This window comes from Ammospiza caudacuta, chromosome 20 (assembly GCF_027887145.1).
Source record: "Ammospiza caudacuta isolate bAmmCau1 chromosome 20, bAmmCau1.pri, whole genome shotgun sequence".
Classification (NCBI taxonomy): domain Eukaryota; kingdom Metazoa; phylum Chordata; class Aves; order Passeriformes; family Passerellidae; genus Ammospiza; species Ammospiza caudacuta.
In genome coordinates, this window is record NC_080612.1 from 763,619 (window position 1) to 901,820 (window position 138,202).

Here is a 138,202-nt window from a genome sequence, read left to right on the forward strand (position 1 = left end):
TTGAACAGCTGCAGTGTGCCTGGAGCCCAGGGCTTCCTAGTTTTAAAAATCCTAGCCCTAGGCCTAAGCCTAACAGTAACCCTGGGAAGGTAAATCAGCCTGGTGTTAGGCTTCTTGCCAAGGAAAAAGCCGTGAAAGCAGCCATGTTGTGGCACTTTTGCACTCCCTTTTGGATGCCTTTCACAGCTGCAGTGTGCCTGGAACTCAGGGCTTCCTGATTTTAAAAATCCTAGCCCTAGGCCGAACCGCAACCCTAAGAGGAGAAAGGCAAATCAGCCAGGAATTAGGCGTGTCCCCAAGGAAAAAGCTGTGGAGGCAGGCATGTTGTGGTACTTTTGTGCTCTTCTTGGCTAGTCCTTCACAGCTGCTGTGTTCTTGGAACTCAGGGCTTTCTGGTTAATAGACCCTTACCCTAGGCGTAACTCAAACCTTAACCCTAGGAAGGAAAATCAACCTATGGTTCGGGATGGTCTCATGGAAATATCAGTGGTGGCAGCCAAGTTGCGTCACTTTTGCGCTCCCCTTGGGATGCCTTTCGCAGCTGCAGTGTGCCTGGAGCCCAGGGCTTCCTGGTTTTAAAAGTCCTAGGCCTAAGCCTAACAGTAACCCTAGGAAGGTAAATCAGCCGGGTATTAGGGTTCTTCCTAAGGGAAAAGCCGTGAAAGCAGCCATGTTGTGGCACTTCTGCACTCCCTTTGGGATGCCTTTGGCAGATGAAGTAAGCCTGGAACTCAGGGCTTCCTGGTTAAAGAAATCCAAGCCCTAGGCTGAAGCCTAACCCTAACCCTAGGCAGATAAATCAGCCTAGGTATAGGGATGGTGCCAAGGAAGAAGCTGTGAAAGCTGCCATGTTGTAGCACTTTTGTACTCCCCTTGGGATGCATTGAACAGCTGCAGTGTGCCTGGAGCCCAGGGCTTCCTAGTTTTAAAAATCCTAGCCCTAGGCCTAAGCCTAACAGTAACCCTGGGAAGGTAAATCAGCCTGGTGTTAGGCTTCTTGCCAAGGAAAAAGCCGTGAAAGCAGCCATGTTGTGGCACTTTTGCACTCCCTTTTGGATGCCTTTCACAGCTCCAGTGTGCCTGCAACTCAGGGCTTCCTGATTTTAAAAATCCTAGCCCTAGGCCGAACCCCAACCCTAAGACGAGAAAGGCAAATCAGCCAGGAATTAGGCATGTCCCCAAGGAAAAAGCTGTGGAGGCAGGCATGTTGTGGTACTTTTGCGCTCTTCTTGGCTAGTCCTTCGCAGCTGCTGTGTTCTTGGAACTCAGGGCTTTCTGGTTAATAGAGCCCTTACCCTAGGCGTAACTCAAACCTTAAGCCTAGGAAGGAAAATCAACCTATGGTTCGGGATGGTCTCATGGAAATATCAGTGGTGGCAGCCAAGTTGCGTCACTTTTGCGCTCCCCTTGGGATGCCTTTCGCAGCTGCAGTGTGCCTGGAGCCCAGGGCTTCCTGGTTTTAAAAGTCCTAGGCCTAAGCCTAACAGTAACCCTAGGAAGGTAAATCAGCCGGGTATTAGGGTTCTTCCTAAGGGAAAAGCCGTGAAAGCAGCCATGTTGTGGCACTTCTGCACTCCCTTTGGGATGCCTTTGGCAGATGAAGTAAGCCTGGAACTCAGGGCTTCCTGGTTAAAGAAATCCAAGCCCTAGGCTGAAGCCTAACCCTAACCCTAGGCAGATAAATCAGCCTAGGTATAGGGATGGTGCCAAGGAAAAAGCTGTGAAAGCTGCCATGTTGTTGCACTTTTGTACTCCCCTTGGGATGCCTTGAACAGCTGCAGTGTGCCTGGAGCCCAGGGCTTCCTAGTTTTAAAAATCCTAGCCCTAGGCCTAAGCCTAACAGTAACCCTGGGAAGGTAAATCAGCCTGGTGTTAGGCTTCTTGCCAAGGAAAAAGCCGTGAAAGCAGCCATGTTGTGGCACTTTTGCACTCCCTTTTGGATGCCTTTCACAGCTGCAGTGTGCCTGGAACTCAGGGCTTCCTGATTTTAAAAATCCTAGCCCTAGGCCGAACCCCAACCCTAAGACGAGAAAGGCAAATCAGCCAGGAATTAGGCATGTCCCCAAGGAAAAAGCTGTGGAGGCAGGCATGTTGTGCTACTTTTGCGCTCTTCTTGGCTAGTCCTTCGCAGCTGCTGTGTTCTTGGAACTCAGGGCTTTCTGGTTAATAGAGCCTTACCCTAGGCGTAACTCAAACCTTAACCCTAGGAAGGAAAATCAGCCTATGGTTCGGGATGGTCTCATGGAAATATCAGTGGTGGCAGCCAAGTTGCGTCACTTTTGCGCTCCCCTTGGGATGCCTTTCGCAGCTGCAGTGTGCCTGGAGCCCAGGGCTTCCTGGTTAAAAAACTCCAAGCCCTAGGCTGAACCCTAACCCTAACACTAGGCAGATAAATCAGACTAGGTATAGGGATGGTGCCAAGGAAAAAGCTGTGAAAGCAGCCATGTTTTTGCACTTTTGCACTCCCTTTTGGATGCCTTTCGCAGCTCCAGTGTGCCTGGAACTCAGGGCTTCCTGATTTTAAAAATCCTAGCCCTAGGCCGAACCCCAACCCTAAGACGAGAAAGGCAAATCAGCCAGGAATTAGGCATGTCCCCAAGGAAAAAGCTGTGGAGGCAGGCATGTTGTGGTACTTTTGCGCTCTTCTTGGCTAGTCCTTCGCAGCTGCTGTCTTCTTGGAACTCAGGGCTTTCTGGTTAATAGAGCCCTTACCCTAGGCGTAACTCAAACCTTAAGCCTAGGAAGGAAAATCAGCCTATGGTTCGGGATGGTCTCATGGAAATATCAGTGGTGGCAGCCAAGTTGCGTCACTTTTGCGCTCCCCTTGGGATGCCTTTCGCAGCTGCAGTGTGCCTGGAGCCCAGGGCTTCCTGGTTTTAAAAGTCCTAGGCCTAAGCCTAACAGTAACCCTAGGAAGGTAAATCAGCCGGGTATTAGGGTTCTTCCTAAGGGAAAAGCCGTGAAAGTAGCCATGTTGTGGCACTTCTGCACTCCCTTTGGGATGCCTTTGGCAGATGAAGTAAGCCTGGAACTCAGGGCTTCCTGGTTAAAGAAATCCAAGCCCTAGGCTGAAGCCTAACCCTAACCCTAGGCAGATAAATCAGCCTAGGTATAGGGATGGTGCCAAGGAAAAAGCTGTGAAAGCTGCCATGTTGTAGCACTTTTGTACTCCCCTTGGGATGCATTGAACAGCTGCAGTGTGCCTGGAGCCCAGGGCTTCCTAGTTTTAAAAATCCTAGCCCTAGGCCTAAGCCTAACAGTAACCCTGGGAAGGTAAATCAGCCTGGTGTTAGGCTTCTTGCCAAGGAAAAAGCCGTGAAAGCAGCCATGTTGTGGCACTTTTGCACTCCCTTTTGGATGCCTTTCACAGCTCCAGTGTGCCTGCAACTCAGGGCTTCCTGATTTTAAAAATCCTAGCCCTAGGCCGAACCCCAACCCTAAGACGAGAAAGGCAAATCAGCCAGGAATTAGGCATGTCCCCAAGGAAAAAGCTGTGGAGGCAGGCATGTTGTGGTACTTTTGCGCTCTTCTTGGCTAGTCCTTCGCAGCTGCTGTGTTCTTGGAACTCAGGGCTTTCTGGTTAATAGAGCCCTTACCCTAGGCGTAACTCAAACCTTAAGCCTAGGAAGGAAAATCAACCTATGGTTCGGGATGGTCTCATGGAAATATCAGTGGTGGCAGCCAAGTTGCGTCACTTTTGCGCTCCCCTTGGGATGCCTTTCGCAGCTGCAGTGTGCCTGGAGCCCAGGGCTTCCTGGTTTTAAAAGTCCTAGGCCTAAGCCTAACAGTAACCCTAGGAAGGTAAATCAGCCGGGTATTAGGGTTCTTCCTAAGGGAAAAGCCGTGAAAGCAGCCATGTTGTGGCACTTCTGCACTCCCTTTGGGATGCCTTTGGCAGATGAAGTAAGCCTGGAACTCAGGGCTTCCTGGTTAAAGAAATCCAAGCCCTAGGCTGAAGCCTAACCCTAACCCTAGGCAGATAAATCAGCCTAGGTATAGGGATGGTGCCAAGGAAAAAGCTGTGAAAGCTGCCATGTTGTTGCACTTTTGTACTCCCCTTGGGATGCCTTGAACAGCTGCAGTGTGCCTGGAGCCCAGGGCTTCCTAGTTTTAAAAATCCTAGCCCTAGGCCTAAGCCTAACAGTAACCCTGGGAAGGTAAATCAGCCTGGTGTTAGGCTTCTTGCCAAGGAAAAAGCCGTGAAAGCAGCCATGTTGTGGCACTTTTGCACTCCCTTTTGGATGCCTTTCACAGCTGCAGTGTGCCTGGAACTCAGGGCTTCCTGATTTTAAAAATCCTAGCCCTAGGCCGAACCCCAACCCTAAGACGAGAAAGGCAAATCAGCCAGGAATTAGGCATGTCCCCAAGGAAAAAGCTGTGGAGGCAGGCATGTTGTGCTACTTTTGCGCTCTTCTTGGCTAGTCCTTCGCAGCTGCTGTGTTCTTGGAACTCAGGGCTTTCTGGTTAATAGAGCCTTACCCTAGGCGTAACTCAAACCTTAACCCTAGGAAGGAAAATCAGCCTATGGTTCGGGATGGTCTCATGGAAATATCAGTGGTGGCAGCCAAGTTGCGTCACTTTTGCGCTCCCCTTGGGATGCCTTTCGCAGCTGCAGTGTGCCTGGAGCCCAGGGCTTCCTGGTTAAAAAACTCCAAGCCCTAGGCTGAACCCTAACCCTAACACTAGGCAGATAAATCAGACTAGGTATAGGGATGGTGCCAAGGAAAAAGCTGTGAAAGCAGCCATGTTTTTGCACTTTTGCACTCCCTTTTGGATGCCTTTCGCAGCTCCAGTGTGCCTGGAACTCAGGGCTTCCTGATTTTAAAAATCCTAGCCCTAGGCCGAACCCCAACCCTAAGACGAGAAAGGCAAATCAGCCAGGAATTAGGCATGTCCCCAAGGAAAAAGCTGTGGAGGCAGGCATGTTGTGGTACTTTTGCGCTCTTCTTGGCTAGTCCTTCGCAGCTGCTGTGTTCTTGGAACTCAGGGCTTTCTGGTTAATAGAGCCCTTACCCTAGGCGTAACTCAAACCTTAAGCCTAGGAAGGAAAATCAGCCTATGGTTCGGGATGGTCTCATGGAAATATCAGTGGTGGCAGCCAAGTTGCGTCACTTTTGCGCTCCCCTTGGGATGCCTTTCGCAGCTGCAGTGTGCCTGGAGCCCAGGGCTTCCTGGTTTTAAAAGTCCTAGGCCTAAGCCTAACAGTAACCCTAGGAAGGTAAATCAGCCGGGTATTAGGGTTCTTCCTAAGGGAAAAGCCGTGAAAGTAGCCATGTTGTGGCACTTCTGCACTCCCTTTGGGATGCCTTTGGCAGATGAAGTAAGCCTGGAACTCAGGGCTTCCTGGTTAAAGAAATCCAAGCCCTAGGCTGAAGCCTAACCCTAACCCTAGGCAGATAAATCAGCCTAGGTATAGGGATGGTGCCAAGGAAAAAGCTGTGAAAGCTGCCATGTTGTAGCACTTTTGTACTCCCCTTGGGATGCATTGAACAGCTGCAGTGTGCCTGGAGCCCAGGGCTTCCTAGTTTTAAAAATCCTAGCCCTAGGCCTAAGCCTAACAGTAACCCTGGGAAGGTAAATCAGCCTGGTGTTAGGCTTCTTGCCAAGGAAAAAGCCGTGAAAGCAGCCATGTTGTGGCACTTTTGCACTCCCTTTTGGATGCCTTTAACAGCTGCAGTGTGCCTGGAACTCAGGGCTTCCTGATTTTAAAAATCCTAGCCCTAGGCCGAACCCCAACCCTAAGACGAGAAAGGCAAATCAGCCAGGAATTAGGCATGTCCCCAAGGAAAAAGCTGTGGAGGCAGGCATGTTGTGCTACTTTTGCGCTCTTCTTGGCTAGTCCTTCGCAGCTGCTGTGTTCTTGGAACTCAGGGCTTTCTGGTTAATAGAGCCCTTACCCTAGGCGTAACTCAAACCTTAACCCTAGGAAGGAAAATCAACCTATGGTTCGGGATGGTCTCATGGAAATATCAGTGGTGGCAGCCAAGTTGCGTCACTTTTGTGCTCCCCTTGGGATGCCTTTCGCAGCTGCAGTGTGCCTGGAGCCCAGGGCTTCCTGGTTTTAAAAGTCCTAGGCCTAAGCCTAACAGTAACCCTAGGAAGGTAAATCAGCCGGGTATTAGGGTTCTTCCTAAGGGAAAAGCCGTGAAAGCAGCCATGTTGTGGCACTTCTGCACTCCCTTTGGGATGCCTTTGGCAGATGAAGTAAGCCTGGAACTCAGGGCTTCCTGGTTAAAGAAATCCAAGCCCTAGGCTGAAGCCTAACCCTAACCCTAGGCAGATAAATCAGCCTAGGTATAGGGATGGTGCCAAGGAAAAAGCTGTGAAAGCTGCCATGTTGTAGCACTTTTGTACTCCCCTTGGGATGCCTTGAACAGCTGCAGTGTGCCTGGAGCTAAGGGCTTCCTAGTTTTAAAAATCCTAGCCCTAGGCCTAAGCCTAACAGTAACCCTGGGAAGGTAAATCAGCCTGGTGTTAGGCTTCTTGCCAAGGAAAAAGCCGTGAAAGCAGCCATGTTGTGGCACTTTTGCACTCCCTTTTGGATGCCTTTCACAGCTGCAGTGTGCCTGGAACTCAGGGCTTCCTGATTTTAAAAATCCTAGCCCTAGGCCGAACCCCAACCCTAAGACGAGAAAGGCAAATCAGCCAGGAATTAGGCATGTCCCCAAGGAAAAAGCTGTGGAGGCAGGCATGTTGTGGTACTTTTGTGCTCTTCTTGGCTAGTCCTTCGCAGCTGCTGTGTTCTTGGAACTCAGGGCTTTCTGGTTAATAGAACCCTTACCCTAGGCGTAACTCAAACCTTAACCCTAGGAAGGAAAATCAGCCTATGGTTCGGGATGGTCTCATGGAAATATCAGTGGTGGCAGCCAAGTTGCGTCACTTTTGCGCTCCCCTTGGGATGCCTTTCGCAGCTGCAGTGTGCCTGGAGCCCAGGGCTTCCTGGTTTTAAAAGTCCTAGACCTAAGCCTAACAGTAACCCTAGGAAGGTAAATCAGCCGGGTATTAGGGTTCTTCCTAAGGGAAAAGCCGTGAAAGCAGCCATGTTGTGGCACTTCTGCACTCCCTTTGGGATGCCTTTGGCAGATGAAGTAAGCCTGGAACTCAGGGCTTCCTGGTTAAAGAAATCCAAGCCCTAGGCTGAAGCCTAACCCTAACCCTAGGCAGATAAATCAGCCTAGGTATAGGGATGGTGCCAAGGAAAAAGCTGAGAAAGCTGCCATGTTGTTGCACTTTTGTACTCCCCTTGGGATGCCTTGAACAGCTGCAGTGTGCCTGGAGCCCAGGGCTTCCTAGTTTTAAAAATCCTAGCCCTAGGCCTAAGCCTAACAGTAACCCTGGGAAGGTAAATCAGCCTGGTGTTAGGCTTCTTGCCAAGGAAAAAGCCGTGAAAGCAGCCATGTTGTGGCACTTTTGCACTCCCTTTTGGATGCCTTTCACAGCTGCAGTGTGCCTGGAACTCAGGGCTTCCTGATTTTAAAAATCCTAGCCCTAGGCCGAACCGCAACCCTAAGAGGAGAAAGGCAAATCAGCCAGGAATTAGGCGTGTCCCCAAGGAAAAAGCTGTGGAGGCAGGCATGTTGTGGTACTTTTGTGCTCTTCTTGGCTAGTCCTTCACAGCTGCTGTGTTCTTGGAACTCAGGGCTTTCTGGTTAATAGACCCTTACCCTAGGCGTAACTCAAACCTTAACCCTAGGAAGGAAAATCAACCTATGGTTCGGGATGGTCTCATGGAAATATCAGTGGTGGCAGCCAAGTTGCGTCACTTTTGCGCTCCCCTTGGGATGCCTTTCGCAGCTGCAGTGTGCCTGGAGCCCAGGGCTTCCTGGTTTTAAAAGTCCTAGGCCTAAGCCTAACAGTAACCCTAGGAAGGTAAATCAGCCGGGTATTAGGGTTCTTCCTAAGGGAAAAGCCGTGAAAGCAGCCATGTTGTGGCACTTCTGCACTCCCTTTGGGATGCCTTTGGCAGATGAAGTAAGCCTGGAACTCAGGGCTTCCTGGTTAAAGAAATCCAAGCCCTAGGCTGAAGCCTAACCCTAACCCTAGGCAGATAAATCAGCCTAGGTATAGGGATGGTGCCAAGGAAAAAGCTGTGAAAGCTGCCATGTTGTAGCACTTTTGTACTCCCCTTGGGATGCATTGAACAGCTGCAGTGTGCCTGGAGCCCAGGGCTTCCTAGTTTTAAAAATCCTAGCCCTAGGCCTAAGCCTAACAGTAACCCTGGGAAGGTAAATCAGCCTGGTGTTAGGCTTCTTGCCAAGGAAAAAGCCGTGAAAGCAGCCATGTTGTGGCACTTTTGCACTCCCTTTTGGATGCCTTTCACAGCTCCAGTGTGCCTGCAACTCAGGGCTTCCTGATTTTAAAAATCCTAGCCCTAGGCCGAACCCCAACCCTAAGACGAGAAAGGCAAATCAGCCAGGAATTAGGCATGTCCCCAAGGAAAAAGCTGTGGAGGCAGGCATGTTGTGGTACTTTTGCGCTCTTCTTGGCTAGTCCTTCGCAGCTGCTGTGTTCTTGGAACTCAGGGCTTTCTGGTTAATAGAGCCCTTACCCTAGGCGTAACTCAAACCTTAAGCCTAGGAAGGAAAATCAACCTATGGTTCGGGATGGTCTCATGGAAATATCAGTGGTGGCAGCCAAGTTGCGTCACTTTTGCGCTCCCCTTGGGATGCCTTTCGCAGCTGCAGTGTGCCTGGAGCCCAGGGCTTCCTGGTTTTAAAAGTCCTAGGCCTAAGCCTAACAGTAACCCTAGGAAGGTAAATCAGCCGGGTATTAGGGTTCTTCCTAAGGGAAAAGCCGTGAAAGCAGCCATGTTGTGGCACTTCTGCACTCCCTTTGGGATGCCTTTGGCAGATGAAGTAAGCCTGGAACTCAGGGCTTCCTGGTTAAAGAAATCCAAGCCCTAGGCTGAAGCCTAACCCTAACCCTAGGCAGATAAATCAGCCTAGGTATAGGGATGGTGCCAAGGAAAAAGCTGTGAAAGCTGCCATGTTGTTGCACTTTTGTACTCCCCTTGGGATGCCTTGAACAGCTGCAGTGTGCCTGGAGCCCAGGGCTTCCTAGTTTTAAAAATCCTAGCCCTAGGCCTAAGCCTAACAGTAACCCTGGGAAGGTAAATCAGCCTGGTGTTAGGCTTCTTGCCAAGGAAAAAGCCGTGAAAGCAGCCATGTTGTGGCACTTTTGCACTCCCTTTTGGATGCCTTTCACAGCTGCAGTGTGCCTGGAACTCAGGGCTTCCTGATTTTAAAAATCCTAGCCCTAGGCCGAACCCCAACCCTAAGACGAGAAAGGCAAATCAGCCAGGAATTAGGCATGTCCCCAAGGAAAAAGCTGTGGAGGCAGGCATGTTGTGCTACTTTTGCGCTCTTCTTGGCTAGTCCTTCGCAGCTGCTGTGTTCTTGGAACTCAGGGCTTTCTGGTTAATAGAGCCTTACCCTAGGCGTAACTCAAACCTTAACCCTAGGAAGGAAAATCAGCCTATGGTTCGGGATGGTCTCATGGAAATATCAGTGGTGGCAGCCAAGTTGCGTCACTTTTGCGCTCCCCTTGGGATGCCTTTCGCAGCTGCAGTGTGCCTGGAGCCCAGGGCTTCCTGGTTAAAAAACTCCAAGCCCTAGGCTGAACCCTAACCCTAACACTAGGCAGATAAATCAGCCTAGGTATAGGGATGGTGCCAAGGAAAAAGCTGTGAAAGCAGCCATGTTTTTGCACTTTTGCACTCCCTTTTGGATGCCTTTCGCAGCTCCAGTGTGCCTGGAACTCAGGGCTTCCTGATTTTAAAAATCCTAGCCCTAGGCCGAACCCCAACCCTAAGACGAGAAAGGCAAATCAGCCAGGAATTAGGCATGTCCCCAAGGAAAAAGCTGTGGAGGCAGGCATGTTGTGGTACTTTTGCGCTCTTCTTGGCTAGTCCTTCGCAGCTGCTGTGTTCTTGGAACTCAGGGCTTTCTGGTTAATAGAGCCCTTACCCTAGGCGTAACTCAAACCTTAACCCTAGGAAGGAAAATCAGCCTATGGTTCGGGATGGTCTCATGGAAATATCAGTGGTGGGAGCCAAGTTGCGTCACTTTTGCGCTCCCCTTGGGATGCCTTTCGCAGCTGCAGTGTGCCTGGAGCCCAGGGCTTCCTGGTTTTAAAAGTCCTAGGCCTAAGCCTAACAGTAACCCTAGGAAGGTAAATCAGCCGGGTATTAGGGTTCTTCCTAAGGGAAAAGCCGTGAAAGCAGCCATGTTGTGGCACTTCTGCACTCCCTTTGGGATGCCTTTGGCAGATGAAGTAAGCCTGGAACTCAGGGTTTCCTGGTTAAAGAAATCCAAGCCCTAGGCTGAACCCTAACCCTAACCCTAGGCAGATAAATCAGCCTAGGTATAGGGATGGTGCCAAGGAAAAAGCTGTGAAAGCTGCCATGTTGTAGCACTTTTGTACTCCCCTTGGGATGCCTTGAACAGCTGCAGTGTGTCTGGAGCCCAGGGCTTCCTAGTTTTAAAAATCCTAGCCCTAGGCCTAAGCCTAACAGTAACCCTGGGAAGGCAAATCAGCCTGGTGTTAGGCTTCTTGCCAAGGAAAAAGCCGTGAAAGCAGCCATGTTGTGGCACTTTTGCACTCCCTTTTGGATGCCTTTCACAGCTCCACTGTGCCTGCAACTCAGGGCTTCCTGATTTTAAAAATCCTAGCCCTAGGCCGAACCCCAGCCCTAAGACGAGAAAGGCAAATCAGCCAGGAATTAGGCATGTCCCCAAGGAATAAGTTGTGGAGGCAGGCATGTTGTGGTACTTTTGCGCTCTTCTTGGCTAGTCCTTCGCAGCTGCTGTGTTCTTGGAACTCAGGGCTTTCTGGTTAATAGAGCCCTTACTCTAGGCGTAATTCAAACCTTAACCCTAGGAAGGAAAATCAACCTATGGTTCGGGATGGTCTCATGGAAATATCAGTGGTGGCAGCCAAGTTGCGTCACTTTTGCGCTCCCCTTGGGATGCCTTTCGCAGCTGCAGTGTGCCTGGAGCCCAGGGCTTCCTGGTTTTAAAAGTCCTAGGCCTAAGCCTAACAGTAACCCTAGGAAGGTAAATCAGCCGGGTATTAGGGTTCTTCCTAAGGGAAAAGCCGTGAAAGCAGCCATGTTGTGGCACTTCTGCACTCCCTTTGGGATGCCTTTGGCAGATGAAGTAAGCCTGGAACTCAGGGCTTCCTGGTTAAAGGAATCCAAGCCCTAGGCTGAACCCTAACCCTAACCCTAGGCAGATAAATCAGCCTAGGTATAGGGATGGTGCCAAGGAAAAAGCTGTGAAAGCTGCCATGTTGTTGCACTTTTGTACTCCCCTTGGGATGCCTTGAACAGCTGCAGTGTGCCCGGAGCTAAGGGCTTCCTAGTTTTAAAAATCCTAGCCCTAGGCCTAAGCCTAACAGTAACCCTGGGAAGGTAAATCAGCCTGGTGTTAGGCTTCTTGCCAAGGAAAAAGCCGTGAAAGCAGCCATGTTGTGGCACTTTTGCACTCCCTTTTGGATGCCTTTCACAGCTGCAGTGTGCCTGGAACTCAGGGCTTCCTGATTTTAAAAATCCTAGCCCTAGGCCGAACCCCAACACTAAGACGAGAAAGGCAAATCAGCCAGGAATTAGGCATGTCCCCAAGGAAAAAGCTGTGGAGGCAGGCATGTTGTGGTACTTTTGCGCTCTTCTTGGCTAGTCCTTCGCAGCTGCTGTGTTCTTGGAACTCAGGGCTTTCTGGTTAATAGACCCTTACCCTAGGCGTAACTCAAACCTTAACCCTAGGAAGGAAAATCAGCCTATGGTTCGGGATGCTCTCATGGAAATATCAGTGGTGGCAGCCAAGTTGCGTCACTTTTGCGCTCCCCTTGGGATGCCTTTCGCAGCTGCAGTGTGCCTGGAGCCCAGGGCTTCCTGGTTAAAAAACTCCAAGCCCTAGGCTGAACCCTAAACCTAACCCTAGGCAGATAATTCAGCCTAGGTATAGGGATGGTGCCAAGGAAAAAGCTGTGAAAGCAGCCATGTTGTGGCACTTTTGCACTCCCTTTTGGATGCCTTTCACAGCTCCAGTGTGCCTGGAACTCAGGGCTTCCTGATTTTAAAAATCCTAGCCCTAGGCCGAACCCCAACACTAAGACGAGAAAGGCAAATCAGCCAGGAATTAGGCATGTCCCCAAGGAAAAAGCTGTGGAGGCAGGCATGTTGTGGTACTTTTGCGCTCTTCTTGGCTAGTCCTTCGCAGCTGCTGTCTTCTTGGAACTCAGGGCTTTCTGGTTAATAGAGCCTTACCCTAGGCGTAACTCAAACCTTAACCCTAGGAAGGAAAATCAGCCTATGGTTCGGGATGGTCTCATGGAAATATCAGTGGTGGCAGCCAAGTTGCGTCACTTTTGCGCTCCCCTTGGGATGCCTTTCGCAGCTGCAGTGTGCCTGGAGCCCAGGGCTTCCTGGTTTTAAAAGTCCTAGGCCTAAGCCTAACAGTAACCCTAGGAAGGTAAATCAGCCGGGTATTAGGGTTCTTCCTAAGGGAAAAGCCGTGAAAGCAGCCATGTTGTGGCACTTCTGCACTCCCTTTGGGATGCCTTTGGCAGATGAAGTAAGCCTGGAACTCAGGGCTTCCTGGTTAAAGAAATCCAAGCCCTCGGCTGAAGCCTAACCCTAACCCTAGGCAGATAAATCAGCCTAGGTATAGGGATGGTGCCAAGGAAAAAGCTGTGAAAGCTGCCATGTTGTAGCACTTTTGTACTCCCCTTGGGATGCCTTGAACAGCTGCAGTGTGCCTGGAGCCCAGGGCTTCCTAGTTTTAAAAATCCTAGCCCTAGGCCTAAGCCTAACAGTAACCCTGGGAAGGTAAATCAGCCTGGTATTAGGCTTCTTGCCAAGGAAAAAGCCGTGAAAGCAGCCATGTTGTGGCACTTTTGCACTCCCTTTTGGATGCCTTTCACAGCTGCAGTGTGCCTGGAACTCAGGGCTTCCTGATTTTAAAAATCGTAGCCCTAGGCCGAACCCCAACCCTAAGACGAGAAAGGCAAATCAGCCAGGAATTAGGCATGTCCCCAAGGAAAAAGCTGTGGAGGCAGGCATGTTGTGGTACTTTTGCGCTCTTCTTGGCTAGTCCTTCGCAGCTGCTGTGTTCTTGGAACTCAGGGCTTTCTGGTTAATAGAGCCCTTACCCTAGGCGTAACTCAAACCTTAACCCTAGGAAGGAAAATCAGCCTATGGTTCGGGATGGTCTCATGGAAATATCAGTGGTGGCAGCCAAGTTGCGTCACTTTTGCGCTCCCCTTGGGATGCCTTTCGCAGCTGCAGTGTGCCTGGAGCCCAGGGCTTCCTGGTTTTAAAAGTCCTAGGCCTAAGCCTAACAGTAACCCTAGGAAGGTAAATCAGCCGGGTATTAGGGTTCTTCCTAAGGGAAAAGCCGTGAAAGCAGCCATGTTGTGGCACTTCTGCACTCCCTTTGGGATGCCTTTGGCAGATGAAGTAAGCCTGGAACTCAGGGCTTCCTGGTTAAAGAAATCCAAGCCCTAGGCTGAAGCCTAACCCTAACCCTAGGCAGATAAATCAGCCTAGGTATAGGGATGGTGCCAAGGAAAAAGCTGTGAAAGCTGCCATGTTGTTGCACTTTTGTACTCCCCTTGGGATGCCTTGAACAGCTGCAGTGTGCCTGGAGCTAAGGGCTTCCTAGTTTTAAAAATCCTAGCCCTAGGCCTAAGCCTAACAGTAACCCTGGGAAGGGAAATCAGCCTGGTGTTAGGCTTCTTGCCAAGGAAAAAGCCGTGAAAGCAGCCATGTTGTGGCACTTTTGCACTCCCTTTTGGATGCCTTTCACAGCTGCAGTGTGCCTGGAACTCAGGGCTTCCTGATTTTAAAAATCCTAGCCCTAGGCCGAACCCCAACCCTAAGACGAGAAAGGCAAATCAGCCAGGAATTAGGCATGTCCCCAAGGAAAAAGCTGTGGAGGCAGGCATGTTGTGGTACTTTTGCGCTCTTCTTGGCTAGTCCTTCGCAGCTGCTGTCTTCTTGGAACTCAGGGCTTTCTGGTTAATAGAGCCCTTACCCTAGGCGTAACTCAAACCTTAACCCTAGGAAGGAAAATCAGCCTATGGTTCGGGATGGTCTCATGGAAATATCAGTGGTGGCAGCCAAGTTGCGTCACTTTTGCGCTCCCCTTGGGATGCCTTTCGCAGCTGCAGTGTGCCTGGAGCCCAGGGCTTCCTGGTTTTAAAAGTCCTAGGCCTAAGCCTAACAGTAACCCTAGGAAGGTAAATCAGCCGGGTATTAGGGTTCTTCCTAAGGGAAAAGCCGTGAAAGCAGCCATGTTGTGGCACTTCTGCACTCCCTTTGGGATGCCTTTGGCAGATGAAGTAAGCCTGGAACTCAGGGCTTCCTGGTTAAAGAAATCCAAGCCCTAGGCTGAACCCTAACCCTAACCCTAGGCAGATAAATCAGCCTAGGTATAGGGATGGTGCCAAGGAAAAAGCTGTGAAAGCTGCCATGTTGTAGCACTTTTGTACTCCCCTTGGGATGCCTTGAACAGCTGCAGTGTGTCTGGAGCCCAGGGCTTCCTAGTTTTAAAAATCCTAGCCCTAGGCCTAAGCCTAACAGTAACCCTGGGAAGGCAAATCAGCCTGGTGTTAGGCTTCTTGCCAAGGAAAAAGCCGTGAAAGCAGCCATGTTGTGGCACTTTTGCACTCCCTTTTGGATGCCTTTCACAGCTCCACTGTGCCTGCAACTCAGGGCTTCCTGATTTTAAAAATCCTAGCCCTAGGCCGAACCCCAGCCCTAAGACGAGAAAGGCAAATCAGCCAGGAATTAGGCATGTCCCCAAGGAATAAGTTGTGGAGGCAGGCATGTTGTGGTACTTTTGCGCTCTTCTTGGCTAGTCCTTCGCAGCTGCTGTGTTCTTGGAACTCGGGGCTTTCTGGTTAATAGAGCCCTTACCCTAGGCGTAATTCAAACCTTAACCCTAGGAAGGAAAATCAACCTATGGTTCGGGATGGTCTCATGGAAATATCAGTGGTGGCAGCCAAGTTGCGTCACTTTTGCGCTCCCCTTGGGATGCCTTTCGCAGCTGCAGTGTGCCTGGAGCCCAGGGCTTCCTGGTTTTAAAAGTCCTAGGCCTAAGCCTAACAGTAACCCTAGGAAGGTAAATCAGCCGGGTATTAGGGTTCTTCCTAAGGGAAAAGCCGTGAAAGCAGCCATGTTGTGGCACTTCTGCACTCCCTTTGGGATGCCTTTGGCAGATGAAGTAAGCCTGGAACTCAGGGCTTCCTGGTTAAAGAAATCCAAGCCCTAGGCTGAAGCCTAACCCTAACCCTAGGCAGATAAATCAGCCTAGGTATAGGGATGGTGCCAAGGAAAAAGCTGTGAAAGCTGCCATGTTGTAGCACTTTTGTACTCCCCTTGGGATGCCTTGAACAGCTGCAGTGTGCCTGGAGCCCAGGGCTTCCTAGTTTTAAAAATCCTAGCCCTAGGCCTAAGCCTAACAGTAACCCTGGGAAGGTAAATCAGCCTGGTGTTAGGCTTCTTGCCAAGGAAAAAGCCGTGAAAGCAGCCATGTTGTGGCACTTTTGCACTCCCTTTTGGATGCCTTTCACAGCTGCAGTGTGCCTGGAACTCAGGGCTTCCTGATTTTAAAAATCCTAGCCCTAGGCCGAACCCCAACCCTAAGACGAGAAAGGCAAATCAGCCAGGAATTAGGCATGTCCCCAAGGAAAAAGCTGTGGAGGCAGGCATGTTGTGCTACTTTTGCGCTCTTCTTGGCTAGTCCTTCGCAGCTGCTGTGTTCTTGGAACTCAGGGCTTTCTGGTTAATAGAGCCCTTACCCTAGGCGTAACTCAAACCTTAACCCTAGGAAGGAAAATCAACCTATGGTTCGGGATGGTCTCATGGAAATATCAGTGGTGGCAGCCAAGTTGCGTCACTTTTGCGCTCCCCTTGAGATGCCTTTCGCAGCTGCAGTGTGCCTGGAGCCCAGGGCTTCCTGGTTTTAAAAGTCCTAGGCCTAAGCCTAACAGTAACCCTAGGAAGGTAAATCAGCCGGGTATTAGGGTTCTTCCTAAGGGAAAAGCCGTGAAAGCAGCCATGTTGTGGCACTTCTGCACTCCCTTTGGGATGCCTTTGGCAGATGAAGTAAGCCTGGAACTCAGGGCTTCCTGGTTCAAGAAATCCAAGCCCTAGGCTGAACCCTAACCCTAACCCTAGGCAGATAAATCAGCCTAGGTATAGGGATGGTGCCAAGGAAAAAGCTGTGAAAGCTGCCATGTTGTAGCACTTTTGTACTCCCCTTGGGATGCCTTGAACAGCTGCAGTGTGCCCGGAGCTAAGGGCTTCCTAGTTTTAAAAATCCTAGCCCTAGGCCTAAGCCTAACAGTAACCCTGGGAAGGTAAATCAGCCTGGTGTTAGGCTTCTTGCCAAGGAAAAAGCCGTGAAAGCAGCCATGTTGTGGCACTTTTGCACTCCCTTTTGGATGCCTTTCACAGCTCCAGTGTGCCTGGAACTCAGGGCTTCCTGATTTTAAAAATCCTAGCCCTAGGCCGAACCCCAACCCTAAGACGAGAAAGGCAAATCAGCCAGGAATTAGGCATGTCCCCAAGGAAAAAGCTGTGGAGGCAGGCATGTTGTGCTACTTTTGCGCTCTTCTTGGCTAGTCCTTCGCAGCTGCTGTGTTCTTGGAACTCAGGGCTTTCTGGTTAATAGAGCCCTTACCCTAGGCGTAACTCAAACCTTAACCCTAGGAAGGAAAATCAGCCTATGGTTCGGGATGGTCTCATGGAAATATCAGTGGTGGCAGCCAAGTTGCGTCACTTTTGCGCTCCCCTTGGGATGCCTTTCGCAGCTGCAGTGTGCCTGGAGCCCAGGGCTTCCTGGTTGAAAAACTCCAAGCCCTAGGCTGAACCCTAACCCTAACCCTAGGCAGATAAATCAGCCTAGGTATAGGGATGGTGCCAAGGAAAAAGCTGTGAAAGCAGCCATGTTGTGGCACTTTTGCACTCCCTTTTGGATGCCTTTCACAGCTCCAGTGTGCCTGGAACTCAGGGCTTCCTGATTTTAAAAATCCTAGCCCTAGGCCGAACCCCAACCCTAAGACGAGAAAGGCAAATCAGCCAGGAATTAGGCATGTCCCCAAGGAAAAAGCTGTGGAGGCAGGCATGTTGTGGTACTTTTGCGCTCTTCTTGGCTAGTCCTTCGCAGCTGCTGTGTTCTTGGAACTCAGGGCTTTCTGGTTAATAGAGCCCTTACCCTAGGCGTAACTCAAACCTTAAGCCTAGGAAGGAAAATCAGCCTATGGTTCGGGATGGTCTCATGGAAATATCAGTGGTGGCAGCCAAGTTGCGTCACTTTTGCGCTCCCCTTGGGATGCCTTTCGCAGCTGCAGTGTGCCTGGAGCCCAGGGCTTCCTGGTTTTAAAAGTCCTAGGCCTAAGCCTAACAGTAACCCTAGGAAGGTAAATCAGCCGGGTATTAGGGTTCTTCCTAAGGGAAAAGCCGTGAAAGCAGCCATGTTGTGGCACTTCTGCACTCCCTTTGGGATGCCTTTGGCAGATGCAGTAAGCCTGGAACTCAGGGCTTCCTGGTTAAAGAAATCCAAGCCCTAGGCTGAACCCTAACCCTAACCCTAGGCAGATAAATCAGCCTAGGTATAGGGATGGTGCCAAGGAAAAAGCTGTGAAAGCTGCCATGTTGTAGCACTTTTGTACTCCCCTTGGGATGCCTTGAACAGCTGCAGTGTGCCTGGAGCCCAGGGCTTCCTAGTTTTAAAAATCCTAGCCCTAGGCCTAAGCCTAACAGTAACCCTGGGAAGGTAAATCAGCCTGGTGTTAGGCTTCTTGCCAAGGAAAAAGCCGTGAAAGCAGCCATGTTGTGGCACTTTTGCACTCCCTTTTGGATGCCTTTCACAGCTCCAGTGTGCCTGGAACTCAGGGCTTCCTGATTTTAAAAATCCTAGCCCTAGGCCGAACCCCAACCCTAAGACGAGAAAGGCAAATCAGCCAGGAATTAGGCATGTCCCCAAGGAAAAAGCTGTGGAGGCAGGCATGTTGTGCTACTTTTGCGCTCTTCTTGGCTAGTCCTTCGCAGCTGCTGTGTTCTTGGAACTCAGGGCTTTCTGGTTAATAGAGCCCTTACCCTAGGCGTAACTCAAACCTTAAGCCTAGGAAGGAAAATCAACCTATGGTTCGGGATGGTCTCATGGAAATATCAGTGGTGGCAGCCAAGTTGCGTCACTTTTGCGCTCCCCTTGGGATGCCTTTCGCAGCTGCAGTGTGCCTGGAGCCCAGGGCTTCCTGGTTTTAAAAGTCCTAGGCCTAAGCCTAACAGTAACCCTAGGAAGGTAAATCAGCCGGGTATTAGGGTTCTTCCTAAGGGAAAAGCCGTGAAAGCAGCCATGTTGTGGCACTTCTGCACTCCCTTTGGGATGCCTTTGGCAGATGAAGTAAGCCTGGAACTCAGGGCTTCCTGGTTAAAGAAATCCAAGCCCTAGGCTGAAGCCTAACCCTAACCCTAGGCAGATAAATCAGCCTAGGTATAGGGATGGTGCCAAGGAAAAAGCTGTGAAAGCTGCCATGTTGTTGCACTTTTGTACTCCCCTTGGGATGCCTTGAACAGCTGCAGTGTGCCCGGAGCTAAGGGCTTCCAAGTTTTAAAAATCCTAGCCCTAGGCCTAAGCCTAACAGTAACCCTGGGAAGGTAAATCAGCCTGGTGTTAGGCTTCTTGCCAAGGAAAAAGCCGTGAAAGCAGCCATGTTGTGGCACTTTTGCACTCCCTTTTGGATGCCTTTCACAGCTGCAGTGTGCCTGGAACTCAGGGCTTCCTGATTTTAAAAATCCTAGCCCTAGGCCGAACCCCAACCCTAAGACGAGAAAGGCAAATCAGCCAGGAATTAGGCATGTCCCCAAGGAAAAAGCTGTGGAGGCAGGCATGTTGTGGTACTTTTGCGCTCTTCTTGGCTAGTCCTTCGCAGCTGCTGTGTTCTTGGAACTCAGGGCTTTCTGGTTAATAGACCCTTACCCTAGGCGTAACTCAAACCTTAACCCTAGGAAGGAAAATCAGCCTATGGTTCGGGATGGTCTCATGGAAATATCAGTGGTGGCAGCCAAGTTGCGTCACTTTTGCGCTCCCCTTGGGATGCCTTTCGCAGCTGCAGTGTGCCTGGAGCCCAGGGCTTCCTGGTTAAAAAACTCCAAGCCCTAGGCTGAACCCTAACCCTAACCCTAGGCAGATAAATCAGCCTAGGTATAGGGATGGTGCCAAGGAAAAAGCTGTGAAAGCTGCCATGTTGTGGCACTTTTGCACTCCCTTTTGGATGCCTTTCACAGCTCCAGTGTGCCTGGAACTCAGGGCTTCCTGATTTTAAAAATCCTAGCCCGAGGCCGAACCCCAACCCTATGACGAGAAAGGCAAATCAGCCAGGAATTAGGCATGTCCCCAAGGAAAAAGCTGTGGAGGCAGGCATGTTGTGGTACTTTTGTGCTCTTCTTGGCTAGTCCTTCGCAGCTGCTGTGTTCTTGGAACTCAGGGCTTTCTGGTTAATAGAGCCTTACCCTAGGCGTAACTCAAACCTTAAGCCTAGGAAGGAAAATCAGCCTATGGTTCGGGATGGTCTCATGGAAATATCAGTGGTGGCAGCCAAGTTGCGTCACTTTTGCGCTCCCCTTGGGATGCCTTTCGCAGCTGCAGTGTGCCTGGAGCCCAGGGCTTCCTGGTTTTAAAAGTCCTAGGCCTAAGCCTAACAGTAACCCTAGGAAGGTAAATCAGCCGGGTATTAGGGTTCTTCCTAAGGGAAAAGCCGTGAAAGCAGCCATGTTGTGGCACTTCTGCACTCCCTTTGGGATGCCTTTGGCAGATGAAGTAAGCCTGGAACTCAGGGCTTCCTGGTTAAAGAAATCCAAGCCCTAGGCTGAAGCCTAACCCTAACCCTAGGCAGATAAATCAGCCTAGGTATAGGGATGGTGCCAAGGAAAAAGCTGTGAAAGCTGCCATGTTGTAGCACTTTTGTACTCCCCTTGGGATGCCTTGAACAGCTGCAGTGTGCCTGGAGCCCAGGGCTTCCTAGTTTTAAAAATCCTAGCCCTAGGCCTAAGCCTAACAGTAACCCTGGGAAGGTAAATCAGCCTGGTGTTAGGCTTCTTGCCAAGGAAAAAGCCGTGAAAGCAGCCATGTTGTGGCACTTTTGCACTCCCTTTTGGATGCCTTTCACAGCTGCAGTGTGCCTGGAACTCAGGGCTTCCTGATTTTAAAAATCCTAGCCCTAGGCCGAACCCCAACCCTAAGACGAGAAAGGCAAATCAGCCAGGAATTAGGCATGTCCCCAAGGAAAAAGCTGTGGAGGCAGGCATGTTGTGCTACTTTTGCGCTCTTCTTGGCTAGTCCTTCGCAGCTGCTGTGTTCTTGGAACTCAGGGCTTTCTGGTTAATAGAACCCTTACCCTAGGCGTAACTCAAACCTTAACCCTAGGAAGGAAAATCAACCTATGGTTCGGGATGGTCTCATGGAAATATCAGTGGTGGCAGCCAAGTTGCGTCACTTTTGCGCTCCCCTTGGGATGCCTTTCGCAGCTGCAGTGTGCCTGGAGCCCAGGGCTTCCTGGTTTTAAAAGTCCTAGGCCTAAGCCTAACAGTAACCCTAGGAAGGTAAATCAGCCGGGTATTAGGGTTCTTCCTAAGGGAAAAGCCGTGAAAGCAGCCATGTTGTGGCACTTCTGCACTCCCTTTGGGATGCCTTTGGCAGATGAAGTAAGCCTGGAACTCAGGGCTTCCTGGTTAAAGAAATCCAAGCCCTAGGCTGAACCCTAACCCTAACCCTAGGCAGATAAATCAGCCTAGGTATAGGGATGGTGCCAAGGAAAAAGCTGTGAAAGCTGCCATGTTGTTGCACTTTTGTACTCCCCTTGGGATGCCTTGAACAGCTGCAGTGTGCCTGGAGCTAAGGGCTTCCTAGTTTTAAAAATCCTAGCCCTAGGCCTAAGCCTAACAGTAACCCTGGGAAGGGAAATCAGCCTGGTGTTAGGCTTCTTGCCAAGGAAAAAGCCGTGAAAGCAGCCATGTTGTGGCACTTTTGCACTCCCTTTTGGATGCCTTTCACAGCTCCAGTGTGCCTGGAACTCAGGGCTTCCTGATTTTAAAAATCCTAGCCCTAGGCCGAACCCCAACCCTATGACGAGAAAGGCAAATCAGCCAGGAATTAGGCATGTCCCCAAGGAAAAACCTGTGGAGGCAGGCATGTTGTGCTACTTTTGCGCTCTTCTTGGCTAGTCCTTCGCAGCTGCTGTGTTCTTGGAACTCAGGGCTTTCTGGTTAATAGACCCTTACCCTAGGCGTAACTCAAACCTTAACCCTAGGAAGGAAAATCAACCTATGGTTCGGGATGGTCTCATGGAAATATCAGTGGTGGCAGCCAAGTTGCGTCACTTTTGCGCTCCCCTTGGGATGCCTTTCGCAGCTGCAGTGTGCCTGGAGCCCAGGGCTTCCTGGTTTTAAAAGTCCTAGGCCTAAGCCTAACAGTAACCCTAGGAAGGTAAATCAGCCGGGTATTAGGGTTCTTCCTAAGGGAAAAGCCGTGAAAGCAGCCATGTTGTGGCACTTCTGCACTCCCTTTGGGATGCCTTTGGCAGATGCAGTAAGCCTGGAACTCAGGGCTTCCTGGTTATAGAAATCCAAGCCCTAGGCTGAAGCCTAACCCTAACCCTAGGCAGATAAATCAGCCTAGGTATAGGGATGGTGCCAAGGAAAAAGCTGTGAAAGCTGCCATGTTGTTGCACTTTTGTACTCCCCTTGGGATGCCTTGAACAGCTGCAGTGTGCCTGGAGCCCAGGGCTTCCTAGTTTTAAAAATCCTAGCCCTAGGCCTAAGCCTAACAGTAACCCTGGGAAGGGAAATCAGCCTGGTGTTAGGCTTCTTGCCAAGGAAAAAGCCGTGAAAGCAGCCATGTTGTGGCACTTTTGCACTCCCTTTTGGATGCCTTTCACAGCTGCAGTGTGCCTGGAACTCAGGGCTTCCTGATTTTAAAAATCCTAGCCCTAGGCCGAACCCCAACCCTAAGACGAGAAAGGCAAATCAGCCAGGAATTAGGCATGTCCCCAAGGAAAAAGCTGTGGAGGCAGGCATGTTGTGGTACTTTTGCGCTCTTCTTGGCTAGTCCTTCGCAGCTGCTGTGTTCTTGGAACTCAGGGCTTTCTGGTTAATAGAACCCTTACCCTAGGCGTAACTCAAACCTTAACCCTAGGAAGGAAAATCAGCCTATGGTTCGGGATGGTCTCATGGAAATATCAGTGGTGGCAGCCAAGTTGCGTCACTTTTGCGCTCCCCTTGGGATGCCTTTCGCAGCTGCAGTGTGCCTGGAGCCCAGGGCTTCCTGGTTTTAAAAGTCCTAGGCCTAAGCCTAACAGTAACCCTAGGAAGGTAAATCAGCCGGGTATTAGGGTTCTTCCTAAGGGAAAAGCCGTGAAAGCAGCCATGTTGTGGCACTTCTGCACTCCCTTTGGGATGCCTTTGGCAGATGCAGTAAGCCTGGAACTCAGGGCTTCCTGGTTAAAGAAATCCAAGCCCTAGGCTGAAGCCTAACCCTAACCCTAGGCAGATAAATCAGCCTAGGTATAGGGATGGTGCCAAGGAAAAAGCTGTGAAAGCTGCCATGTTGTTGCACTTTTGTACTCCCCTTGGGATGCCTTGAACAGCTGCAGTGTGCCTGGAGCCCAGGGCTTCCTAGTTTTAAAAATCCTAGCCCTAGGCCTAAGCCTAAGAGTAACCCTGGGAAGGTAAATCAGCCTGGTGTTAGGCTTCTTGCCAAGGAAAAAGCCGTGAAAGCAGCCATGTTGTGGCACTTTTGCACTCCCTTTTGGATGCCTTTCACAGCTGCAGTGTGCCTGGAACTCAGGGCTTCCTGATTTTAAAAATCCTAGCCCTAGGCCGAACCCCAACCCTATGACGAGAAAGGCAAATCAGCCAGGAATTAGGCATGTCCCCAAGGAAAAAGCTGTGGAGGCAGGCATGTTGTGGTACTTTTGCGCTCTTCTTAGCTAGTCCTTCGCAGCTGCTGTGTTCTTGGAACTCAGGGCTTTCTGGTTAATAGAGCCCTTACCCTAGGCGTAAGTCAAACCTTAACCCTAGGAAGGAAAATCAGCCTATGGTTCGGGATGGTCTCATGGAAATATCAGTGGTGGCAGCCAAGTTGCGTCACTTTTGCGCTCCCCTTGGGATGCCTTTCGCAGCTGCAGTGTGCCTGGAGCCCAGGGCTTCCTGGTTTTAAAAGTCCTAGGCCTAAGCCTAACAGTAAGCCTAGGAAGGTAAATCAGCCGGGTATTAGGGTTCTTCCTAAGGGAAAAGCTGTGAAAGCAGCCATGTTGTGGCACTTCTGCACTCCCTTTGGGATGCCTTTGGCAGATGCAGTAAGCCTGGAACTCAGGGCTTCCTGGTTAAAGAAATCCAAGCCCTAGGCTGAAGCCTAACCCTAACCCTAGGCAGATAAATCAGCCTAGGTATAGGGATGGTGCCAAGGAAAAAGCTGTGAAAGCTGCCATGTTGTTGCACTTTTGTACTCCCCTTGGGATGCCTTGAACAGCTGCAGTGTGCCTGGAGCCCAGGGCTTCCTAGATTCAAAAATCCTAGCCCTAGGCCTAAGCCTAAGAGTAACCCTGGGAAGGTAAATCAGCCTGGTGTTAGGCTTCTTGCCAAGGAAAAAGCCGTGAAAGCAGCCATGTTGTGGCACTTTTGCACTCCCTTTTGGATGCCTTTCACAGCTCCAGTGTGCCTGGAACTCAGGGCTTCCTGATTTTAAAAATCCTAGCCCTAGGCCGAACCCCAACCCTATGACGAGAAAGGCAAATCAGCCAGGAATTAGGCATGTCCCCAAGGAAAAAGCTGTGGAGGCAGGCATGTTGTGGTACTTTTGCGCTCTTCTTGGCTAGTCCTTCGCAGCTGCTGTGTTCTTGGAACTCAGGGCTTTCTGGTTAATAGAACCCTTACCATAGGCGTAACTCAAACCTTAACCCTAGGAAGGAAAATCAGCCTATGGTTCGGGATGGTCTCATGGAAATATCAGTGGTGGGAGCCAAGTTGCGTCACTTTTGCGCTCCCCTTGGGATGCCTTTCGCAGCTGCAGTGTGCCTGGAGCCCAGGGCTTCCTGGTTTTAAAAGTCCTAGGCCTAAGCCTAACAGTAACCCTAGGAAGGTAAATCAGCCGGGTATTAGGGTTCTTCCTAAGGGAAAAGCCGTGAAAGCAGCCATGTTGTGGCACTTCTGCACTCCCTTTGGGATGCCTTTGGCAGATGCAGTAAGCCTGGAACTCAGGGCTTCCTGGTTAAAGAAATCTAAGCCCTAGGCTGAACCCTAACCCTAACCCTAGGCAGATAAATCAGCCTAGGTATAGGGATGGTGCCAAGGAAAAAGCTGTGAAAGCTTCCATATTGTTGCACTTTTGTACTCCCCTTGGGATGCCTTGAACAGCTGCAGTGTGCCTGGAGCCCAGGGCTTCCTAGTTTTAAAAATCCTAGCCCTAGTCCTAAGCCTAACAGTAACCCTGGGAAGGTAAATCAGCCTGGTGTTAGGCTTCTTGCCAAGGAAAAAGCCGTGAAAGCAGCCATGTTGTGGCACTTTTGCACTCCCTTTTGGATGCCTTTCACAGCTGCAGTGTGCCTGGAACTCAGGGCTTCCTGATTTTAAAAATCCTAGCCCTAGGCCGAACCCCAACCCTATGACGAGAAAGGCAAATCAGCCAGGAATTAGGCATGTCCCCAAGGAAAAAGCTGTGGAGGCAGGCATGTTGTGGTACTTTTGCGCTCTTCTTGGCTAGTCCTTCGCAGCTGCTGTGTTCTTGGAACTCAGGGCTTTCTGGTTAATAGAACCCTTACCATAGGCGTAACTCAAACCTTAACCCTAGGAAGGAAAATCAGCCTATGGTTCGGGATGGTCTCATGGAAATATCAGTGGTGGCAGCCAAGTTGCGTCACTTTTGCGCTCCCCTTGGGATGCCTTTCGCAGCTGCAGTGTGCCTGGAGCCCAGGGCTTCCTGGTTTTAAAAGTCCTAGGCCTAAGCCTAACAGTAACCCTAGGAAGGTAAATCAGCCGGGTATTAGGGTTCTTCCTAAGGGAAAAGCCGTGAAAGCAGCCATGTTGTGGCACTTCTGCACTCCCTTTGGGATGCCTTTGGCAGATGCAGTAAGCCTGGAACTCAGGGCTTCCTGGTTAAAGAAATCCAAGCCCTAGGCTGAAGCCTAACCCTAACCCTAGGCAGATAAATCAGCCTAGGTATAGGGATGGTGCCAAGGAAAAAGCTGTGAAAGCTGCCATGTTGTTGCACTTTTGTACTCCCCTTGGGATGCCTTGAACAGCTGCAGTGTGCCTGGAGCTAAGGGCTTCCTAGTTTTAAAAATCCTAGCCCTAGGCCTAAGCCTAACAGTAACCCTGGGAAGGTAAATCAGCCTGGTGTTAGGCTTCTTGCCAAGGAAAAAGCCGTGAAAGCAGCCATGTTGTGGCACTTTTGCACTCCCTTTTGGATGCCTTTCACAGCTCCAGTGTGCCTGGAACTCAGGGCTTCCTGATTTTAAAAATCCTAGCCCTAGGCCGAACCCCAACCCTATGACGAGAAAGGCAAATCAGCCAGGAATTAGGCATGTCCCCAAGGAAAAAGCTGTGGAGGCAGGCATGTTGTGGTACTTTTGCGCTCTTCTTGGCTAGTCCTTCGCAGCTGCTGTGTTCTTGGAACTCAGGGCTTTCTGGTTAATAGAACCCTTACCATAGGCGTAACTCAAACCTTAACCCTAGGAAGGAAAATCAGCCTATGGTTCGGGATGGTCTCATGGAAATATCAGTGGTGGCAGCCAAGTTGCGTCACTTTTGCGCTCCCCTTGGGATGCCTTTCGCAGCTGCAGTGTGCCTGGAGCCCAGGGCTTCCTGGTTTTAAAAGTCCTAGGCCTAAGCCTAACAGTAACCCTAGGAAGGTAAATCAGCCCGGTATTAGGGTTCTTCCTAAGGGAAAAGCCGTGAAAGCAGCCATGTTGTGGCACTTCTGCACTCCCTTTGGGATGCCTTTGGCAGATGCAGTAAGCCTGGAACTCAGGGCTTCCTGGTTAAAGAAATCCAAGCCCTAGGCTGAACCCTAACCCTAACCCTAGGCAGATAAATCAGCCTAGGTATAGGGATGGTGCCAAGGAAAAAGCTGTGAAAGCTGCCATGTTGTTGCACTTTTGTACTCCCCTTGGGATGCCTTGAACAGCTGCAGTGTGCCTGGAGCCCTGGGCTTCCTAGTTTCAAAAATCCTAGCCCTAGGCCTAAGCCTAAGAGTAACCCTGGGAAGGTAAATCAGCCTGGTGTTAGGCTTCTTGCCAAGGAAAAAGCCGTGAAAGCAGCCATGTTGTGGCACTTTTGCACTCCCTTTTGGATGCCTTTCACAGCTCCAGTGTGCCTGGAACTCAGGGCTTCCTGATTTTAAAAATCCTAGCCCTAGGCCGAACCCCAACCCTATGACGAGAAAGGCAAATCAGCCAGGAATTAGGCATGTCCCCAAGGAAAAAGCTGTGGAGGCAGGCATGTTGTGGTACTTTTGCGCTCTTCTTGGCTAGTCCTTCGCAGCTGCTGTGTTCTTGGAACTCAGGGCTTTCTGGTTAATAGAACCCTTACCATAGGCGTAACTCAAACCTTAACCCTAGGAAGGAAAATCAGCCTATGGTTCGGGATGGTCTCATGGAAATATCAGTGGTGGCAGCCAAGTTGCGTCACTTTTGCGCTCCCCTTGGGATGCCTTTCGCAGCTGCAGTGTGCCTGGAGCCCAGGGCTTCCTGGTTTTAAAAGTCCTAGGCCTAAGCCTAACAGTAACCCTAGGAAGGTAAATCAGCCGGGTATTAGGGTTCTTCCTAAGGGAAAAGCCGTGAAAGCAGCCATGTTGTGGCACTTCTGCACTCCCTTTGGGATGCCTTTGGCAGATGCAGTAAGCCTGGAACTCAGGGCTTCCTGGTTATAGAAATCCAAGCCCTAGGCTGAAGCGTAACCCTAACCCTAGGCAGATAAATCAGCCTAGGTATAGGGATGGTGCCAAGGAAAAAGCTGTGAAAGCTGCCATGTTGTTGCACTTTTGTACTCCCCTTGGGATGCCTTGAACAGCTGCAGTGTGCCTGGAGCCCAGGGCTTCCTAGTTTTAAAAATCCTAGCCCTAGGCCTAAGCCTAACAGTAACCCTGGGAAGGGAAATCAGCCTGGTGTTAGGCTTCTTGCCAAGGAAAAAGCCGTGAAAGCAGCCATGTTGTGGCACTTTTGCACTCCCTTTTGGATGCCTTTCACAGCTGCAGTGTGCCTGGAACTCAGGGCTTCCTGATTTTAAAAATCCTAGCCCTAGGCCGAACCCCAACCCTAAGACGAGAAAGGCAAATCAGCCAGGAATTAGGCATGTCCCCAAGGAAAAAGCTGTGGAGGCAGGCATGTTGTGGTACTTTTGCGCTCTTCTTGGCTAGTCCTTCGCAGCTGCTGTGTTCTTGGAACTCAGGGCTTTCTGGTTAATAGAACCCTTACCCTAGGCGTAACTCAAACCTTAACCCTAGGAAGGAAAATCAACCTATGGTTCGGGATGGTCTCATGGAAATATCAGTGGTGGCAGCCAAGTTGCGTCACTTTTGCGCTCCCCTTGGGATGCCTTTCGCAGCTGCAGTGTGCCTGGAGCCCAGGGCTTCCTGGTTTTAAAAGTCCTAGGCCTAAGCCTAACAGTAAGCCTAGGAAGGTAAATCAGCCGGGTATTAGGGTTCTTCCTAAGGGAAAAGCCGTGAAAGCAGCCATGTTGTGGCACTTCTGCACTCCCTTTGGGATGCCTTTGGCAGATGAAGTAAGCCTGGAACTCAGGGCTTCCTGGTTAAAGAAATCCAAGCCCTAGGCTGAAGCCTAACCCTAACCCTAGGCAGATAAATCAGCCTAGGTATAGGGATGGTGCCAAGGAAAAAGCTGTGAAAGCTGCCATGTTGTTGCACTTTTGTACTCCCCTTGGGATGCCTTGAACAGCTGCAGTGTGCCTGGAGCTAAGGGCTTCCTAGTTTTAAAAATCCTAGCCCTAGGCCTAAGCCTAACAGTAACCCTGGGAAGGGAAATCAGCCTGGTGTTAGGCTTCTTGCCAAGGAAAAAGCCGTGAAAGCAGCCATGTTGTGGCACTTTTGCACTCCCTTTTGGATGCCTTTCACAGCTCCAGTGTGCCTGGAACTCAGGGCTTCCTGATTTTAAAAATCCTAGCCCTAGGCCGAACCCCAACCCTATGACGAGAAAGGCAAATCAGCCAGGAATTAGGCATGTCCCCAAGGAAAAACCTGTGGAGGCAGGCATGTTGTGCTACTTTTGCGCTCTTCTTGGCTAGTCCTTCGCAGCTGCTGTGTTCTTGGAACTCAGGGCTTTCTGGTTAATAGACCCTTACCCTAGGCGTAACTCAAACCTTAACCCTAGGAAGGAAAATCAACCTATGGTTCGGGATGGTCTCATGGAAATATCAGTGGTGGCAGCCAAGTTGCGTCACTTTTGCGCTCCCCTTGGGATGCCTTTCGCAGCTGCAGTGTGCCTGGAGCCCAGGGCTTCCTGGTTTTAAAAGTCCTAGGCCTAAGCCTAACAGTAACCCTAGGAAGGTAAATCAGCCGGGTATTAGGGTTCTTCCTAAGGGAAAAGCCGTGAAAGCAGCCATGTTGTGGCACTTCTGCACTCCCTTTGGGATGCCTTTGGCAGATGCAGTAAGCCTGGAACTCAGGGCTTCCTGGTTATAGAAATCCAAGCCCTAGGCTGAAGCCTAACCCTAACCCTAGGCAGATAAATCAGCCTAGGTATAGGGATGGTGCCAAGGAAAAAGCTGTGAAAGCTGCCATGTTGTTGCACTTTTGTACTCCCCTTGGGATGCCTTGAACAGCTGCAGTGTGCCTGGAGCCCAGGGCTTCCTAGTTTTAAAAATCCTAGCCCTAGGCCTAAGCCTAACAGTAACCCTGGGAAGGGAAATCAGCCTGGTGTTAGGCTTCTTGCCAAGGAAAAAGCCGTGAAAGCAGCCATGTTGTGGCACTTTTGCACTCCCTTTTGGATGCCTTTCACAGCTCCAGTGTGCCTGGAACTCAGGGCTTCCTGATTTTAAAAATCCTAGCCCTAGGCCGAACCCCAACCCTAAGACGAGAAAGGCAAATCAGCCAGGAATTAGGCATGTCCCCAAGGAAAAAGCTGTGGAGGCAGGCATGTTGTGGTACTTTTGCGCTCTTCTTGGCTAGTCCTTCGCAGCTGCTGTGTTCTTGGAACTCAGGGCTTTCTGGTTAATAGAACCCTTACCCTAGGCGTAACTCAAACCTTAACCCTAGGAAGGAAAATCAGCCTATGGTTCGGGATGGTCTCATGGAAATATCAGTGGTGGCAGCCAAGTTGCGTCACTTTTGCGCTCCCCTTGGGATGCCTTTCGCAGCTGCAGTGTGCCTGGAGCCCAGGGCTTCCTGGTTTTAAAAGTCCTAGGCCTAAGCCTAACAGTAACCCTAGGAAGGTAAATCAGCCGGGTATTAGGGTTCTTCCTAAGGGAAAAGCCGTGAAAGCAGCCATGTTGTGGCACTTCTGCACTCCCTTTGGGATGCCTTTGGCAGATGCAGTAAGCCTGGAACTCAGGGCTTCCTGGTTAAAGAAATCCAAGCCCTAGGCTGAAGCCTAACCCTAACCCTAGGCAGATAAATCAGCCTAGGTATAGGGATGGTGCCAAGGAAAAAGCTGTGAAAGCTGCCATGTTGTTGCACTTTTGTACTCCCCTTGGGATGCCTTGAACAGCTGCAGTGTGCCTGGAGCCCAGGGCTTCCTAGTTTTAAAAATCCTAGCCCTAGGCCTAAGCCTAAGAGTAACCCTGGGAAGGTAAATCAGCCTGGTGTTAGGCTTCTTGCCAAGGAAAAAGCCGTGAAAGCAGCCATGTTGTGGCACTTTTGCACTCCCTTTTGGATGCCTTTCACAGCTCCAGTGTGCCTGGAACTCAGGGCTTCCTGATTTTAAAAATCCTAGCCCTAGGCCGAACCCCAACCCTATGACGAGAAAGGCAAATCAGCCAGGAATTAGGCATGTCCCCAAGGAAAAAGCTGTGGAGGCAGGCATGTTGTGGTACTTTTGCGCTCTTCTTAGCTAGTCCTTCGCAGCTGCTGTGTTCTTGGAACTCAGGGCTTTCTGGTTAATAGAGCCCTTACCCTAGGCGTAACTCAAACCTTAACCCTAGGAAGGAAAATCAGCCTATGGTTCGGGATGGTCTCATGGAAATATCAGTGGTGGCAGCCAAGTTGCGTCACTTTTGCGCTCCCCTTGGGATGCCTTTCGCAGCTGCAGTGTGCCTGGAGCCCAGGGCTTCCTGGTTTTAAAAGTCCTAGGCCTAAGCCTAACAGTAAGCCTAGGAAGGTAAATCAGCCGGGTATTAGGGTTCTTCCTAAGGGAAAAGCCGTGAAAGCAGCCATGTTGTGGCACTTCTGCACTCCCTTTGGGATGCCTTTGGCAGATGCAGTAAGCCTGGAACTCAGGGCTTCCTGGTTAAAGAAATCCAAGCCCTAGGCTGAAGCCTAACCCTAACCCTAGGCAGATAAATCAGCCTAGGTATAGGGATGGTGCCAAGGAAAAAGCTGTGAAAGCTGCCATGTTGTTGCACTTTTGTACTCCCCTTGGGATGCCTTGAACAGCTGCAGTGTGCCTGGAGCTAAGGGCTTCCTAGTTTTAAAAATCCTAGCCCTAGGCCTAAGCCTAAGAGTAACCCTGGGAAGGTAAATCAGCCTGGTGTTAGGCTTCTTGCCAAGGAAAAAGCCGTGAAAGCAGCCATGTTGTGGCACTTTTGCACTCCCTTTTGGATGTCTTTCACAGCTCCAGTGTGCCTGGAACTCAGGGCTTCCTGATTTTAAAAATCCTAGCCCTAGGCCGAACCCCAACCCTATGACGAGAAAGGCAAATCAGCCAGGAATTAGGCATGTCCCCAAGGAAAAAGCTGTGGAGGCAGGCATGTTGTGGTACTTTTGCGCTCTTCTTAGCTAGTCCTTCGCAGCTGCTGTGTTCTTGGAACTCAGGGCTTTCTGGTTAATAGAGCCCTTACCCTAGGCGTAACTCAAACCTTAACCCTAGGAAGGAAAATCAGCCTATGGTTCGGGATGGTCTCATGGAAATATCAGTGGTGGCAGCCAAGTTGCGTCACTTTTGCGCTCCCCTTGGGATGCCTTTCGCAGCTGCAGTGTGCCTGGAGCCCAGGGCTTCCTGGTTTTAAAAGTCCTAGGCCTAAGCCTAACAGTAACCCTAGGAAGGTAAATCAGCCGGGTATTAGGGTTCTTCCTAAGGGAAAAGCCGTGAAAGCAGCCATGTTGTGGCACTTCTGCACTCCCTTTGGGATGCCTTTGGCAGATGCAGTAAGCCTGGAACTCAGGGCTTCCTGGTTAAAGAAATCCAAGCCCTAGGCTGAAGCCTAACCCTAACCCTAGGCAGATAAATCAGCCTAGGTATAGGGATGGTGCCAAGGAAAAAGCTGTGAAAGCTGCCATGTTGTTGCACTTTTGTACTCCCCTTGGGATGCCTTGAACAGCTGCAGTGTGCCTGGAGCCCAGGGCTTCCTAGTTTTAAAAATCCTAGCCCTAGGCCTAAGCCTAAGAGTAACCCTGGGAAGGTAAATCAGCCTGGTGTTAGGCTTCTTGCCAAGGAAAAAGCCGTGAAAGCAGCCATGTTGTGGCACTTTTGCACTCCCTTTTGGATGCCTTTCACAGCTCCAGTGTGCCTGGAACTCAGGGCTTCCTGATTTTAAAAATCCTAGCCCTAGGCCGAACCCCAACCCTATGACGAGAAAGGCAAATCAGCCAGGAATTAGGCATGTCCCCAAGGAAAAAGCTGTGGAGGCAGGCATGTTGTGGTACTTTTGCGCTCTTCTTAGCTAGTCCTTCGCAGCTGCTGTGTTCTTGGAACTCAGGGCTTTCTGGTTAATAGAGCCCTTACCCTAGGCGTAACTCAAACCTTAACCCTAGGAAGGAAAATCAGCCTATGGTTCGGGATGGTCTCATGGAAATATCAGTGGTGGCAGCCAAGTTGCGTCACTTTTGCGCTCCCCTTGGGATGCCTTTCGCAGCTGCAGTGTGCCTGGAGCCCAGGGCTTCCTGGTTTTAAAAGTCCTAGGCCTAAGCCTAACAGTAAGCCTAGGAAGGTAAATCAGCCGGGTATTAGGGTTCTTCCTAAGGGAAAAGCTGTGAAAGCAGCCATGTTGTGGCACTTCTGCACTCCCTTTGGGATGCCTTTGGCAGATGCAGTAAGCCTGGAACTCAGGGCTTCCTGGTTAAAGAAATCCAAGCCCTAGGCTGAAGCCTAACCCTAACCCTAGGCAGATAAATCAGCCTAGGTATAGGGATGGTGCCAAGGAAAAAGCTGTGAAAGCTGCCATGTTGTTGCACTTTTGTACTCCCCTTGGGATGCCTTGAACAGCTGCAGTGTGCCTGGAGCCCAGGGCTTCCTAGATTCAAAAATCCTAGCCCTAGGCCTAAGCCTAAGAGTAACCCTGGGAAGGTAAATCAGCCTGGTGTTAGGCTTCTTGCCAAGGAAAAAGCCGTGAAAGCAGCCATGTTGTGGCACTTTTGCACTCCCTTTTGGATGCCTTTCACAGCTCCAGTGTGCCTGGAACTCAGGGCTTCCTGATTTTAAAAATCCTAGCCCTAGGCCGAACCCCAACCCTATGACGAGAAAGGCAAATCAGCCAGGAATTAGGCATGTCCCCAAGGAAAAAGCTGTGGAGGCAGGCATGTTGTGGTACTTTTGCGCTCTTCTTGGCTAGTCCTTCGCAGCTGCTGTGTTCTTGGAACTCAGGGCTTTCTGGTTAATAGAACCCTTACCATAGGCGTAACTCAAACCTTAACCCTAGGAAGGAAAATCAGCCTATGGTTCGGGATGGTCTCATGGAAATATCAGTGGTGGCAGCCAAGTTGCGTCACTTTTGCGCTCCCCTTGGGATGCCTTTCGCAGCTGCAGTGTGCCTGGAGCCCAGGGCTTCCTGGTTTTAAAAGTCCTAGGCCTAAGCCTAACAGTAACCCTAGGAAGGTAAATCAGCCGGGTATTAGGGTTCTTCCTAAGGGAAAAGCCGTGAAAGCAGCCATGTTGTGGCACTTCTGCACTCCCTTTGGGATGCCTTTGGCAGATGCAGTAAGCCTGGAACTCAGGGCTTCCTGGTTAAAGAAATCTAAGCCCTAGGCTGAACCCTAACCCTAACCCTAGGCAGATAAATCAGCCTAGGTATAGGGATGGTGCCAAGGAAAAAGCTGTGAAAGCTTCCATGTTGTTGCACTTTTGTACTCCCCTTGGGATGCCTTGAACAGCTGCAGTGTGCCTGGAGCCCAGGGCTTCCTAGTTTTAAAAATCCTAGCCCTAGTCCTAAGCCTAACAGTAACCCTGGGAAGGTAAATCAGCCTGGTGTTAGGCTTCTTGCCAAGGAAAAAGCCGTGAAAGCAGCCATGTTGTGGCACTTTTGCACTCCCTTTTGGATGCCTTTCACAGCTGCAGTGTGCCTGGAACTCAGGGCTTCCTGATTTTAAAAATCCTAGCCCTAGGCCGAACCCCAACCCTATGACGAGAAAGGCAAATCAGCCAGGAATTAGGCATGTCCCCAAGGAAAAAGCTGTGGAGGCAGGCATGTTGTGGTACTTTTGCGCTCTTCTTGGCTAGTCCTTCGCAGCTGCTGTGTTCTTGGAACTCAGGGCTTTCTGGTTAATAGAACCCTTACCATAGGCGTAACTCAAACCTTAACCCTAGGAAGGAAAATCAGCCTATGGTTCGGGATGGTCTCATGGAAATATCAGTGGTGGCAGCCAAGTTGCGTCACTTTTGCGCTCCCCTTGGGATGCCTTTCGCAGCTGCAGTGTGCCTGGAGCCCAGGGCTTCCTGGTTTTAAAAGTCCTAGGCCTAAGCCTAACAGTAACCCTAGGAAGGTAAATCAGCCGGGTATTAGGGTTCTTCCTAAGGGAAAAGCCGTGAAAGCAGCCATGTTGTGGCACTTCTGCACTCCCTTTGGGATGCCTTTGGCAGATGCAGTAAGCCTGGAACTCAGGGCTTCCTGGTTAAAGAAATCCAAGCCCTAGGCTGAAGCCTAACCCTAACCCTAGGCAGATAAATCAGCCTAGGTATAGGGATGGTGCCAAGGAAAAAGCTGTGAAAGCTGCCATGTTGTTGCACTTTTGTACTCCCCTTGGGATGCCTTGAACAGCTGCAGTGTGCCTGGAGCTAAGGGCTTCCTAGTTTTAAAAATCCTAGCCCTAGGCCTAAGCCTAACAGTAACCCTGGGAAGGTAAATCAGCCTGGTGTTAGGCTTCTTGCCAAGGAAAAAGCCGTGAAAGCAGCCATGTTGTGGCACTTTTGCACTCCCTTTTCGATGCCTTTCACAGCTCCAGTGTGCCTGGAACTCAGGGCTTCCTGATTTTAAAAATCCTAGCCCTAGGCCGAACCCCAACCCTATGACGAGAAAGGCAAATCAGCCAGGAATTAGGCATGTCCCCAAGGAAAAAGCTGTGGAGGCAGGCATGTTGTGGTACTTTTGCGCTCTTCTTGGCTAGTCCTTCGCAGCTGCTGTGTTCTTGGAACTCAGGGCTTTCTGGTTAATAGAACCCTTACCATAGGCGTAACTCAAACCTTAACCCTAGGAAGGAAAATCAGCCTATGGTTCGGGATGGTCTCATGGAAATATCAGTGGTGGCAGCCAAGTTGCGTCACTTTTGCGCTCCCCTTGGGATGCCTTTCGCAGCTGCAGTGTGCCTGGAGCCCAGGGCTTCCTGGTTTTAAAAGTCCTAGGCCTAAGCCTAACAGTAACCCTAGGAAGGTAAATCAGCCGGGTATTAGGGTTCTTCCTAAGGGAAAAGCCGTGAAAGCAGCCATGTTGTGGCACTTCTGCACTCCCTTTGGGATGCCTTTGGCAGATGCAGTAAGCCTGGAACTCAGGGCTTCCTGGTTAAAGAAATCCAAGCCCTAGGCTGAACCCTAACCCTAACCCTAGGCAGATAAATCAGCCTAGGTATAGGGATGGTGCCAAGGAAAAAGCTGTGAAAGCTGCCATGTTGTTGCACTTTTGTACTCCCCTTGGGATGCCTTGAACAGCTGCAGTGTGCCTGGAGCCCAGGGCTTCCTAGTTTTAAAAATCCTAGCCCTAGGCCTAAGCCTAACAGTAACCCTGGGAAGGTAAATCAGCCTGGTGTTAGGCTTCTTGCCAAGGAAAAAGCCGTGAAAGCAGCCATGTTGTGGCACTTTTGCACTCCCTTTTGGATGCCTTTCACAGCTCCAGTGTGCCTGGAACTCAGGGCTTCCTGATTTTAAAAATCCTAGCCCTAGGCCGAACCCCAACCCTAAGACGAGAAAGGCAAATCAGCCAGGAATTAGGCATGTCCCCAAGGAAAAAGCTGTGGAGGCAGGCATGTTGTGGTACTTTTGCGCTCTTCTTGGCTAGTCCTTCGCAGCTGCTGTGTTCTTGGAACTCAGGGCTTTCTGGTTAATAGAACCCTTACCATAGGCGTAACTCAAACCTTAACCCTAGGAAGGAAAATCAGCCTATGGTTCGGGATGCTCTCATGGAAATATCAGTGGTGGCAGCCAAGTTGCGTCACTTTTGCGCTCCCCTTGGGATGCCTTTCGCAGCTGCAGTGTGCCTGGAGCCCAGGGCTTCCTGGTTTTAAAAGTCCTAGGCCTAAGCCTAACAGTAACCCTAGGAAGGTAAATCAGCCGGGTATTAGGGTTCTTCCTAAGGGAAAAGCCGTGAAAGCAGCCATGTTGTGGCACTTCTGCACTCCCTTTGGGATGCCTTTGGCAGATGCAGTAAGCCTGGAACTCAGGGCTTCCTGGTTAAAGAAATCCAAGCCCTAGGCTGAACCCTAACCCTAACCCTAGGCAGATAAATCAGCCTAGGTATAGGGATGGTGCCAAGGAAAAAGCTGTGAAAGCTGCCATGTTGTTGCACTTTTGTACTCCCCTTGGGATGCCTTGAACAGCTGCAGTGTGCCTGGAGCCCAGGGCTTCCTAGTTTTAAAAATCCTAGCCCTAGGCCTAAGCCTAACAGTAACCCTGGGAAGGTAAATCAGCCTGGTGTTAGGCTTCTTGCCAAGGAAAAAGCCGTGAAAGCAGCCATGTTGTGGCACTTTTGCACTCCCTTTTGGATGCCTTTCACAGCTGCAGTGTGCCTGGAACTCAGGGCTTCCTGATTTTAAAAATCCTAGCCCTAGGCCGAACCCCAACCCTATGACGAGAAAGGCAAATCAGCCAGGAATTAGGCATGTCCCCAAGGAAAAAGCTGTGGAGGCAGGCATGTTGTGGTACTTTTGCGCTCTTCTTGGCTAGTCCTTCGCAGCTGCTGTGTTCTTGGAACTCAGGGCTTTCTGGTTAATAGAACCCTTACCATAGGCGTAACTCAAGCCTTAACCCTAGGAAGGAAAATCAGCCTATGGTTCGGGATGGTCTCATGGAAATATCAGTGGTGGCAGCCAAGTTGCGTCACTTTTGCGCTCCCCTTGGGATGCCTTTCGCAGCTGCAGTGTGCCTGGAGCCCAGGGCTTCCTGGTTTTAAAAGTCCTAGGCCTAAGCCTAACAGTAACCCTAGGAAGGTAAATCAGCCCGGTATTTGGGTTCTTCCTAAGGGAAAAGCCGTGAAAGCAGCCATGTTGTGGCACTTCTGCACTCCCTTTGGGATGCCTTTGGCAGATGAAGTAAGCCTGGAACTCAGGGCTTCCTGATTAAAAAAATCCAAGCCCTAGGCTGAACCCTAACCCTAACCCTAGGCAGATAAATCAGCCTAGGTATAGGGATGGTGCCAAGGAAAAAGCTGTGAAAGCTGCCATGTTGTTGCACTTTTGTACTCCCCTTGGGATGCCTTGAACAGCTGCAGTGTGCCTGGAGCCCAGGGCTTCCTAGTTTTAAAAATCCTAGCCCTAGGCCTAAGCCTAAGAGTAACCCTGGGAAGGGAAATCAGCCTGGTGTTAGGCTTCTTGCCAAGGAAAAAGCCGTGAAAGCAGCCATGTTGTGGCACTTTTGCACTCCCTTTTGGATGCCTTTCACAGCTGCAGTGTGCCTGGAACTCAGGGCTTCCTGATTTTAAAAATCCTAGCCCTAGGCCGAACCCCAACCCTATGACGAGAAAGGCAAATCAGCCAGGAATTATGCATGTCCCCAAGGAAAAAGCTGTGGAGGCAGGCATGTTGTGGTACTTTTGCGCTCTTCTTGGCTAGTCCTTCGCAGCTGCTGTGTTCTTGGAACTCAGGGCTTTCTGGTTAATAGAACCCTTACCATAGGCGTAACTCAAACCTTAACCCTAGGAAGGAAAATCAGCCTATGGTTCGGGATGGTCTCATGGAAATATCAGTGGTGGCAGCCAAGTTGCGTCACTTTTGCGCTCCCCTTGGGATGCCTTTCGCAGCTGCAGTGTGCCTGGAGCCCAGGGCTTCCTGGTTTTAAAAGTCCTAGGCCTAAGCCTAACAGTAACCCTAGGAAGGTAAATCAGCCGGGTATTAGGGTTCTTCCTAAGGGAAAAGCCGTGAAAGCAGCCATGTTGTGGCACTTCTGCACTCCCTTTGGGATGCCTTTGGCAGATGCAGTAAGCCTGGAACTCAGGGCTTCCTGGTTAAAGAAATCCAAGCCCTAGGCTGAACCCTAACCCTAACCCTAGGCAGATAAATCAGCCTAGGTATAGGGATGGTGCCAAGGAAAAAGCTGTGAAAGCTTCCATGTTGTTGCACTTTTGTACTCCCCTTGGGATGCCTTGAACAGCTGCAGTGTGCCTGGAGCCCAGGGCTTCCTAGTTTTAAAAATCCTAGCCCTAGGCCTAAGCCTAACAGTAACCATGGGAAGGGAAATCAGCCTGGTGTTAGGCTTCTTGCCAAGGAAAAAGCCGTGAAAGCAGCCATGTTGTGGCACTTTTGCACTCCCTTTTGGCTGCCTTTCACAGCTCCAGTGTGCCTGGAACTCAGGGCTTCCTGATTTTAAAAATCCTAGCCCTAGGCCGAACCCCAACCCTAAGACGAGAAAGGCAAATCAGCCAGGAATTAGGCATGTCCCCAAGGAAAAAGCTGTGGAGGCAGGCATGTTGTGGTACTTTTGCGCTCTTCTTGGCTAGTCCTTCGCAACTGCTGTGTTCTTGGAACTCAGGGCTTTCTGGTTAATTGAACCCTTACCATAGGCGTAACTCAAACCTTAACCCTAGGAAGGAAAATCAGCCTATGGTTCGGGATGCTCTCATGGAAATATCAGTGGTGGCAGCCAAGTTGCGTCACTTTTGCGCTCCCCTTGGGATGCCTTTCGCAGCTGCAGTGTGCCTGGAGCCCAGGGCTTCCTGGTTTTAAAAGTCCTAGGCCTAAGCCTAACAGTAACCCTAGGAAGGTAAATCAGCCGGGTATTAGGGTTCTTCCTAAGGGAAAAGCCGTGAAAGCAGCCATGTTGTGGCACTTCTGCACTCCCTTTGGGATGCCTTTGGCAGATGCAGTAAGCCTGGAACTCAGGGCTTCCTGGTTAAAGAAATCCAAGCCCTAGGCTGAACCCTAACCCTAACCCTAGGCAGATAAATCAGCCTAGGTATAGGGATGGTGCCAAGGAAAAGCTGTGAAAGCTGCCATGTTGTTGCACTTTTGTACTCCCCTTGGGATGCCTTGAACAGCTGCAGTGTGCCTGGAGCCCAGGTCTTCCTAGTTTTAAAAATCCTAGCCCTAGGCCTAAGCCTAACAGTAACCCTGGGAAGGTAAATCAGCCTGGTGTTAGGCTTCTTGCCAAGGAAAAAGCCGTGAAAGCAGCCATGTTGTGGCACTTTTGCACTCCCTTTTGGATGCCTTTCACAGCTGCAGTGTGCCTGGAACTCAGGGCTTCCTGATTTTAAAAATCCTAGCCCTAGGCCGAACCCCAACCCTATGACGAGAAAGGCAAATCAGCCAGGAATTAGGCATGTCCCCAAGGAAAAAGCTGTGGAGGCAGGCATGTTGTGGTACTTTTGCGCTCTTCTTGGCTAGTCCTTCGCAGCTGCTGTGTTCTTGGAACTCAGGGCTTTCTGGTTAATAGAACCCTTACCATAGGCGTAACTCAAGCCTTAACCCTAGGAAGGAAAATCAGCCTATGGTTCGGGATGGTCTCATGGAAATATCAGTGGTGGCAGCCAAGTTGCGTCACTTTTGCGCTCCCCTTGGGATGCCTTTCGCAGCTGCAGTGTGCCTGGAGCCCAGGGCTTCCTGGTTTTAAAAGTCCTAGGCCTAAGCCTAACAGTAACCCTAGGAAGGTAAATCAGCCCGGTATTTGGGTTCTTCCTAAGGGAAAAGCCGTGAAAGCAGCCATGTTGTGGCACTTCTGCACTCCCTTTGGGATGCCTTTGGCAGATGAAGTAAGCCTGGAACTCAGGGCTTCCTGATTAAAAAAATCCAAGCCCTAGGCTGAACCCTAACCCTAACCCTAGGCAGATAAATCAGCCTAGGTATAGGGATGGTGCCAAGGAAAAAGCTGTGAAAGCTGCCATGTTGTAGCACTTTTGTACTCCCCTTGGGATGCCTTGAACAGCTGCAGTGTGCCTGGAGCCCAGGGCTTCCTAGTTTTAAAAATCCTAGCCCTATGCCTAAGCCTAACAGTAACCCTGGGAAGGGAAATCAGCCTGGTGTTAGGCTTCTTGCCAAGGAAAAAGCCGTGAAAGCAGCCATGTTGTGGCACTTTTGCACTCCCTTTTGGATGCCTTTCACAGCTGCAGTGTGCCTGGAACTCAGGGCTTCCTGATTTTAAAAATCCTAGCCCTAGGCCGAACCCCAACCCTATGACGAGAAAGGCAAATCAGCCAGGAATTAGGCATGTCCCCAAGGAAAAAGCTGTGGAGGCAGGCATGTTGTGGTACTTTTGCGCTCTTCTTGGCTAGTCCTTCGCAGCTGCTGTGTTCTCGGAACTCAGGGCTTTCTGGTTAATAGAACCCTTACCCTAGGCGTAACTCAAACCTTAACCCTAGGAAGGAAAATCAGCCTATGGTTCGGGATGGTCTCATGGAAATATCAGTGGTGGCAGCCAAGTTGCGTCACTTTTGCGCTCCCCTTGGGATGCCTTTCGCAGCTGCAGTGTGCCTGGAGCCCAGGGCTTCCTGGTTTTAAAAGTCCTAGGCCTAAGCCTAACAGTAACCCTAGGAAGGTAAATCAGCCGGGTATTAGGGTTCTTCCTAAGGGAAAAGCCGTGAAAGCAGCCATGTTGTGGCACTTCTGCACTCCCTTTGGGATGCCTTTGGCAGATGAAGTAAGCCTGGAACTCAGGGCTTCCTGGTTAAAGAAATCCAAGCCCTAGGCTGAACCCTAACCCTAACCCTAGGCAGATAAATCAGCCTAGGTATAGGGATGGTGCCAAGGAAAAAGCTGTGAAAGCTGCCATGTTGTTGCACTTTTGTACTCCCCTTGGGATGCCTTGAACAGCTGCAGTGTGCCTGGAGCCCAGGGCTTCCTAGTTTTAAAAATCCTAGCCCTAGGCCTAAGCCTAACAGTAACCCTGGGAAGGTAAATCAGCCTGGTGTTAGGCTTCTTGCCAAGTAAAAAGCCGTGAAAGCAGCCATGTTGTGGCACTTTTGCACTCCCTTTTGGATGCCTTTCACAGCTGCAGTGTGCCTGGAACTCAGGGCTTCCTGATTTTAAAAATCCTAGCCCTAGGCCGAACCCCAACCCTAAGACGAGAAAGGCAAATCAGCCAGGAATTAGGCATGTCCCCAAGGAAAAAGCTGTGGAGGCAGGCATGTTGTGGTACTTTTGCGCTCTTCTTGGCTAGTCCTTCGCAGCTGCTGTGTTCTTGGAACTCAGGGCTTTCTGGTTAATAGACCCTTACCATAGGCGTAACTCAAACCTTAACCCTAGGAAGGAAAATCAGCCTATGGTTCGGGATGGTCTCATGGAAATATCAGTGGTGGCAGCCAAGTTGCGTCACTTTTGCGCTCCCCTTGGGATGCCTTTCGCAGCTGCAGTGTGCCTGGAGCCCAGGGCTTCCTGGTTTTAAAAGTCCTAGGCCTAAGCCTAACAGTAACCCTAGGAAGGTAAATCAGCCCGGTATTAGGGTCCTTCCTAAGGGAAAAGCCGTGAAAGCAGCCATGCTGTGGCACTTCTGCACTCCCTTTGGGATGCCTTTGGCAGATGCAGTAAGCCTGGAACTCAGGGCTTCCTGGGTAAAGAAATCCAAGCCCTAGGCTGAACCCTAACACTAACCCTAGGCAGATAAATCAGCCTAGGTATAGGGATGGTGCCAAGGAAAAAGCTGTGAAAGCTGCCATGTTGTAGCACTTTTGTACTCCCCTTGGGATGCCTTGAACAGCTGCAGTGTGCCTGGAGCCCAGGGCTTCCTAGTTTTAAAAATCCTAGCCCTAGGCCTAAGCCTAACAGTAACCCTGGGAAGGTAAATCAGCCGGGTATTAGGGTTCTTGCCAAGGAAAAAGCCGTGAAAGCAGCCATGTTGTGGCACTTCTGCACTCCCTTTGGGATGCCTTTGGCAGATGAAGTAAGCCTGGAACTCAGGGCTTCCTGGTTAAAGAAATCCAAGCCCTAGGCTGAAGCCTAACCCTAACCCTAGGCAGATAAATCAGCCTAGGTATAGGGATGGTGCCAAGGAAAAAGCTGTGAAAGCTGCCATGTTGTTGCACTTTTGTACTCCCCTTGGGATGCCTTGAACAGCTGCAGTGTGCCTGGAGCTATGGGATTCCTAGTTTTAAAAATCCTAGCCCTAGGCCTAAGCCTAACAGTAACCCTGGGAAGGTAAATCAGCCTGTTGTTAGGCTTCTTGCCAAGCAAAAACCTGTGAAAGCAGCCATGTTGTGGCACTTTTGCACTCCCTTTTGGATGCCTTTCACAGTTGCAGTGTGCCTGGAACTCAGGGCTTCCTGATTTTAAAAATCCTAGCCCTAGGCCGAACCCCAGCCCTAAGACGAGAAAGGCAAATCAGCCAGGAATTAGGCATGTCCCCAAGGAAAAAGCTGTGGAGGCAGGCATTTTGTGGTACTTTTGCGCTCTTCTTGGGTAGTCCTTCGCAGCTGCTGTGTTCTTGGAACTCAGGGCTTTCTGGTTAATAGACCCTTACCCTAGGCGTAACTCAAACCTTAACCCTAGGAAGGAAAATCAGCCTATGGTTCGGGATGGTCTCATGGAAATATCAGTGGTGGCAGCCAAGTTGCGTCACTTTTGCGCTCCCCTTGGGATGCCTTTCGCAGCTGCAGTGTGCCTGGAGCCCAGGGCTTCCTGGTTTTAAAAGTCCTAGGCCTAAGCCTAACAGTAACCCTAGGAAGGTAAATCAGCCGGGTATTAGGGTTCTTCCTAAGGGAAAAGCCGTGAAAGCAGCCATGTTGTGGCACTTCTGCACTCCCTTTGGGATGCCTTTGGCAGATGAAGTAAGCCTGGAACTCAGGGCTTCCTGATTAAAAAAATCCAAGCCCTAGGCTGAACCCTAACCCTAACCCTAGGCAGATAAATCAGCCTAGGTATAGGGATGGTGCCAAGGAAAAAGCTGTGAAAGCTGCCATGTTGTTGCACTTTTGTACTCCCCTTGGGATGCCTTGAACAGCTGCAGTGTGCCTGGAGCTAAGGGCTTCCTAGTTTTAAAAATCCTAGCCCTAGGCCTAAGCCTAAGAGTAACCCTGGGAAGGGAAATCAGCCTGGTGTTAGGCTTCTTGCCAAGGAAAAAGCCGTGAAAGCAGCCATGTTGTGGCACTTTTGCACTCCCTTTTGGATGCCTTTCACAGCTCCAGTGTGCCTGAAACTCAGGGCTTCCTGATTTTAAAAATCCTAGCCCTAGGCCGAACCCCAACACTAAGACGAGAAAGGCAAATCAGCCAGGAATTAGGCATGTCCCCAAGGAAAAAGCTGTGGAGGCAGGCATGTTGTGGTACTTTTGCGCTCTTCTTGGCTAGTCCTTCGCAGCTGCTGTGTTCTTGGAACTCAGGGCTTTCTGGTTAATAGACCCTTACCCTAGGCGTAACTCAAACCTTAAGCCTAGGAAGGAAAATCAGCCTATGGTTCGGGATGGTCTCATGGAAATATCAGTGGTGGCAGCCAAGTTGCGTCACTTTTGCGCTCCCCTTGGGATGCCTTTCGCAGCTGCAGTGTGCCTGGAGCCCAGGGCTTCCTGGTTTTAAAAGTCCTAGGCCTAAGCCTAACAGTAACCCTAGGAAGGTAAATCAGCCGGGTATTAGGGTCCTTCCTAAGGGAAAAGCCGTGAAAGCAGCCATGCTGTGGCACTTCTGCACTCCCTTTGGGATGCCTTTGGCAGATGCAGTAAGCCTGGAACTCAGGGCTTCCTGGTTAAAGAAATCCAAGCCCTAGGCTGAACCCTAACCCTAACCCTAGGCAGATAAATCAGCCTAGGTATAGGGATGGTGCCAAGGAAAAAGCTGTGAAAGCTGCCATGTTGTAGCACTTTTGTACTCCCCTTGGGATGCCTTGAACAGCTGCAGTGTGCCTGGAGCTAAGGGCTTCCTAGTTTTAAAAATCCTAGCCCTAGGCCTAAGCCTAACAGTAACCCTGGGAAGGTAAATCAGCCTGGTGTTAGGCTTCTTGCCAAGGAAAAAGCTGTGAAAGCAGCCATGTTGTGGCACTTCTGCACTCCCTTTGGGATGCCTTTGGCAGATGAAGTAAGCCTGGAACTCAGGGCTTCCTGGTTAAAGAAATCCAAGCCCTAGGCTGAAGCCTAACCCTAACCCTAGGCAGATAAATCAGCCTAGGTATAGGGATGGTGCCAAGGAAAAAGCTGTGAAAGCTGCCATGTTGTTGCACTTTTGTACTCCCCTTGAGATGCCTTGAACAGCTGCAGTGTGCCTGGAGCTAAGGTCTTCCTAGTTTTAAAAATCCTAGCCCTAGGCCTAAGCCTAACAGTAAGCCTGGGAAGGTAAATCAGCCTGGTGTTAGGCTTCTTGCCAAGGAAAATACCGTGAAAACAGCCATGTTTTGGCACTTTTGCACTCCCTTTTGGATGCCTTTCACAGCTCCAGTGTGCCTGGAACTCAGGGCTTCCTGATTTTAAAAATCCTAGCCCTAGGCCGAACCCCAGCCCTAAGAGGAGAAAGGCAAATCAGCCAGGAATTAGGCATGTCCCCAAGGAAAAAGCTGTGGAGGCAGGCATGTTGTGGTACTTTTGCGCTCTTCTTGGCTAGTCCTTCGCAGCTGCTGTGTTCTTGGAACTCAGGGCTTTCTGGTTAATAGACCCTTACCCTAGGCGTAACTCAAACCTTAACCCTAGGAAGGAAAATCAGCCTATGGTTCGGGATGCTCTCATGGAAATATCAGTGGTGGCAGCCAAGTTGCGTCACTTTTGCGCTCCCCTTGGGATGCCTTTCGCAGCTGCAGTGTGCCTGGAGCCCAGGGCTTCCTGGTTTTAAAAGTCCTAGGCCTAAGCCTAACAGTAACCCTAGGAAGGTAAATCAGCCCGGTATTTGGGTTCTTCCTAAGGGAAAAGCCGTGAAAGCAGCCATGTTGTGGCACTTCTGCACTCCCTTTGGGATGCCTTTGGCAGATGAAGTAAGCCTGGAACTCAGGGCTTCCTGATTAAAAAAATCCAAGCCCTAGGCTGAACCCTAACCCTAACCCTAGGCAGATAAATCAGCCTAGGTATAGGGATGGTGCCAAGGAAAAAGCTGTGAAAGCTGCCATGTTGTTGCACTTTTGTACTCCCCTTGGGATGCCTTGAACAGCTGCAGTGTGCCTGGAGCCAAGGGCTTCCTAGTTTTAAAAATCCTAGCCCTAGGCCTAAGCCTAAGAGTAACCCTGGGAAGGGAAATCAGCCTGGTGTTAGGCTTCTTGCCAAGGAAAAAGCCGTGAAAGCAGCCATGTTGTGGCACTTTTGCACTCCCTTTTGGATGCCTTTCACAGCTCCAGTGTGCCTGAAACTCAGGGCTTCCTGATTTTAAAAATCCTAGCCCTAGGCCGAACCCCAACCCTAAGACGAGAAAGGCAAATCAGCCAGGAATTAGGCATGTCCCCAAGGAAAAAGCTGTGGAGGCAGGCATGTTGTGGTACTTTTGCGCTCTTCTTGGCTAGTCCTTCGCAGCTGCTGTGTTCTTGGAACTCAGGGCTTTCTGGTTAATAGACCCTTACCCTAGGCGTAACTCAAACCTTAAGCCTAGGAAGGAAAATCAGCCTATGGTTCGGGATGGTCTCATGGAAATATCAGTGGTGGCAGCCAAGTTGCGTCACTTTTGCGCTCCCCTTGGGATGCCTTTCGCAGCTGCAGTGTGCCTGGAGCCCAGGGCTTCCTGGTTTTAAAAGTCCTAGGCCTAAGCCTAACAGTAACCCTAGGAAGGTAAATCAGCCCGGTATTTGGGTTCTTCCTAAGGGAAAAGCCGTGAAAGCAGCCATGTTGTGGCACTTCTGCACTCCCTTTGGGATGCCTTTGGCAGATGAAGTAAGCCTGGAACTCAGGGCTTCCTGGTTAAAGAAATCCAAGCCCTAGGCTGAACCCTAAACCTAACCCTAGGCAGATAAATCAGCCTAGGTATAGGGATGGTGCCAAGGAAAAAGCTGTGAAAGCTGCCATGTTGTTGCACTTTTGTACTCCCCTTGGGATGCCTTGAACAGCTGCAGTGTGCCTGGAGCCCAGGGCTTCCTAGTTTTAAAAATCCTAGCCCTAGGCCTAAGCCTAACAGTAACCCTGGGAAGGGAAATCAGCCTGGTGTTAGGCTTCTTGCCAAGGAAAAAGCCGTGAAAGCAGCCATGTTGTGGCACTTTTGCACTCCCTTTTGGATGCCTTTCACAGCTGCAGTGTGCCTGGAACTCAGGGCTTCCTGATTTTAAAAATCCTAGCCCTAGGCCGAACCCCAACCCTAAGACAAGAAAGGCAAATCAGCCAGGAATTAGGCATGTCCCCAAGGAAAAAGCTGTGGAGGCAGACATGTTGTGGTACTTTTGCGCTCTTCTTGGCTAGTCCTTCGCAGCTGCTGTGTTCTTGGAACTCAGGGCTTTCTGGTTAATAGAACCCTTACCATAGGCGTAACTCAAACCTTAAGCCTAGGAAGGAAAATCAGCCTATGGTTCGGGATGGTCTCATGGAAATATCAGTGGTGGCAGCCAAGTTGCGTCACTTTTGCGCTCCCCTTGGGATGCCTTTCGCAGCTGCAGTGTGCCTGGAGCCCAGGGCTTCCTGGTTTTAGAAGTCCTAGGCCTAAGCCTAACAGTAACCCTAGGAAGGTAAATCAGCCCGGTATTTGGGTTCTTCCTAAGGGAAAAGCCGTGAAAGCAGCCATGTTGTGGCACTTCTGCACTCCCTTTGGGATGCCTTTGGCAGATGAAGTAAGCCTGGAACTCAGGGCTTCCTGGTTAAAGAAATCCAAGCCCTAGGCTGAACCCTAACCCTAACCCTAGGCAGATAAATCAGCCTAGGTATAGGGATGGTGCCAAGGAAAAAGCTGTGAAAGCTGCCATGTTGTTGCACTTTTGTACTCCCCTTGGGATGCCTTGAACAGCTGCAGTGTGCCTGGAGCCCAGGGCTTCCTAGTTTTAAAAATCCTAGCCCTAGGCCTAAGCCTAACAGTAACCCTGGGAAGGGAAATCAGCCTGGTGTTAGGCTTCTTGCCAAGGAAAAAGCCGTGAAAGCAGCCATGTTGTGGCACTTTTGCACTCCCTTTTGGATGCCTTGCACAGCTGCAGTGTGCCTGGAACTCAGGGCTTCCTGATTTTAAAAATCCTAGCCCTAGGCCGAACCCCAACCCTAAGACAAGAAAGGCAAATCAGCCAGGAATTAGGCATGTCCCCAAGGAAAAAGCTGTGGAGGCAGACATGTTGTGGTACTTTTGCGCTCTTCTTGGCTAGTCCTTCGCAGCTGCTGTGTTCTTGGAACTCAGGGCTTTCTGGTTAATAGAACCCTTACCATAGGCGTAACTCAAACCTTAAGCCTAGGAAGGAAAATCAGCCTATGGTTCGGGATGGTCTCATGGAAATATCAGTGGTGGCAGCCAAGTTGCGTCACTTTTGCGCTCCCCTTGGGATGCCTTTCGCAGCTGCAGTGTGCCTGGAGCCCAGGGCTTCCTGGTTTTAGAAGTCCTAGGCCTAAGCCTAACAGTAACCCTAGGAAGGTAAATCAGCCGGGTATTAGGGTTCTTCCTAAGGGAAAAGCCGTGAAAGCAGCCATGTTGTGGCACTTCTGCACTCCCTTTGGGATGCCTTTGGCAGATGAAGTAAGCCTGGAACTCAGGGCTTCCTGATTAAAAAAATCCAAGCCCTAGGCTGAACCCTAACCCTAACCCTAGGCAGATAAATCAGCCTAGGTATAGGGATGGTGCCAAGGAAAAAGCTGTGAAAGCTTCCATGTTGTTGCACTTTTGTACTCCCCTTGGGATGCCTTGAACAGCTGCAGTGTGCCTGGAGCCCAGGGCTTCCTAGTTTTAAAAATCCTAGCCCTAGGCCTAAGCCTAACAGTAACCCTGGGAAGGTAAATCAGCCTGGTGTTAGGCTTCTTGCCAAGGAAAAAGCCGTGAAAGCAGCCATGTTGTGGCACTTTTGCACTCCCTTTTGGATGCCTTTCACAGCTCCAGTGTGCCTGGAACTCAGGGCTTCCTGATTTTAAAAATCCTAGCCCTAGGCCGAACCCCAACCCTATGACGAGAAAGGCAAATCAGCCAGGAATTAGGCATGTCCCCAAGGAAAAAGCTGTGGAGGCAGGCATGTTGTGGTACTTTTGCGCTCTTCTTGGCTAGTCCTTCGCAGCTGCTGTGTTCTTGGAACTCAGGGCTTTCTGGTTAATAGAACCCTTACCATAGGCGTAACTCAAACCTTAACCCTAGGAAGGAAAATCAGCCTATGGTTCGGGATGGTCTCATGGAAATATCAGTGGTGGCAGCCAAGTTGCGTCACTTTTGCGCTCCCCTTGGGATGCCTTTCGCAGCTGCAGTGTGCCTGGAGCCCAGGGCTTCCTGGTTTTAAAAGTCCTAGGCCTAAGCCTAACAGTAACCCTAGGAAGGTAAATCAGCCGGGTATTAGGGTTCTTCCTAAGGGAAAAGCCGTGAAAGCAGCCATGTTGTGGCACTTCTGCACTCCCTTTGGGATGCCTTTGGCAGATGCAGTAAGCCTGGAACTCAGGGCTTCCTGGTTAAAGAAATCTAAGCCCTAGGCTGAACCCTAACCCTAACCCTAGGCAGATAAATAAGCCTAGGTATAGGGATGGTGCCAAGGAAAAAGCTGTGAAAGCTTCCATGTTGTTGCACTTTTGTACTCCCCTTGGGATGCCTTGAACAGCTGCAGTGTGCCTGGAGCCCAGGGCTTCCTAGTTTTAAAAATCCTAGCCCTAGGCCTAAGCCTAACAGTAACCCTGGGAAGGTAAATCAGCCTGGTGTTAGGCTTCTTGCCAAGGAAAAAGCCGTGAAAGCAGCCATGTTGTGGCACTTTTGCACTCCCTTTTGGATGCCTTTCACAGCTCCAGTGTGCCTGGAACTCAGGGCTTCCTGATTTTAAAAATCCTAGCCCTAGGCCGAACCCCAACCCTATGACGAGAAAGGCAAATCAGCCAGGAATTAGGCATGTCCCCAAGGAAAAAGCTGTGGAGGCAGGCATGTTGTGGTACTTTTGCGCTCTTCTTGGCTAGTCCTTCGCAGCTGCTGTGTTCTTGGAACTCAGGGCTTTCTGGTTAATAGAACCCTTACCATAGGCGTAACTCAAACCTTAACCCTAGGAAGGAAAATCAGCCTATGGTTCGGGATGGTCTCATGGAAATATCAGTGGTGGCAGCCAAGTTGCGTCACTTTTGCGCTCCCCTTGGGATGCCTTTCGCAGCTGCAGTGTGCCTGGAGCCCAGGGCTTCCTGGTTTTAAAAGTCCTAGGCCTAAGCCTAACAGTAACCCTAGGAAGGTAAATCAGCCGGGTATTAGGGTTCTTCCTAAGGGAAAAGCCGTGAAAGCAGCCATGTTGTGGCACTTCTGCACTCCCTTTGGGATGCCTTTGGCAGATGCAGTAAGCCTGGAACTCAGGGCTTCCTGGTTAAAGAAATCCAAGCCCTAGGCTGAACCCTAACCCTAACCCTAGGCAGATAAATCAGCCTAGGTATAGGGATGGTGCCAAGGAAAAAGCTGTGAAAGCTGCCATGTTGTTGCACTTTTGTACTCCCCTTGGGATGCCTTGAACAGCTGCAGTGTGCCTGGAGCCCAGGGCTTCCTAGTTTTAAAAATCCTAGCCCTAGGCCTAAGCCTAACAGTAACCCTGGGAAGGTAAATCAGCCTGGTGTTAGGCTTCTTGCCAAGGAAAAAGCCGTGAAAGCAGCCATGTTGTGGCACTTTTGCACTCCCTTTTCGATGCCTTTCACAGCTCCAGTGTGCCTGGAACTCAGGGCTTCCTGATTTTAAAAATCCTAGCCCTAGGCCGAACCCCAACCCTATGACGAGAAAGGCAAATCAGCCAGGAATTAGGCATGTCCCCAAGGAAAAAGCTGTGGAGGCAGGCATGTTGTGGTACTTTTGCGCTCTTCTTGGCTAGTCCTTCGCAGCTGCTGTGTTCTTGGAACTCAGGGCTTTCTGGTTAATAGAACCCTTACCATAGGCGTAACTCAAACCTTAACCCTAGGAAGGAAAATCAGCCTATGGTTCGGGATGGTCTCATGGAAATATCAGTGGTGGCAGCCAAGTTGCGTCACTTTTGCGCTCCCCTTGGGATGCCTTTCGCAGCTGCAGTGTGCCTGGAGCCCAGGGCTTCCTGGTTTTAAAAGTCCTAGGCCTAAGCCTAACAGTAACCCTAGGAAGGTAAATCAGCCGGGTATTAGGGTTCTTCCTAAGGGAAAAGCCGTGAAAGCAGCCATGTTGTGGCACTTCTGCACTCCCTTTGGGATGCCTTTGGCAGATGCGGTAAGCCTGGAACTCAGGGCTTCCTGGTTAAAGAAATCCAAGCCCTAGGCTGAACCCTAACCCTAACCCTAGGCAGATAAATCAGCCTAGGTATAGGGATGGTGCCAAGGAAAAAGCTGTGAAAGCTGCCATGTTGTTGCACTTTTGTACTCCCCTTGGGATGCCTTGAACAGCTGCAGTGTGCCTGGAGCCCAGGGCTTCCTAGTTTCAAAAATCCTAGCCCTAGGCCTAAGCCTAAGAGTAACCCTGGGAAGGTAAATCAGCCTGGTGTTAGGCTTCTTGCCAAGGAAAAAGCCGTGAAAGCAGCCATGTTGTGGCACTTTTGCACTCCCTTTTGGATGCCTTTCACAGCTCCACTGTGCCTGGAACTCAGGGCTTCCTGATTTTAAAAATCCTAGCCCTAGGCCGAACCCCAACCCTATGACGAGAAAGGCAAATCAGCCAGGAATTAGGCATGTCCCCAAGGAAAAAGCTGTGGAGGCAGGCATGTTGTGGTACTTTTGCGCTCTTCTTGGGTAGTCCTTCGCAGCTGCTGTGTTCTTGGAACTCAGGGCTTTCTGGTTAATAGAACCCTTACCATAGGCGTAACTCAAACCTTAAGCCTAGGAAGGAAAATCAGCCTATGGTTCGGGATGGTCTCATGGAAATATCAGTGGTGGCAGCCAAGTTGCGTCACTTTTGCGCTCCCCTTGGGATGCCTTTCGCAGCTGCAGTGTGCCTGGAGCCCAGGGCTTCCTGGTTTTAAAAGTCCTAGGCCTAAGCCTAACAGTAACCCTAGGAAGGTAAATCAGCCGGGTATTAGGGTTCTTCCTAAGGGAAAAGCCGTGAAAGCAGCCATGTTGTGGCACTTCTGCACTCCCTTTGGGATGCCTTTGGCAGATGCAGTAAGTCTGGAACTCAGGGCTTCCTGGTTAAAGAAATCCAAGCCCTAGGCTGAACCCTAACCCTAACCCTAGGCAGATAAATCAGCCTAGGTATAGGGATGGTGCCAAGGAAAAAGCTGTGAAAGCTTCCATGTTGTTGCACTTTTGTACTCCCCTTGGGATGCCTTGAACAGCTGCAGTGTGCCTGGAGCCCAGGGCTTCCTAGTTTTAAAAATCCTAGCCCTAGGCCTAAGCCGAACAGTAACCCTGGGAAGGTAAATCAGCCTGGTGTTAGGCTTCTTGCCAAGGAAAAAGCCGTGAAAGCAGCCATGTTGTGGCACTTTTGCACTCCCTTTTGGATGCCTTTCACAGCTCCAGTGTGCCTGGAACTCAGGGCTTCCTGATTTTAAAAATCCTAGCCCTAGGCCGAACCCCAACCCTAAGACGAGAAAGGCAAATCAGCCAGGAATTAGGCATGTCCCCAAGGAAAAAGCTGTGGAGGCAGGCATGTTGTGGTACTTTTGCGCTCTTCTTGTCTAGTCCTTCGCAGCTGCTGTCTTCTTGGAACTCAGGGCTTTCTGGTTAATAGAACCCTTACCATAGGCGTAACTCAAACCTTAACCCTAGGAAGGAAAATCAGCCTATGGTTCGGGATGGTCTCATGGAAATATCAGTGGTGGCAGCCAAGTTACGTCACTTTTGCGCTCCCCTTGGGATGCCTTTCGCAGCTGCAGTGTGCCTGGAGCCCAGGGCTTCCTGGTTTTAAAAGTCCTAGGCCTAAGCCTAACAGTAACCCTAGGAAGGTAAATCAGCCGGGTATTAGGGTTCTTCCTAAGGGAAAAGCCGTGAAAGCAGCCATGTTGTGGCACTTCTGCACTCCCTTTGGGATGCCTTTGGCAGATGCAGTAAGCCTGGAACTCAGGGCTTCCTGGTTAAAGAAATCCAAGCCCTAGGCTGAAGCCTAACCCTAACCCTAGGCAGATAAATCAGCCTAGGTATAGGGATGGTGCCAAGGAAAAAGCTGTGAAAGCTGCCATGTTGTTGCACTTTTGTACTCCCCTTGGGATGCCTTGAACAGCTGCAGTGTGCCTGGAGCCCAGGGCTTCCTAGTTTTAAAAATCCTAGCCCTAGGCCTAAGCCTAACAGTAACCCTGGGAAGGTAAATCAGCCTGGTGTTAGGCTTCTTGCCAAGGAAAAAGCCGTGAAAGCAGCCATGTTGTGGCACTTTTGCACTCCCTTTTGGATGCCTTTCACAGCTCCAGTGTGCCTGGAACTCAGGGCTTCCTGATTTTAAAAATCCTAGCCCTAGGCCGAACCCCAACCCTATGACGAGAATGGCAAATCAGCCAGGAATTAGGCATGTCCCCAAGGAAAAAGCTGTGGAGGCAGGCATGTTGTGGTACTTTTGCGCTCTTCTTGGGTAGTCCTTCGCAGCTGCTGTGTTCTTGGAACTCAGGGCTTTCTGGTTAATAGAACCCTTACCATAGGCGTAACTCAAACCTTAACCCTAGGAAGGAAAATCAGCCTATGGTTCGGGATGGTCTCATGGAAATATCAGTGGTGGCAGCCAAGTTGCGTCACTTTTGCGCTCCCCTTGGGATGCCTTTCGCAGCTGCAGTGTGCCTGGAGCCCAGGGCTTCCTGGTTTTAAAAGTCCTAGGCCGAAGCCTAACAGTAACCCTAGGAAGGTAAATCAGCCCGGTATTTGGGTTCTTCCTAAGGGAAAAGCCGTGAAAGCAGCCATGTTGTGGCACTTCTGCACTCCCTTTGGGATGCCTTTGGCAGATGAAGTAAGCCTGGAACTCAGGGCTTCCTGATTAAAAAAATCCAAGCCCTAGGCTGAACCCTAACCCTAACCCTAGGCAGATAAATCAGCCTAGGTATAGGGATGGTGCCAAGGAAAAAGCTGTGAAAGCTGCCATGTTGTTGCACTTTTGTACTCCCCTTGGGATGCCTTGAACAGCTGCAGTGTGCCTGGAGCCCAGGGCTTCCTAGTTTTAAAAATCCTAGCCCTAGGCCTAAGCCTAACAGTAACCCTGGGAAGGGAAATCAGCCTGGTGTTAGGCTTCTTGCCAAGGAAAAAGCCGTGAAAGCAGCCATGTTGTGGCACTTTTGCACTCCCTTTTCGATGCCTTTCACAGCTCCAGTGTGCAAGGAACTCAGGGCTTCCTGATTTTAAAAATCCTAGCCCTAGGCCGAACCCCAACACTAAGACGAGAAAGGCAAATCAGCCAGGAATTAGGCATGTCCCCAAGGAAAAAGCTGTGGAGGCAGGCATGTTGTGGTACTTTTGCGCTCTTCTTGGCTAGTCCTTCGCAGCTGCTGTGTTCTCGGAACTCAGGGCTTTCTGGTTAATAGAACCCTTACCCTAGGCGTAACTCAAACCTTAACCCTAGGAAGGAAAATCAGCCTATGGTTCGGGATGGTCTCATGGAAATATCAGTGGTGGCAGCCAAGTTGCGTCACTTTTGCGCTCCCCTTGGGATGCCTTTCGCAGCTGCAGTGTGCCTGGAGCCCAGGGCTTCCTGGTTTTAAAAGTCCTAGGCCTAAGCCTAACAGTAACCCTAGGAAGGTAAATCAGCCGGGTATTAGGGTTCTTCCTAAGGGAAAAGCCGTGAAAGCAGCCATGTTGTGGCACTTCTGCACTCCCTTTGGGATGCCTTTGGCAGATGAAGTAAGCCTGGAACTCAGGGCTTCCTGGTTAAAGAAATCCAAGCCCTAGGCTGAAGCCTAACCCTAACCCTAGGCAGATAAATCAGCCTAGGTATAGGGATGGTGCCAAGGAAAAAGCTGTGAAAGCTGCCATGTTGTTGCACTTTTGTACTCCCCTTGGGATGCCTTGAACAGCTGCAGTGTGCCTGGAGCCCAGGGCTTCCTAGTTTTAAAAATCCTAGCCCTAGGCCTAAGCCTAAGAGTAACCCTGGGAAGGTAAATCAGCCTGGTGTTAGGCTTCTTGCCAAGGAAAAAGCCGTGAAAGCAGCCATGTTGTGGCACTTTTGCACTCCCTTTTGGATGCCTTTCACAGCTCCAGTGTGCCTGGAACTCAGGGCTTCCTGATTTTAAAAATCCTAGCCCTAGGCCGAACCCCAGCCCTAAGACGAGAAAGGCAAATCAGCCAGGAATTAGGCATGTCCCCAAGGAAAAAGCTGTGGAGGCAGGCATGTTGTGGTACTTTTGCGCTCTTCTTGGCTAGTCCTTCGCAGCTGCTGTGTTCTTGGAACTCAGGGCTTTCTGGTTAATAGACCCTTACCGTAGGCGTAACTCAAACCTTAACCCTAGGAAGGAAAATCAGCCTATGGTTCGGGATGGTCTCATGGAAATATCAGTGGTGGCAGCCAAGTTGCGTCACTTTTGCGCTCCCCTTGGGATGCCTTTCGCAGCTGCAGTGTGCCTGGAGCCCAGGGCTTCCTGGTTTTAAAAGTCCTAGGCCTAAGCCTAACAGTAACCCTAGGAAGGTAAATCAGCCCGGTATTAGGGTCCTTCCTAAGGGAAAAGCCGTGAAAGCAGCCATGCTGTGGCACTTCTGCACTCCCTTTGGGATGCCTTTGGCAGATGCAGTAAGCCTGGAACTCAGGGCTTCCTGGGTAAAGAAATCCAAGCCCTAGGCTGAACCCTAACCCTAACCCTAGGCAGATAAATCAGCCTAGGTATAGGGATGGTGCCAAGGAAAAAGCTGTGAAAGCTGCCATGTTGTTGCACTTTTGTACTCCCCTTGGGATGCCTTGAACAGCTGCAGTGTGCCTGGAGCCCAGGGCTTCCTAGTTTTAAAAATCCTAGCCCTAGGCCTAAGCCTAACAGTAACCCTAGGAAGGTAAATCAGCCTGGTGTTAGGCTTCTTGCCAAGGAAAAAGCTGTGAAAGCAGCCATGTTGTGGCACTTCTGCACTCCCTTTGGGATGCCTTTGGCAGATGAAGTAAGCCTGGAACTCAGGGCTTCCTGGTTAAAGAAATCCAAGCCCTAGGCTGAACCCTAACCCTAACCCTAGGCAGATAAATCAGCCTAGGTATAGGGATGGTGCCAAGGAAAAAGCTGTGAAAGCTGCCATGTTGTTGCACTTTTGTACTCCCCTTGGGATGCCTTGAACAGCTGCAGTGTGCCTGGAGCTATGGGCTTCCTAGTTTTAAAAATCCTAGCCCTAGGCCTAAGCCTAACAGTAACCCTGGGAAGGTAAATCAGCCTGTTGTTAGGCTTCTTGCCAAGCAAAAACCTGTGAAAGCAGCCATGTTGTGGCACTTTTGCACTCCCTTTTGGATGCCTTTCACAGTTGCAGTGTGCCTGGAACTCAGGGCTTCCTGATTTTAAAAATCCTAGCCCTAGGCCGAACCCCAGCCCTAAGACGAGAAAGGCAAATCAGCCAGGAATTAGGCATGTCCCCAAGGAAAAAGCTGTGGAGGCAGGCATTTTGTGGTACTTTTGCGCTCTTCTTGGGTAGTCCTTCGCAGCTGCTGTGTTCTTGGAACTCAGGGCTTTCTGGTTAATAGACCCTTACCCTAGGCGTAACTCAAACCTTAACCCTAGGAAGGAAAATCAGCCTATGGTTCGGGATGGTCTCATGGAAATATCAGTGGTGGCAGCCAAGTTGCGTCACTTTTGCGCTCCCCTTGGGATGCCTTTCGCAGCTGCAGTGTGCCTGGAGCCCAGGGCTTCCTGGTTTTAAAAGTCCTAGGCCTAAGCCTAACAGTAACCCTAGGAAGGTAAATCAGCCCGGTATTAGGGTCCTTCCTAAGGGAAAAGCCGTGAAAGCAGCCATGCTGTGGCACTTCTGCACTCCCTTTGGGATGCCTTTGGCAGATGCAGTAAGCCTGGAACTCAGGGCTTCCTGGTTAAAGAAATCCAAGCCCTAGGCTGAACCCTAACCCTAACCCTAGGCAGATAAATCAGCCTAGGTATAGGGATGGTGCCAAGGAAAAAGCTGTGAAAGCTGCCATGTTGTTGCACTTTTGTACTCCCCTTGGGATGCCTTGAACAGCTGCAGTGTGCCTGGAGCTAAGGGCTTCCTAGTTTTAAAAATCCTAGCCCTAGGCCTAAGCCTAACAGTAACCCTGGGAAGGTAAATCAGCCTGGTGTTAGGCTTCTTGCCAAGGAAAAAGCTGTGAAAGCAGCCATGTTGTGGCACTTCTGCACTCCCTTTGGGATGCCTTTGGCAGATGAAGTAAGCCTGGAACTCAGGGCTTCCTGGTTAAAGAAATCCAAGCCCTAGGCTGAACCCTAACCCTAACCCTAGGCAGATAAATCAGCCTAGGTATAGGGATGGTGCCAAGGAAAAAGCTGTGAAAGCTGCCATGTTGTTGCACTTTTGTACTCCCCTTGAGATGCCTTGAACAGCTGCAGTGTGCCTGGAGCTAAGGTCTTCCTAGTTTTAAAAATCCTAGCCCTAGGCCTAAGCCTAACAGTAACCCTGGGAAGGTAAATCAGCCTGGTGTTAGGCTTCTTGCCAAGGAAAATACCGTGAAAGCAGCCATGTTTTGGCACTTTTGCACTCCCTTTTGGATGCCTTTCACAGCTCCAGTGTGCCTGGAACTCAGGGCTTCCTGATTTTAAAAATCCTAGCCCTAGGCCGAACCCCAACACTAAGACGAGAAAGGCAAATCAGCCAGGAATTAGGCATGTCCCCAAGGAAAAAGCTGTGGAGGCAGGCATGTTGTGGTACTTTTGCGCTCTTCTTGGCTAGTCCTTCGCAGCTGCTGTGTTCTTGGAACTCAGGGCTTTCTGGTTAATAGACCCTTACCCTAGGCGTAACTCAAACCTTAACCCTAGGAAGGAAAATCAGCCTATGGTTCGGGATGGTCTCATGGAAATATCAGTGGTGGCAGCCAAGTTGCGTCACTTTTGCGCTCCCCTTGGGATGCCTTTCGCAGCTGCAGTGTGCCTGGAGCCCAGGGCTTCCTGGTTTTAAAAGTCCTAGGCCTAAGCCTAACAGTAACCCTAGGAAGGTAAATCAGCCGGGTATTAGGGTTCTTCCTAAGGGAAAAGCCGTGGAGGCAGCCATGTTGTGGCACTTCTGCACTCCCTTTGGGATGCCTTTGGCAGATGAAGTAAGCCTGGAACTCAGGGCTTCCTGATTATAAAAATCCAAGCCCTATGCTGAACCCTAACCCTAACCCTAGGCAGTTAAATCAGCCTAGGTATAGGGATGGTGCCAAGGAAAAAGCTGTGAAAGCTGCCATGTTGTTGCACTTTTGTACTCCCCTTGGGATGCCTTGAACAGCTGCAGTGTGCCTGGAGCTAAGGGCTTCCTAGTTTTAAAAATCCTAGCCCTAGGCCTAAGCCTAAGAGTAACCCTGGGAAGGGAAATCAGCCTGGTGTTAGGCTTCTTGCCAAGGAAAAAGCCGTGAAAGCAGCCATGTTGTGGCACTTTTGCACTCCCTTTTGGATGCCTTTCACAGCTCCAGTGTGCCTGAAACTCAGGGCTTCCTGATTTTAAAAATCCTAGCCCTAGGCCGAACCCCAACACTAAGACGAGAAAGGCAAATCAGCCAGGAATTAGGCATGTCACCAAGGAAAAAGCTGTGGAGGCAGGCATGTTGTGGTACTTTTGCGCTCTTCTTGGGTAGTCCTTCGCAGCTGCTGTGTTCTTGGAACTCAGGGCTTTCTGGTTAATAGACCCTTACCCTAGGCGTAACTCAAACCTTAAGCCTAGGAAGGAAAATCAGCCTATGGTTCGGGATGGTCTCATGGAAATATCAGTGGTGGCAGCCAAGTTGCGTCACTTTTGCGCTCCCCTTGGGATGCCTTTCGCAGCTGCAGTGTGCCTGGAGCCCAGGGCTTCCTGGTTTTAGAAGTCCTATGCCTAAGCCTAACAGTAACCCTAGGAAGGTAAATCAGCCGGGTATTAGGGTTCTTCCTAAGGGAAAAGCCGTGAAAGCAGCCATGTTGTGGCACTTCTGCACTCCCTTTGGGATGCCTTTGGCAGATGAAGTAAGCCTGGAACTCAGGGCTTCCTGATTAAAAAAATCCAAGCCCTAGGCTGAAGCCTAACCCTAACCCTAGGCAGATAAATCAGCCTAGGTATAGGGATGGTGCCAAGGAAAAAGCTGTGAAAGCTTCCATGTTGTTGCACTTTTGTACTCCCCTTGGGATGCCTTGAACAGCTGCAGTGTGCCTGGAGCCCAGGGCTTCCTAGTTTTAAAAATCCTAGCCCTAGGCCTAAGCCTAACAGTAACCCTGGGAAGGTAAATCAGCCTGTTGTTAGGCTTCTTGCCAAGCAAAAACCTGTGAAAGCAGCCATGTTGTGGCACTTTTGCACTCCCTTTTGGATGCCTTTCACAGTTGCAGTGTGCCTGGAACTCAGGGCTTCCTGATTTTAAAAATCCTAGCCCTAGGCCGAACCCCAGCCCTAAGACGAGAAAGGCAAATCAGCCAGGAATTAGGCATGTCCCCAAGGAAAAAGCTGTGGAGGCAGGCATTTTGTGGTACTTTTGCGCTCTTCTTGGGTAGTCCTTCGCAGCTGCTGTGTTCTTGGAACTCAGGGCTTTCTGGTTAATAGACCCTTACCCTAGGCGTAACTCAAACCTTAACCCTAGGAAGGAAAATCAGCCTATGGTTCGGGATGGTCTCATGGAAATATCAGTGGTGGCAGCCAAGTTGCGTCACTTTTGCGCTCCCCTTGGGATGCCTTTCGCAGCTGCAGTGTGCCTGGAGCCCAGGGCTTCCTGGTTTTAAAAGTCCTAGGCCTAAGCCTAACAGTAACCCTAGGAAGGTAAATCAGCCGGGTATTAGGGTCCTTCCTAAGGGAAAAGCCGTGAAAGCAGCCATGCTGTGGCACTTCTGCACTCCCTTTGGGATGCCTTTGGCAGATGCAGTAAGCCTGGAATTCAGGGCTTCCTGGTTAAAGAAATCCAAGCCCTAGGCTGAACCCTAACCCTAACCCTAGGCAGATAAATCAGCCTAGGTATAGGGATGGTGCCAAGGAAAAAGCTGTGAAAGCTGCCATGTTGTTGCACTTTTGTACTCCCCTTGGGATGCCTTGAACAGCTGCAGTGTGCCTGGAGCTAAGGGCTTCCTAGTTTTAAAAATCCTAGCCCTAGGCCTAAGCCTAACAGTAACCCTGGGAAGGTAAATCAGCCTGGTGTTAGGCTTCTTGCCAAGGAAAAAGCTGTGAAAGCAGCCATGTTGTGGCACTTCTGCACTCCCTTTGGGATGCCTTTGGCAGATGAAGTAAGCCTGGAACTCAGGGCTTCCTGGTTAAAGAAATCCAAGCCCTAGGCTGAAGCCTAACCCTAACCCTAGGCAGATAAATCAGCCTAGGTATAGGGATGGTGCCAAGGAAAAAGCTGTGAAAGCTGCCATGTTGTTGCACTTTTGTACTCCCCTTGAGATGCCTTGAACAGCTGCAGTGTGCCTGGAGCTAAGGTCTTCCTAGTTTTAAAAATCCTAGCCCTAGGCCTAAGCCTAACAGTAACCCTGGGAAGGTAAATCAGCCTGGTGTTAGGCTTCTTGCCAAGGAAAATACCGTGAAAGCAGCCATGTTTTGGCACTTTTGCACTCCCTTTTGGATGCCTTTCACAGCTCCAGTGTGCCTGGAACTCAGGGCTTCCTGATTTTAAAAATCCTAGCCCTAGGCCGAACCCCAGCCCTAAGAGGAGAAAGGCAAATCAGCCAGGAATTAGGCATGTCCCCAAGGAAAAAGCTGTGGAGGCAGGCATGTTGTGGTACTTTTGCGCTCTTCTTGGGTAGTCCTTCGCAGCTGCTGTGTTCTTGGAACTCAGGGCTTTCTGGTTAATAGACCCTTACCCTAGGCGTAACTCAAACCTTAACCCTAGGAAGGAAAATCAGCCTATGGTTCGGGATGGTCTCATGGAAATATCAGTGGTGGCAGCCAAGTTGCGTCACTTTTGCGCTCCCCTTGGGATGCCTTTCGCAGCTGCAGTGTGCCTGGAGCCCAGGGCTTCCTGGTTTTAAAAGTCCTAGGCCTAAGCCTAACAGTAACCCTAGGAAGGTAAATCAGCCGGGTATTAGGGTTCTTCCTAAGGGAAAAGCCGTGGAGGCAGCCATGTTGTGGCACTTCTGCACTCCCTTTGGGATGCCTTTGGCAGATGAAGTAAGCCTGGAACTCAGGGCTTCCTGATTAAAAAAATCCAAGCCCTATGCTGAACCCTAACCCTAACCCTAGGCAGATAAATCAGCCTAGGTATAGGGATGGTGCCAAGGAAAAAGCTGTGAAAGCTGCCATGTTGTTGCACTTTTGTACTCCCCTTGGGATGCCTTGAACAGCTGCAGTGTGCCTGGAGCTAAGGGCTTCCTAGTTTTAAAAATCCTAGCCCTAGGCCTAAGCCTAAGAGTAACCCTGGGAAGGGAAATCAGCCTGGTGTTAGGCTTCTTGCCAAGGAAAAAGCCGTGAAAGCAGCCATGTTGTGGCACTTTTGCACTCCCTTTTGGATGCCTTTCACAGCTGCAGTGTGCCTGGAACTCAGGGCTTCCTGATTTTAAAAATCCTAGCCCTAGGCCGAACCCCAACCCTAAGACGAGAAAGGCAAATCAGCCAGGAATTAGGCATGTCCCCAAGGAAAAAGCTGTGGAGGCAGGCATGTTGTGGTACTTTTGCGCTCTTCTTGGCTAGTCCTTCGCAGCTGCTGTGTTCTTGGAACTCAGGGCTTTCTGGTTAATAGAACCCTTACCATAGGCGTAACTCAAACCTTAACCCTAGGAAGGAAAATCAGCCTATGGTTCGGGATGGTCTCATGGAAATATCAGTGGTGGCAGCCAAGTTGCGTCACTTTTGCGCTCCCCTTGGGATGCCTTTCGCAGCTGCAGTGTGCCTGGAGCCCAGGGCTTCCTGGTTTTAGAAGTCCTAGGCCTAAGCCTAACAGTAACCCTAGGAAGGTAAATCAGCCGGGTATTAGGGTTCTTCCTAAGGGAAAAGCCGTGAAAGCAGCCATGTTGTGGCACTTCTGCACTCCCTTTGGGATGCCTTTGCAGATGAAGTAAGCCTGGAACTCAGGGCTTCCTGATTAAAAAAATCCAAGCCCTAGGCTGAACCCTAACCCTAACCCTAGGCAGATAAATCAGCCTAGGTATAGGGATGGTGCCAAGGAAAAAGCTGTGAAAGCTTCCATGTTGTTGCACTTTTGTACTCCCCTTGGGATGCCTTGAACAGCTGCAGTGTGCCTGGAGCCCAGGGCTTCCTAGTTTTAAAAATCCTAGCCCTAGGCCTAAGCCTAACAGTAACCCTGGGAAGGTAAATCAGCCTGGTGTTAGGCTTCTTGCCAAGGAAAAAGCCGTGCAAGCAGCCATGTTGTGGCACTTTTGCACTCCCTTTTGGATGCCTTTCACAGCTCCAGTGTGCCTGGAACTCAGGGCTTCCTGATTTTAAAAATCCTAGCCCTAGGCCGAACCCCAACCCTAAGACGAGAAAGGCAAATCAGCCAGGAATTAGGCATGTCCCCAAGGAAAAAGCTGTGGAGGCAGACATGTTGTGGTACTTTTGCGCTCTTCTTGGGTAGTCCTTCGCAGCTGCTGTGTTCTTGGAACTCAGGGCTTTCTGGTTAATAGAGCCCTTACCCTAGGCGTAACTCAAACCTTAACCCTAGGAAGGAAAATCAACCTATGGTTCGGGATGGTCTCATGGAAATATCAGTGGTGGCAGCCAAGTTGCGTCACTTTTGCGCTCCCCTTGGGATGCCTTTCGCAGCTGCAGTGTGCCTGGAGCCCAGGGCTTCCTGGTTTTAAAAGTCCTAGGCCTAAGCCTAACAGTAACCCTAGGAAGGTAAATCAGCCGGGTATTAGGGTTCTTCCTAAGGGAAAAGCCGTGAAAGCAGCCATGTTGTGGCACTTCTGCACTCCCTTTGGGATGCCTTTGGCAGATGAAGTAAGCCTGGAACTCAGGGCTTCCTGGTTAAAGAAATCCAAGCCCTAGGCTGAAGCCTAACCCTAACCCTAGGCAGATAAATCAGCCTAGGTATAGGGATGGTGCCAAGGAAAAAGCTGTGAAAGCTGCCATGTTGTAGCACTTTTGTACTCCCCTTGGGATGCCTTGAACAGCTGCAGTGTGTCTGGAGCCCAGGGCTTCCTAGTTGTAAAAATCCTAGCCCTAGGCCTAAGCCTAACAGTAACCCTGGGAAGGTAAATCAGCCTGGTGTTAGGCTTCTTGCCAAGGAAAAAGCCGTGAAAGCAGCCATGTTGTGGCACTTTTGCACTCCCTTTTGGATGCCTTTCACAGCTGCAGTGTGCCTGGAACTCAGGGCTTCCTGATTTTAAAAATCCTAGCCCTAGGCCGAACCCCAACCCTAAGACGAGAAAGGCAAATCAGCCAGGAATTAGGCATGTCCCCAAGGAAAAAGCTGTGGAGGCAGGCATGTTGTGGTACTTTTGCGCTCTTCTTGGCTAGTCCTTCGCAGCTGCTGTGTTCTTGGAACTCAGGGCTTTCTGGTTAATAGACCCTTACCCTAGGCGTAACTCAAACCTTAAGCCTAGGAAGGAAAATCAACCTATGGTTCGGGATGGTCTCATGGAAATATCAGTGGTGGCAGCCAAGTTGCGTCACTTTTGCGCTCCCCTTGGGATGCCTTTCGCAGCTGCAGTGTGCCTGGAGCCCAGGGCTTCCTGGTTTTAAAAGTCCTAGGCCTAAGCCTAACAGTAACCCTAGGAAGGTAAATCAGCCGGGTATTAGGGTCCTTCCTAAGGGAAAAGCCGTGAAAGCAGCCATGCTGTGGCACTTCTGCACTCCCTTTGGGATGCCTTTGGCAGATGCAGTAAGCCTGGAACTCAGGGCTTCCTGGTTAAAGAAATCCAAGCCCTAGGCTGAACCCTAACCCTAACCCTAGGCAGATAAATCAGCCTAGGTATAGAGATGGTGCCAAGGAAAAAGCTGTGAAAGCTGCCATGTTGTTGCACTTTTGTACTCCCCTTGGGATGCCTTGAACAGCTGCAGTGTGCCTGGAGCTAAGGGCTTCCTAGTTTTAAAAATCCTAGCCCTAGGCCTAAGCCTAACAGTAACCCTGGGAAGGTAAATCAGCCTGGTGTTAGGCTTCTTGCCAAGGAAAAAGCTGTGAAAGCAGCCATGTTGTGGCACTTCTGCACTCCCTTTGGGATGCCTTTGGCAGGTGAAGTAAGCCTGGAACTCAGGGCTTCCTGGTTAAAGAAATCCAAGCCCTAGGCTGAAGCCTAACCCTAACCCTAGGCAGATAAATCAGCCTAGGTATAGGGATGGTGCCAAGGAAAAAGCTGTGAAAGCTGCCATGTTGTTGCACTTTTGTACTCCCCTTGAGATGCCTTGAACAGCTGCAGTGTGCCTGGAGCTAAGGGCTTCCTAGTTTTAAAAATCCTAGCCCTGGGCCTAAACCTAACAGTAACCCTGGGAAGGTAAATCAGCCTGGTGTTAGGCTTCTTGCCAAGGGAAAAGCCGTGAAAGCAGCCATGTTTTGGCACTTTTGCACTCCCTTTTGGATGCCTTTCACAGCTGCAGTGTGCCTGGAACTCAGGGCTTCCTGATTTTAAAAATCCTAGCCCTAGGCCGAACCCCAGCCCTAAGAGGAGAAAGGCAAATCAGCCAGGAATTAGGCATGTCCCCAAGGAAAAAGCTGTGGAGGCAGGCATGTTGTGGTACTTTTGCGCTCTTCTTGGGTAGTCCTTCGCAGCTGCTGTGTTCTTGGAACTCAGGGCTTTCTGGTTAATAGACCCTTACCCTAGGCGTAACTCAAACCTTAACCCTAGGAAGGAAAATCAGCCTATGGTTCGGGATGGTCTCATGGAAATATCAGTGGTGGCAGCCAAGTTGCGTCACTTTTGCGCTCCCCTTGGGATGCCTTTCGCAGCTGCAGTGTGCCTGGAGCCCAGGGCTTCCTGGTTTTAAAAGTCCTAGGCCTAAGCCTAACAGTAACCCTAGGAAGGTAAATCAGCCGGGTATTAGGGTTCTTCCTAAGGGAAAAGCCGTGAAAGCAGCCATGTTGTGGCACTTCTGCACTCCCTTTGGGATGCCTTTGGCAGATGAAGTAAGCCTGGAACTCAGGGCTTCCTGGTTAAAGAAATCCAAGCCCTAGGCTGAAGCCTAACCCTAACCCTAGGCAGATAAATCAGCCTAGGTATAGGGATGGTGCCAAGGAAAAAGCTGTGAAAGCTGCCATGTTGTTGCACTTTTGTACTCCCCTTGGGATGCCTTGAACAGCTGCAGTGTGCCTGGAGCCCAGGGCTTCCTAGTTTTAAAAATCCTAGCCCTAGGCCTAAGCCTAACAGTAACCCTGGGAAGGTAAATCAGCCTGGTGTTAGGCTTCTTGCCAAGGAAAAAGCCGTGAAAGCAGCCATGTTGTGGCACTTTTGCACTCCCTTTTGGATGCCTTTCACAGCTCCAGTGTGCCTGAAACTCAGGGCTTCCTGATTTTAAAAATCCTAGCCCTAGGCCGAACCCCAACACTAAGACGAGAAAGGCAAATCAGCCAGGAATTAGGCATGTCCCCAAGGAAAAAGCTGTGGAGGCAGGCATGTTGTGGTACTTTTGCGCTCTTCTTGGCTAGTCCTTCGCAGCTGCTGTGTTCTTGGAACTCAGGGCTTTCTGGTTAATAGACCCTTACCCTAGGCGTAACTCAAACCTTAAGCCTAGGAAGGAAAATCAGCCTATGGTTCGGGATGGTCTCATGGAAATATCAGTGGTGGCAGCCAAGTTGCGTCACTTTTGCGCTCCCCTTGGGATGCCTTTCGCAGCTGCAGTGTGCCTGGAGCCCAGGGCTTCCTGGTTTTAAAAGTCCTAGGCCTAAGCCTAACAGTAACCCTAGGAAGGTAAATCAGCCGGGTATTAGGGTTCTTCCTAAGGGAAAAGCCGTGAAAGCAGCCATGTTGTGGCACTTCTGCACTCCCTTTGGGATGCCTTTGGCAGATGAAGTAAGCCTGGAACTCAGGGCTTCCTGGTTCAAGAAATCCAAGCCCTAGGCTGAAGCCTAACCCTAACCCTAGGCAGATAAATCAGCCTAGGTATAGGGATGGTGCCAAGGAAAAAGCTGTGAAAGCTGCCATGTTGTTGCACTTTTGTACTCCCCTTGGGATGCCTTGAACAGCTGCAGTGTGCCTGGAGCCCAGGGCTTCCTAGTTTTAAAAATCCTAGCCCTAGGCCTAAGCCTAACAGTAACCCTGGGAAGGTAAATCAGCCTGGTGTTAGGCTTCTTGCCAAGGAAAAAGCTGTGAAAGCAGCCATGTTGTGGCACTTTTGCACTCCCTTTTGGATGCCTTTCACAGCTCCAGTGTGCCTGGAACTCAGGGCTTCCTGATTTTAAAAATCCTAGCCCTAGGCCGAACCCCAACACTAAGACGAGAAAGGCAAATCAGCCAGGAATTAGGCATGTCCCCAAGGAAAAAGCTGTGGAGGCAGGCATGTTGTGGTACTTTTGCGCTCTTCTTGGCTAGTCCTTCGCAGCTGCTGTGTTCTTGGAACTCAGGGCTTTCTGGTTAATAGAGCCTTACCCTAGGCGTAACTCAAACCTTAAGCCTAGGAAGGAAAATCAGCCTATGGTTCGGGATGGTCTCATGGAAATATCAGTGGTGGCAGCCAAGTTGCGTCACTTTTGCGCTCCCCTTGGGATGCCTTTCGCAGCTGCAGTGTGCCTGGAGCCCAGGGCTTCCTGGTTTTAAAAGTCCTAGGCCTAAGCCTAACAGTAACCCTAGGAAGGTAAATCAGCCGGGTATTAGGGTTCTTCCTAAGGGAAAAGCCGTGAAAGCAGCCATGTTGTGGCACTTCTGCACTCCCTTTGGGATGCCTTTGGCAGATGAAGTAAGCCTGGAACTCAGGGCTTCCTGGTTAAAGAAATCCAAGCCCTAGGCTGAACCCTAACCCTAACCCTAGGCAGATAAATCAGCCTAGGTATAGGGATGGTGCCAAGGAAAAAGCTGTGAAAGCTGCCATGTTGTTGCACTTTTGTACTCCCCTTGGGATGCCTTGAACAGCTGCAGTGTGCCTGGAGCCCAGGGCTTCCTAGTTTTAAAAATCCTAGCCCTAGGCCTAAGCCTAACAGTAACCCTGGGAAGGTAAATCAGCCTGGTGTTAGGCTTCTTGCCAAGGAAAAAGCCGTGAAAGCAGCCATGTTGTGGCACTTTTGCACTCCCTTTTGGATGCCTTTCACAGCTCCAGTGTGCCTGGAACTCAGGGCTTCCTGATTTTAAAAATCCTAGCCCTAGGCCGAACCCCAACCCTAAGACGAGAAAGGCAAATCAGCCAGGAATTAGGCATGTCCCCAAGGAAAAAGCTGTGGAGGCAGACTTGTTGTGGTACTTTTGCGCTCTTCTTGGCTAGTCCTTCGCAGCTGCTGTGTTCTTGGAACTCAGGGCTTTCTGGTTAATAGAGCCCTTACCCTAGGCGTAACTCAAACCTTAACCCTAGGAAGGAAAATCAGCCTATGGTTCGGGATGGTCTCATGGAAATATCAGTGGTGGCAGCCAAGTTGCGTCACTTTTGCGCTCCCCTTGGGATGCCTTTCGCAGCTGCAGTGTGCCTGGAGCCCAGGGCTTCCTGATTTTAAAAGTCCTAGGCCTAAGCCTAACAGTAACCCTAGGAAGGTAAATCAGCCGGGTATTAGGGTTCTTCCTAAGGGAAAAGCCGTGAAAGCAGCCATGTTGTGGCACTTCTGCACTCCCTTTGGGATGCCTTTGGCAGATGAAGTAAGCCTGGAACTCAGGGCTTCCTGGTTAAAGAAATCCAAGCCCTAGGCTGAAGCCTAACCCTAACCCTAGGCAGATAAATCAGCCTAGGTATAGGGATGGTGCCAAGGAAAAAGCTGTGAAAGCTGCCATGTTGTAGCACTTTTGTACTCCCCTTGGGATGCCTTGAACAGCTGCAGTGTGCCTGGAGCCCAGGGCTTCCTAGTTTTAAAAATCCTAGCCCTAGGCCTAAGCCTAACAGTAACCCTGGGAAGGTAAATCAGCCTGGTGTTAGGCTTCTTGCCAAGGAAAAAGCCGTGAAAGCAGCCATGTTGTGGCACTTTTGCACTCCCTTTTGGATGCCTTTCACAGCTGCAGTGTGCCTGGAACTCAGGGCTTCCTGATTTTAAAAATCCTAGCCCTAGGCCGAACCCCAACCCTAAGACGAGAAAGGCAAATCAGCCAGGAATTAGGCATGTCCCCAAGGAAAAAGCTGTAGAGGCAGGCATGTTGTGGTACTTTTGCGCTCTTCTTGGCTAGTCCTTCGCAGCTGCTGTGTTCTTGGAACTCAGGGCTTTCTGGTTAATAGAACCCTTACCCTAGGCGTAACTCAAACCTTAAGCCTAGGAAGGAAAATCAGCCTATGGTTCGGGATGGTCTCATGGAAATATCAGTGGTGGCAGCCAAGTTGCGTCACTTTTGCGCTCCCCTTGGGATGCCTTTCGCAGCTGCAGTGTGCCTGGAGCCCAGGGCTTCCTGGTTTTAAAAGTCCTAGGCCTAAGCCTAACAGTAACCCTAGGAAGGTAAATCAGCCGGGTATTAGGGTTCTTCCTAAGGGAAAAGCCGTGAAAGCAGCCATGTTGTGGCACTTCTGCACTCCCTTTGGGATGCCTTTGGCAGATGAAGTAAGCCTGGAACTCAGGGCTTCCTGGTTCAAGAAATCCAAGCCCTAGGCTGAACCCTAAGCCTAACCCTAGGCAGATAAATCAGCCTAGGTATAGGGATGGTGCCAAGGAAAAAGCTGTGAAAGCTGCCATGTTGTTGCACTTTTGTACTCCCCTTGGGATGCCTTGAACAGCTGCAGTGTGCCTGGAGCTAAGGGCTTCCTAGTTTTAAAAATCCTAGCCCTAGGCCTAAGCCTAACAGTAACCCTGGGAAGGTAAATCAGCCTGGTGTTAGGCTTCTTGCCAAGGAAAAAGCCGTGAAAGCAGCCATGTTGTGGCACTTTTGCACTCCCTTTTGGATGCCTTTCACAGCTGCAGTGTGCCTGGAACTCAGGGCTTCCTGATTTTAAAAATCCTAGCCCTAGGCCGAACCCCAACCCTAAGACGAGAAAGGCAAATCAGCCAGGAATTAGGCATGTCCCCAAGGAAAAAGCTGTGGAGGCAGGCATGTTGTGCTACTTTTGCGCTCTTCTTGGCTAGTCCTTCGCAGCTGCTGTGTTCTTGGAACTCAGGGCTTTCTGGTTAATAGAGCCCTTACCCTAGGCGTAACTCAAACCTTAACCCTAGGAAGGAAAATCAACCTATGGTTCGGGATGGTCTCATGGAAATATCAGTGGTGGCAGCCAAGTTGCGTCACTTTTGCGCTCCCCTTGGGATGCCTTTCGCAGCTGCAGTGTGCCTGGAGCCCAGGGCTTCCTGGTTTTAAAAGTCCTAGGCCTAAGCCTAACAGTAACCCTAGGAAGGTAAATCAGCCGGGTATTAGGGTTCTTCCTAAGGGAAAAGCCGTGAAAGCAGCCATGTTGTGGCACTTCTGCACTCCCTTTGGGATGCCTTTGGCAGATGAAGTAAGCCTGGAACTCAGGGCTTCCTGGTTAAAGAAATCCAAGCCCTAGGCTGAAGCCTAACCCTAACCCTAGGCAGATAAATCAGCCTAGGTATAGGGATGGTGCCAAGGAAAAAGCTGTGAAAGCTGCCATGTTGTAGCACTTTTGTACTCCCCTTGGGATGCCTTGAACAGCTGCAGTGTGCCTGGAGCCCAGGGCTTCCTAGTTTTAAAAATCCTAGCCCTAGGCCTAAGCCTAACAGTAACCCTGGGAAGGTAAATCAGCCTGGTGTTAGGCTTCTTGCCAAGGAAAAAGCCGTGAAAGCAGCCATGTTGTGGCACTTTTGCACTCCCTTTTGGATGCCTTTCACAGCTGCAGTGTGCCTGGAACTCAGGGCTTCCTGATTTTAAAAATCCTAGCCCTAGGCCGAACCCCAACCCTAAGACGAGAAAGGCAAATCAGCCAGGAATTAGGCATGTCCCCAAGGAAAAAGCTGTGGAGGCAGGCATGTTGTGGTACTTTTGCGCTCTTCTTGGCTAGTCCTTCGCAGCTGCTGTGTTCTTGGAACTCAGGGCTTTCTGGTTAATAGACCCTTACCCTAGGCGTAACTCAAACCTTAACCCTAGGAAGGAAAATCAGCCTATGGTTCGGGATGCTCTCATGGAAATATCAGTGGTGGCAGCCAAGTTGCGTCACTTTTGCGCTCCCCTTGGGATGCCTTTCGCAGCTGCAGTGTGCCTGGAGCCCAGGGCTTCCTGGTTTTAGAAGTCCTAGGCCTAAGCCTAACAGTAAGCCTAGGAAGGTAAATCAGCCGGGTATTAGGGTTCTTCCTAAGGGAAAAGCCGTGAAAGCAGCCATGTTGTGGCACTTCTGCACTCCCTTTGGGATGCCTTTGGCAGATGAAGTAAGCCTGGAACTCAGGGCTTCCTGGTTCAAGAAATCCAAGCCCTAGGCTGAAGCCTAACCCTAACCCTAGGCAGATAAATCAGCCTAGGTATAGGGATGGTGCCAAGGAAAAAGCTGTGAAAGCTGCCATGTTGTAGCACTTTTGTACTCCCCTTGGGATGCCTTGAACAGCTGCAGTGTGCCTGGAGCCCAGGGCTTCCTAGTTTTAAAAATCCTAGCCCTAGGCCTAAGCCTAACAGTAACCCTGGGAAGGTAAATCAGCCTGGTGTTAGGCTTCTTGCCAAGGAAAAAGCCGTGAAAGCAGCCATGTTGTGGCACTTTTGCACTCCCTTTTGGATGCCTTTCACAGCTGCAGTGTGCCTGGAACTCAGGGCTTCCTGATTTTAAAAATCCTAGCCCTAGGCCGAACCGCAACCCTAAGACGAGAAAGGCAAATCAGCCAGGAATTAGGCATGTCCCCAAGGAAAAAGCTGTGGAGGCAGGCATGTTGTGGTACTTTTGCGCTCTTCTTGGGTAGTCCTTCGCAGCTGCTGTGTTCTTGGAACTCAGGGCTTTCTGGTTAATAGAGCCCTTACCCTAGGCGTAACTCAAACCTTAACCCTAGGAAGGAAAATCAACCTATGGTTCGGGATGGTCTCATGGAAATATCAGTGGTGGCAGCCAAGTTGCGTCACTTTTGCGCTCCCCTTGGGATGCCTTTCGCAGCTGCAGTGTGCCTGGAGCCCAGGGCTTCCTGGTTTTAAAAGTCCTAGGCCTAAGCCTAACAGTAACCCTAGGAAGGTAAATCAGCCGGGTATTAGGGTTCTTCCTAAGGGAAAAGCCGTGAAAGCAGCCATGTTGTGGCACTTCTGCACTCCCTTTGGGATGCCTTTGGCAGATGAAGTAAGCCTGGAACTCAGGGCTTCCTGGTTAAAGAAATCCAAGCCCTAGGCTGAACCCTAACCCTAACCCTAGGCAGATAAATCAGCCTAGGTATAGGGATGGTGCCAAGGAAAAAGCTGTGAAAGCTGCCATGTTGTTGCACTTTTGTACTCCCCTTGGGATGCCTTGAACAGCTGCAGTGTGCCTGGAGCCCAGGGCATCCTAGTTTTAAAAATCCTAGCCCTAGGCCTAAGCCTAACAGTAACCCTGGGAAGGTAAATCAGCCTGGTGTTAGGCTTCTTGCCAAGGAAAAAGCCGTGAAAGCAGCCATGTTGTGGCACTTTTGCACTCCCTTTTGGATGCCTTTCACAGCTGCAGTGTGCCTGGAACTCAGGGCTTCCTGATTTTAAAAATCCTAGCCCTAGGCCGAACCCCAACCCTAAGACGAGAAAGGCAAATCAGCCAGGAATTAGGCATGTCCCCAAGGAAAAAGCTGTGGAGGCAGGCATGTTGTGGTACTTTTGCACTCTTCTTGGCTAGTCCTTCGCAGCTGCTGTGTTCTTGGAACTCAGGGCTTTCTGGTTAATAGACCCTTACCCTAGTCTTAACTCAAACCTTAACCCTAGGAAGGAAAATCAGCCTATGGTTCGGGATGGTCTCATGGAAATATCAGTGGTGGCAGCCAAGTTGCGTCACTTTTGCGCTCCCCCTGGGATGCCTTTCGCAGCTGCAGTGTGCCTGGAGCCCAGGGCTTCCTGGTTTTAAAAGTCCTAGGCCTAAGCCTAACAGTAACCCTAGGAAGGTAAATCAGCCGGGTATTAGGGTTCTTCCTAAGGGAAAAGCCGTGAAAGCAGCCATGTTGTGGCACTTCTGCACTCCCTTTGGGATGCCTTTGGCAGATGAAGTAAGCCTGGAACTCAGGGCTTCCTGGTTAAAGAAATCCAAGCCCTAGGCTGAAGCCTAACCCTAACCCTAGGCAGATAAATCAGCCTAGGTATAGGGATGGTGCCAAGGAAAAAGCTGTGAAAGCTGCCATGTTGTAGCACTTTTGTACTCCCCTTGGGATGCCTTGAACAGCTGCAGTGTGCCTGGAGCTAAGGGCTTCCTAGTTTTAAAAATCCTAGCCCTAGGCCTAAGCCTAACAGTAACCCTGGGAAGGTAAATCAGCCTGGTGTTAGGCTTCTTGCCAAGGAAAAAGCCGTGAAAGCAGCCATGTTGTGGCACTTTTGCACTCCCTTTTGGATGCCTTTCACAGCTCCAATGTGCCTGGAACTCAGGGCTTCCTGATTTTAAAAATCCTAGCCCTAGGCCGAACCCCAACCCTAAGACGAGAAAGGCAAATCAGCCAGGAATTAGGCATGTCCCCAAGGAAAAAGCTGTGGAGGCAGGCATGTTGTGGTACTTTTGCACTCTTCTTGGCTAGTCCTTCGCAGCTGCTGTGTTCTTGGAACTCAGGGCTTTCTGGTTAATAGACCCTTACCCTAGGCGTAACTCAAACCTTAAGCCTAGGAAGGAAAATCAGCCTATGGTTCGGGATGGTCTCATGGAAATATCAGTGGTGGCAGCCAAGTTGCGTCACTTTTGCGCTCCCCTTGGGATGCCTTTCGCAGCTGCAGTGTGCCTGGAGCCCAGGGCTTCCTGGTTTTAAAAGTCCTAGGCCTAAGCCTAACAGTAACCCTAGGAAGGTAAATCAGCCGGGTATTAAGGTTCTTCCTAAGGGAAAAGCCGTGAAAGCAGCCATGTTGTGGCACTTCTGCACTCCCTTTGGGATGCCTTTGGCAGATGAAGTAGGCCTGGAACTCAGGGCTTCCTGGTTAAAGAAATCCAAGCCCTAGGCTGAACCCTAACCCTAACCCTAGGCAGATAAATCAGCCTAGGTATAGGGATGGTGCCAAGGAAAAAGCTGTGAAAGCTGCCATGTTGTAGCACTTTTGTACTCCCCTTGGGATGCCTTGAACAGCTGCAGTGTGCCTGGAGCTAAGGGCTTCCTAGTTTTAAAAATCCTAGCCCTAGGCCTAAGCCTAACAGTAACCCTGGGAAGGTAAATCAGCCTGGTATTAGGCTTCTTGCCAAGGAAAAAGCCGTGAAAGCAGCCATGTTGTGGCACTTTTGCACTCCCTTTTGGATGCCTTTCACAGCTGCAGTGTGCCTGGAACTCAGGGCTTCCTGATTTTAAAAATCCTAGCCCTAGGCCGAACCCCAACCCTAAGACGAGAAAGGCAAATCAGCCAGGAATTAGGCATATCCCCAAGGAAAAAGCTGTGGAGGCAGGCATGTTGTGGTACTTTTGCGCTCTTCTTGGCTAGTCCTTCGCAGCTGCTGTGTTCTTGGAACTCAGGGCTTTCTGGTTAATAGAACCCTTACCCTAGGCGTAACTCAAACCTTAACCCTAGGAAGGAAAATCAGCCTATGGTTCGGGATGGTCTCATGGAAATATCAGTGGTGGCAGCCAAGTTGCGTCACTTTTGCGCTCCCCTTGGGATGCCTTTCGCAGCTGCAGTGTGCCTGGAGCCCAGGGCTTCCTGGTTTTAAAAGTCCTAGACCTAAGCCTAACAGTAACCCTAGGAAGGTAAATCAGCCGGGTATTAGGGTTCTTCCTAAGGGAAAAGCCGTGAAAGCAGCCATGTTGTGGCACTTCTGCACTCCCTTTGGGATGCCTTTGGCAGATGAAGTAAGCCTGGAACTCAGGGCTTCCTGGTTAAAGAAATCCAAGCCCTAGGCTGAAGCCTAACCCTAACCCTAGGCAGATAAATCAGCCTAGGTATAGGGATGGTGCCAAGGAAAAAGCTGTGAAAGCTGCCATGTTGTTGCACTTTTGTACTCCCCTTGGGATGCCTTGAACAGCTGCAGTGTGCCTGGAGCTAAGGGCTTCCTAGTTTTAAAAATCCTAGCCCTAGGCCTAAGCCTAACAGTAACCCTGGGAAGGTAAATCAGCCTGGTGTTAGGCTTCTTGCCAAGGAAAAAGCCGTGAAAGCAGCCATGTTGTGGCACTTTTGCACTCCCTTTTGGATGCCTTTCACAGCTGCAGTGTGCCTGGAACTCAGGGCTTCCTGATTTTAAAAATCCTAGCCCTAGGCCGAACCCCAACCCTAAGACGAGAAAGGCAAATCAGCCAGGAATTAGGCATGTCCCCAAGGAAAAAGCTGTGGAGGCAGGCATGTTGTGGTACTTTTGCACTCTTCTTGGCTAGTCCTTCGCAGCTGCTGTGTTCTTGGAACTCAGGGCTTTCTGGTTAATAGACCCTTACCCTAGTCTTAACTCAAACCTTAACCCTAGGAAGGAAAATCAGCCTATGGTTCGGGATGGTCTCATGGAAATATCAGTGGTGGCAGCCAAGTTGCGTCACTTTTGCGCTCCCCTTGGGATGCCTTTCGCAGCTGCAGTGTGCCTGGAGCCCAGGGCTTCCTGGTTTTAAAAGTCCTAGGCCTAAGCCTAACAGTAACCCTAGGAAGGTAAATCAGCCGGGTATTAGGGTTCTTCCTAAGGGAAAAGCCGTGAAAGCAGCCATGTTGTGGCACTTCTGCACTCCCTTTGGGATGCCTTTGGCAGATGAAGTAAGCCTGGAACTCAGGGCTTCCTGGTTAAAGAAATCCAAGCCCTAGGCTGAAGCCTAACCCTAACCCTAGGCAGATAAATCAGCCTAGGTATAGGGATGGTGCCAAGGAAAAAGCTGTGAAAGCTGCCATGTTGTTGCACTTTTGTACTCCCCTTGGGATGCCTTGAACAGCTGCAGTGTGCCTGGAGCTAAGGGCTTCCTAGTTTTAAAAATCCTAGCCCTAGGCCTAAGCCTAACAGTAACCCTGGGAAGGTAAATCAGCCTGGTGTTAGGCTTCTTGCCAAGGAAAAAGCCGTGAAAGCAGCCATGTTGTGGCACTTTTGCACTCCCTTTTGGATGCCTTTCACAGCTGCAGTGTGCCTGGAACTCAGGGCTTCCTGATTTTAAAAATCCTAGCCCTAGGCCGAACCCCAACCCTAAGACGAGAAAGGCAAATCAGCCAGGAATTAGGCATGTCCCCAAGGAAAAAGCTGTGGAGGCAGGCATGTTGTGGTACTTTTGCACTGTTCTTGGCTAGTCCTTCGCAGCTGCTGTGTTCTTGGAACTCAGGGCTTTCTGGTTAATAGACCCTTACCCTAGTCTTAACTCAAACCTTAACCCTAGGAAGGAAAATCAGCCTATGGTTCGGGATGGTCTCATGGAAATATCAGTGGTGGCAGCCAAGTTGCGTCACTTTTGCGCTCCCCTTGGGATGCCTTTCGCAGCTGCAGTGTGCCTGGAGCCCAGGGCTTCCTGGTTTTAAAAGTCCTAGGCCTAAGCCTAACAGTAACCCTAGGAAGGTAAATCAGCCGGGTATTAGGGTTCTTCCTAAGGGAAAAGCCGTGAAAGCAGCCATGTTGTGGCACTTCTGCACTCCCTTTGGGATGCCTTTGGCAGATGAAGTAAGCCTGGAACTCAGGGCTTCCTGGTTAAAGAAATCCAAGCCCTAGGCTGAAGCCTAACCCTAACCCTAGGCAGATAAATCAGCCTAGGTATAGGGATGGTGCCAAGGAAAAAGCTGTGAAAGCTGCCATGTTGTAGCACTTTTGTACTCCCCTTGGGATGCCTTGAACAGCTGCAGTGTGCCTGGAGCCCAGGGCTTCCTAGTTTTAAAAATCCTAGCCCTAGGCCTAAGCCTAACAGTAACCCTGGGAAGGTAAATCAGCCTGGTGTTAGGCTTCTTGCCAAGGAAAAAGCCGTGAAAGCAGCCATGTTGTGGCACTTTTGCACTCCCTTTTGGATGCCTTTCACAGCTCCAGTGTGCCTGGAACTCAGGGCTTCCTGATTTTAAAAATCCTAGCCCTAGGCCGAACCCCAACCCTAAGACGAGAAAGGCAAATCAGCCAGGAATTAGGCATGTCCCCAAGGAAAAAGCTGTGGAGGCAGGCATGTTGTGGTACTTTTGCACTCTTCTTGGCTAGTCCTTCGCAGCTGCTGTGTTCTTGGAACTCAGGGCTTTCTGGTTAATAGAGCCCTTACCCTAGGCGTAACTCAAACCTTAACCCTAGGAAGGAAAATCAGCCTATGGTTCGGGATGGTCTCATGGAAATATCAGTGGTGGCAGCCAAGTTGCGTCACTTTTGCGCTCCCCTTGGGATGCCTTTCGCAGCTGCAGTGTGCCTGGAGCCCAGGGCTTCCTGGTTTTAGAAGTCCTAGGCCTAAGCCTAACAGTAACCCTAGGAAGGTAAATCAGCCGGGTATTAGGGTTCTTCCTAAGGGAAAAGCCGTGAAAGCAGCCATGTTGTGGCACTTCTGCACTCCCTTTGGGATGCCTTTGGCAGATGAAGTAAGCCTGGAACTCAGGGCTTCCTGGTTAAAGAAATCCAAGCCCTAGGCTGAACCCTAACCCTAACCCTAGGCAGATAAATCAGCCTAGGTATAGGGATGGTGCCAAGGAAAAAGCTGTGAAAGCTGCCATGTTGTTGCACTTTTGTACTCCCCTTGGGATGCCTTGAACAGCTGCAGTGTGCCTGGAGCTAAGGGCTTCCTAGTTTTAAAAATCCTAGCCCTAGGCCTAAGCCTAACAGTAACCCTGGGAAGGTAAATCAGCCTGGTGTTAGGCTTCTTGCCAAGGAAAAAGCCGTGAAAGCAGCCATGTTGTGGCACTTTTGCACTCCCTTTTGGATGCCTTTCACAGCTGCAGTGTGCCTGGAACTCAGGGCTTCCTGATTTTAAAAATCCTAGCCCTAGGCCGAACCCCAGCCCTAAGACGAGTAAGGCAAATCAGCCAGGAATTAGGCATGTCCCCAAGGAAAAAGCTGTAGAGGCAGGCATGTTGTGGTACTTTTGCGCTCTTCTTGGCTAGTCCTTCGCAGCTGCTGTGTTCTTGGAACTCAGGGCTTTCTGGTTAATAGACCCTTACCCTTGGCGTAACTCAAACCTTAACCCTAGGAAGGAAAATCAGCCTATGGTTCGGGATGGTCTCATGGAAATATCAGTGGTGGCAGCCAAGTTGCGTCACTTTTGCGCTCCCCTTGGGATGCCTTTCGCAGCTGCAGTGTGCCTGGAGCCCAGGGCTTCCTGGTTTTAAAAGTCCTAGGCCTAAGCCTAACAGTAACCCTAGGAAGGTAAATCAGCCGGGTATTAGGGTTCTTCCTAAGGGAAAAGCCGTGAAAGCAGCCATGTTGTGGCACTTCTGCACTCCCTTTGGGATGCCTTTGGCAGATGAAGTAAGCCTGGAACTCAGGGCTTCCTGGTTAAAGAAATCCAAGCCCTAGGCTGAAGCCTAACCCTAACCCTAGGCAGATAAATCAGCCTAGGTATAGGGATGGTGCCAAGGAAAAAGCTGTGAAAGCTGCCATGTTGTTGCACTTTTGTACTCCCCTTGGGATGCCTTGAACAGCTGCAGTGTGCCTGGAGCCCAGGGCTTCCTAGTTTTAAAAATCCTAGCCCTAGGCCTAAGCCTAACAGTAACCCTGGGAAGGTAAATCAGCCTGGTGTTCGGCTTCTTGCCAAGGAAAAAGCCGTGAAAGCAGCCATGTTGTGGCACTTTTGCACTCCCTTTTCGATGCCTTTCATAGCTCCAGTGTGCCTGCAACTCAGGGCTTCCTGATTTTAAAAATCCTAGCCCTAGGCCGAACCCCAACCCTAAGACGAGAAAGGCAAATCAGCCAGGAATTAGGCATGTCCCCAAGGAAAAAGCTGTGGAGGCAGGCATGTTGTGGTACTTTTGCGCTCTTCTTGGCTAGTCCTTCGCAGCTGCTGTCTTCTTGGAACTCAGGGCTTTCTGGTTAATAGACCCTTACCCTAGGCGTAACTCAAACCTTAACCCTAGGAAGGAAAATCAACCTATGGTTCGGGATGGTCTCATGGAAATATCAGTGGTGGCAGCCAAGTTGCGTCACTTTTGCGCTCCCCTTGGGATGCCTTTCGCAGCTGCAGTGTGCCTGGAGCCCAGGGCTTCCTGGTTAAAAAACTCCAAGCCCTAGGCTGAACCCTAACCCTATCCCTAGGCAGATAAATCAGCCTAGGTTTAGGGATGGTGCCACGGAAAAAGCTGTGAAAGCAGCCATGTTGTGGCACTTTTGCACTCCCTTTTGGATGCCTTTCACAGCTCCACTGTGCCTGGAACTCAGGGCTTCCTGATTTTAAAAATCCTAGCCCTAGGCCGAACCCCAACCCTAAGACGAGAAAGGCAAATCAGCCAGGAATTAGGCATGTCCCCAAGGAAAAAGCTGTGGAGGCAGGCATGTTGTGGTGCTATTGCGCCCTTCTTGGCTAGTCCTTCGCAGCTGCTGTGTTCTTGGAACTCAGGGCTTTCTGGTTAATAGAGCCCTTACCCTAGGCGTAACTCAAACCTTAAGCCTAGGAAGGAAAATCAGCCTATGGTTCGGGATGGTCTCATGGAAATATCAGTGGTGGCAGCCAAGTTGCGTCACTTTTGCGCTCCCCTTGGGATGCCTTTCGCAGCTGCAGTGTGCCTGGAGCCCAGGGCTTCCTGGTTTTAAAAGTCCTAGGCCTAAGCCTAACAGTAACCCTAGGAAGGTAAATCAGGCGGGTATTAGGGTTCTTCCTAAGGGAAAAGCCGTGAAAGCAGCCATGTTGTGGCACTTCTGCACTCCCTTTGGGATGCCTTTGGCAGATGAAGTAAGCCTGGAACTCAGGGCTTCCTGGTTCAAGAAATCCAAGCCCTAGGCTGAAGCCTAACCCTAACCCTAGGCAGATAAATCAGCCTAGGTATAGGGATGGTGCCAAGGAAAAAGCTGTGAAAGCTGCCATGTTGTAGCACTTTTGTACTCCCCTTGGGATGCCTTGAACAGCTGCAGTGTGCCTGGAGTCCAGGGCTTCCTAGTTTTAAAAATCCTAGCCCTAGGCCTAAGCCTAACAGTAACCCTGGGAAGGTAAATCAGCCTGGTGTTAGGCTTCTTGCCAAGGAAAAAGCCGTGAAAGCAGCCATGTTGTGGCACTTTTGCACTCCCTTTTGGATGCCTTTCACAGCTGCAGTGTGCCTGGAACTCAGGGCTTCCTGATTTTAAAAATCCTAGCCCTAGGCCGAACCCCAACCCTAAGACGAGAAAGGCAAATCAGCCAGGAATTAGGCATGTCCCCAAGGAAAAAGCTGTGGAGGCAGGCATGTTGTGGTACTTTTGCGCTCTTCTTGGCTAGTCCTTCGCAGCTGCTGTGTTCTTGGAACTCAGGGCTTTCTGGTTAATAGAGCCCTTACCCTAGGCGTAACTCAAACCTTAACCCTAGGAAGGAAAATCAACCTATGGTTCGGGATGGTCTCATGGAAATATCAGTGGTGGCAGCCAAGTTGCGTCACTTTTGCGCTCCCCTTGGGATGCCTTTCGCAGCTGCAGTGTGCCTGGAGCCCAGGGCTTCCTGGTTTTAAAAGTCCTAGGCCTAAGCCTAACAGTAACCCTAGGAAGGTAAATCAGCCGGGTATTAGGGTTCTTCCTAAGGGAAAAGCCGTGAAAGCAGCCATGTTGTGGCACTTCTGCACTCCCTTTGGGATGCCTTTGGCAGATGAAGTAAGCCTGGAACTCAGGGCTTCCTGGTTAAAGAAATCCAAGCCCTAGGCTGAACCCTAACCCTAACCCTAGGCAGATAAATCAGCCTAGGTATAGGGATGGTGCCAAGGAAAAAGCTGTGAAAGCTGCCATGTTGTAGCACTTTTGCACTCCCCTTGGGATGCCTTGAACAGCTGCAGTGTGCCTGGAGCCCAGGGCTTCCTAGTTTTAAAAATCCTAGCCCTAGGCCTAAGCCTAACAGTAACCCTGGGAAGGTAAATCAGCCTGGTGTTAGGCTTCTTGCCAAGGAAAAAGCCGTGAAAGCAGCCATGTTGTGGCACTTTTGCACTCCCTTTTGGATGCCTTTCACAGCTCCAGTGTGCCTGGAACTCAGGGCTTCCTGATTTTAAAAATCCTAGCCCTAGGCCGAACCCCAACCCTAAGACGAGAAAGGTAAATCAGCCAGGAATTAGGCATGTCCCCAAGGAAAAAGCTGTGGAGGCAGGCATGTTGTGGTACTTTTGCGCTCTTCTTGGCTAGTCCTTCGCAGCTGCTGTGTTCTTGGAACTCAGGGCTTTCTGGTTAATAGACCCTTACCCTAGGCGTAACTCAAACCTTAACCCTAGGAAGGAAAATCAGCCTATGGTTCGGGATGGTCTCATGGAAATATCAGTGGTGGCAGCCAAGTTGCGTCACTTTTGCGCTCCCCTTGGGATGCCTTTCGCAGCTGCAGTGTGCCTGGAGCCCAGGGCTTCCTGGTTTTGAAAGTCCTAGGCCTAAGCCTAACAGTAACCCTAGGAAGGTAAATCAGCCGGGTATTAGGGTTCTTCCTAAGGGAAAAGCCGTGAAAGCAGCCATGTTGTGGCACTTCTGCACTCCCTTTGGGATGCCTTTGGCAGATGAAGTAAGCCTGGAACTCAGGGCTTCCTGGTTAAAGAAATCCAAGCCCTAGGCTGAAGCCTAACCCTAACCCTAGGCAGATAAATCAGCCTAGGTATAGGGATGGTGCCAAGGAAAAAGCTGTGAAAGCTGCCATGTTGTTGCACTTTTGTACTCCCCTTGGGATGCCTTGAACAGCTGCAGTGTGCCTGGAGCCCAGGGCTTCCTAGTTTTAAAAATCCTAGCCCTAGGCCTAAGCCTAACAGTAACCCTGGGAAGGGAAATCAGCCTGGTGTTAGGCTTCTTGCCAAGGAAAAAGCCGTGAAAGCAGCCATGTTGTGGCACTTTTGCACTCCCTTTTGGATGCCTTTCACAGCTCCAGTGTGCCTGGAACTCAGGGCTTCCTGATTTTAAAAATCCTAGCCCTAGGCCGAACCCCAACCCTAAGACGAGAAAGGTAAATCAGCCAGGAATTAGGCATGTCCCCAAGGAAAAAGCTGTGGAGGCAGGCATGTTGTGGTACTTTTGCGCTCTTCTTGGCTAGTCCTTCGCAGCTGCTGTGTTCTTGGAACTCAGGGCTTTCTGGTTAATAGACCCTTACCCTAGGCGTAACTCAAACCTTAACCCTAGGAAGGAAAATCAGCCTATGGTTCGGGATGGTCTCATGGAAATATCAGTGGTGGCAGCCAAGTTGCGTCACTTTTGCGCTCCCCTTGGGATGCCTTTCGCAGCTGCAGTGTGCCTGGAGCCCAGGGCTTCCTGGTTTTGAAAGTCCTAGGCCTAAGCCTAACAGTAACCCTAGGAAGGTAAATCAGCCGGGTATTAGGGTTCTTCCTAAGGGAAAAGCCGTGAAAGCAGCCATGTTGTGGCACTTCTGCACTCCCTTTGGGATGCCTTTGGCAGATGAAGTAAGCCTGGAACTCAGGGCTTCCTGGTTAAAGAAATCCAAGCCCTAGGCTGAAGCCTAACCCTAACCCTAGGCAGATAAATCAGCCTAGGTATAGGGATGGTGCCAAGGAAAAAGCTGTGAAAGCTGCCATGTTGTTGCACTTTTGTACTCCCCTTGGGATGCCTTGAACAGCTGCAGTGTGCCTGGAGCCCAGGGCTTCCTAGTTTTAAAAATCCTAGCCCTAGGCCTAAGCCTAACAGTAACCCTGGGAAGGGAAATCAGCCTGGTGTTAGGCTTCTTGCCAAGGAAAAAGCCGTGAAAGCAGCCATGTTGTGGCACTTTTGCACTCCCTTTTGGATGCCTTTCACAGCTCCACTGTGCCTGCAACTCAGGGCTTCCTGATTTTAAAAATCCTAGCCCTAGGCCGAACCCCAACCCTAAGACGAGAAAGGCAAATCAGCCAGGAATTAGGCATGTCCCCAAGGAAAAAGCTGTGGAGGCAGGCATGTTGTGGTACTTTTGCACTCTTCTTGGCTAGTCCTTCGCAGCTGCTGTGTTCTTGGAACTCAGGGCTTTCTGGTTAATAGAGCCCTTACCCTAGGTGTAACTCAAACCTTAACCCTAGGAAGGAAAATCAGCCTATGGTTCGGGATGGTCTCATGGAAATATCAGTGGTGGCAGCCAAGTTGCGTCACTTTTGCGCTCCCCTTGGGATGCCTTTCGCAGCTGCAGTGTGCCTGGAGCCCAGGGCTTCCTGGTTTTAAAAGTCCTAGGCCTAAGCCTAACAGTAACCCTAGGAAGGTAAATCAGCCGGGTATTAGGGTTCTTCCTAAGGGAAAAGCCGTGAAAGCAGCCATGTTGTGGCACTTCTGCACTCCCTTTGGGATGCCTTTGGCAGATGAAGTAAGCCTGGAACTCAGGGCTTCCTGGTTAAAGAAATCCAAGCCCTAGGCTGAACCCTAACCCTAACCCTAGGCAGATAAATCAGCCTAGGTATAGGGATGGTGCCAAGGAAAAAGCTGTGAAAGCTGCCATGTTGTTGCACTTTTGTACTCCCCTTGGGATGCCTTGAACAGCTGCAGTGTGCCTGGAGCCCAGGGCTTCCTAGTTTTAAAAATCCTAGCCCTAGGCCTAAGCCTAACAGTAACCCTGGGAAGGGAAATCAGCCTGGTGTTAGGCTTCTTGCCAAGGAAAAAGCCGTGAAAGCAGCCATGTTGTGGCACTTTTGCACTCCCTTTTGGATGCCTTTCACAGCTCCAGTGTGCCTGGAACTCAGGGCTTCCTGATTTTAAAAATCCTAGCCCTAGGCCGAACCCCAACCCTAAGACGAGAAAGGCAAATCAGCCAGGAATTAGGCATGTCCCCAAGGAAAAAGCTGTGGAGGCAGGCATGTTGTGGTACTTTTGCACTCTTCTTGGCTAGTCCTTCGCAGCTGCTGTGTTCTTGGAACTCAGGGCTTTCTGGTTAATAGAGCCCTTACCCTAGGCGTAACTCAAACCTTAACCCTAGGAAGGAAAATCAACCTATGGTTCGGGATGGTCTCATGGAAATATCAGTGGTGGCAGCCAAGTTGCGTCACTTTTGCGCTCCCCTTGGGATGCCTTTCGCAGCTGCAGTGTGCCTGGAGCCCAGGGCTTCCTGGTTTTAAAAGTCCTAGGCCTAAGCCTAACAGTAACCCTAGGAAGGTAAATCAGCCGGGTATTAGGGTTCTTCCTAAGGGAAAAGCCGTGAAAGCAGCCATGTTGTGGCACTTCTGCACTCCCTTTGGGATGCCTTTGGCAGATGAAGTAAGCCTGGAACTCAGGGCTTCCTGGTTAAAGAAATCCAAGCCCTAGGCTGAAGCCTAACCCTAACCCTAGGCAGATAAATCAGCCTAGGTATAGGGATGGTGCCAAGGAAAAAGCTGTGAAAGCTGCCATGTTGTTGCACTTTTGTACTCCCCTTGGGATGCCTTGAACAGCTGCAGTGTGCCTGGAGCCCAGGGCTTCCTAGTTTTAAAAATCCTAGCCCTAGGCCTAAGCCTAACAGTAACCCTGGGAAGGGAAATCAGCCTGGTGTTAGGCTTCTTGCCAAGGAAAAAGCCGTGAAAGCAGCCATGTTGTGGCACTTTTGCACTCCCTTTTGGATGCCTTTCACAGCTGCAGTGTGCCTGGAACTCAGGGCTTCCTGATTTTAAAAATCCTAGCCCTAGGCCGAACCCCAACCCTAAGACGAGAAAGGCAAATCAGCCAGGAATTAGGCATGTCCCCAAGGAAAAAGCTGTGGAGGCAGGCATGTTGTGGTACTTTTGCGCTCTTCTTGGGTAGTCCTTCGCAGCTGCTGTGTTCTTGGAACTCAGGGCTTTCTGGTTAATAGAGCCCTTACCCTAGGCGTAACTCAAACCTTAACCCTAGGAAGGAAAATCAGCCTATGGTTCGGGATGGTCTCATGGAAATATCAGTGGTGGCAGCCAAGTTGCGTCACTTTTGCGCTCCCCTTGGGATGCCTTTCGCAGCTGCAGTGTGCCTGGAGCCCAGGGCTTCCTGGTTTTAAAAGTCCTAGACCTAAGCCTAACAGTAACCCTAGGAAGGTAAATCAGCCGGGTATTAGGGTTCTTCCTAAGGGAAAAGCCGTGAAAGCAGCCATGTTGTGGCACTTCTGCACTCCCTTTGGGATGCCTTTGGCAGATGAAGTAAGCCTGGAACTCAGGGCTTCCTGGTTCAAGAAATCCAAGCCCTAGGCTGAAGCCTAACCCTAACCCTAGGCAGATAAATCAGCCTAGGTATAGGGATGGTGCCAAGGAAAAAGCTGTGAAAGCTGGCATGTTGTAGCACTTTTGTACTCCCCTTGGGATGCCTTGAACAGCTGCAGTGTGCCTGGAGCCCAGGGCTTCCTAGTTTTAAAAATCCTAGCCCTAGGCCTAAGCCTAACAGTAACCCTGGGAAGGTAAATCAGCCTGGTGTTAGGCTTCTTGCCAAGGAAAAAGCCGTGAAAGCAGCCATGTTGTGGCACTTTTGCACTCCCTTTTGGATGCCTTTCACAGCTGCAGTGTGCCTGGAACTCAGGGCTTCCTGATTTTAAAAATCCTAGCCCTAGGCCGAACCCCAACCCTAAGACGAGAAAGGCAAATCAGCCAGGAATTAGGCATGTCCCCAAGGAAAAAGCTGTGGAGGCAGGCATGTTGTGCTACTTTTGCGCTCTTCTTGGCTAGTCCTTCGCAGCTGCTGTGTTCTTGGAACTCAGGGCTTTCTGGTTAATAGACCCTTACCCTAGGCATAACTCAAACCTTAACCCTAGGAAGGAAAATCAGCCTATGGTTCGGGATGGTCTCATGGAAATATCAGTGGTGGCAGCCAAGTTGCGTCACTTTTGCGCTCCCCTTGGGATGCCTTTCGCAGCTGCAGTGTGCCTGGAGCCCAGGGCTTCCTGGTTTTAAAAGTCCTAGGCCTAAGCCTAACAGTAACCCTAGGAAGGTAAATCAGCCGGGTATTAGGGTTCTTCCTAAGGGAAAAGCCGTGAAAGCAGCCATGTTGTGGCACTTCTGCACTCCCTTTGGGATGCCTTTGGCAGATGAAGTAAGCCTGGAACTCAGGGCTTCCTGGTTAAAGAAATCCAAGCCCTAGGCTGAACCCTAACCCTAACCCTAGGCAGATAAATCAGCCTAGGTATAGGGATGGTGCCAAGGAAAAAGCTGTGAAAGCTGCCATGTTGTAGCACTTTTGTACTCCCCTTGGGATGCCTTGAACAGCTGCAGTGTGCCTGGAGCCCAGGGCTTCCTAGTTTTAAAAATCCTAGCCCTAGGCCTAAGCCTAACAGTAACCCTGGGAAGGTAAATCAGCCTGGTGTTAGGCTTCTTGCCAAGGAAAAAGCCGTGAAAGCAGCCATGTTGTGGCACTTTTGCACTCCCTTTTGGATGCCTTTCACAGCTCCAGTGTGCCTGGAACTCAGGGCTTCCTGATTTTAAAAATCCTAGCCCTAGGCCGAACCCCAACCCTAAGACGAGAAAGGCAAATCAGCCAGGAATTAGGCATGTCCCCAAGGAAAAAGCTGTGGAGGCAGGCATGTTGTGGTACTTTTGCGCTCTTCTTGGGTAGTCCTTCGCAGCTGCTGTGTTCTTGGAACTCAGGGCTTTCTGGTTAATAGAGCCCTTACCCTAGGCGTAACTCAAACCTTAACCCTAGGAAGGAAAATCAACCTATGGTTCGGGATGGTCTCATGGAAATATCAGTGGTGGCAGCCAAGTTGCGTCACTTTTGCGCTCCCCTTGGGATGCCTTTCGCAGCTGCAGTGTGCCTGGAGCCCAGGGCTTCCTGGTTTTAAAAGTCCTAGGCCTAAGCCTAACAGTAACCCTAGGAAGGTAAATCAGCCGGGTATTAGGGTTCTTCCTAAGGGAAAAGCCGTGAAAGCAGCCATGTTGTGGCACTTCTGCACTCCCTTTGGGATGCCTTTGGCAGATGAAGTAAGCCTGGAACTCAGGGCTTCCTGGTTAAAGAAATCCAAGCCCTAGGCTGAAGCCTAACCCTAACCCTAGGCAGATAAATCAGCCTAGGTATAGGGATGGTGCCAAGGAAAAAGCTGTGAAAGCTGCCATGTTGTTGCACTTTTGTACTCCCCTTGGGATGCCTTGAACAGCTGCAGTGTGCCTGGAGCCCAGGGCATCCTAGTTTTAAAAATCCTAGCCCTAGGCCTAAGCCTAACAGTAACCCTGGGAAGGTAAATCAGCCTGGTGTTAGGCTTCTTGCCAAGGAAAAAGCCGTGAAAGCAGCCATGTTGTGGCACTTTTGCACTCCCTTTTGGATGCCTTTCACAGCTGCAGTGTGCCTGGAACTCAGGGCTTCCTGATTTTAAAAATCCTAGCCCTAGGCCGAACCCCAACCCTAAGACGAGAAAGGCAAATCAGCCAGGAATTAGGCATGTCCCCAAGGAAAAAGCTGTGGAGGCAGGCATGTTGTGGTACTTTTGCACTCTTCTTGGCTAGTCCTTCGCAGCTGCTGTGTTCTTGGAACTCAGGGCTTTCTGGTTAATAGACCCTTACCCTAGTCTTAACTCAAACCTTAAGCCTAGGAAGGAAAATCAGCCTATGGTTCGGGATGGTCTCATGGAAATATCAGTGGTGGCAGCCAAGTTGCGTCACTTTTGCGCTCCCCCTGGGATGCCTTTCGCAGCTGCAGTGTGCCTGGAGCCCAGGGCTTCCTGGTTTTAAAAGTCCTAGGCCTAAGCCTAACAGTAACCCTAGGAAGGTAAATCAGCCGGGTATTAGGGTTCTTCCTAAGGGAAAAGCCGTGAAAGCAGCCATGTTGTGGCACTTCTGCACTCCCTTTGGGATGCCTTTGGCAGATGAAGTAAGCCTGGAACTCAGGGCTTCCTGGTTAAAGAAATCCAAGCCCTAGGCTGAACCCTAACCCTAACCCTAGGCAGATAAATCAGCCTAGGTATAGGGATGGTGCCAAGGAAAAAGCTGTGAAAGCTGCCATGTTGTAGCACTTTTGTACTCCCCTTGGGATGCCTTGAACAGCTGCAGTGTGCCTGGAGCTAAGGGCTTCCTAGTTTTAAAAATCCTAGCCCTAGGCCTAAGCCTAACAGTAACCCTGGGAAGGTAAATCAGCCTGGTGTTAGGCTTCTTGCCAAGGAAAAAGCCGTGAAAGCAGCCATGTTGTGGCACTTTTGCACTCCCTTTTGGATGCCTTTCACAGCTCCAGTGTGCCTGGAACTCAGGGCTTCCTGATTTTAAAAATCCTAGCCCTAGGCCGAACCCCAACCCTAAGACGAGAAAGGCAAATCAGCCAGGAATTAGGCATGTCCCCAAGGAAAAAGCTGTGGAGGCAGGCATGTTGTGGTACTTTTGCACTCTTCTTGGCTAGTCCTTCGCAGCTGCTGTGTTCTTGGAACTCAGGGCTTTCTGGTTAATAGACCCTTACCCTAGGCGTAACTCAAACCTTAAGCCTAGGAAGGAAAATCAACCTATGGTTCGGGATGGTCTCATGGAAATATCAGTGGTGGCAGCCAAGTTGCGTCACTTTTGCGCTCCCCTTGGGATGCCTTTCGCAGCTGCAGTGTGCCTGGAGCCCAGGGCTTCCTGGTTTTAAAAGTCCTAGGCCTAAGCCTAACAGTAACCCTAGGAAGGTAAATCAGCCGGGTATTAGGGTTCTTCCTAAGGGAAAAGCCGTGAAAGCAGCCATGTTGTGGCACTTCTGCACTCCCTTTGGGATGCCTTTGGCAGATGAAGTAGGCCTGGAACTCAGGGCTTCCTGGTTAAAGAAATCCAAGCCCTAGGCTGAACCCTAACCCTAACCCTAGGCAGATAAATCAGCCTAGGTATAGGGATGGTGCCAAGGAAAAAGCTGTGAAAGCTGCCATGTTGTAGCACTTTTGTACTCCCCTTGGGATGCCTTGAACAGCTGCAGTGTGCCTGGAGCTAAGGGCTTCCTAGTTTTAAAAATCCTAGCCCTAGGCCTAAGCCTAACAGTAACCCTGGGAAGGTAAATCAGCCTGGTATTAGGCTTCTTGCCAAGGAAAAAGCCGTGAAAGCAGCCATGTTGTGGCACTTTTGCACTCCCTTTTGGATGCCTTTCACAGCTGCAGTGTGCCTGGAACTCAGGGCTTCCTGATTTTAAAAATCCTAGCCCTAGGCCGAACCCCAACCCTAAGACGAGAAAGGCAAATCAGCCAGGAATTAGGCATATCCCCAAGGAAAAAGCTGTGGAGGCAGGCATGTTGTGGTACTTTTGCGCTCTTCTTGGCTAGTCCTTCGCAGCTGCTGTGTTCTTGGAACTCAGGGCTTTCTGGTTAATAGAACCCTTACCCTAGGCGTAACTCAAACCTTAAGCCTAGGAAGGAAAATCAGCCTATGGTTCGGGATGGTCTCATGGAAATATCAGTGGTGGCAGCCAAGTTGCGTCACTTTTGCGCTCCCCTTGGGATGCCTTTCGCAGCTGCAGTGTGCCTGGAGCCCAGGGCTTCCTGGTTTTAAAAGTCCTAGACCTAAGCCTAACAGTAACCCTAGGAAGGTAAATCAGCCGGGTATTAGGGTTCTTCCTAAGGGAAAAGCCGTGAAAGCAGCCATGTTGTGGCACTTCTGCACTCCCTTTGGGATGCCTTTGGCAGATGAAGTAAGCCTGGAACTCAGGGCTTCCTGGTTAAAGAAATCCAAGCCCTAGGCTGAAGCCTAACCCTAACCCTAGGCAGATAAATCAGCCTAGGTATAGGGATGGTGCCAAGGAAAAAGCTGTGAAAGCTGCCATGTTGTTGCACTTTTGTACTCCCCTTGGGATGCCTTGAACAGCTGCAGTGTGCCTGGAGCTAAGGGCTTCCTAGTTTTAAAAATCCTAGCCCTAGGCCTAAGCCTAACAGTAACCCTGGGAAGGTAAATCAGCCTGGTGTTAGGCTTCTTGCCAAGGAAAAAGCCGTGAAAGCAGCCATGTTGTGGCACTTTTGCACTCCCTTTTCGATGCCTTTCACAGCTCCAGTGTGCCTGGAACTCAGGGCTTCCTGATTTTAAAAATCCTAGCCCTAGGCCGAACCCCAACCCTAAGACGAGAAAGGCAAATCAGCCAGGAATTAGGCATGTCCCCAAGGAAAAAGCTGTGGAGGCAGGCATGTTGTGGTACTTTTGCACTCTTCTTGGCTAGTCCTTCGCAGCTGCTGTGTTCTTGGAACTCAGGGCTTTCTGGTTAATAGACCCTTACCCTAGTCTTAACTCAAACCTTAAGCCTAGGAAGGAAAATCAGCCTATGGTTCGGGATGGTCTCATGGAAATATCAGTGGTGGCAGCCAAGTTGCGTCACTTTTGCGCTCCCCTTGGGATGCCTTTCGCAGCTGCAGTGTGCCTGGAGCCCAGGGCTTCCTGGTTTTAAAAGTCCTAGGCCTAAGCCTAACAGTAACCCTAGGAAGGTAAATCAGCCGGGTATTAGGGTTCTTCCTAAGGGAAAAGCCGTGAAAGCAGCCATGTTGTGGCACTTCTGCACTCCCTTTGGGATGCCTTTGGCAGATGAAGTAAGCCTGGAACTCAGGGCTTCCTGGTTAAAGAAATCCAAGCCCTAGGCTGAAGCCTAACCCTAACCCTAGGCAGATAAATCAGCCTAGGTATAGGGATGGTGCCAAGGAAAAAGCTGTGAAAGCTGCCATGTTGTTGCACTTTTGTACTCCCCTTGGGATGCCTTGAACAGCTGCAGTGTGCCTGGAGCTAAGGGCTTCCTAGTTTTAAAAATCCTAGCCCTAGGCCTAAGCCTAACAGTAACCCTGGGAAGGTAAATCAGCCTGGTGTTAGGCTTCTTGCCAAGGAAAAAGCCGTGAAAGCAGCCATGTTGTGGCACTTTTGCACTCCCTTTTGGATGCCTTTCACAGCTGCAGTGTGCCTGGAACTCAGGGCTTCCTGATTTTAAAAATCCTAGCCCTAGGCCGAACCCCAACCCTAAGACGAGAAAGGCAAATCAGCCAGGAATTAGGCATGTCCCCAAGGAAAAAGCTGTGGAGGCAGGCATGTTGTGGTACTTTTGCACTGTTCTTGGCTAGTCCTTCGCAGCTGCTGTGTTCTTGGAACTCAGGGCTTTCTGGTTAATAGAGCCCTTACCATAGGCGTAACTCAAACCTTAACCCTAGGAAGGAAAATCAGCCTATGGTTCGGGATGGTCTCATGGAAATATCAGTGGTGGCAGCCAAGTTGCGTCACTTTTGCGCTCCCCTTGGGATGCCTTTCGCAGCTGCAGTGTGCCTGGAGCCCAGGGCTTCCTGGTTTTAAAAGTCCTAGGCCTAAGCCTAACAGTAACCCTAGGAAGGTAAATCAGCCGGCTATTAGGGTTCTTCCTAAGGGAAAAGCCGTGAAAGCAGCCATGTTGTGGCACTTCTGCACTCCCTTTGGGATGCCTTTGGCAGATGAAGTAAGCCTGGAACTCAGGGCTTCCTGGTTAAAGAAATCCAAGCCCTAGGCTGAACCCTAACCCTAACCCTAGGCAGATAAATCAGCCTAGGTATAGGGATGGTGCCAAGGAAAAAGCTGTGAAAGCTGCCATGTTGTAGCACTTTTGTACTCCCCTTGGGATGCCTTGAACAGCTGCAGTGTGCCTGGAGCCCAGGGCTTCCTAGTTTTAAAAATCCTAGCCCTAGGCCTAAGCCTAACAGTAACCCTGGGAAGGTAAATCAGCCTGGTGTTAGGCTTCTTGCCAAGGAAAAAGCCGTGAAAGCAGCCATGTTGTGGCACTTTTGCACTCCCTTTTGGATGCCTTTCACAGCTCCAGTGTGCCTGGAACTCAGGGCTTCCTGATTTTAAAAATCCTAGCCCTAGGCCGAACCCCAACCCTAAGACGAGAAAGGCAAATCAGCCAGGAATTAGGCATGTCCCCAAGGAAAAAGCTGTGGAGGCAGGCATGTTGTGGTACTTTTGCGCTCTTCTTGGCTAGTCCTTCGCAGCTGCTGTGTTCTTGGAACTCAGGGCTTTCTGGTTAATAGAGCCCTTACCCTAGGCGTAACTCAAACCTTAAGCCTAGGAAGGAAAATCAGCCTATGGTTCGGGATGGTCTCATGGAAATATCAGTGGTGGCAGCCAAGTTGCGTCACTTTTGCGCTCCCCTTGGGATGCCTTTCGCAGCTGCAGTGTGCCTGGAGCCCAGGGCTTCCTGGTTTTAGAAGTCCTAGGCCTAAGCCTAACAGTAACCCTAGGAAGGTAAATCAGCCGGGTATTAGGGTTCTTCCTAAGGGAAAAGCCGTGAAAGCAGCCATGTTGTGGCACTTCTGCACTCCCTTTGGGATGCCTTTGGCAGATGAAGTAAGCCTGGAACTCAGGGCTTCCTGGTTAAAGAAATCCAAGCCCTAGGCTGAACCCTAACCCTAACCCTAGGCAGATAAATCAGCCTAGGTATAGGGATGGTGCCAAGGAAAAAGCTGTGAAAGCTGCCATGTTGTTGCACTTTTGTACTCCCCTTGGGATGCCTTGAACAGCTGCAGTGTGCCTGGAGCTAAGGGCTTCCTAGTTTTAAAAATCCTAGCCCTAGGCCTAAGCCTAACAGTAACCCTGGGAAGGTAAATCAGCCTGGTGTTAGGCTTCTTGCCAAGGAAAAAGCCGTGAAAGCAGCCATGTTGTGGCACTTTTGCACTCCCTTTTGGATGCCTTTCACAGCTCCACTGTGCCTGGAACTCAGGGCTTCCTGATTTTAAAAATCCTAGCCCTAGGCCGAACCCCAGCCCTAAGACGAGTAAGGCAAATCAGCCAGGAATTAGGCATGTCCCCAAGGAAAAAGCTGTAGAGGCAGGCATGTTGTGGTACTTTTGCGCTCTTCTTGGCTAGTCCTTCGCAGCTGCTGTGTTCTTGGAACTCAGGGCTTTCTGGTTAATAGACCCTTACCCTTGGCGTAACTCAAACCTTAACCCTAGGAAGGAAAATCAGCCTATGGTTCGGGATGGTCTCATGGAAATATCAGTGGTGGCAGCCAAGTTGCGTCACTTTTGCGCTCCCCTTGGGATGCCTTTCGCAGCTGCAGTGTGCCTGGAGCCCAGGGCTTCCTGGTTTTAAAAGTCCTAGGCCTAAGCCTAACAGTAACCCTAGGAAGGTAAATCAGCCGGGTATTAGGGTTCTTCCTAAGGGAAAAGCCGTGAAAGCAGCCATGTTGTGGCACTTCTGCACTCCCTTTGGGATGCCTTTGGCAGATGAAGTAAGCCTGGAACTCAGGGCTTCCTGGTTAAAGAAATCCAAGCCCTAGGCTGAAGCCTAACCCTAACCCTAGGCAGATAAATCAGCCTAGGTATAGGGATGGTGCCAAGGAAAAAGCTGTGAAAGCTGCCATGTTGTTGCACTTTTGTACTCCCCTTGGGATGCCTTGAACAGCTGCAGTGTGCCTGGAGCCCAGGGCTTCCTAGTTTTAAAAATCCTAGCCCTAGGCCTAAGCCTAACAGTAACCCTGGGAAGGTAAATCAGCCTGGTGTTCGGCTTCTTGCCAAGGAAAAAGCCGTGAAAGCAGCCATGTTGTGGCACTTTTGCACTCCCTTTTCGATGCCTTTCACAGCTGCAGTGTGCCTGCAACTCAGGGCTTCCTGATTTTAAAAATCCTAGCCCTAGGCCGAACCCCAACCCTAAGACGAGAAAGGCAAATCAGCCAGGAATTAGGCATGTCCCCAAGGAAAAAGCTGTGGAGGCAGGCATGTTGTGGTACTTTTGCAATCTTCTTGGGTAGTCCTTCGCAGCTGCTGTGTTCTTGGAACTCAGGGCTTTCTGGTTAATAGACCCTTACCCTAGGCGTAACTCAAACCTTAAGCCTAGGAAGGAAAATCAACCTATGGTTCGGGATGGTCTCATGGAAATATCAGTGGTGGCAGCCAAGTTGCGTCACTTTTGCGCTCCCCTTGGGATGCCTTTCGCAGCTGCAGTGTGCCTGGAGCCCAGGGCTTCCTGGTTTTAGAAGTCCTAGGCCTAAGCCTAACAGTAAGCCTAGGAAGGTAAATCAGCCGGGTATTAGGGTTCTTCCTAAGGGAAAAGCCGTGAAAGCAGCCATGTTGTGGCACTTCTGCACTCCCTTTGGGATGCCTTTGGCAGATGAAGTAAGCCTGGAACTCAGGGCTTCCTGGTTCAAGAAATCCAAGCCCTAGGCTGAACCCTAACCCTAACCCTAGGCAGATAAATCAGCCTAGGTATAGGGATGGTGCCAAGGAAAAAGCTGTGAAAGCTGCCATGTTGTAGCACTTTTGTACTCCCCTTGGGATGCCTTGAACAGCTGCAGTGTGCCTGGAGCCCAGGGCTTCCTAGTTTTAAAAATCCTAGCCCTAGGCCTAAGCCTAACAGTAACCCTGGGAAGGTAAATCAGCCTGGTGTTAGGCTTCTTGCCAAGGAAAAAGGCCTTGAAAGCAGCCATGTTGTGGCACTTTTGCACTCCCTTTTGGATGCCTTTCACAGCTCCAGTGTGCCTGGAACTCAGGGCTTCCTGATTTTAAAAATCCTAGCCCTAGGCCGAACCCCAACCCTAAGACGAGAAAGGCAAATCAGCCAGGAATTAGGCATGTCCCCAAGGAAAAAGCTGTGGAGGCAGACATGTTGTGGTACTTTTGCGCTCTTCTTGGCTAGTCCTTCGCAGCTGCTGTGTTCTTGGAACTCAGGGCTTTCTGGTTAATAGAGCCCTTACCCTAGGTGTAACTCAAACCTTAACCCTAGGAAGGAAAATCAGCCTATGGTTCGGGATGGTCTCATGGAAATATCAGTGGTGGCAGCCAAGTTGCGTCACTTTTGCGCTCCCCTTGGGATGCCTTTCGCAGCTGCAGTGTGCCTGGAGCCCAGGGCTTCCTGGTTTTAAAAGTCCTAGACCTAAGCCTAACAGTAACCCTAGGAAGGTAAATCAGCCGGGTATTAGGGTTCTTCCTAAGGGAAAAGCCGTGAAAGCAGCCATGTTGTGGCACTTCTGCACTCCCTTTGGGATGCCTTTGGCAGATGAAGTAAGCCTGGAACTCAGGGCTTCCTGGTTAAAGAAATCCAAGCCCTAGGCTGAAGCCTAACCCTAACCCTAGGCAGATAAATCAGCCTAGGTATAGGGATGGTGCCAAGGAAAAAGCTGTGAAAGCTGCCATGTTGTAGCACTTTTGTACTCCCCTTGGGATGCCTTGAACAGCTGCAGTGTGCCTGGAGCCCAGGGCTTCCTAGTTTTAAAAATCCTAGCCCTAGGCCTAAGCCTAACAGTAACCCTGGGAAGGGAAATCAGCCTGGTGTTAGGCTTCTTGCCAAGGAAAAAGCCGTGAAAGCAGCCATGTTGTGGCACTTTTGCACTCCCTTTTGGATGCCTTTCACAGCTGCAGTGTGCCTGGAACTCAGGGCTTCCTGATTTTAAAAATCCTAGCCCTAGGCCGAACCCCAACCCTAAGACGAGAAAGGCAAATCAGCCAGGAATTAGGCATGTCCCCAAGGAAAATGCTGTGGAGGCAGGCATGTTGTGGTACTTTTGCACTGTTCTTGGCTAGTCCTTCGCAGCTGCTGTGTTCTTGGAACTCAGGGCTTTCTGGTTAATAGAGCCCTTACCCTAGGTGTAACTCAAACCTTAACCCTAGGAAGGAAAATCAACCTATGGTTCGGGATGGTCTCATGGAAATATCAGTGGTGGCAGCCAAGTTGCGTCACTTTTGCGCTCCCCTTGGGATGCCTTTCGCAGCTGCAGTGTGCCTGGAGCCCAGGGCTTCCTGGTTAAAAAACTCCAAGCCCTAGGCTGAACCCTAACCCTATCCCTAGGCAGATAAATCAGCCTAGGTTTAGGGATGGTGCCACGGAAAAAGCTGTGAAAGCAGCCATGTTGTGGCACTTTTGCACTCCCTTTTGGATGCCTTTCACAGCTCCACTGTGCCTGGAACTCAGGGCTTCCTGATTTTAAAAATCCTAGCCCTAGGCCGAACCCCAACCCTAAGACGAGAAAGGCAAATCAGCCAGGAATTAGGCATGTCCCCAAGGAAAAAGCTGTGGAGGCAGGCATGTTGTGGTGCTATTGCGCTCTTCTTGGCTAGTCCTTCGCAGCTGCTGTGTTCTTGGAACTCAGGGCTTTCTGGTTAATAGAGCCCTTACCCTAGGCGTAACTCAAACCTTAACCCTAGGAAGGAAAATCAGCCTATGGTTCGGGATGGTCTCATGGAAATATCAGTGGTGGCAGCCAAGTTGCGTCACTTTTGCGCTCCCCTTGGGATGCCTTTCGCAGCTGCAGTGTGCCTGGAGCCCAGGGCTTCCTGGTTTTAAAAGTCCTAGGCCTAAGCCTAACAGTAACCCTAGGAAGGTAAATCAGCCGGGTATTAGGGTTCTTCCTAAGGGAAAAGCCGTGAAAGCAGCCATGTTGTGGCACTTCTGCACTCCCTTTGGGATGCCTTTGGCAGATGAAGTAAGCCTGGAACTCAGGGCTTCCTGGTTCAAGAAATCCAAGCCCTAGGCTGAAGCCTAACCCTAACCCTAGGCAGATAAATCAGCCTAGGTATAGGGATGGTGCCAAGGAAAAAGCTGTGAAAGCTGCCATGTTGTTGCACTTTTGTACTCCCCTTGGGATGCCTTGAACAGCTGCAGTGTGCCTGGAGCTAAGGGCTTCCTAGTTTTAAAAATCCTAGCCCTAGGCCTAAGCCTAACAGTAACCCTGGGAAGGTAAATCAGCCTGGTGTTAGGCTTCTTGCCAAGGAAAAAGCCGTGAAAGCAGCCATGTTGTGGCACTTTTGCACTCCCTTTTGGATGCCTTTCACAGCTCCACTGTGCCTGGAACTCAGGGCTTCCTGATTTTAAAAATCCTAGCCCTAGGCCGAACCCCAGCCCTAAGACGAGTAAGGCAAATCAGCCAGGAATTAGGCATGTCCCCAAGGAAAAAGCTGTAGAGGCAGGCATGTTGTGGTACTTTTGCGCTCTTCTTGGCTAGTCCTTCGCAGCTGCTGTGTTCTTGGAACTCAGGGCTTTCTGGTTAATAGACCCTTACCCTTGGCGTAACTCAAACCTTAACCCTAGGAAGGAAAATCAGCCTATGGTTCGGGATGGTCTCATGGAAATATCAGTGGTGGCAGCCAAGTTGCGTCACTTTTGCGCTCCCCTTGGGATGCCTTTCGCAGCTGCAGTGTGCCTGGAGCCCAGGGCTTCCTGGTTTTAAAAGTCCTAGGCCTAAGCCTAACAGTAACCCTAGGAAGGTAAATCAGCCGGGTATTAGGGTTCTTCCTAAGGGAAAAGCCGTGAAAGCAGCCATGTTGTGGCACTTCTGCACTCCCTTTGGGATGCCTTTGGCAGATGAAGTAAGCCTGGAACTCAGGGCTTCCTGGTTAAAGAAATCCAAGCCCTAGGCTGAAGCCTAACCCTAACCCTAGGCAGATAAATCAGCCTAGGTATAGGGATGGTGCCAAGGAAAAAGCTGTGAAAGCTGCCATGTTGTTGCACTTTTGTACTCCCCTTGGGATGCCTTGAACAGCTGCAGTGTGCCTGGAGCCCAGGGCTTCCTAGTTTTAAAAATCCTAGCCCTAGGCCTAAGCCTAACAGTAACCCTGGGAAGGTAAATCAGCCTGGTGTTCGGCTTCTTGCCAAGGAAAAAGCCGTGAAAGCAGCCATGTTGTGGCACTTTTGCACTCCCTTTTCGATGCCTTTCACAGCTGCAGTGTGCCTGCAACTCAGGGCTTCCTGATTTTAAAAATCCTAGCCCTAGGCCGAACCCCAACCCTAAGACGAGAAAGGCAAATCAGCCAGGAATTAGGCATGTCCCCAAGGAAAAAGCTGTGGAGGCAGGCATGTTGTGGTACTTTTGCAATCTTCTTGGGTAGTCCTTCGCAGCTGCTGTGTTCTTGGAACTCAGGGCTTTCTGGTTAATAGACCCTTACCCTAGGCGTAACTCAAACCTTAAGCCTAGGAAGGAAAATCAACCTATGGTTCGGGATGGTCTCATGGAAATATCAGTGGTGGCAGCCAAGTTGCGTCACTTTTGCGCTCCCCTTGGGATGCCTTTCGCAGCTGCAGTGTGCCTGGAGCCCAGGGCTTCCTGGTTTTAGAAGTCCTAGGCCTAAGCCTAACAGTAAGCCTAGGAAGGTAAATCAGCCGGGTATTAGGGTTCTTCCTAAGGGAAAAGCCGTGAAAGCAGCCATGTTGTGGCACTTCTGCACTCCCTTTGGGATGCCTTTGGCAGATGAAGTAAGCCTGGAACTCAGGGCTTCCTGGTTCAAGAAATCCAAGCCCTAGGCTGAACCCTAACCCTAACCCTAGGCAGATAAATCAGCCTAGGTATAGGGATGGTGCCAAGGAAAAAGCTGTGAAAGCTGCCATGTTGTAGCACTTTTGTACTCCCCTTGGGATGCCTTGAACAGCTGCAGTGTGCCTGGAGCCCAGGGCTTCCTAGTTTTAAAAATCCTAGCCCTAGGCCTAAGCCTAACAGTAACCCTGGGAAGGTAAATCAGCCTGGTGTTAGGCTTCTTGCCAAGGAAAAAGGCCTTGAAAGCAGCCATGTTGTGGCACTTTTGCACTCCCTTTTGGATGCCTTTCACAGCTCCAGTGTGCCTGGAACTCAGGGCTTCCTGATTTTAAAAATCCTAGCCCTAGGCCGAACCCCAACCCTAAGACGAGAAAGGCAAATCAGCCAGGAATTAGGCATGTCCCCAAGGAAAAAGCTGTGGAGGCAGACATGTTGTGGTACTTTTGCGCTCTTCTTGGCTAGTCCTTCGCAGCTGCTGTGTTCTTGGAACTCAGGGCTTTCTGGTTAATAGAGCCCTTACCCTAGGTGTAACTCAAACCTTAACCCTAGGAAGGAAAATCAGCCTATGGTTCGGGATGGTCTCATGGAAATATCAGTGGTGGCAGCCAAGTTGCGTCACTTTTGCGCTCCCCTTGGGATGCCTTTCGCAGCTGCAGTGTGCCTGGAGCCCAGGGCTTCCTGGTTTTAAAAGTCCTAGACCTAAGCCTAACAGTAACCCTAGGAAGGTAAATCAGCCGGGTATTAGGGTTCTTCCTAAGGGAAAAGCCGTGAAAGCAGCCATGTTGTGGCACTTCTGCACTCCCTTTGGGATGCCTTTGGCAGATGAAGTAAGCCTGGAACTCAGGGCTTCCTGGTTAAAGAAATCCAAGCCCTAGGCTGAAGCCTAACCCTAACCCTAGGCAGATAAATCAGCCTAGGTATAGGGATGGTGCCAAGGAAAAAGCTGTGAAAGCTGCCATGTTGTAGCACTTTTGTACTCCCCTTGGGATGCCTTGAACAGCTGCAGTGTGCCTGGAGCCCAGGGCTTCCTAGTTTTAAAAATCCTAGCCCTAGGCCTAAGCCTAACAGTAACCCTGGGAAGGGAAATCAGCCTGGTGTTAGGCTTCTTGCCAAGGAAAAAGCCGTGAAAGCAGCCATGTTGTGGCACTTTTGCACTCCCTTTTGGATGCCTTTCACAGCTGCAGTGTGCCTGGAACTCAGGGCTTCCTGATTTTAAAAATCCTAGCCCTAGGCCGAACCCCAACCCTAAGACGAGAAAGGCAAATCAGCCAGGAATTAGGCATGTCCCCAAGGAAAAAGCTGTGGAGGCAGGCATGTTGTGGTACTTTTGCACTGTTCTTGGCTAGTCCTTCGCAGCTGCTGTGTTCTTGGAACTCAGGGCTTTCTGGTTAATAGAGCCCTTACCCTAGGTGTAACTCAAACCTTAACCCTAGGAAGGAAAATCAACCTATGGTTCGGGATGGTCTCATGGAAATATCAGTGGTGGCAGCCAAGTTGCGTCACTTTTGCGCTCCCCTTGGGATGCCTTTCGCAGCTGCAGTGTGCCTGGAGCCCAGGGCTTCCTGGTTAAAAAACTCCAAGCCCTAGGCTGAACCCTAACCCTATCCCTAGGCAGATAAATCAGCCTAGGTTTAGGGATGGTGCCACGGAAAAAGCTGTGAAAGCAGCCATGTTGTGGCACTTTTGCACTCCCTTTTGGATGCCTTTCACAGCTCCACTGTGCCTGGAACTCAGGGCTTCCTGATTTTAAAAATCCTAGCCCTAGGCCGAACCCCAACCCTAAGACGAGAAAGGCAAATCAGCCAGGAATTAGGCATGTCCCCAAGGAAAAAGCTGTGGAGGCAGGCATGTTGTGGTGCTATTGCGCTCTTCTTGGCTAGTCCTTCGCAGCTGCTGTGTTCTTGGAACTCAGGGCTTTCTGGTTAATAGAGCCCTTACCCTAGGCGTAACTCAAACCTTAACCCTAGGAAGGAAAATCAGCCTATGGTTCGGGATGGTCTCATGGAAATATCAGTGGTGGCAGCCAAGTTGCGTCACTTTTGCGCTCCCCTTGGGATGCCTTTCGCAGCTGCAGTGTGCCTGGAGCCCAGGGCTTCCTGGTTTTAAAAGTCCTAGGCCTAAGCCTAACAGTAACCCTAGGAAGGTAAATCAGCCGGGTATTAGGGTTCTTCCTAAGGGAAAAGCCGTGAAAGCAGCCATGTTGTGGCACTTCTGCACTCCCTTTGGGATGCCTTTGGCAGATGAAGTAAGCCTGGAACTCAGGGCTTCCTGGTTCAAGAAATCCAAGCCCTAGGCTGAAGCCTAACCCTAACCCTAGGCAGATAAATCAGCCTAGGTATAGGGATGGTGCCAAGGAAAAAGCTGTGAAAGCTGCCATGTTGTAGCACTTTTGTACTCCCCTTGGGATGCCTTGAACAGCTGCAGTGTGCCTGGAGTCCAGGGCTTCCTAGTTTTAAAAATCCTAGCCCTAGGCCTAAGCCTAACAGTAACCCTGGGAAGGTAAATCAGCCTGGTGTTAGGCTTCTTGCCAAGGAAAAAGCCGTGAAAGCAGCCATGTTGTGGCACTTTTGCACTCCCTTTTGGATGCCTTTCACAGCTCCAGTGTGCCTGGAACTCAGGGCTTCCTGATTTTAAAAATCCTAGCCCTAGGCCGAACCCCAACCCTAAGACGAGAAAGGCAAATCAGCCAGGAATTAGGCATGTCCCCAAGGAAAAAGCTGTGGAGGCAGACATGTTGTGGTACTTTTGCGCTCTTCTTGGCTAGTCCTTCGCAGCTGCTGTGTTCTTGGAACTCAGGGCTTTCTGGTTAATAGAGCCCTTACCCTAGGCGTAACTCAAACCTTAACCCTAGGAAGGAAAATCAGCCTATGGTTCGGGATGGTCTCATGGAAATATCAGTGGTGGCAGCCAAGTTGCGTCACTTTTGCGCTCCCCTTGGGATGCCTTTCGCAGCTGCAGTGTGCCTGGAGCCCAGGGCTTCCTGGTTTTAAAAGTCCTAGGCCTAAGCCTAACAGTAACCCTAGGAAGGTAAATCAGCCGGGTATTAGGGTTCTTCCTAAGGGAAAAGCCGTGAAAGCAGCCATGTTGTGGCACTTCTGCACTCCCTTTGGGATGCCTTTGGCAGATGAAGTAAGCCTGGAACTCAGGGCTTCCTGGTTCAAGAAATCCAAGCCCTAGGCTGAAGCCTAACCCTAACCCTAGGCAGATAAATCAGCCTAGGTATAGGGATGGTGCCAAGGAAAAAGCTGTGAAAGCTGCCATGTTGTAGCACTTTTGTACTCCCCTTGGGATGCCTTGAACAGCTGCAGTGTGCCTGGAGTCCAGGGCTTCCTAGTTTTAAAAATCCTAGCCCTAGGCCTAAGCCTAACAGTAACCCTGGGAAGGTAAATCAGCCTGGTGTTAGGCTTCTTGCCAAGGAAAAAGCCGTGAAAGCAGCCATGTTGTGGCACTTTTGCACTCCCTTTTGGATGCCTTTCACAGCTCCAGTGTGCCTGGAACTCAGGGCTTCCTGATTTTAAAAATCCTAGCCCTAGGCCGAACCCCAACCCTAAGACGAGAAAGGCAAATCAGCCAGGAATTAGGCATGTCCCCAAGGAAAAAGCTGTGGAGGCAGACATGTTGTGGTACTTTTGCGCTCTTCTTGGCTAGTCCTTCGCAGCTGCTGTGTTCTTGGAACTCAGGGCTTTCTGGTTAATAGAGCCCTTACCCTAGGCGTAACTCAAACCTTAAGCCTAGGAAGGAAAATCAGCCTATGGTTCGGGATGGTCTCATGGAAATATCAGTGGTGGCAGCCAAGTTGCGTCACTTTTGCGCTCCCCTTGGGATGCCTTTCGCAGCTGCAGTGTGCCTGGAGCCCAGGGCTTCCTGGTTTTAAAAGTCCTAGGCCTAAGCCTAACAGTAACCCTAGGAAGGTAAATCAGCCGGGTATTAGGGTTCTTCCTAAGGGAAAAGCCGTGAAAGCAGCCATGTTGTGGCACTTCTGCACTCCCTTTGGGATGCCTTTGGCAGATGAAGTAAGCCTGGAACTCAGGGCTTCCTGGTTAAAGAAATCCAAGCCCTAGGCTGAACCCTAACCCTAACCCTAGGCAGATAAATCAGCCTAGGTATAGGGATGGTGCCAAGGAAAAAGCTGTGAAAGCTGCCATGTTGTAGCACTTTTGCACTCCCCTTGGGATGCCTTGAACAGCTGCAGTGTGCCTGGAGCCCAGGGCTTCCTAGTTTTAAAAATCCTAGCCCTAGGCCTAAGCCTAAGAGTAACCCTGGGAAGGTAAATCAGCCTGGTGTTAGGCTTCTTGCCAAGGAAAAAGCCGTGAAAGCAGCCATGTTGTGGCACTTTTGCACTCCCTTTTGGATGCCTTTCACAGCTGCAGTGTGCCTGGAACTCAGGGCTTCCTGATTTTAAAAATCCTAGCCCTAGGCCGAACCCCAACCCTAAGACGAGAAAGGCAAATCAGCCAGGAATTAGGCATGTCCCGAAGGAAAAAGCTGTGGAGGCAGGCATGTTGTGGTACTTTTGCGCTCTTCTTGGGTAGTCCTTCGCAGCTGCTGTGTTCTTGGAACTCAGGGCTTTCTGGTTAATAGACCCTTACCCTAGGCGTAACTCAAACCTTAAGCCTAGGAAGGAAAATCAGCCTATGGTTCGGGATGGTCTCATGGAAATATCAGTGGTGGCAGCCAAGTTGCGTCACTTTTGCGCTCCCCTTGGGATGCCTTTCGCAGCTGCAGTGTGCCTGGAGCCCAGGGCTTCCTGGTTTTAAAAGTCCTAGGCCTAAGCCTAACAGTAACCCTAGGAAGGTAAATCAGCCGGGTATTAGGGTTCTTCCTAAGGGAAAAGCCATGAAAGCAGCCATGTTGTGGCACTTCTGCACTCCCTTTGGGATGCCTTTGGCAGATGAAGTAAGCCTGGAACTCAGGGCTTCCTGGTTAAAGAAATCCAAGCCCTAGGCTGAAGCCTAACCCTAACCCTAGGCAGATAAATCAGCCTAGGTATAGGGATGGTGCCAAGGAAAAAGCTGTGAAAGCTGGCATGTTGTAGCACTTTTGTACTCCCCTTGGGATGCCTTGAACAGCTGCAGTGTGCCTGGAGCCCAGGGCTTCCTAGTTTTAAAAATCCTAGCCCTAGGCCTAAGCCTAACAGTAACCCTGGGAAGGTAAATCAGCCTGGTGTTAGGCTTCTTGCCAAGGAAAAAGCCGTGAAAGCAGCCATGTTGTGGCACTTTTGCACTCCCTTTTGGATGCCTTTCACAGCTCCAGTGTGCCTGGAACTCAGGGCTTCCTGATTTTAAAAATCCTAGCCCTAGGCCGAACCCCAACCCTAAGACGAGAAAGGCAAATCAGCCAGGAATTAGGCATGTCCCCAAGGAAAAAGCTGTGGAGGCAGACATGTTGTGGTACTTTTGCGCTCTTCTTGGCTAGTCCTTCGCAGCTGCTGTGTTCTTGGAACTCAGGGCTTTCTGGTTAATAGAGCCCTTACCCTAGGCGTAACTCAAACCTTAAGCCTAGGAAGGAAAATCAGCCTATGGTTCGGGATGGTCTCATGGAAATATCAGTGGTGGCAGCCAAGTTGCGTCACTTTTGCGCTCCCCTTGGGATGCCTTTCGCAGCTGCAGTGTGCCTGGAGCCCAGGGCTTCCTGGTTTTAAAAGTCCTAGGCCTAAGCCTAACAGTAACCCTAGGAAGGTAAATCAGCCGGGTATTAGGGTTCTTCCTAAGGGAAAAGCCGTGAAAGCAGCCATGTTGTGGCACTTCTGCACTCCCTTTGGGATGCCTTTGGCAGATGAAGTAAGCCTGGAACTCAGGGCTTCCTGGTTAAAGAAATCCAAGCCCTAGGCTGAACCCTAACCCTAACCCTAGGCAGATAAATCAGCCTAGGTATAGGGATGGTGCCAAGGAAAAAGCTGTGAAAGCTGCCATGTTGTAGCACTTTTGCACTCCCCTTGGGATGCCTTGAACAGCTGCAGTGTGCCTGGAGCCCAGGGCTTCCTAGTTTTAAAAATCCTAGCCCTAGGCCTAAGCCTAACAGTAACCCTGGGAAGGTAAATCAGCCTGGTGTTAGGCTTCTTGCCAAGGAAAAAGCCGTGAAAGCAGCCATGTTGTGGCACTTTTGCACTCCCTTTTGGATGCCTTTCACAGCTGCAGTGTGCCTGGAACTCAGGGCTTCCTGATTTTAAAAATCCTAGCCCTAGGCCGAACCCCAACCCTAAGACGAGAAAGGCAAATCAGCCAGGAATTAGGCATGTCCCGAAGGAAAAAGCTGTGGAGGCAGGCATGTTGTGGTACTTTTGCGCTCTTCTTGGGTAGTCCTTCGCAGCTGCTGTGTTCTTGGAACTCAGGGCTTTCTGGTTAATAGACCCTTACCCTAGGCGTAACTCAAACCTTAAGCCTAGGAAGGAAAATCAGCCTATGGTTCGGGATGGTCTCATGGAAATATCAGTGGTGGCAGCCAAGTTGCGTCACTTTTGCGCTCCCCTTGGGATGCCTTTCGCAGCTGCAGTGTGCCTGGAGCCCAGGGCTTCCTGGTTTTAAAAGTCCTAGGCCTAAGCCTAACAGTAACCCTAGGAAGGTAAATCAGCCGGGTATTAGGGTTCTTCCTAAGGGAAAAGCCATGAAAGCAGCCATGTTGTGGCACTTCTGCACTCCCTTTGGGATGCCTTTGGCAGATGAAGTAAGCCTGGAACTCAGGGCTTCCTGGTTAAAGAAATCCAAGCCCTAGGCTGAAGCCTAACCCTAACCCTAGGCAGATAAATCAGCCTAGGTATAGGGATGGTGCCAAGGAAAAAGCTGTGAAAGCTGGCATGTTGTAGCACTTTTGTACTCCCCTTGGGATGCCTTGAACAGCTGCAGTGTGCCTGGAGCCCAGGGCTTCCTAGTTTTAAAAATCCTAGCCCTAGGCCTAAGCCTAACAGTAACCCTGGGAAGGTAAATCAGCCTGGTGTTAGGCTTCTTGCCAAGGAAAAAGCCGTGAAAGCAGCCATGTTGTGGCACTTTTGCACTCCCTTTTGGATGCCTTTCACAGCTCCAGTGTGCCTGGAACTCAGGGCTTCCTGATTTTAAAAATCCTAGCCCTAGGCCGAACCCCAACCCTAAGACGAGAAAGGCAAATCAGCCAGGAATTAGGCATGTCCCCAAGGAAAAAGCTGTGGAGGCAGGCATGTTGTGGTACTTTTGCGCTCTTCTTGGCTAGTCCTTCGCAGCTGCTGTGTTCTTGGAACTCAGGGCTTTCTGGTTAATAGACCCTTACCCTAGGCGTAACTCAAACCTTAACCCTAGGAAGGAAAATCAGCCTATGGTTCGGGATGGTCTCATGGAAATATCAGTGGTGGCAGCCAAGTTGCGTCACTTTTGCGCTCCCCTTGGGATGCCTTTCGCAGCTGCAGTGTGCCTGGAGCCCAGGGCTTCCTGGTTTTAAAAGTCCTAGGCCTAAGCCTAACAGTAACCCTAGGAAGGTAAATCAGCCGGGTATTAGGGTTCTTCCTAAGGGAAAAGCCGTGAAAGCAGCCATGTTGTGGCACTTCTGCACTCCCTTTGGGATGCCTTTGGCAGATGAAGTAAGCCTGGAACTCAGGGCTTCCTGGTTAAAGAAATCCAAGCCCTAGGCTGAACCCTAACCCTAACCCTAGGCAGATAAATCAGCCTAGGTATAGGGATGGTGCCAAGGAAAAAGCTGTGAAAGCTGCCATGTTGTTGCACTTTTGTACTCCCCTTGGGATGCCTTGAACAGCTGCAGTGTGCCTGGAGCCCAGGGCTTCCTAGTTTTAAAAATCCTAGCCCTAGGCCTAAGCCTAACAGTAACCCTGGGAAGGTAAATCAGCCTGGTGTTAGGCTTCTTGCCAAGGAAAAAGCCGTGAATGCAGCCATGTTGTGGCACTTTTGCACTCCCTTTTGGATGCCTTTCACAGCTCCAGTGTGCCTGGAACTCAGGGCTTCCTGATTTTAAAAATCCTAGCCCTAGGCCGAACCCCAGCCCTAAGACGAGAAAGGCAAATCAGCCAGGAATTAGGCATGTACCCAAGGAAAAAGCTGTGGAGGCAGGCATGTTGTGGTACTTTTGCGCTCTTCTTGGCTAGTCCTTCGCAGCTGCTGTGTTCTTGGAACTCAGGGCTTTCTGGTTAATAGAACCCTTACCATAGGCGTAACTCAAACCTTAACCCTAGGAAGGAAAATCAGCCTATGGTTCGGGATGGTCTCATGGAAATATCAGTGGTGGCAGCCAAGTTGCGTCACTTTTGCGCTCCCCTTGGGATGCCTTTCGCAGCTGCAGTGTGCCTGGAGCCCAGGGCTTCCTGGTTTTAAAAGTCCTAGGCCTAAGCCTAACAGTAACCCTAGGAAGGTAAATCAGCCGGGTATTAGGGTTCTTCCTAAGGGAAAAGCCGTGAAAGCAGCCATGTTGTGGCACTTCTGCACTCCCTTTGGGATGCCTTTGGCAGATGAAGTAAGCCTGGAACTCAGGGCTTCCTGGTTAAAGAAATCCAAGCCCTAGGCTGAAGCCTAACCCTAACCCTAGGCAGATAAATCAGCCTAGGTATAGGGATGGTGCCAAGGAAAAAGCTGTGAAAGCTGCCATGTTGTAGCACTTTTGTACTCCCCTTGGGATGCCTTGAACAGCTGCAGTGTGCCTGGAGCTAAGGGCTTCCTAGTTTCAAAAATCCTAGCCCTAGGCCTAAGCCTAACAGTAACCCTGGGAAGGTAAATCAGCCTGGTGTTAGGCTTCTTGCCAAGGAAAAAGCCGTGAAAGCAGCCATGTTGTGGCACTTTTGCACTCCCTTTTGGATGCCTTTCACAGCTCCAGTGTGCCTGGAACTCAGGGCTTCCTGATTTTAAAAATCCTAGCCCTAGGCCGAACCCCAACCCTAAGACGAGAAAGGTAAATCAGCCAGGAATTAGGCATGTCCCCAAGGAAAAAGCTGTGGAGGCAGGCATGTTGTGGTACTTTTGCGCTCTTCTTGGCTAGTCCTTCGCAGCTGCTGTGTTCTTGGAACTCAGGGCTTTCTGGTTAATAGACCCTTACCCTAGGCGTAACTCAAACCTTAACCCTAGGAAGGAAAATCAGCCTATGGTTCGGGATGGTCTCATGGAAATATCAGTGGTGGCAGCCAAGTTGCGTCACTTTTGCGCTCCCCTTGGGATGCCTTTCGCAGCTGCAGTGTGCCTGGAGCCCAGGGCTTCCTGGTTTTGAAAGTCCTAGGCCTAAGCCTAACAGTAACCCTAGGAAGGTAAATCAGCCGGGTATTAGGGTTCTTCCTAAGGGAAAAGCCGTGAAAGCAGCCATGTTGTGGCACTTCTGCACTCCCTTTGGGATGCCTTTGGCAGATGAAGTAAGCCTGGAACTCAGGGCTTCCTGGTTAAAGAAATCCAAGCCCTAGGCTGAAGCCTAACCCTAACCCTAGGCAGATAAATCAGCCTAGGTATAGGGATGGTGCCAAGGAAAAAGCTGTGAAAGCTGCCATGTTGTAGCACTTTTGTACTCCCCTTGGGATGCCTTGAACAGCTGCAGTGTGCCTGGAGCCCAGGGCTTCCTAGTTTTAAAAATCCTAGCCCTAGGCCTAAGCCTAACAGTAACCCTGGGAAGGGAAATCAGCCTGGTGTTAGGCTTCTTGCCAAGGAAAAAGCCGTGAAAGCAGCCATGTTGTGGCACTTTTGCACTCCCTTTTGGATGCCTTTCACAGCTCCAGTGTGCCTGGAACTCAGGGCTTCCTGATTTTAAAAATCCTAGCCCTAGGCCGAACCCCAACCCTAAGACGAGAAAGGCAAATCAGCCAGGAATTAGGCATGTCCCCAAGGAAAAAGCTGTGGAGGCAGACATGTTGTGGTACTTTTGCGCTCTTCTTGGCTAGTCCTTCGCAGCTGCTGTGTTCTTGGAACTCAGGGCTTTCTGGTTAATAGAGCCCTTACCCTAGGCGTAACTCAAACCTTAAGCCTAGGAAGGAAAATCAACCTATGGTTCGGGATGGTCTCATGGAAATATCAGTGGTGGCAGCCAAGTTGCGTCACTTTTGCGCTCCCCTTGGGATGCCTTTCGCAGCTGCAGTGTGCCTGGAGCCCAGGGCTTCCTGGTTTTAAAAGTCCTAGGCCTAAGCCTAACAGTAACCCTAGGAAGGTAAATCAGCCGGGTATTAGGGTTCTTCCTAAGGGAAAAGCCGTGAAAGCAGCCATGTTGTGGCACTTCTGCACTCCCTTTGGGATGCCTTTGGCAGATGAAGTAAGCCTGGAACTCAGGGCTTCCTGGTTAAAGAAATCCAAGCCCTAGGCTGAAGCCTAACCCTAACCCTAGGCAGATAAATCAGCCTAGGTATAGGGATGGTGCCAAGGAAAAAGCTGTGAAAGCTGGCATGTTGTAGCACTTTTGTACTCCCCTTGGGATGCCTTGAACAGCTGCAGTGTGCCTGGAGCCCAGGGCTTCCTAGTTTTAAAAATCCTAGCCCTAGGCCTAAGCCTAACAGTAACCCTGGGAAGGTAAATCAGCCTGGTGTTAGGCTTCTTGCCAAGGAAAAAGCCGTGAAAGCAGCCATGTTGTGGCACTTTTGCACTCCCTTTTGGATGCCTTTCACAGCTCCACTGTGCCTGGAACTCAGGGCTTCCTGATTTTAAAAATCCTAGCCCTAGGCCGAACCCCAACCCTAAGACGAGAAAGGCAAATCAGCCAGGAATTAGGCATGTCCCCAAGGAAAAAGCTGTGGAGGCAGGCATGTTGTGGTACTTTTGCGCTCTTCTTGGCTAGTCCTTCGCAGCTGCTGTGTTCTTGGAACTCAGGGCTTTCTGGTTAATAGACCCTTACCCTAGGCGTAACTCAAACCTTAACCCTAGGAAGGAAAATCAGCCTATGGTTCGGGATGCTCTCATGGAAATATCAGTGGTGGCAGCCAAGTTGCGTCACTTTTGCGCTCCCCTTGGGATGCCTTTCGCAGCTGCAGTGTGCCTGGAGCCCAGGGCTTCCTGGTTTTAAAAGTCCTAGGCCTAAGCCTAACAGTAACCCTAGGAAGGTAAATCAGCCGGGTATTAGGGTTCTTCCTAAGGGAAAAGCCGTGAAAGCAGCCATGTTGTGGCACTTCTGCACTCCCTTTGGGATGCCTTTGGCAGATGAAGTAAGCCTGGAACTCAGGGCTTCCTGGTTAAAGAAATCCAAGCCCTAGGCTGAACCCTAACCCTAACCCTAGGCAGATAAATCAGCCTAGGTATAGGGATGGTGCCAAGGAAAAAGCTGTGAAAGCTGCCATGTTGTTGCACTTTTGTACTCCCCTTGGGATGCCTTGAACAGCTGCAGTGTGCCTGGAGCTAAGGGCTTCCTAGTTTTAAAAATCCTAGCCCTAGGCCTAAGCCTAACAGTAACCCTGGGAAGGTAAATCAGCCTGGTGTTAGGCTTCTTGCCAAGGAAAAAGCCGTGAAAGCAGCCATGTTGTGGCACTTTTGCACTCCCTTTTCGATGCCTTTCACAGCTCCAGTGTGCCTGGAACTCAGGGCTTCCTGATTTTAAAAATCCTAGCCCTAGGCCGAACCCCAACCCTAAGACGAGAAAGGCAAATCAGCCAGGAATTAGGCATGTCCCCAAGGAAAAAGCTGTGGAGGCAGGCATGTTGTGGTACTTTTGCACTGTTCTTGGCTAGTCCTTCGCAGCTGCTGTGTTCTTGGAACTCAGGGCTTTCTGGTTAATAGAGCCCTTACCCTAGTCTTAACTCAAACCTTAACCCTAGGAAGGAAAATCAGCCTATGGTTCGGGATGGTCTCATGGAAATATCAGTGGTGGCAGCCAAGTTGCGTCACTTTTGCGCTCCCCTTGGGATGCCTTTCGCAGCTGCAGTGTGCCTGGAGCCCAGGGCTTCCTGGTTTTAAAAGTCCTAGGCCTAAGCCTAACAGTAACCCTAGGAAGGTAAATCAGCCGGGTATTAGGGTTCTTCCTAAGGGAAAAGCCGTGAAAGCAGCCATGTTGTGGCACTTCTGCACTCCCTTTGGGATGCCTTTGGCAGATGAAGTAAGCCTGGAACTCAGGGCTTCCTGGTTAAAGAAATCCAAGCCCTAGGCTGAAGCCTAACCCTAACCCTAGGCAGATAAATCAGCCTAGGTATAGGGATGGTGCCAAGGAAAAAGCTGTGAAAGCTGCCATGTTGTAGCACTTTTGTACTCCCCTTGGGATGCCTTGAACAGCTGCAGTGTGCCTGGAGCCCAGGGCTTCCTAGTTTTAAAAATCCTAGCCCTAGGCCTAAGCCTAACAGTAACCCTGGGAAGGTAAATCAGCCTGGTGTTAGGCTTCTTGCCAAGGAAAAAGCCGTGAAAGCAGCCATGTTGTGGCACTTTTGCACTCCCTTTTGGATGCCTTTCACAGCTCCAGTGTGTCTGGAACTCAGGGCTTCCTGATTTTAAAAATCCTAGCCCTAGGCCGAACCCCAACCCTAAGACGAGAAAGGCAAATCAGCCAGGAATTAGGCATGTCCCCAAGGAAAAAGCTGTGGAGGCAGGCATGTTGTGGTACTTTTGCGCTCTTCTTGGCTAGTCCTTCGCAGCTGCTGTGTTCTTGGAACTCAGGGCTTTCTGGTTAATAGAGCCCTTACCCTAGGCGTAACTCAAACCTTAACCCTAGGAAGGAAAATCAGCCTATGGTTCGGGATGGTCTCATGGAAATATCAGTGGTGGCAGCCAAGTTGCGTCACTTTTGCGCTCCCCTTGGGATGCCTTTCGCAGCTGCAGTGTGCCTGGAGCCCAGGGCTTCCTGGTTTTAGAAGTCCTAGGCCTAAGCCTAACAGTAACCCTAGGAAGGTAAATCAGCCGGGTATTAGGGTTCTTCCTAAGGGAAAAGCCGTGAAAGCAGCCATGTTGTGGCACTTCTGCACTCCCTTTGGGATGCCTTTGGCAGATGAAGTAAGCCTGGAACTCAGGGCTTCCTGGTTAAAGAAATCCAAGCCCTAGGCTGAAGCCTAACCCTAACCCTAGGCAGATAAATCAGCCTAGGTATAGGGATGGTGCCAAGGAAAAAGCTGTGAAAGCTGCCATGTTGTTGCACTTTTGTACTCCCCTTGGGATGCCTTGAACAGCTGCAGTGTGCCTGGAGCTAAGGGCTTCCTAGTTTTAAAAATCCTAGCCCTAGGCCTAAGCCTAAGAGTAACCCTGGGAAGGTAAATCAGCCTGGTGTTAGGCTTCTTGCCAAGGAAAAAGCCGTGAAAGCAGCCATGTTGTGGCACTTTTGCACTCCCTTTTGGATGCCTTTCACAGCTCCACTGTGCCTGGAACTCAGGGCTTCCTGATTTTAAAAATCCTAGCCCTAGGCCGAACCCCAGCCCTAAGACGAGTAAGGCAAATCAGCCAGGAATTAGGCATGTCCCCAAGGAAAAAGCTGTAGAGGCAGGCATGTTGTGGTACTTTTGCGCTCTTCTTGGCTAGTCCTTCGCAGCTGCTGTGTTCTTGGAACTCAGGGCTTTCTGGTTAATAGAGCCTTACCCTTGGCGTAACTCAAACCTTAACCCTAGGAAGGAAAATCAGCCTATGGTTCGGGATGGTCTCATGGAAATATCAGTGGTGGCAGCCAAGTTGCGTCACTTTTGCGCTCCCCTTGGGATGCCTTTCGCAGCTGCAGTGTGCCTGGAGCCCAGGGCTTCCTGGTTTTAAAAGTCCTAGGCCTAAGCCTAACAGTAACCCTAGGAAGGTAAATCAGCCGGGTATTAGGGTTCTTCCTAAGGGAAAAGCCGTGAAAGCAGCCATGTTGTGGCACTTCTGCACTCCCTTTGGGATGCCTTTGGCAGATGAAGTAAGCCTGGAACTCAGGGCTTCCTGGTTAAAGAAATCCAAGCCCTAGGCTGAAGCCTAACCCTAACCCTAGGCAGATAAATCAGCCTAGGTATAGGGATGGTGCCAAGGAAAAAGCTGTGAAAGCTGCCATGTTGTTGCACTTTTGTACTCCCCTTGGGATGCCTTGAACAGCTGCAGTGTGCCTGGAGCCCAGGGCTTCCTAGTTTTAAAAATCCTAGCCCTAGGCCTAAGCCTAACAGTAACCCTGGGAAGGTAAATCAGCCTGGTGTTCGGCTTCTTGCCAAGGAAAAAGCCGTGAAAGCAGCCATGTTGTGGCACTTTTGCACTCCCTTTTCGATGCCTTTCACAGCTCCAGTGTGCCTGCAACTCAGGGCTTCCTGATTTTAAAAATCCTAGCCCTAGGCCGAACCCCAACCCTAAGACGAGAAAGGCAAATCAGCCAGGAATTAGGCATGTCCCCAAGGAAAAAGCTGTGGAGGCAGGCATGTTGTGGTACTTTTGCAATCTTCTTGGGTAGTCCTTCGCAGCTGCTGTGTTCTTGGAACTCAGGGCTTTCTGGTTAATAGACCCTTACCCTAGGCGTAACTCAAACCTTAAGCCTAGGAAGGAAAATCAACCTATGGTTCGGGATGGTCTCATGGAAATATCAGTGGTGGCAGCCAAGTTGCGTCACTTTTGCGCTCCCCTTGGGATGCCTTTCGCAGCTGCAGTGTGCCTGGAGCCCAGGGCTTCCTGGTTTTAGAAGTCCTAGGCCTAAGCCTAACAGTAACCCTAGGAAGGTAAATCAGCCGGGTATTAGGGTTCTTCCTAAGGGAAAAGCCGTGAAAGCAGCCATGTTGTGGCACTTCTGCACTCCCTTTGGGATGCCTTTGGCAGATGAAGTAAGCCTGGAACTCAGGGCTTCCTGGTTAAAGAAATCCAAGCCCTAGGCTGAACCCTAACCCTAACCCTAGGCAGATAAATCAGCCTAGGTATAGGGATGGTGCCAAGGAAAAAGCTGTGAAAGCTGCCATGTTGTAGCACTTTTGTACTCCCCTTGGGATGCCTTGAACAGCTGCAGTGTGCCTGGAGCCCAGGGCTTCCTAGTTTTAAAAATCCTAGCCCTAGGCCTAAGCCTAACAGTAACCCTGGGAAGGTAAATCAGCCTGGTGTTAGGCTTCTTGCCAAGGAAAAAGGCCTTGAAAGCAGCCATGTTGTGGCACTTTTGCACTCCCTTTTGGATGCCTTTCACAGCTCCAGTGTGCCTGGAACTCAGGGCTTCCTGATTTTAAAAATCCTAGCCCTAGGCCGAACCCCAACCCTAAGACGAGAAAGGCAAATCAGCCAGGAATTAGGCATGTCCCCAAGGAAAAAGCTGTGGAGGCAGACATGTTGTGGTACTTTTGCGCTCTTCTTGGCTAGTCCTTCGCAGCTGCTGTGTTCTTGGAACTCAGGGCTTTCTGGTTAATAGAGCCCTTACCCTAGGTGTAACTCAAACCTTAACCCTAGGAAGGAAAATCAGCCTATGGTTCGGGATGGTCTCATGGAAATATCAGTGGTGGCAGCCAAGTTGCGTCACTTTTGCGCTCCCCTTGGGATGCCTTTCGCAGCTGCAGTGTGCCTGGAGCCCAGGGCTTCCTGGTTTTAAAAGTCCTAGGCCTAAGCCTAACAGTAACCCTAGGAAGGTAAATCAGCCGGGTATTAGGGTTCTTCCTAAGGGAAAAGCCGTGAAAGCAGCCATGTTGTGGCACTTCTGCACTCCCTTTGGGATGCCTTTGGCAGATGAAGTAAGCCTGGAACTCAGGGCTTCCTGGTTCAAGAAATCCAAGCCCTAGGCTGAAGCCTAACCCTAACCCTAGGCAGATAAATCAGCCTAGGTATAGGGATGGTGCCAAGGAAAAAGCTGTGAAAGCTGCCATGTTGTAGCACTTTTGTACTCCCCTTGGGATGCCTTGAACAGCTGCAGTGTGCCTGGAGCCCAGGGCTTCCTAGTTTTAAAAATCCTAGCCCTAGGCCTAAGCCTAACAGTAACCCTGGGAAGGGAAATCAGCCTGGTGTTAGGCTTCTTGCCAAGGAAAAAGCCGTGAAAGCAGCCATGTTGTGGCACTTTTGCACTCCCTTTTGGATGCCTTTCACAGCTCCACTGTGCCTGGAACTCAGGGCTTCCTGATTTTAAAAATCCTAGCCCTAGGCCGAACCCCAACCCTAAGACGAGAAAGGCAAATCAGCCAGGAATTAGGCATGTCCCCAAGGAAAAAGCTGTGGAGGCAGGCATGTTGTGGTACTTTTGCACTCTTCTTGGCTAGTCCTTCGCAGCTGCTGTGTTCTTGGAACTCAGGGCTTTCTGGTTAATAGAGCCCTTACCCTAGGCGTAACTCAAACCTTAAGCCTAGGAAGGAAAATCAGCCTATGGTTCGGGATGGTCTCATGGAAATATCAGTGGTGGCAGCCAAGTTGCGTCACTTTTGCGCTCCCCTTGGGATGCCTTTCGCAGCTGCAGTGTGCCTGGAGCCCAGGGCTTCCTGGTTTTAAAAGTCCTAGGCCTAAGCCTAACAGTAACCCTAGGAAGGTAAATCAGCCGGGTATTAGGGTTCTTCCTAAGGGAAAAGCCGTGAAAGCAGCCATGTTGTGGCACTTCTGCACTCCCTTTGGGATGCCTTTGGCAGATGAAGTAAGCCTGGAACTCAGGGCTTCCTGGTTAAAGAAATCCAAGCCCTAGGCTGAAGCCTAACCCTAACCCTAGGCAGATAAATCAGCCTAGGTATAGGGATGGTGCCAAGGAAAAAGCTGTGAAAGCTGGCATGTTGTAGCACTTTTGTACTCCCCTTGGGATGCCTTGAACAGCTGCAGTGTGCCTGGAGCCCAGGGCTTCCTAGTTTTAAAAATCCTAGCCCTAGGCCTAAGCCTAACAGTAACCCTGGGAAGGTAAATCAGCCTGGTGTTAGGCTTCTTGCCAAGGAAAAAGGCCTTGAAAGCAGCCATGTTGTGGCACTTTTGCACTCCCTTTTGGATGCCTTTCACAGCTCCAGTGTGCCTGGAACTCAGGGCTTCCTGATTTTAAAAATCCTAGCCCTAGGCCGAACCCCAACCCTAAGACGAGAAAGGCAAATCAGCCAGGAATTAGGCATGTCCCCAAGGAAAAAGCTGTGGAGGCAGACATGTTGTGGTACTTTTGCGCTCTTCTTGGCTAGTCCTTCGCAGCTGCTGTGTTCTTGGAACTCAGGGCTTTCTGGTTAATAGAGCCCTTACCCTAGGTGTAACTCAAACCTTAACCCTAGGAAGGAAAATCAGCCTATGGTTCGGGATGGTCTCATGGAAATATCAGTGGTGGCAGCCAAGTTGCGTCACTTTTGCGCTCCCCTTGGGATGCCTTTCGCAGCTGCAGTGTGCCTGGAGCCCAGGGCTTCCTGGTTTTAAAAGTCCTAGACCTAAGCCTAACAGTAACCCTAGGAAGGTAAATCAGCCGGGTATTAGGGTTCTTCCTAAGGGAAAAGCCGTGAAAGCAGCCATGTTGTGGCACTTCTGCACTCCCTTTGGGATGCCTTTGGCAGATGAAGTAAGCCTGGAACTCAGGGCTTCCTGGTTAAAGAAATCCAAGCCCTAGGCTGAAGCCTAACCCTAACCCTAGGCAGATAAATCAGCCTAGGTATAGGGATGGTGCCAAGGAAAAAGCTGTGAAAGCTGCCATGTTGTAGCACTTTTGTACTCCCCTTGGGATGCCTTGAACAGCTGCAGTGTGCCTGGAGCCCAGGGCTTCCTAGTTTTAAAAATCCTAGCCCTAGGCCTAAGCCTAACAGTAACCCTGGGAAGGGAAATCAGCCTGGTGTTAGGCTTCTTGCCAAGGAAAAAGCCGTGAAAGCAGCCATGTTGTGGCACTTTTGCACTCCCTTTTGGATGCCTTTCACAGCTCCACTGTGCCTGGAACTCAGGGCTTCCTGATTTTAAAAATCCTAGCCCTAGGCCGAACCCCAACCCTAAGACGAGAAAGGCAAATCAGCCAGGAATTAGGCATGTCCCCAAGGAAAAAGCTGTGGAGGCAGGCATGTTGTGGTACTTTTGCACTCTTCTTGGCTAGTCCTTCGCAGCTGCTGTGTTCTTGGAACTCAGGGCTTTCTGGTTAATAGAGCCCTTACCCTAGGCGTAACTCAAACCTTAAGCCTAGGAAGGAAAATCAGCCTATGGTTCGGGATGGTCTCATGGAAATATCAGTGGTGGCAGCCAAGTTGCGTCACTTTTGCGCTCCCCTTGGGATGCCTTTCGCAGCTGCAGTGTGCCTGGAGCCCAGGGCTTCCTGGTTTTAAAAGTCCTAGGCCTAAGCCTAACAGTAACCCTAGGAAGGTAAATCAGCCGGGTATTAGGGTTCTTCCTAAGGGAAAAGCCGTGAAAGCAGCCATGTTGTGGCACTTCTGCACTCCCTTTGGGATGCCTTTGGCAGATGAAGTAAGCCTGGAACTCAGGGCTTCCTGGTTAAAGAAATCCAAGCCCTAGGCTGAACCCTAACCCTAACCCTAGGCAGATAAATCAGCCTAGGTATAGGGATGGTGCCAAGGAAAAAGCTGTGAAAGCTGGCATGTTGTAGCACTTTTGTACTCCCCTTGGGATGCCTTGAACAGCTGCAGTGTGCCTGGAGCCCAGGGCTTCCTAGTTTTAAAAATCCTAGCCCTAGGCCTAAGCCTAACAGTAACCCTGGGAAGGTAAATCAGCCTGGTGTTAGGCTTCTTGCCAAGGAAAAAGCCGTGAAAGCAGCCATGTTGTGGCACTTTTGCACTCCCTTTTGGATGCCTTTCACAGCTGCAGTGTGCCTGGAACTCAGGGCTTCCTGATTTTAAAAATCCTAGCCCTAGGCCGAACCCCAACCCTAAGACGAGAAAGGCAAATCAGCCAGGAATTAGGCATGTCCCCAAGGAAAAAGCTGTGGAGGCAGGCATGTTGTGGTACTTTTGCGCTCTTCTTGGCTAGTCCTTCGCAGCTGCTGTGTTCTTGGAACTCAGGGCTTTCTGGTTAATAGACCCTTACCCTAGGCGTAACTCAAACCTTAACCCTAGGAAGGAAAATCAGCCTATGGTTCGGGATGGTCTCATGGAAATATCAGTGGTGGCAGCCAAGTTGCGTCACTTTTGCGCTCCCCTTGGGATGCCTTTCGCAGCTGCAGTGTGCCTGGAGCCCAGGGCTTCCTGGTTTTAAAAGTCCTAGGCCTAAGCCTAACAGTAACCCTAGGAAGGTAAATCAGCCGTGTATTAGGGTTCTTCCTAAGGGAAAAGCCGTGAAAGCAGCCATGTTGTGGCACTTCTGCACTCCCTTTGGGATGCCTTTGGCAGATGAAGTAAGCCTGGAACTCAGGGCTTCCTGGTTAAAGAAATCCAAGCCCTAGGCTGAACCCTAACCCTAACCCTAGGCAGATAAATCAGCCTAGGTATAGGGATGGTGCCAAGGAAAAAGCTGTGAAAGCTGCCATGTTGTTGCACTTTTGTACTCCCCTTGGGATGCCTTGAACAGCTGCAGTGTGCCTGGAGCCCAGGGCTTCCTAGTTTTAAAAATCCTAGCCCTAGGCCTAAGCCTAACAGTAACCCTGGGAAGGTAAATCAGCCTGGTGTTAGGCTTCTTGCCAAGGAAAAAGCCGTGAAAGCAGCCATGTTGTGGCACTTTTGCACTCCCTTTTCGATGCCTTTCACAGCTCCAGTGTGCCTGGAACTCAGGGCTTCCTGATTTTAAAAATCCTAGCCCTAGGCCGAACCCCAGCCCTAAGACGAGAAAGGCAAATCAGCCAGGAATTAGGCATGTCCCCAAGGAAAAAGCTGTGGAGGCAGGCATGTTGTGGTACTTTTGCGCTCTTCTTGGCTAGTCCTTCGCAGCTGCTGTGTTCTTGGAACTCAGGGCTTTCTGGTTAATAGAACCCTTACCCTAGGCGTAACTCAAACCTTAACCCTAGGAAGGAAAATCAGCCTATGGTTCGGGATGGTCTCATGGAAATATCAGTGGTGGCAGCCAAGTTGCGTCACTTTTGCGCTCCCCTTGGGATGCCTTTCGCAGCTGCAGTGTGCCTGGAGCCCAGGGCTTCCTGGTTTTAAAAGTCCTAGGCCTAAGCCTAACAGTAACCCTAGGAAGGTAAATCAGCCGGGTATTAGGGTTCTTCCTAAGGGAAAAGCCGTGAAAGCAGCCATGTTGTGGCACTTCTGCACTCCCTTTGGGATGCCTTTGGCAGATGAAGTAAGCCTGGAACTCAGGGCTTCCTGGTTAAAGAAATCCAAGCCCTAGGCTGAAGCCTAACCCTAACCCTAGGCAGATAAATCAGCCTAGGTATAGGGATGGTGCCAAGGAAAAAGCTGTGAAAGCTGCCATGTTGTAGCACTTTTGTACTCCCCTTGGGATGCCTTGAACAGCTGCAGTGTGCCTGGAGCTAAGGGCTTCCTAGTTTCAAAAATCCTAGCCCTAGGCCTAAGCCTAACAGTAACCCTGGGAAGGTAAATCAGCCTGGTGTTAGGCTTCTTGCCAAGGAAAAAGCCGTGAAAGCAGCCATGTTGTGGCACTTTTGCACTCCCTTTTGGATGCCTTTCACAGCTCCAGTGTGCCTGGAACTCAGGGCTTCCTGATTTTAAAAATCCTAGCCCTAGGCCGAACCCCAACCCTAAGACGAGAAAGGTAAATCAGCCAGGAATTAGGCATGTCCCCAAGGAAAAAGCTGTGGAGGCAGGCATGTTGTGGTACTTTTGCGCTCTTCTTGGCTAGTCCTTCGCAGCTGCTGTGTTCTTGGAACTCAGGGCTTTCTGGTTAATAGACCCTTACCCTAGGCGTAACTCAAACATTAACCCTAGGAAGGAAAATCAGCCTATGGTTCGGGATGGTCTCATGGAAATATCAGTGGTGGCAGCCAAGTTGCGTCACTTTTGCGCTCCCCTTGGGATGCCTTTCGCAGCTGCAGTGTGCCTGGAGCCCAGGGCTTCCTGGTTTTGAAAGTCCTAGGCCTAAGCCTAACAGTAACCCTAGGAAGGTAAATCAGCCGGGTATTAGGGTTCTTCCTAAGGGAAAAGCCGTGAAAGCAGCCATGTTGTGGCACTTCTGCACTCCCTTTGGGATGCCTTTGGCAGATGAAGTAAGCCTGGAACTCAGGGCTTCCTGGTTAAAGAAATCCAAGCCCTAGGCTGAAGCCTAACCCTAACCCTAGGCAGATAAATCAGCCTAGGTATAGGGATGGTGCCAAGGAAAAAGCTGTGAAAGCTGCCATGTTGTAGCACTTTTGTACTCCCCTTGGGATGCCTTGAACAGCTGCAGTGTGCCTGGAGCCCAGGGCTTCCTAGTTTTAAAAATCCTAGCCCTAGGCCTAAGCCTAACAGTAACCCTGGGAAGGTAAATCAGCCTGGTGTTAGGCTTCTTGCCAAGGAAAAAGCCGTGAAAGCAGCCATGTTGTGGCACTTTTGCACTCCCTTTTGGATGCCTTTCACAGCTCCAGTGTGCCTGGAACTCAGGGCTTCCTGATTTTAAAAATCCTAGCCCTAGGCCGAACCCCAACCCTAAGACGAGAAAGGCAAATCAGCCAGGAATTAGGCATGTCCCCAAGGAAAAAGCTGTGGAGGCAGGCATGTTGTGGTACTTTTGCGCTCTTCTTGGCTAGTCCTTCGCAGCTGCTGTGTTCTTGGAACTCAGGGCTTTCTGGTTAATAGACCCTTACCCTAGGCGTAACTCAAACCTTAAGCCTAGGAAGGAAAATCAACCTATGGTTCGGGATGGTCTCATGGAAATATCAGTGGTGGCAGCCAAGTTGCGTCACTTTTGCGCTCCCCTTGGGATGCCTTTCGCAGCTGCAGTGTGCCTGGAGCCCAGGGCTTCCTGGTTTTAAAAGTCCTAGGCCTAAGCCTAACAGTAACCCTAGGAAGGTAAATCAGCCGGGTATTAGGGTTCTTCCTAAGGGAAAAGCCGTGAAAGCAGCCATGTTGTGGCACTTCTGCACTCCCTTTGGGATGCCTTTGGCAGATGAAGTAAGCCTGGAACTCAGGGCTTCCTGGTTAAAGAAATCCAAGCCCTAGGCTGAAGCCTAACCCTAACCCTAGGCAGATAAATCAGCCTAGGTATAGGGATGGTGCCAAGGAAAAAGCTGTGAAAGCTTCCATGTTGTAGCACTTTTGTACTCCCCTTGGGATGCCTTGAACAGCTGCAGTGTGCCTGGAGCCCAGGGCTTCCTAGTTTTAAAAATCCTAGCCCTAGGCCTAAGCCTAACAGTAACCCTGGGAAGGTAAATCAGCCTGGTGTTAGGCTTCTTGCCAAGGAAAAAGCCGTGAAAGCAGCCATGTTGTGGCACTTTTGCACTCCCTTTTGGATGCCTTTCACAGCTCCAGTGTGCCTGGAACTCAGGGCTTCCTGATTTTAAAAATCCTAGCCCTAGGCCGAACCCCAACCCTAAGACGAGAAAGGCAAATCAGCCAGGAATTAGGCATGTCCCCAAGGAAAAAGCTGTGGAGGCAGGCATGTTGTGGTACTTTTGCACTCTTCTTGGCTAGTCCTTCGCAGCTGCTGTGTTCTTGGAACTCAGGGCTTTCTGGTTAATAGAGCCCTTACCCTAGGCGTAACTCAAACCTTAAGCCTAGGAAGGAAAATCAACCTATGGTTCGGGATGGTCTCATGGAAATATCAGTGGTGGCAGCCAAGTTGCGTCACTTTTGCGCTCCCCTTGGGATGCCTTTCGCAGCTGCAGTGTGCCTGGAGCCCAGGGCTTCCTGGTTTTAAAAGTCCTAGGCCTAAGCCTAACAGTAACCCTAGGAAGGTAAATCAGCCGGGTATTAGGGTTCTTCCTAAGGGAAAAGCCGTGAAAGCAGCCATGTTGTGGCACTTCTGCACTCCCTTTGGGATGCCTTTGGCAGATGAAGTAAGCCTGGAACTCAGGGCTTCCTGGTTAAAGAAATCCAAGCCCTAGGCTGAAGCCTAACCCTAACCCTAGGCAGATAAATCAGCCTAGGTATAGGGATGGTGCCAAGGAAAAAGCTGTGAAAGCTTCCATGTTGTTGCACTTTTGTACTCCCCTTGGGATGCCTTGAACAGCTGCAGTGTGCCTGGAGCTAAGGGCTTCCTAGTTTTAAAAATCCTAGCCCTAGGCCTAAGCCTAACAGTAACCCTGGGAAGGTAAATCAGCCTGGTGTTAGGCTTCTTGCCAAGGAAAAAGCCGTGAAAGCAGCCATGTTGTGGCACTTTTGCACTCCCTTTTGGATGCCTTTCACAGCTCCACTGTGCCTGGAACTCAGGGCTTCCTGATTTTAAAAATCCTAGCCCTAGGCCGAACCCCAACCCTAAGACGAGAAAGGCAAATCAGCCAGGAATTAGGCATGTCCCCAAGGAAAAAGCTGTGGAGGCAGGCATGTTGTGGTACTTTTGCGCTCTTCTTGGCTAGTCCTTCGCAGCTGCTGTGTTCTTGGAACTCAGGGCTTTCTGGTTAATAGAGCCCTTACCCTAGGCGTAACTCAAACCTTAACCCTAGGAAGGAAAATCAGCCTATGGTTCGGGATGCTCTCATGGAAATATCAGTGGTGGCAGCCAAGTTGCGTCACTTTTGCGCTCCCCTTGGGATGCCTTTCGCAGCTGTAGTGTGCCTGGAGCACAGGGCTTCCTGGTTTTAAAAGTCCTAGGCCTAAGCCTAACAGTAACCCTAGGAAGGTAAATCAGCCGGGTATTAGGGTTCTTCCTAAGGGAAAAGCCGTGAAAGCAGCCATGTTGTGGCACTTCTGCACTCCCTTTGGGATGCCTTTGGCAGATGAAGTAAGCCTGGAACTCAGGGCTTCCTGGTTCAAGAAATCCAAGCCCTAGGCTGAACCCTAACCCTAACACTAGGCAGATAAATCAGCCTAGGTATAGGGATGGTGCCAAGGAAAAAGCTGTGAAAGCTGCCATGTTGTAGCACTTTTGTACTCCCCTTGGGATGCCTTGAACAGCTGCAGTGTGCCTGGAGCCCAGGGCTTCCTAGTTTTAAAAATCCTAGCCCTAGGCCTAAGCCTAACAGTAACCCTGGGAAGGTAAATCAGCCTGGTGTTAGGCTTCTTGCCAAGGAAAAAGCCGTGAAAGCAGCCATGTTGTGGCACTTTTGCACTCCCTTTTGGATGCCTTTCACAGCTGCAGTGTGCCTGGAACTCAGGGCTTCCTGATTTTAAAAATCCTAGCCCTAGGCCGAACCCCAACCCTAAGACGAGAAAGGCAAATCAGCCAGGAATTAGGCATGTCCCCAAGGAAAAAGCTGTGGAGGCAGGCATGTTGTGGTACTTTTGCGCTCTTCTTGGGTAGTCCTTCGCAGCTGCTGTGTTCTTGGAACTCAGGGCTTTCTGGTTAATAGAGCCCTTACCCTAGGTGTAACTCAAACCTTAACCCTAGGAAGGAAAATCAGCCTATGGTTCGGGATGGTCTCATGGAAATATCAGTGGTGGCAGCCAAGTTGCGTCACTTTTGCGCTCCCCTTGGGATGCCTTTCGCAGCTGCAGTGTGCCTGGAGCCCAGGGCTTCCTGGTTTTAAAAGTCCTAGACCTAAGCCTAACAGTAACCCTAGGAAGGTAAATCAGCCGGGTATTAGGGTTCTTCCTAAGGGAAAAGCCGTGAAAGCAGCCATGTTGTGGCACTTCTGCACTCCCTTTGGGATGCCTTTGGCAGATGAAGTAAGCCTGGAACTCAGGGCTTCCTGGTTCAAGAAATCCAAGCCCTAGGCTGAAGCCTAACCCTAACCCTAGGCAGATAAATCAGCCTAGGTATAGGGATGGTGCCAAGGAAAAAGCTGTGAAAGCTGCCATGTTGTTGCACTTTTGTACTCCCCTTGGGATGCCTTGAACAGCTGCAGTGTGCCTGGAGCCCAGGGCTTCCTAGTTTTAAAAATCCTAGCCCTAGGCCTAAGCCTAACAGTAACCCTGGGAAGGTAAATCAGCCTGGTGTTAGGCTTCTTGCCAAGGAAAAAGCCGTGAAAGCAGCCATGTTGTGGCACTTTTGCACTCCCTTTTGGATGCCTTTCACAGCTGCAGTGTGCCTGGAACTCAGGGCTTCCTGATTTTAAAAATCCTAGCCCTAGGCCAAACCCCAACCCTAAGACGAGAAAGGCAAATCAGCCAGGAATTAGGCATGTCCCCAAGGAAAAAGCTGTGGAGGCAGGCATGTTGTGGTACTTTTGCACTCTTCTTGGCTAGTCCTTCGCAGCTGCTGTGTTCTTGGAACTCAGGGCTTTCTGGTTAATAGACCCTTACCCTAGGCGTAACTCAAACCTTAACCCTAGGAAGGAAAATCAACCTATGGTTCGGGATGGTCTCATGGAAATATCAGTGGTGGCAGCCAAGTTGCGTCACTTTTGCGCTCCCCTTGGGATGCCTTTCGCAGCTGCAGTGTGCCTGGAGCCCAGGGCTTCCTGGTTTTAAAAGTCCTAGGCCTAAGCCTAACAGTAACCCTAGGAAGGTAAATCAGCCGGGTATTAGGGTTCTTCCTAAGGGAAAAGCCGTGAAAGCAGCCATGTTGTGGCACTTCTGCACTCCCTTTGGGATGCCTTTGGCAGATGAAGTAAGCCTGGAACTCAGGGCTTCCTGGTTAAAGAAATCCAAGCCCTAGGCTGAACCCTAACCCTAACCCTAGGCAGATAAATCAGCCTAGGTATAGGGATGGTGCCAAGGAAAAAGCTGTGAAAGCTGCCATGTTGTAGCACTTTTGTACTCCCCTTGGGATGCCTTGAACAGCTGCAGTGTGCCTGGAGCTAAGGGCTTCCTAGTTTTAAAAATCCTAGCCCTAGGCCTAAGCCTAACAGTAACCCTGGGAAGGGAAATCAGCCTGGTGTTAGGCTTCTTGCCAAGGAAAAAGCCGTGAAAGCAGCCATGTTGTGGCACTTTTGCACTCCCTTTTGGATGCCTTTCACAGCTGCAGTGTGCCTGGAACTCAGGGCTTCCTGATTTTAAAAATCCTAGCCCTAGGCCGAACCCCAACCCTAAGACGAGAAAGGCAAATCAGCCAGGAATTAGGCATGTCCCCAAGGAAAAAGCTGTGGAGGCAGGCATGTTGTGGTACTTTTGCGCTCTTCTTGGGTAGTCCTTCGCAGCTGCTGTGTTCTTGGAACTCAGGGCTTTCTGGTTAATAGACCCTTACCCTAGGCGTAACTCAAACCTTAACCCTAGGAAGGAAAATCAGCCTATGGTTCGGGATGGTCTCATGGAAATATCAGTGGTGGCAGCCAAGTTGCGTCACTTTTGCGCTCCCCTTGGGATGCCTTTCGCAGCTGCAGTGTGCCTGGAGCCCAGGGCTTCCTGGTTAAAAAACTCCAAGCCCTAGGCTGAACCCTAACCCTAACCCTAGGCAGATAAATCAGCCTAGGTTTAGGGATGGTGCCAAGGAAAAAGCCGTGAAAGCAGCCATGTTGTGGCACTTTTGCACTCCCTTTTGGATGCCTTTCACAGCTCCACTGTGCCTGGAACTCAGGGCTTCCTGATTTTAAAAATCCTAGCCCTAGGCCGAACCCCAACCCTAAGACGAGAAAGGCAAATCAGCCAGGAATTAGGCATGTCCCCAAGGAAAAAGCTGTGGAGGCAGGCATGTTGTGGTACTTTTGCGCTCTTCTTGGCTAGTCCTTCGCAGCTGCTGTGTTCTTGGAACTCAGGGCTTTCTGGTTAATAGAGCCCTTACCCTAGGCGTAACTCAAACCTTAACCCTAGGAAGGAAAATCAGCCTATGGTTCGGGATGCTCTCATGGAAATATCAGTGGTGGCAGCCAAGTTGCGTCACTTTTGCGCTCCCCTTGGGATGCCTTTCGCAGCTGTAGTGTGCCTGGAGCACAGGGCTTCCTGGTTTTAAAAGTCCTAGGCCTAAGCCTAACAGTAACCCTAGGAAGGTAAATCAGCCGGGTATTAGGGTTCTTCCTAAGGGAAAAGCCGTGAAAGCAGCCATGTTGTGGCACTTCTGCACTCCCTTTGGGATGCCTTTGGCAGATGAAGTAAGCCTGGAACTCAGGGCTTCCTGGTTAAAGAAATCCAAGCCCTAGGCTGAACCCTAACCCTAACCCTAGGCAGATAAATCAGCCTAGGTATAGGGATGGTGCCAAGGAAAAAGCTGTGAAAGCTGCCATGTTGTAGCACTTTTGTACTCCCCTTGGGATGCCTTGAACAGCTGCAGTGTGCCTGGAGCTAAGGGCTTCCTAGTTTTAAAAATCCTAGCCCTAGGCCTAAGCCTAACAGTAACCCTGGGAAGGTAAATCAGCCTGGTGTTAGGCTTCTTGCCAAGGAAAAAGCCGTGAAAGCAGCCATGTTGTGGCACTTTTGCACTCCCTTTTGGATGCCTTTCACAGCTGCAGTGTGCCTGGAACTCAGGGCTTCCTGATTTTAAAAATCCTAGCCCTAGGCCGAACCCCAACCCTAAGACGAGAAAGGCAAATCAGCCAGGAATTAGGCATGTCCCCAAGGAAAAAGCTGTGGAGGCAGACATGTTGTGGTACTTTTGCGCTCTTCTTGGCTAGTCCTTCGCAGCTGCTGTGTTCTTGGAACTCAGGGCTTTCTGGTTAATAGAGCCCTTACCCTAGGCGTAACTCAAACCTTAACCCTAGGAAGGAAAATCAACCTATGGTTCGGGATGGTCTCATGGAAATATCAGTGGTGGCAGCCAAGTTGCGTCACTTTTGCGCTCCCCTTGGGATGCCTTTCGCAGCTGCAGTGTGCCTGGAGCCCAGGGCTTCCTGGTTTTAAAAGTCCTAGGCCTAAGCCTAACAGTAACCCTAGGAAGGTAAATCAGCCGGGTATTAGGGTTCTTCCTAAGGGAAAAGCCGTGAAAGCAGCCATGTTGTGGCACTTCTGCACTCCCTTTGGGATGCCTTTGGCAGATGAAGTAAGCCTGGAACTCAGGGCTTCCTGGTTAAAGAAATCCAAGCCCTAGGCTGAAGCCTAACCCTAACCCTAGGCAGATAAATCAGCCTAGGTATAGGGATGGTGCCAAGGAAAAAGCTGTGAAAGCTGCCATGTTGTAGCACTTTTGTACTCCCCTTGGGATGCCTTGAACAGCTGCAGTGTGCCTGGAGTCCAGGGCTTCCTAGTTTTAAAAATCCTAGCCCTAGGCCTAAGCCTAACAGTAACCCTGGGAAGGTAAATCAGCCTGGTGTTAGGCTTCTTGCCAAGGAAAAAGCCGTGAAAGCAGCCATGTTGTGGCACTTTTGCACTCCCTTTTGGATGCCTTTCACAGCTGCAGTGTGCCTGGAACTCAGGGCTTCCTGATTTTAAAAATCCTAGCCCTAGGCCGAACCCCAACCCTAAGACGAGAAAGGCAAATCAGCCAGGAATTAGGCATGTCCCCAAGGAAAAAGCTGTGGAGGCAGGCATGTTGTGGTACTTTTGCGCTCTTCTTGCCTAGTCCTTCGCAGCTGCTGTGTTCTTGGAACTCAGGGCTTTCTGGTTAATAGAGCCCTTACCCTAGGCGTAACTCAAACCTTAAGCCTAGGAAGGAAAATCAGCCTCTGGTTCGGGATGGTCTCATGGAAATATCAGTGGTGGCAGCCAAGTTGCGTCACTTTTGTGCTCCCCTTGGGATGCCTTTCGCAGCTGCAGTGTGCCTGGAGCCCAGGGCTTCCTGGTTTTAAAAGTCCTAGGCCTAAGCCTAACAGTAACCCTAGGAAGGTAAATCAGCCGGGTATTAGGGTTCTTCCTAAGGGAAAAGCCGTGAAAGCAGCCATGTTGTGGCACTTCTGCACTCCCTTTGGGATGCCTTTGGCAGATGAAGTAAGCCTGGAACTCAGGGCTTCCTGGTTAAAGAAATCCAAGCCCTAGGCTGAAGCCTAACCCTAACCCTAGGCAGATAAATCAGCCTAGGTATAGGGATGGTGCCAAGGAAAAAGCTGTGAAAGCTGCCATGTTGTAGCACTTTTGTACTCCCCTTGGGATGCCTTGAACAGCTGCAGTGTGTCTGGACCCAGGGCTTCCTAGTTTTAAAAATCCTAGCCCTAGGCCTAAGCCTAACAGTAACCCTGGGAAGGTAAATCAGCCTGGTGTTAGGCTTCTTGCCAAGGAAAAAGCCGTGAAAGCAGCCATGTTGTGGCACTTTTGCACTCCCTTTTGGATGCCTTTCACAGCTCCAGTGTGCCTGGAACTCAGGGCTTCCTGATTTTAAAAATCCTAGCCCTAGGCCGAACCCCAACCCTAAGACGAGAAAGGCAAATCAGCCAGGAATTAGGCATGTCCCCAAGGAAAAAGCTGTGGAGGCAGGCATGTTGTGGTACTTTTGCGCTCTTCTTGGGTAGTCCTTCGCAGCTGCTGTGTTCTTGGAACTCAGAGCTTTCTGGTTAATAGAACCCTTACCCTAGGCGTAACTCAAACCTTAACCCTAGGAAGGAAAATCAGCCTCTGGTTCGGGATGGTCTCATGGAAATATCAGTGGTGGCAGCCAAGTTGCGTCACTTTTGCGCTCCCCTTGGGATGCCTTTCGCAGCTGCAGTGTGCCTGGAGCCCAGGGCTTCCTGGTTTTAAAAGTCCTAGGCCTAAGCCTAACAGTAACCCTAGGAAGGTAAATCAGCCGGGTATTAGGGTTCTTCCTAAGGGAAAAGCCGTGAAAGCAGCCATGTTGTGGCACTTCTGCACTCCCTTTGGGATGCCTTTGGCAGATGAAGTAAGCCTGGAACTCAGGGCTTCCTGGGTAAAGAAATCCAAGCCCTAGGCTGAACCCTAACCCTAACCCTAGGCAGATAAATCAGCCTAGGTATAGGGATGGTGCCAAGGAAAAAGCTGTGAAAGCTGCCATGTTGTTGCACTTTTGTACTCCCCTTGGGATGCCTTGAACAGCTGCAGTGTGCCTGGAGCTAAGGGCTTCCTAGTTTTAAAAATCCTAGCCCTAGGCCTAAGCCTAACAGTAACCCTGGGAAGGTAAATCAGCCTGGTGTTAGGCTTCTTGCCAAGGAAAAAGCTGTGAAAGCAGCCATGTTGTGGAACTTTTGCACTCCCTTTTGGATGCCTTTCACAGCTGCAGTGTGCCTGGAACTCAGGGCTTCCTGATTTTAAAAATCCTAGCCCTAGGCCGAACCCCAACCCTAAGACGAGAAAGGCAAATCAGCCAGGAATTAGGCATGTCCCCAAGGAAAAAGCTGTGGAGGCAGGCATGTTGTGGTACTTTTGCGCTCTTCTTGGCTAGTCCTTCGCAGCTGCTGTGTTCTTGGAACTCAGGGCTTTCTGGTTAATAGACCCTTACCCTAGGCGTAACTCAAACCTTAAGCCTAGGAAGGAAAATCAGCCTATGGTTCGGGATGGTCTCATGGAAATATCAGTGGTGGCAGCCAAGTTGCGTCACTTTTGCGCTCCCCTTGGGATGCCTTTCGCAGCTGCAGTGTGCCTGGAGCCCAGGGCTTCCTGGTTTTAAAAGTCCTAGGCCTAAGCCTAACAGTAACCCTAGGAAGGTAAATCAGCCGGGTATTAGGGTTCTTCCTAAGGGAAAAGCCGTGAAAGCAGCCATGTTGTGGCACTTCTGCACTCCCTTTGGGATGCCTTTGGCAGATGAAGTAAGCCTGGAACTCAGGGCTTCCTGGTTAAAGAAATCCAAGCCCTAGGCTGAAGCCTAACCCTAACCCTAGGCAGATAAATCAGCCTAGGTATAGGGATGGTGCCAAGGAAAAAGCTGTGAAAGCTGCCATGTTGTTGCACTTTTGCACTCCCCTTGGGATGCCTTGAACAGCTGCAGTGTGCCTGGAGCCCAGGGCTTCCTAGTTTTAAGGCCTAAGCCTAACAGTAACCCTGGGAAGGTAAATCAGCCTGGTGTTAGGCTTCTTGCCAAGGAAAAAGCCGTGAAAGCAGCCATGTTGTGGCACTTTTGCACTCCCTTTTGGATGCCTTTCACAGCTCCAGTGTGCCTGGAACTCAGGGCTTCCTGATTTTAAAAATCCTAGCCCTAGGCCGAACCGCAACCCTAAGACGAGAAAGGCAAATCAGCCAGGAATTAGGCATGTCCCCAAGGAAAAAGCTGTGGAGGCAGGCATGTTGTGGTACTTTTGCGCTCTTCTTGGCTAGTCCTTCGCAGCTGCTGTGTTCTTGGAACTCAGGGCTTTCTGGTTAATAGAGCCCTTACCCTAGGCGTAACTCAAACCTTAACCCTAGGAAGGAAAATCAGCCTATGGTTCGGGATGGTCTCATGGAAATATCAGTGGTGGCAGCCAAGTTGCGTCACTTTTGCGCTCCCCTTGGGATGCCTTTCGCAGCTGCAGTGTGCCTGGAGCCCAGGGCTTCCTGGTTTTAAAAGTCCTAGGCCTAAGCCTAACAGTAACCCTAGGAAGGTAAATCAGCCGGCTATTAGGGTTCTTCCTAAGGGAAAAGCCGTGAAAGCAGCCATGTTGTGGCACTTCTGCACTCCCTTTGGGATGCCTTTGGCAGATGAAGTAAGCCTGGAACTCAGGGCTTCCTGGTTAAAGAAATCCAAGCCCTAGGCTGAACCCTAACCCTAACCCTAGGCAGATAAATCAGCCTAGGTATAGGGATGGTGCCAAGGAAAAAGCTGTGAAAGCTGCCATGTTGTTGCACTTTTGCACTCCCCTTGGGATGCCTTGAACAGCTGCAGTGTGCCTGGAGCTAAGGGCTTCCTAGTTTTAAGGCCTAAGCCTAACAGTAACCCTGGGAAGGTAAATCAGCCTGGTGTTAGGCTTCTTGCCAAGGAAAAAGCCGTGAAAGCAGCCATGTTGTGGCACTTTTGCACTCCCTTTTGGATGCCTTTCACAGCTGCAGTGTGCCTGGAACTCAGGGCTTCCTGATTTTAAAAATCCTAGCCCTAGGCCGAACCCCAACACTAAGACGAGAAAGGCAAATCAGCCAGGAATTAGGCATGTCCCCAAGGAAAAAGCTGTGGAGGCAGGCATGTTGTGGTACTTTTGCGCTCTTCTTGGGTAGTCCTTCGCAGCTGCTGTGTTCTTGGAACTCAGGGCTTTCTGGTTAATAGAACCCTTACCATAGGCGTAACTCAAACCTTAACCCTAGGAAGGAAAATCAGCCTCTGGTTCGGGATGGTCTCATGGAAATATCAGTGGTGGCAGCCAAGTTGCGTCACTTTTGCGCTCCCCTTGGGATGCCTTTCGCAGCTGCAGTGTGCCTGGAGCCCAGGGCTTCCTGGTTTTAAAAGTCCTAGGCCTAAGCCTAACAGTAACCCTAGGAAGGTAAATCAGCCGGGTATTAGGGTTCTTCCTAAGGGAAAAGCCGTGAAAGCAGCCATGTTGTGGCACTTCTGCACTCCCTTTGGGATGCCTTTGGCAGATGAAGTAAGCCTGGAACTCAGGGCTTCCTGGGTAAAGAAATCCAAGCCCTAGGCTGAACCCTAACCCTAACCCTAGGCAGATAAATCAGCCTAGGTATAGGGATGGTGCCAAGGAAAAAGCTGTGAAAGCTTCCATGTTGTTGCACTTTTGTACTCCCCTTGGGATGCATTGAACAGCTGCAGTGTGCCTGGAGCTAAGGGCTTCCTAGTTTTAAAAATCCTAGCCCTAGGCCTAAGCCTAACAGTAACCCTGGGAAGGTAAATCAGCCTGGTGTTAGGCTTCTTGCCAAGGAAAAAGCCGTGAAAGCAGCCATGTTGTGGCACTTTTGCACTCCCTTTTGGATGCCTTTCACAGCTCCAGTGTGCCTGGAACTCAGGGCTTCCTGATTTTAAAAATCCTAGCCCTAGGCCGAACCCTAACCCTATGACGAGAAAGGCAAATCAGCCAGGAATTAGGCATGTCCCCAAGGAAAAAGCTGTGGAGGCAGGCATGTTGTGGTACTTTTGCGCTCTTCTTGGGTAGTCCTTCGCAGCTGCTGTGTTCTTGGAACTCAGGGCTTTCTGGTTAATAGAACCCTTACCATAGGCGTAACTCAAACCTTAAGCCTAGGAAGGAAAATCAGCCTATGGTTCGGGATGGTCTCATGGAAATATCAGTGGTGGCAGCCAAGTTGCGTCACTTTTGCGCTCCCCTTGGGATGCCTTTCGCAGCTGCAGTGTGCCTGGAGCCCAGGGCTTCCTGGTTTTAAAAGTCCTAGGCCTAAGCCTAACAGTAACCCTAGGAAGGTAAATCAGCCGGGTATTAGGGTTCTTCCTAAGGGAAAAGCCGTGAAAGCAGCCATGTTGTGGCACTTCTGCACTCCCTTTGGGATGCCTTTGGCAGATGAAGTAAGCCTGGAACTCAGGACTTCCTGGGTAAAGAAATCCAAGCCCTAGGCTGAACCCTAACCCTAACCCTAGGCAGATAAATCAGCCTAGGTATAGGGATGGTGCCAAGGAAAAAGCTGTGAAAGCTTCCATGTTGTTGCACTTTTGTACTCCCCTTGGGATGTCTTGAACAGCTGCAGTGTGCCTGGAGCCCAGGGCTTCCTAGTTTTAAAAATCCTAGCCCTAGGCCTAAGCCTAACAGTAACCCTGGGAAGGTAAATCAGCCTGGTGTTAGGCTTCTTGCCATGGAAAAAGCCGTGAAAGCAGCCATGTTGTGGCACTTTTGCACTCCCTTTTGGATGCCTTTCACAGCTCCAGTGTGCCTGGAACTCAGGGCTTCCTGATTTTAAAAATCCTAGCCCTAGGCCGAACCCCAACCCTAAGACGAGAAAGGCAAATCAGCCAGGAATTAGGCATGTCCCCAAGGAAAAAGCTGTGGAGGCAGGCATGTTGTGGTACTTTTGCGCTCTTCTTGGCTAGTCCTTCGCAGCTGCTGTGTTCTTGGAACTCAGGGCTTTCTGGTTAATAGAACCCTTACCCTAGGCGTAACTCAAACCTTAACCCGAGGAAGGAAAATCAGCCTATGGTTTGGGATGGTCTCATGGAAATATCAGTGGTGGCAGCCAAGTTGCGTCACTTTTGCGCTCCCCTTGGGATGCCTTTCGCAGCTGCAGTGTGCCTGGAGCCCAGGGCTTCCTGGTTTTAAAAGTCCTAGGCCTAAGCCTAACAGTAACCCTAGGAAGGTAAATCAGCCGGGTATTAGGGTTCTTCCTAAGGGAAAAGCCGTGAAAGCAGCCATGTTGTGGCACTTCTGCACTCCCTTTGGGATGCCTTTGGCAGATGAAGTAAGCCTGGAACTCAGGGCTTCCTGATTAAAAAAATCCAAGCCCTAGGCTGAACCCTAACCCTAACCCTAGGCAGATAAATCAGCCTAGGTATAGGGATGGTGCCAAGGAAAAAGCTGTGAAAGCTTCCATGTTGTTGCACTTTTATACTCCCCTTGGGATGTCTTGAACAGCTGCAGTGTGCCTGGAGCCCAGGGCTTCCTAGTTTTAAAAATCCTAGCCCTAGGCCTAAGCCTAACAGTAACCCTGGGAAGGTAAATCAGCCTGGTGTTAGGCTTCTTGCCAAGGAAAAAGCCGTGAAAGCAGCCATGTTGTGGCACTTTTGCACTCCCTTTTGGATGCCTTTCACAGCTGCAGTGTGCCTGGAACTCAGGGCTTCCTGATTTTAAAAATCCTAGCCCTAGGCCGAACCCCAACCCTAAGACGAGAAAGGCAAATCAGCCAGGAATTAGGCATGTCCCCAAGGAAAAAGCTGTGGAGGCAGGCATGTTGTGGTACTTTTGCGCTCTTCTTGGCTAGTCCTTCGCAGCTGCTGTGTTCTTGGAACTCAGGGCTTTCTGGTTAATAGAACCCTTACCATAGGCGTAACTCAAACCTTAACCCTAGGAAGGAAAATCAGCCTATGGTTCGGGATGGTCTCATGGAAATATCAGTGGTGGCAGCCAAGTTGCGTCACTTTTGCGCTCCCCTTGGGATGCCTTTCGCAGCTGCAGTGTACCTGGAGCCCAGGGCTTCCTGGTTTTAAAAGTCCTAGGCCTAAGCCTAACAGTAACCCTAGGAAGGTAAATCAGCCGGGTATTAGGGTTCTTCCTAAGGGAAAAGCCGTGAAAGCAGCCATGTTGTGGCACTTCTGCACTCCCTTTGGGATGCCTTTGGCAGATGAAGTAAGCCTGGAACTCAGGGCTTCCTGGTTAAAGAAATCCAAGCCCTAGGCAGAACCCTAACCCTAACCCTAGGCAGATAAATCAGCCTAGGTATAGGGATGGTGCCAAGGAAAAAGCTGTGAAAGCTGCCATGTTGTTGCACTTTTGTACTCCCCTTGGGATGCCTTGAACAGCTGCAGTGTGCCTGGAGCCCAGGGCTTCCTAGTTTTAAAAATCCTAGCCCTAGGCCTAAGCCTAACAGTAACCCTGGGAAGGTAAATCAGCCTGGTGTTAGGCTTCTTGCCAAGGAAAAAGCCGTGAAAGCAGCCATGTTGTGGCACTTTTGCACTCCCTTTTGGATGCCTTTCACAGCTGCAGTGTGCCTGGAACTCAGGGCTTCCTGATTTTAAAAATCCTAGCCCTAGGCCGAACCCCAACCCTAAGACGAGAAAGGCAAATCAGCCAGGAATTAGGCATGTCCCCAAGGAAAAAGCTGTGGAGGCAGGCATGTTGTGGTACTTTTGCGCTCTTCTTGGCTAGTCCTTCGCAGCTGCTGTGTTCTTGGAACTCAGGGCTTTCTGGTTAATAGAACCCTTACCCTAGGCGTAACTCAAACCTTAACCCTAGGAAGGAAAATCAACCTATGGTTCGGGATGGTCTCATGGAAATATCAGTGGTGGCAGCCAAGTTGCGTCACTTTTGCGCTCCCCTTGGGATGCCTTTCGCAGCTGCAGTGTGCCTGGAGCCCAGGGCTTCCTGGTTTTAAAAGTCCTAGGCCTAAGCCTAACAGTAACCCTAGGAAGGTAAATCAGCCGGGTATTAGGGTTCTTCCTAAGGGAAAAGGCGTGAAAGCAGCCATGTTGTGGCACTTCTGCACTCCCTTTGGGATGCCTTTGGCAGATGAAGTAAGCCTGGAACTCAGGGCTTCCTGGTTAAAGAAATCCAAGCCCTAGGCTGAACCCTAACCCTAACCCTAGGCAGATAAATCAGCCTAGGTATAGGGATGGTGCCAAGGAAAAAGCTGTGAAAGCTGCCATGTTGTAGCACTTTTGTACTCCCCTTGGGATGCCTTGAACAGCTGCAGTGTGTCTGGAGCCCAGGGCTTCCTAGTTTTAAAAATCCTAGGCCTAAGCCTAACAGTAACCCTAGGAAGGTAAATCAGCCGGGTATTAGGGTTCTTCCTAAGGGAAAAGCCGTGAAAGCAGCCATGTTGTGGCACTTCTGCACTCCCTTTGGGATGCCTTTGGCAGATGAAGTAAGCCTGGAACTCAGGGCTTCCTGGTTAAAGAAATCCAAGCCCTAGGCTGAACCCTAACCCTAACCCTAGGCAGATAAATCAGCCTAGGTATAGGGATGGTGCCAAGGAAAAAGCTGTGAAAGCTGCCATGTTGTAGCACTTTTGTACTCCCCTTGGGATGCCTTGAACAGCTGCAGTGTGTCTGGAGCCCAGGGCTTCCTAGTTTTAAAAATCCTAGCCCTAGGCCTAAGCCTAACAGTAACCCTGGGAAGGGAAATCAGCCTGGTGTTAGGCTTCTTGCCAAGGAAAAAGCCGTGAAAGCAGCCATGTTGTGGCACTTTTGCACTCCCTTTTGGATGCCTTTCACAGCTGCAGTGTGCCTGGAACTCAGGGCTTCCTGATTTTAAAAATCCTAGCCCTAGGCCGAACCCCAACACTAAGACGAGAAAGGCAAATCAGCCAGGAATTAGGCATGTCCCCAAGGAAAAAGCTGTGGAGGCAGGCATGTTGTGGTACTTTTGCGCTCTTCTTGGCTAGTCCTTCGCAGCTGCTGTGTTCTTGGAACTCAGGGCTTTCTGGTTAATAGAACCCTTACCATAGGCGTAACTCAAACCTTTAGCCTAGGAAGGAAAATCAGCCTCTGGTTCGGGATGGTCTCATGGAAATATCAGTGGTGGCAGCCAAGTTGCGTCACTTTTGCGCTCCCCTTGGGATGCCTTTCGCAGCTGCAGTGTGCCTGGAGCCCAGGGCTTCCTGGTTTTAAAAGTCCTAGGCCTAAGCCTAACAGTAACCCTAGGAAGGTAAATCAGCCGGGTATTAGGGTTCTTCCTAAGGGAAAAGCCGTGAAAGCAGCCATGTTGTGGCACTTCTGCACTCCCTTTGGGATGCCTTTGGCAGATGAAGTAAGCCTGGAACTCAGGGCTTCCTGGTTAAAGAAATCCAAGCCCTAGGCTGAACCCTAACCCTAACCCTAGGCAGATAAATCAGCCTAGGTATAGGGATGGTGCCAAGGAAAAAGCTGTGAAAGCTTCCATGTTGTTGCACTTTTGTACTCCCCTTGGGATGCCTTGAACAGCTGCAGTGTGCCTGGAGCTAAGGGCTTCCTAGTATTAAAAATCCTAGCCCTAGGCCTAAGCCTAACAGTAACCCTGGGAAGGTAAATCAGCCTGGTGTTAGGCTTCTTGCCAAGGAAAAAGCCGTGAAAGCAGCCATGTTGTGGCACTTTTGCACTCCCTTTTGGATGCCTTTCACAGCTCCAGTGTGCCTGGAACTCAGGGCTTCCTGATTTTAAAAATCCTAGCCCTAGGCCGAACCCTAACCCTATGACGAGAAAGGCAAATCAGCCAGGAATTAGGCATGTCCCCAAGGAAAAAGCTGTGGAGGCAGGCATGTTGTGGTACTTTTGCGCTCTTCTTGGGTAGTCCTTCGCAGCTGCTGTGTTCTTGGAACTCAGGGCTTTCTGGTTAATAGAACCCTTACCATAGGCGTAACTCAAACCTTAAGCCTAGGAAGGAAAATCAGCCTATGGTTCGGGATGGTCTCATGGAAATATCAGTGGTGGCAGCCAAGTTGCGTCACTTTTGCGCTCCCCTTGGGATGCCTTTCGCAGCTGCAGTGTGCCTGGAGCCCAGGGCTTCCTGGTTTTAAAAGTCCTAGGCCTAAGCCTAACAGTAACCCTAGGAAGGTAAATCAGCCGGGTATTAGGGTTCTTCCTAAGGGAAAAGCCGTGAAAGCAGCCATGTTGTGGCACTTCTGCACTCCCTTTGGGATGCCTTTGGCAGATGAAGTAAGCCTGGAACTCAGGGCTTCCTGGTTAAAGAAATCCAAGCCCTAGGCTGAACCCTAACCCTAACCCTAGGCAGATAAATCAGCCTAGGTATAGGGATGGTGCCAAGGAAAAAGCTGTGAAAGCTTCCATGTTGTTGCACTTTTGTACTCCCCTTGGGATGTCTTGAACAGCTGCAGTGTGCCTGGAGCCCAGGGCTTCCTAGTTGTAAAAATCCTAGCCCTAGGCCTAAGCCTAACAGTAACCATGGGAAGGTAAATCAGCCTGGTGTTAGGCTTCTTGCCAAGGAAAAAGCCGTGAAAGCAGCCATGTTGTGGCACTTTTGCACTCCCTTTTGGATGCCTTTCACAGCTCCAGTGTGCCTGGAACTCAGGGCTTCCTGATTTTAAAAATCCTAGCCCTAGGCCGAACCCCAACCCTAAGACGAGAAAGGCAAATCAGCCAGGAATTAGGCATGTCCCCAAGGAAAAAGCTGTGGAGGCAGGCATGTTGTGGTACTTTTGCGCTCTTCTTGGCTAGTCCTTCGCAGCTGCTGTGTTCTTGGAACTCAGGGCTTTCTGGTTAATAGAGCCCTTACCCTAGGCGTAACTCAAACCTTAACCCTAGGAAGGAAAATCAACCTATGGTTCGGGATGGTCTCATGGAAATATCACTGGTGGCAGCCAAGTTGCGTCACTTTTGCGCTCCCCTTGGGATGCCTTTCGCAGCTGCAGTGTGCCTGGAGCCCAGGGCTTCCTGGTTTTAAAAGTCCTAGGCCTAAGCCTAACAGTAACCCTAGGAAGGTAAATCAGCCCGGTATTTGGGTTCTTCCTAAGGGAAAAGCCGTGAAAGCAGCCATGTTGTGGCACTTCTGCACTCCCTTTGGGATGCCTTTGGCAGATGAAGTAAGTCTGGAACTCAGGGCTTCCTGGTTAAAGAAATCCAAGCCCTAGGCTGAAGCCTAACCCTAACCCTAGGCAGATAAATCAGCCTAGGTATAGGGATGGTGCCAAGGAAAAAGCTGTGAAAGCTGCCATGTTGTTGCACTTTTGTACTCCCCTTGGGATGCCTTGAACAGCTGCAGTGTGCCTGGAGCTAAGGGCTTCCTAGTTTTAAAAATCCTAGCCCTAGGCCTAAGCCTAACAGTAACCCTGGGAAGGGAAATCAGCCTGGTGTTAGGCTTCTTGCCAAGGAAAAAGCCATGAAAGCAGCCATGTTGTGGCACTTTTGCACTCCCTTTTGGATGCCTTTCACAGCTGCAGTGTGCCTGCAACTCAGGGCTTCCTGATTTTAAAAATCCTAGCCCTAGGCCGAACCCCAACCCTATGACGAGAAAGGCAAATCAGCCGGGAATTAGGCAAGTCCACAAGGAAAAAGCTGTGGAGGCAGACATGTTGTGGTACTTTTGCGCTCTTCTTGGCTAGTCCTTCGCAGCTGCTGTGTTCTTGGAACTCAGGGCTTTCTGGTTAATAGAGCCCTTACCCTAGGCGTAACTCAAACCTTAAGCCTAGGAAGGAAAATCAGCCTATGGTTCGGGATGGTCTCATGGAAATATCAGTGGTGGCAGCCAAGTTGCGTCACTTTTGCGCTCCCCTTGGGATGCCTTTCGCAGCTGCAGTGTGCCTGGAGCCCAGGGCTTCCTGGTTTTAAAAGTCCTAGGCCTAAGCCTAACAGTAACCCTAGGAAGGTAAATCAGCCGGGTATTAGGGTTCTTCCTAAGGGAAAAGCCGTGAAAGCAGCCATGTTGTGGCACTTCTGCACTCCCTTTGGGATGCCTTTGGCAGATGAAGTAAGCCTGGAACTCAGGGCTTCCTGGTTAAAGAAATCCAAGCCCTAGGCTGAACCCTAACCCTAACCCTAGGCAGATAAATCAGCCTAGGTATAGGGATGGTGCCAAGGAAAAAGCTGTGAAAGCTGCCATGTTGTTGCACTTTTGTACTCCTCTTGGGATGCCTTGAACAGCTGCAGTGTGCCTGGAGCTAAGGGCTTCCTAGTTTTAAAAATCCTAGCCCTAGGCCTAAGCCTAACAGTAACCCTGGGAAGGTAAATCAGCCTGGTGTTAGGCTTCTTGCCAAGGAAAAAGCCGTGAAAGCAGCCATGTTGTGGCACTTTTGCACTCCCTTTTGGATGCCTTTCACAGCTGCAGTGTGCCTGGAACTCAGGGCTTCCTGATTTTAAAAATCCTAGCCCTAGGCCGAACCCCAACCCTATGACGAGAAAGGCAAATCAGCCAGGAATTAGGCATGTCCCCAAGGAAAAAGCTGTGGAGGCAGGCATGTTGTGGTACTTTTGCGCTCTTCTTGGCTAGTCCTTCGCAGCTGCTGTGTTCTTGGAACTCAGGGCTTTCTGGTTAATAGACCCTTACCCTAGGCGTAACTCAAACCTTAACCCTAGGAAGGAAAATCAGCCTATGGTTCGGGATGGTCTCATGGAAATATCAGTGGTGGCAGCCAAGTTGCGTCACTTTTGCGCTCCCCTTGGGATGCCTTTCGCAGCTGCAGTGTGCCTGGAGCCCAGGGCTTCCTGGTTTTAAAAGTCCTAGGCCTAAGCCTAACAGTAACCCTAGGAAGGTAAATCAGCCGGGTATTAAGGTTCTTCCTAAGGGAAAAGCCGTGAAAGCAGCCATGTTGTGGCACTTCTGCACTCCCTTTGGGATGCCTTTGGCAGATGCAGTAAGCCTGGAACTCAGGGCTTCCTGGTTAAAGAAATCCAAGCCCTAGGCTGAAGCCTAACCCTAACCCTAGGCAGATAAATCAGCCTAGGTATAGGGATGGTGCCAAGGAAAAAGCTGTGAAAGCTGCCATGTTGTTGCACTTTTGTACTCCCCTTGGGATGCCTTGAACAGCTGCAGTGTGCCTGGAGCTAAGGGCTTCCTAGTTTTAAAAATCCTAGCCCTAGGCCTAAGCCTAACAGTAACCCTGGGAAGGGAAATCAGCCTGGTGTTAGGCTTCTTGCCAAGGAAAAAGCCGTGAAAGCAGCCATGTTGTGGCACTTTTGCACTCCCTTTTCGATGCCTTTCACAGCTCCAGTGTGCCTGGAACTCAGGGCTTCCTGATTTTAAAAATCCTAGCCCTAGGCCGAACCCCAACCCTATGACGAGAAAGGCAAATCAGCCGGGAATTAGGCAAGTCCACAAGGAAAAAGCTGTGGAGGCAGGCATGTTGTGGTACTTTTGCGCTCTTCTTGGCTAGTCCTTCGCAGCTGCTGTGTTCTTGGAACTCAGGGCTTTCTGGTTAATAGAGCCCTTACCCTAGGCGTAACTCAAACCTTAAGCCTAGGAAGGAAAATCAGCCTATGGTTCGGGATGGTCTCATGGAAATATCAGTGGTGGCAGCCAAGTTGCGTCACTTTTGCGCTCCCCTTGGGATGCCTTTCGCAGCTGCAGTGTGCCTGGAGCCCAGGGCTTCCTGGTTTTAAAAGTCCTAGGCCTAAGCCTAACAGTAACCCTAGGAAGGTAAATCAGCCGGGTATTAGGGTTCTTCCTAAGGGAAAAGCCGTGAAAGCAGCCATGTTGTGGCACTTCTGCACTCCCTTTGGGATGCCTTTGGCAGATGAAGTAAGCCTGGAACTCAGGGCTTCCTGGGTAAAGAAATCCAAGCCCTAGGCTGAACCCTAACCCTAACCCTAGGCAGATAAATCAGCCTAGGTATAGGGATGGTGCCAAGGAAAAAGCTGTGAAAGCTGCCATGTTGTTGCACTTTTGTACTCCTCTTGGGATGCCTTGAACAGCTGCAGTGTGCCTGGAGCTAAGGGCTTCCTAGTTTTAAAAATCCTAGCCCTAGGCCTAAGCCTAACAGTAACCCTGGGAAGGTAAATCAGCCTGGTGTTAGGCTTCTTGCCAAGGAAAAAGCCGTGAAAGCAGCCATGTTGTGGCACTTTTGCACTCCCTTTTGGATGCCTTTCACAGCTCCAGTGTGCCTGGAACTCAGGGCTTCCTGATTTTAAAAATCCTAGCCCTAGGCCGAACCCCAACCCTATGACGAGAAAGGCAAATCAGCCAGGAATTAGGCATGTCCCCAAGGAAAAAGCTGTGGAGGCAGGCATGTTGTGGTACTTTTGCGCTCTTCTTGGCTAGTCCTTCGCAGCTGCTGTGTTCTTGGAACTCAGGGCTTTCTGGTTAATAGAGCCCTTACCCTAGGCGTAACTCAAACCTTAACCCTAGGAAGGAAAATCAGCCTATGGTTCGGGATGGTCTCATGGAAATATCAGTGGTGGCAGCCAAGTTGCGTCACTTTTGCGCTCCCCTTGGGATGCCTTTCGCAGCTGCAGTGTGCCTGGAGCCCAGGGCTTCCTGGTTTTAAAAGTCCTAGGCCTAAGCCTAACAGTAACCCTAGGAAGGTAAATCAGCCGGGTATTAAGGTTCTTCCTAAGGGAAAAGCCGTGAAAGCAGCCATGTTGTGGCACTTCTGCACTCCCTTTGGGATGCCTTTGGCAGATGCAGTAAGCCTGGAACTCAGGGCTTCCTGGTTAAAGAAATCCAAGCCCTAGGCTGAACCCTAACCCTAACCCTAGGCAGATAAATCAGCCTAGGTATAGGGATGGTGCCAAGGAAAAAGCTGTGAAAGCTGCCATGTTGTTGCACTTTTGTACTCCCCTTGGGATGCCTTGAACAGCTGCAGTGTGCCTGGAGCTAAGGGCTTCCTAGTTTTAAAAATCCTAGCCCTAGGCCTAAGCCTAACACTAACCCTGGGAAGGTAAATCAGCCTGGTGTTAGGCTTCTTGCCAAGGAAAAAGCCGTGAAAGCAGCCATGTTGTGGCACTTTTGCACTCCCTTTTGGATGCCTTTCACAGCTGCAGTGTGCCTGCAACTCAGGGCTTCCTGATTTTAAAAATCCTAGCCCTAGGCCGAACCCCAACCCTATGACGAGAAAGGCAAATCAGCCAGGAATTAGGCATGTCCCCAAGGAAAAAGCTGTGGAGGCAGGCATGTTGTGGTACTTTTGCGCTCTTCTTGGCTAGTCCTTCGCAGCTGCTGTGTTCTTGGAACTCAGGGCTTTCTGGTTAATAGACCCTTACCCTAGGCGTAACTCAAACCTTAAGCCTAGGAAGGAAAATCAGCCTATGGTTCGGGATGGTCTCATGGAAATATCAGTGGTGGCAGCCAAGTTGCGTCACTT